The following is a 144,179-nucleotide window of genomic DNA, read 5'->3' on the forward strand; positions in this document are numbered from 1 at the left end:
TTTTTTTTCTTTTTGCCATTCGAGAATGGCATAAGTTAGATGCGCGTGTTATTGATCTTGCAGCCGAAGCTTTTCGTTCATCACTACAAGCTGACAGTACTCACAATGGAGACTGCGTATTTGATTTCTCTACGCGGTGGAACGGCAGGGAAGTCCAGCACGGTCATCGGCAGGATGCGACAGTGGATGCGCTTCCTGTCCGCGAAGGGCACATGGGTGAGGGCAACGAAGTACGATAACCTGAGGAAGTCACTGAAAAATTTCGTGAGGTCATATTATACTACAGAAAATAACTGCACTGGCAAATGCACTTTGTTCGAGTGTTCCTTTTGGTAAAAGCACGGTAGCATCATATGAAAGCAGCAAACATTAACAAAAACAAATTCATATATGAAGTACCCCTCTCCGAAAATTAACAGATCCCATGTACTGTGGAAATGTATGAACAGTCGCAGACCCAACGGAGTGGGGGAATCGATGTATTGTGAAGCAGCTAGCAAGGAACAAATCTAAAAGAAAACGCAGCATGCGAGTTGTGACCCAACTACGCAAAAGTAGCTGCCAGCGTGCTCCTACAGAGAAGTGGTTATTAATATTTTGTACGGAAGTGATGTCACCATCTTCTGACACATTTTCGCATACAAATCAAGAACTACCTTTTTATGGAGGGCAATGGCACACAATTTTGCATAGCTTGGCTACAACTTGCATGCACCATTTTAATTTTCGAGCAGCTGTACATAACATACATATAATGATCAACCTGCCACTTATGTTCGCCATACAGTCACACCGTGTACCACCGCTTTTGGTGTATATCAAGCTAGCAAAACAGCCGCGAGCACACCATGAGAATGACATGTAAACAACGTTGGAAGAGCATCGTACGCGTTATTTGAAGGTCGCAGGTTCTGTTCCTGCTCGCGGCAAGTTATCTTTTCGTCCACTTTTTTCTTCACATTTACATTACAGTTACTTCTAATGAAGGCATTACAATCGGCCAGGTGGTGTGAGGGGGATTATTGGTGAGCTGCCAGCTAGTATCAAGGTCAGGTGCTACGTGACGCCAATAGGCACAAAATGAGTGTAGCCAAAAGTATTGCGTGTAGCCAAAAGGAGGCCGGGTTGTGTCCAAAGGGAGGTATCTCTGAGCCAGACACTCCGTTATTTCCGTGTCCGATTTAACCTTCCTTTCTGAGTGCAGTATTCGGTCTACCAAGCGCGTCTGATTGGATTTAGGTTTGGTCACCTGCAGAAGGTGTTTGAGGATGTTCCATTTTCCCCCAACTTTCATCTGACCATCCACCGTGTTGCAAATCTCGTCCCGATGCTGTTTCTCCAGCGTCTGACAGTGAGTTGTTATTTCCTGATTAAGACTTGCGATGCGTTTTCACAGTCTTCGATTCATATGGTGGGCTTTCCACCTGGCAAGGAGGGCGCTTTCTGCCTTAAGAAGATGAGCAAGCCTGCTATACGTTTTATTGACCGGAAGATGTCTCTATTGTTTTGGGGGCCGACTTGATGCCTTCGACCAGCTGAGACAGCCACTTGTCGAAATACGGTGAGTCATTAATCTCCACTGCGCTATTCGCTCTGATCTTACGGAAGAGGTTCCAATCTGTGAATTTGAATGCTTTAGGGGGCTTTGCCTGAATTTGTAATGTCGTACTCAGAATACAAGTGTCGCTCCCCAAGTTTTCTCCCAAGTTTAACCATGATACCTCCACCGTGGTTGCGACAAAGGTCAGGTCTGGGGTAGTATCCCTAGAGCAAGAATTTCCAGTGCGGGTAGGAAATGTGAGGTCAGTCACCAAAGTAAGACTCAGATCCAATACTGCTTGCCAGAGCTCGGCTCCCTTGGCAGTGGTGCGAGGGTAGCCCCAAGCTTGATGGGGAGCATTGAAATCTACCGCTATACCTATGTGTGCGTCCACTTTCCTAGCGATCGTAACGGCTTTCGATAACAGTGAGGTGAAGCGATGGTGCCTGCCTTTTGGAGAGCTATATATGAGGAGTATGAAAATGCTATTTTTGAGGTTGCTGTCTGGCATAATTTCTAGAAGGGAGTGTTCAATCTTGCTATTTGCCATGCGCAAATTGTGCTCGATGTAAATGTACTTCTTGGACACAAACTTGCACATACCGCGGCCATCTGGAGGTTTTGTGATGTGATGTGTGTAGCCTGGTAGACTCATTGTTTCCGTAAGCGTCTCCTGTAGCATAATAACACGTGGTCGAATTGGCTGGAATTTCTTATACTGCTGGAGAGCTTCCTTCTTTTATTGGAAGCCCCAGCAGTTCCACTGCCAAATAATGAAATTGTTAAGGTGTCCCGCCATTGTTGGGACCCTCAAAAGCTCTCTCCTGAGAGACGCTACGGGTTGCCACCTTCTGCACGATCCTGATTTTAGCCATTACTTGGGCCGGAGTAGCCTCGACAGATTGTAAAGCTTTAACTTGGTCAGCCTCGATCTTTTGACTCTGCTGTCCAATATCGCAATCGACTGGACCACTGCCCTCAGAGCAATTTTGATATCATTCAAGGTATCCTTGACCTGTGTTTTGAAATCCCTGTCCTCGTTATTGGCCGGTTGTTCTAGCGCTCTCCTTTTTGTTGGTTTTGCCCTTGGCTGGACGCCCATGGGTACCCCAACGTGACTCGCATCCGATGTGGCCTCTGTACAGGGAACTGTGTTTGAACGAGATGGAAACAAACCTGCTGTGAGTTCCTTAAGTCGGCTATTTCAGGCCTGAGTTGCTCGACAGTGGCCCTGAGATTAGCGTTTTCCCTTTGCATCTGCGCGTATATATCTAGGTGTTGCTCTGGATTGGTACCCCCTTTACCGGTGGTTGGGAGGTCTTGATGTTGAATGCCCCGGTCTGGTGCTGATTTCCTTGCTGCAAACCATTGCGGACAGTAGGCCCCCTTGAGTTAGAACGGCCTTTGGATCTAGAATGACCTATGGATCTCGAAGGGCCCCTTGCTCTGCCTCTGGAAGGAGATCACCATCGCGGTGGTTGTAGCTGTTGGCTGACGTCAGGCGGGCGCCACCTGCTGCTCAGGCGCTCAATCGTAGCGTGGCTGCCTGCAGCGGCTGGTAGCGATGGGAAGTCTCCTCCACCATCTATGAAGTTCATGTCGCTGACGTCTTGTTCCGCAAATTCCAACGTATATTGCATCCGTCACGCTCATCTTCATCGATGGACTATGTAGTGCACTTGAAAACGATGCTTACACGTCTTGTATACGTGAGATGTGGACCCCCACACAACTTCCATTCTGGGGTGCAGACGTGATCCTCCGAAGGAGATGACTTACCACACCCTCTACAGACTGCCTCTTCCGGATGGGGACAAACGTCGGCTCGATGACTTAGCTTTCCACAGACATAACAGACATCCGTCCGTCGACGATACAGGGTGCAGCGAACCAAACTATTTCCACATATGACGCAATTTGGGACATTTAGTCTTTCAAAGAGGATGATAACCATGGTGGAATTCTCGATTCTTTTCACTTGGAGTACAGTGGGGTTTCTTGGGTGTACAATAAGTGAGTAAAGTTGTGCTTGACCGATGTCCGCGTCAACACCCCTGAAGATACCTTTGCAGGTGTCATTGGGGGCAGCTCGGTAGGCACTAACATCAAAACTGGCGGTACCGAGAGTAATGGCGGTGATCTTGGAATACGCTCTGCGTTACTCTCCGCTGGAGTGCTTATAACTGCGATGTTCTGCATCATATTCGGACATAACACGTCTTCCGTGAATTCTTCCTCACTGAGCGCTGCAGCCACTGCGAGTGACTTCGCGAACTTAATTTGACTCCCAGTTCTCATGTCCAGGCCATTTCTAGGTCTCACGATGACTCGATGGTGATCTTTTGGAAGGTTAGGAAGTCTAGAAGCAGCGATAAGACGCTTCTTCACCGCAGCCCGGGAGCGTTGAGGCGACCACGCGTTTCCGTGCATGGAGACGCTTGCTTGCGTCTCGGTCCGGGGGGTATGCGTCCCACGAAGTTTACGTTTAGTGGTAGCCACAGACCATCCAGAATCTTGAAGATCATCGGGAGTGATATCCTCCCCATCGACAGAGACTTGCATAGACATTCCGTTCGTAGAGTGCTGAAACACCCTTCCGAGAAGGGCAGGCGTAGCCTCAGCCTAGCGCGCTCAACTGAGCAGGTGGGCAACCAGAAGAGTCTCGAAAAAGGGTCAAATAGCTCACCCACAGTGAAATACTTGATATTGATGTAGTCCGTGTGGTTTTATGCGTCGACTGGCCCCAAATGACACTCACAAATGCACCGCGAGATCGGATGAAAAAAAAAAAACGTGGCTGATCTTCTTATAGAGAAATCGGTATAACACGAAAGTGAAACCTGTCTTTCAAAAGGTAGTTGAGCGTTTATTGTGGATTGTTTGAGCAATATAGCAACAAATTGCAGTCACGTTAGGAACAGCAGGCAGCTCGGAACATGCAGCGCACACCTCATGCACAAAGCATGCACGAAATCGGAAAACAGAGGGCGAACGTGGCCCAGCAACTGTCACAGTTCGACAGAAAGAGGCACGAAACGAGCGCGCAAGCATACATAAGACAAGTGCGAACAACTGCCGCAATTATTCCTGCGTCGTGTGTCAGCAGTGCATTCCTTTCGTAAATGCGGCCGTGGCAGTTTTCGAAGGGCCCTTCGTCCTCCTTCGAATAGACCTCTACCGGGGTACGTCACAGCGTGACGTAACAGGCGCACGTGCAAGGCGGCGAATGGCAAAACACTCCCGCCAGTGGCTGAGTGGGGTGCAGTCCAGTCACTCGATACTTGGGGCAATCTTTTTTCCTTGAAAGATCTTTCTTGAGGACCTTCGGCGCCAAAATTTCGGTCTGTCTCTCTGTACATTTGTCTGTTTGTGTTTTTAGAAAAAATGTTTAACGATTTCGGGTACTCTGTACACAACTATGGGAGAGCACTGAGCCGCCTCCTTGCCACTGTACGTGCAGATATGTTTACGCTTAGCTTGTCTCCGTCTCTCTGTACATTTGTCTGTTTGTCCGCAGTAACAATCCCCTTTATGGCACCAAAGTAAGCAACTAATACCTCAAACGGCCTTCCTTATCCGCAGCGCCCACCAATATTGCTCAAGTTTCAGCGTTCATACTTGTACGATTCTCAATTAGTGAGAAATTATTGTGCATATCTGAAGCGCGATAACAACACGTTGATGTTTTTTATGAGCGCCTTTATACTGAAAAAGGCACACACAAGTAATTCTGAGTACCGTAGCGTTTATCACGCTGATCTGACAGTGCAATGCGATGCTAAAAAAGGCAAGTGTTACAACGCTTCACTAAGACGAGATAGTGGTGACATCTGCCCGTTGCTTTGCGTTCTACATACCATCTCCTTCGAGACAAGTGCGTATCTTTCTCCGAGGGCACGCACGCCTTCCTTCGTTGATTGATTGATTGATTTGTGGGGTTTAACGTCCCAAAACCACTATTTGATTATGAGAGATGCCGTAGTGAAGGGCTCCGGAAATTTTGACCACCTGGGGTTCTTTAACGTGCACCGAAATCTGAGTACATGGGCCTACAACATTTCCGCCTCCATCGGAAATGCAGCCGCCACAGCCGGGATTTGATCCCGCGACCTGCGGGTCAGCAGCCGAGTACCTTAGCCACTAGACCACCGTGGCGGGGCACGCCTGCCTTCGTTTTCGATGGTAACTGTCAGATGGCGCTCGTGTCTAACGTGCCTCGATGCGCTCATTAGTCTTCGCAGCATGGATCAAAACTCACCAACGCAGCGTTTCCAGAACACAAATCGCCAATTTTGTCACGCAGAACATGATATAAACCATAGAGTTTTATACAATAACAACTAGAGGCGAATCTAGCACTCTGATCGTGTACCTTCATGGAGATTATGGGAAGTACAGGCTTCGAATTGGATAGAGGTAACTGGCGACGTGTCTACAGACTTTTTTCTACAGTTTCAGTTTCAATCTTCGCGCAGCGCGGGTAGTGGGAAGAGGTGAGAGAGGCTGAAGCATTGTCTTTGTTGTTCGAAGTGGCCGATGGCCTCTAGGTTTCCCAATTTGTTGTGACGTTGGAGCTTTACGAGTCGTATTTGACAGTTTAAACGGTCCACTCACTGCTGCACATAGATGTAGCGTCTCATGCCAGTGCAGGATATTGCCTCGAGTTCACGTTTTCCACGAGCGCGTCTAGCCTAAGCTCGTTTGAAATTGACTGCAATTCAATGACGAAGCAAAGTAGACGCATCGTCACGCTCCGCTGACTCGACTTCACAACAAAACTAGAGGTGCGTTGTGGGCATACCACTCAGACAACTAAGACACAGGCACCTAGCATCGCCGAAGACGAAAGGATAAGTGTTTTGCACTTAATACTGTGCTGTTATTTTTATAAATAGATAATACACACTTTTGAGAGAAAAACAAGCATGTTTGTTTTAAAGTGCTGTAAAAAATAAATAATTAAAGCTTGATGCCAAGTGTGGAACGCAATGGCACAGCGTTGCACACCCTGATGGCTGAATTTGGCCAGGTTTCACTTTTGCCGTCTGGGCGCGAAAACTTTTTGCAAAAAAGTTAGCGGGAAAATATAAGAAGCATGTTTAAATTAAGTTTGAGTTCATATTCGTTTGTTTTACATCTGAAAAAGAGGCGTCGCAAATCTCAAGAACGTAATCCATCCAAAGCGGATCAGAAGTCTGTACTTCCCATAATTCCCATGGTGGTACAAGCGCCGCTGAAGGAGCCCTCGTAGATACTAGCGCCAGATTCCGCTCTAGGTAATATTGTATGAAACTCTATAATATAAACGTTTTGTTCATTGTCTCCACACGCAAGAGTATCATCTTTCAACGACATTCGCAGAGAAACATGCAGATACGGGATCAATTTTTTGAAAGCCTACTCTTCATCCCACACTGGCAATATTAGTGGTGGTATGTGTCAGAGAAGGTGTGTGGTAAACGGCGTGATGAAATATTTGCCACGCTGACTGACTGTTTATCTCGGAGAAGTGAACACACGTGGCGGTCTGCGCGAGGAACAGCGGCATCGTCTTCGAAAATGTGCAGTGTTGACTGTGGCTTGTAGTGCGCGTTGAAATGCATCGACGAAATTGGTTCACCTTTACGGATGGTGGAACTGGGAATGATGTGCGTGGTGTGTGCAGTGTGAATAACGCGGTGCGTCCCGTTTGCGAAAACACTGGTATTCGTTGTGGTCGGTTGCAGTAACCGGTTGTGGATGGAACTTTACGATCTGACATTTTAGTCAAGGTAAAACTGTATTTGACGTGATCATCTGCGAGTGGGTACATCTGGGCGTATGCGCGGTGTGCAGAAAAATATAAGTACGTAATCTCCAGGGGAAACATACGGCTATGCATGAGCTATAAGCATGTTGTAGCATTGCCAAATCTACATATACGCTTCACCACGGCTATAACTCGTAATATCGGATACCTGAAACGTGTTAATAGAAACAGCGGAGATTTTCGCTTCTCATCTACTTCGTACTTTTACGGCTCGATTCTTATGAAGTGACAATGTGCATTAGAAGTTTATGTATCAGGCCTAAAGGGGCAATACAGGCACGAAAACACGCTATACGTGTAAAACGCAGCAAGGTAACTGTTCCAGATAATATTATATAGTGTTAAGTTGTTGGGTTTTACATCACATGAATTTTCACTCGGTTATTGAAAAACGCAGCGACAGAATTTCACTTTATTTCCACGAGGATTTGTTAACCTCAGTCTAACGCACGGCAAAAAGTTTTTCTTTTTTTCTCGTTCATCTCCAATCTGACTTTTGCGCAATGACTGAGAATATCACCTATGACTTCGCGCACAGCAGCTCAAAACCATGCCACCGCCAATTCTTCACATCTTTAAAACTGCATAGCACATGCCACGATGGAAATTGAGTATGTTTAAAACCATGCCATAAAAATATTTCTCAAAGTGCCAGTGACCGTGTACATTCAAAACGTTTGATTTCAAAAAAAGATCTCATCTTTTATTTATTTTATTTACGAATGGACGCACGCAAGCACGGGTGCATGAATGGATGCACGTATGGATGCATGGGGGGACCGAAGCAAGAACGAATGGACGGACCGACAGACGCTTGAACCCACTCATCATTATTCACTCCGTGCATACGCTGTGAATTTTTTTTTGCTCGTGATTGGCCGCCATCTATTGGAAGTAGTCGAAGCAGCTAAACGAGTTTCTCGTTTTACATTGGAAGCATGGTGATTGCTAGCGGGAGTACTCTTTCACAACCATTAAACCATAAGGCAGCACAGTCTGCTAGGAATCTTGTCTGCCTATCTGTTATATTTTCGGTCCACCGCGTAGGAGCAGTGGTTACGGAGCTTACGCCCGAGGGTGGTTGGTTCGATTTCAGCCGTGGTGGTCGCATTTCGAGAGAGGCAAAATGCTAAATACTCGTGGAGTGTGTTATGTCAGTGCTCAATAAAGAACATCAGATGCTCGACAATTAAGGAGCCCTCCATTACGGTGTCACTAAAGTCATACCGAGGTTATGAAACGTTCAACTGCTGGTGTTATTATTATTATATTATTATTATTATTATTAGTATTGTACTTGGGGATAGTACTTACTGTCTTTCACTTCCGTCTGAAGAAAGAAAGTGCATTAGTAGCGTGGTATTTAGAGCACTTATATATAAGAGCAACCAAAACTCGGTAGCAGAAGCAGTTGAAAAACGTGCTATCATCGTAGGAAGTGAGCCATTTCGTAAGTTATATGTTGCTTGTCACCCACGGTCGCTTAGAGAAGACTGGTCTGTGGAAAAAAATGTTTTTGAGTTTTTCCGTAACGAGCGTCATAGTTATTTTGCACAGCGGCTTCAACACAAAGAATGAGACCAAAAGAAATACTTTAAGACTTGCGAGTCAAAATAACAAAAAAATCATGGCATTATTCACAAAGAAATCTCTGTGCTGAAGTAACAGGTTGAAATCTCGGCCGTGATTGCCCAGCTACTGTGAACCGAGCTGTTCGACAATGACCCTGCGAGGCAGATTTTGCGCAGAAAACAAACAAACAACCAAACAAATTGTGCAGTTTCATGCACATGAACTAGTCATAAGCTCATGTCCGTGTGTACAAGCTTACGGAATGGTGATGGTATGAACCTGTCAGAACCTGAAGAGGAAAGTTTTAAATATTGTTCAAACTGATGAACCCATCATGGTTGGCGTGAAAGTATATAGGCCAACTATTTTGCCTAGAGAAACGGGAAGGCTGCGTCCACACCGGAAAAGCAGCCGGGCACCGAAAACGCCACAGCAGGAGGACATTCACTGCCGCACATGCTCGAGATGTTAACATAAAAACCATTTTTGCCAAAGCGACCAGCAAACCAATCGCTCCTACCTCGATTTGACAGCATAATTAAGTAAATACTTGCCACTTTTCTTATTTATTGAGCGTTTTATTTTTTACGGAATTGCAGCTATGCATGCAGAGCTCTAAGACGAAATAGTTCGGATCCTTTCCCCAAAGCGGCGCCGTTGAGTCCGCTTGATTGTGCAAAAATAGGTCTGTTGGCGCGCGTAAACGCAGTGATGCTGCCCCTTCTGATTATTACAACCTTTTCAGGAATCACTATTCGAATAAGGCTCTTGAGATACGATGACACTCGACGAACAGTAAATTTCTCGCCAAAATTTGTCTCACAGCACTGGTACATTGACAGAATCAGTGAGCGCAAAAAAAAAAAAAAACACACATCCCCAATACGAGAGGACACGACGAGCTTACGTCTTGTCCTCTCGTTTCACGAATGTGTGCATTTTTGTGCTCAAAATTCTCTTCAACTATCCACCATCTTGTCGAGCTTCTAGTCTTGTTAAAGCTTTACAAGTGTGTGATTACGTGAGTGACAACAGCTGCTGACGTCTTAATCGCCATTCTGAATCTACTGCTGAATGTTCATACCTCGTGACTAGTATGTTATCACGGGTAAAGTAGGGCTTCCCGTGAATTGACAGGTCACCACGCTATATCTGAGGCAACAAAAAAAAATTGGTCTGTTGCTGATCTGACTGTTCGGCTGATTTTCCAGCCAGCGACATAACCAGCCGATATCTATGGCGTTTTCAGCTTCCGCCTGCGTCGAGCTTAAGTGATACCGGGGTTTAAGTTTTGGAGCATACTGTATGAAGCTAAGTTAACGAATGCGTCAGAGGTTGACTAAAGAGAGCTTTTACGCTACGCAAAAGTGCACGTAAAAAAATTTTGAAGAGGGAATTGAGTAGTTAGCTCTATAATGCTGTCCTAGTAAAAACTAAATTTTTTTTTTCAAATACTATGGTTTGAGCAAATGTTGGTCACCAGGACACAGTAAATAAACTGCACAGCTTATAGGCCTTTGCTTTTCCCTTCGCAGCTGTCGCATTCAGTCTTGTTTGTTTTTTCTCCCTTTTTTAACGCTCAATATTTTCAGATTACCGCATGATTTTTTCACATCAGTTTGACACTGCGTTTCCGATGATAAAGCATCGAGAGCAGAAATACTGGTAAAAGCTGCTTACGGAACACAACCAACGCAACTATCATCACCTTAGCGCATGAGAAGTCTCACAAGAATTTATTCTTCCATCGCGGGTTAAAATACAGATTTTATTAATGCATACATACTCTTGAGTGTCACGGTAGAGTGGAACAATTCCGGCATGTGGTCATCCACTGAAAATATCAAAAAAAAGGAACACTGTCCTACGTAGATGTGCCTCCGAATACTAAATGGATGAAAATGTACACATAGGTACAGCTGGTATTGGTATACGTCATAAACGCGCTGTCGGGGTAACTAGGCAAAGCCGCATGGGAGGGTATTATTATATACTAGAGGTCTTGGAGACGCAAACTTGGGGTCTTCCTCTGTAACCCGGTCCGTACGTGACGGAATCTGTCACGTATTGTTTTCTTAGTATGTTCACGAGCGATGTTTGACCATGTTTCTAACTTTGAAGCCACTATAGACAACGTATGCAAATTATCTTATCGCAACTTCTCTCAGCCACTCCGCAATCTCGAGAGGCACTAGAAGAGAGCTTCTCGAGACAAGGGGACATTGTGTGATCAAAAATAGTGGTCACTGCTTTAGCGTAGTTGTCGACTGAACTGACACCAGAAAAAGAAAGCCATACGATAAAGCCGGATAACATTAACGGGGCTACCATTAAAAATTACGTGTTATCAAGAAATATTATTCATTGTCTGCTTCCATTTTACTGTGCTAGAATTCAAGAGTCGGGTTCAACTAGCCGTTTACGGTAGTTCCACCATTAATTTCGCTCGGTTACGGCACTTGGCAGTGATGGCCCGCAATGCACCGCTCCACCAGACATCAAGTTTTCTTAATAGCCTGTGCACGTTTACAAAACACTTCTTTTTTATAATCAACAAACTCTGCTAAGTAGCCTCTTTAGACCCATTCAGATAGGCGTCAATATGCTCAAAGCGAAGAAAAGGCGAAGGATGTTCACTCGACATGCTGTCCTAAAAGCGGCCACTGGGTTGTACACCAACAGCTTGGATGTTCAATCACTGATAACCTCGTTTAACTGATAGACAATTGCGTCACTGTTCTGTTCAATGTTCTGGTTACTGGCACCGAACACCAGGTGGCAATATGCTGTAAGAGAACTTTATGTTGGAACAGTTGTTTTCTGTACATGTTAAAGCGGCTCGACACGTAAAAAAGAAAGCAAGCGCACCACAAGATAAGAGGAGATGAAAGAATGCCACTCACAAGTGTTTAGAGTCAAAGAAATAATTATGTAACATTCATACACGCGGGCACCACGAACACGCATTTGAGCTGTAAAGAAAAGCGCGCAACAGAAACGTTCTCTCGAGATTAAAGAGTTTTAGTTTAGCGTGCGCAACGGCCTAGCGTGCGCATCGCCCGAGAGGGAGCCCGGCTGCGCATGCGCTGTGGGTAAGAGAGATGCGTGGGTTCGCGCCCGCGAAGAATGCGTACACTAGATCTCTGCTCTTACATTGCGCGCGCTACAGCCATTGGGTGCCTCAGCGGTAACTCTCGCGAGATCTCGAACAGCTGAGAACAAAAGACAAGATGGCTGCGACCGAAAACACTACGGTCGTGGCAGCGAACAAAGTCGGTGTGAATTTGGATGCATTTGGAACTTAAATAAGTAACCTGAACCCAACAAGTGAACAGGTGCAGTGTATTGAGATCTCTGTCAAGCTGGAGGGCAACGTTGGACGATTGTACAACGTCATTTTCGAAGAAGCACGAACGCGATGGTGACGGGAAGCACCGCGACGGATTTGTGGGTTGTGTACAGGGCGTCGTGTGTGTGGCCTCTTTGAGCTGTGATGGTTGGTGCGTGTGTCTAACCAAAATATGTCTGAATGATTGCCCGCAAAAGAATTCCAAGTGTTACAAAGTGAAGGTTAGTTCTGGTCACGCATTCAGCGTGCATGCAGACGCACGTACGTGTTCCACGAAGCTCAGGTGATTTTTATCGGACACGGTGACCTCATCTTTGTGAAAGCAGTTATCATGACTTAAAGAATGACACGTGAGGATGCCGCTGCCGATGGGGGCATATTTGTATTTAGCGTTGAGCGACCCCAGTTGAGGTTTTTTTTTTTGTCTCGTGGTCTTAGAAAACGTCTGTAGCCAACAATAAATGATAAATTGGCAGCAAGTGATCGTCTCCACCATCTTTGTTCCTCATGCTGCTAGTGCACCAAGCCTCAACACCCCAAACCGCTACTATGGCTGCTGAATAAGAAACAAAGGCCTCAAAAAAGACCACCTTGTCTTATGCCCTGACTTATGTGTGGCGTTGATCAATATCGGTTATTACAACTTCTTGCCTCTCCACGAGATGGCGTAAACCAGCACTCAAAAACAGGCATGTAGACGCTCAGGTGGCGTACACGTTTCAGATGTTGCGCACGGTAAACTAATGCTGTACGACGCAGTCTTAAACGTAGCGTACGCAGTGCACAGCACGTTGCGCACGTACAGCCTCGCCTACACTACACTAAAACTCTCTATTATGTATTATACTATTGACGCATCTCTAATGCTCAAGCTACACCAGAACGAAAGACAGCTATTGCTTTAGCAATACGTCAGTGGTCGTATTTAAGGCTTGGATAAATGTGGAACTTCATTGTAAGACCTGAAGTGCACGACTCAACGCGCAGCGGGCAATTTCCACATAGGGACAGTCAGGCCAAGCCTCTCCGCATCGTGGCCCCTACCGACAGTCCACAGTTGACTCCTCCACACCGGGGCTCTTCGTAGTAGACAAGGCTTAGAAAAAGTTGATTCAGCACACGTTACAATGCCACACGTGATTATGAAATCTCTTTTGCTGTGCATGCAGGTACGGATTGACGTCACATATGTGTGTGGTTTCGCAGAATCCGACAGAGTCGTGAGTGGCACTCCTTCCCATAGTTTATCTTGGGCTGCGGTATTATTTTTCTTGCCCCTGTACAACACTTTTAGCATAAACAGTATATGTCACGCAATTTCCACAATCATTCAATACATCTTTTTCTTTAAACACTAGCATACAATTCGTCTACTTTCTACTCCAAATGCCTCGACAGTGCACACAACATTAGCACAGTTCGAACTTCGTGGTGTTTGGCAACTGGCTCAATGTTATTATGCATCATTTTGAGTAAATATAAAATAAAGTGCATGGGATAAGTATAGCAAGTCTTCTGTAGTCGTGGCAGACTCAGCATAACAGAGAGGCGGAGCACCGACTATGCGCTTGGCAACTTACGTGGAAGCGAGGTATCGTCGTCATCTGGAACTGCGTGTCATCAATATGATTGAGGACAGCACTGCGGGTATTTTAGCACAACGAAAGCTTTCGGCACAGAGACGCGCCAGCGGGAAGCGTGATGCCCTCGGGCGTTCACACTTCAGCTATGAACTCCGCTTGTCGCTTTTATGAAGCGTTGTACGTGTAATAAATGAACGCAGCCGTAGGTTAACGTACTACGAGCGCACATATTTCCGTATATCTCGAAAAATGACAACACGTTGAATGAATGCATACCGAGTACCAATGTTGCGTGTTTGTTGATGTCATGTATGCGCAGAATCCAGCATATGCTCTGCCCAAGTGCATATTGACTACTTCATGTATCACCAGGGTGAAATATTGTTTTTTAGAGGTAGTCGCGGATACAAAGATGTCCCACTATAGGCACATCGAACGCTCCAATATCAGTAGACATTGCGCCAACTTTCATACACCATTGTACAAGAAAAATTAATTGTACTTACACGAAGACATGATTCAGTCTTGCATTAACCCATTTTTTTATACAAGGATGGCCCTCTATTTTATTGCAACTGGAGGCAACTCACCCAAAGGTGTCAGTAAAACAATTAGCTAGGCTCTCAGCACACCTGTTAGAATCTGATGTGAATACAAATCATCGCCTCTATATAGGCCTCTCCCAAAATTAGCTATCGCCGTTATGTGAAGACTGCTTGAGGTCAGCGATGAATAGAGCAATGACTACACGAAAAAGTTTAAGAAAACACATTGAACGATGGCTAGGGTACTTGACGCCACAGCATGGCAGCACCATTGAATATGCGCCGCGATTTACTTAATGGTTGGCAACCCCCGAAACGCAACAGCCAGGGGTCTCAAGTTCCACTCCGTTCTGCAGGAACGAAATTTAGGCCCACAGTGGACGGAATATAGTGCAGAAACATGGAGGCCAAAGAGTGCAGGGTTTGGCCAAATCTTCGCTAACACCGCCATTTCACAGAAGGCTTTTCTCATGTCTTATATATGGGTCATTTCTTAAGATTTGAAGTCAGAATAGGTAAAGCACATTATTGAAATCAGGATGCTGATTGTGAATAATGTGTAGTTTTCGTTCTAAAGTTATATTTTGTAAGCATGACGTACTTCATGGAAAAAATGTATGTCACCTGTTACGATAGTCTTGCTCACCAAAATACTTAAGATAAAAAATATATTGACAAAGGAAGTGTTGTGGGGGCCGCGAACCTCGTGTTCTAGTCCCTTGGTACAAATAAATGAAATGAGGCAAGGTGGAAATGTCGTACTTTTGGCATCCGCGATAACTTCTGGAGTTTGCAGTAATGTGAAGTGGCCTCGAGGGATTGACTTTCTGATTTACGGGTTCATTTGCAGCACGATTCAGGATGACCAGAGTGCTTTAAAGTCCAACCACTCGAACGCGAGATAGTAAAACGACATTTCTAGCTCACGAACTTCTCTGATGTTTGGACAATTTCCAAATGGCCATGTTTTTTTAATATACAGTTAATGACGCAATAGTAGTGAGTACTGCAAATTTTGAAAAAAGTTACCTTCACACTAGGGGCACCAGAAAGCGCTTGTTTCCTAGAAATTGCGATCTTGGTGAAGGCATCGGCGTCGTTAGTAGTGATTGAAAAAGCATGATGAATGTGCGTGACCAAAAAAAAAATCGAGATAACTGCAAATGAAATAAATAACAAAAAATCATGTGTCCAAGTGACGATCGAACCTGCATGGGTCACTTGCACGGAAAGCGAGTGTTTTACCGCGTAGTCGCGCGTCTGCTTGTGAATACGGTGAAAATAACTTTTCTCATAGGAAATGCAGGGAAAGTAACACTCGTGCTTTACAAACAAACGCGTCGTGCAAACATCCTTTACAATACAACATGAAATGTTGCTGCGATAATGCGTAGTACAAGCGTATACAAGTGACATTCGGCATCGGATCATGCGACTATCATAATGGTTTCATTTTTTAAAGCTAGTAAACCCCCGCAAAAGGCACACACGTTACTGCGCCTATTCCTTTAAGGCCACGTAGTGAGAGAGCAGTGGTAACTGTGGCGATGATGCCACCAGCATAAATACGATGTACCTACAAGGTTCTTGTTCTCGATGAGGCCTCATCAAAAGAGAGACACAAGGGACAGCCTTCAGCTCTCCCATAGTAGAGTCCCGAGTACTCTAAATCTTTAAACACACTTTCTTAACACAGTGAGTGCATATAGCACGTACGAAAAGATTTCATGCTCCGAGTCTTTGAAGTACGCAATATGGACAAGATATCGCTATCACGTTCAACTGTTAAACGCGAAGCTCAAGGATCCCCCATTTTTTTTCACTCTTCTATTTATGATTATTTCTCCCTCTCTCAATTCGTTCTTTTTCACTATTTTAAATGTGTTTTGATTGCGTTATGCCTAGCGCACTTGTTCTTTTTTGCTGCCCATCATAAGTGATCATTATGAAGGCGCCGAAAAAAAAAAAAGGTGAAGACTTCTCCTTGGCGTGAATGCGCGCTCGATATTCTCACGTGAAGCGTTTCGCCTAGCGACGACGACAGCATACGACAGTTCGACACTCTCGAGTGCTCCGCAGTTAAAATAAACTGTGAACGACAAGCCAATAACACCGTCCTTTACTTGACGCTGTTGGAAATTCACGTTACCTACGGTTACGTATCTGCACCAGCCACCCGATTAAATTGTTTGTTTAGTGGATATCAAAGCTCGAAAACTGATGTCTTGTAACATTTCCTTTGTTTGCGATGGGGCGTTGTTCAACATTCCCCCCCCCCCCCCCAAATATATACAACTGTCTCTCTGCTGCAAGATCCCACTGATCACACCAAAAAAAATTTACGATTCCTACAAACGTGACTGTTGCCAGAAAGCTTCTCAATTCTTGCATGTCCTTGTACCACAAGGTATCAGAACTGTACCCTAAGAAAAAAGAATCGTGCGTCCATGCTGACACACTTTAACTGGTCAGTGAAAGTTTGTCTTGGTTAAGCGGTCAGTGTTATATAAACGGAGCTGCTTCTTTGTGTATGTTTGCACCTATACACGGTGGGGTACTCTGTTTCATAAATCCGGTGCAACGCTGGGAAGGCTGTGCAAGGAGTTCGGTCAACACAATGTGTAACTCTGGGCGTATTTCGTCGAACTTCGTCGTTGTAAATGCTCGCGCGAGCAAAGAACGGGTGTATCAAGTAGTTCGCGCTGACGCAGTAAGCTTTTAGCGGGACGGTTCAGTGCTTTCCCATGGTTCAGTACGAAGTACTCGAAATCGTTAAACCTTTTTTTTTAAACACAAATGGGCAGTTCTGGAAATAGTACGTGCACCTTCGTGTCCCGAGTTTCGACGGGATGGCTTTATTTTCTGCCATACCAGAGTACCATGTATTCTAAATTGTTAAATAATTTTTCTAGACACGTCTTTTTCATCGTAGCATGGCCTCATGAATTGTGAGGTCCACGGGATGAAGGTTGCTCATCAATAGTAGAGTACCATGCACTCTAAATCGTTACACACTCTTGTAAACACACGGCCTAATCAAGTGTGAGGCCTACGGGATGACTTTATATATGCCGTCCTGTTTACAGGAGAGCATACATAAACAATTTAAAAACGATTTAGAGCACTTGGTACACTACTATATGAAGAGTACCAAGTGCTCTATATTGTTAACCTCTTGTTCTAAACACATTTATCTTCAGTTCTTTGAAGTGTAATATGTTTCATGTTAATAATTTCGTAGCAGCTCACAGTGTATATTGTAGGTCCATGTAAAATTACGTTCAAGGTTTGTATATATTACGCTGTCGTGATTGTAAAGTTTTAGTGTATACATATCTTTAGTGTTTTTGTGTACTAATTGAACAAATTTTCTTTGAATCGAGTGAATTGTCGTGCCGGACTTCCAATCAACTACTCCGCCTCTCTTCTCCTCCCCCTCTAAAAAAAACAAGCAATTAATCGGTAAGAAATCCAGCTGCATAAGCAATGACGTATCAGAGTTTGCTTGTGTATGAAGTCCAAAACATCTTGATTTCGGATTCAAAGTAAAAAGAAGCATAGAACCGTAATGTTATCGCTAAGAACACTGAAATATTTTTTTTCCTTATTCACACGCATAATTACAAGTGTGGCTAGTCTTCACATCTTTACACCGCATTTGTCAAACTGAAACCCACAAGACGAAATAGGAAGAGGTAAAAACAAAAAACGAGGGGTGGTTGTACAGTTGTCTCTTGTTTTAGCTCTCTTCAGCCCTGCCGGTTTTTTTTTCTTTTGAACATTTGCCAAGTAAACATGCAGTTTATTTAACAAAACGCTATGCTATATGCTCATTTTTAATTATGGCTTAAAATTATTTACGTGGTCTTAGGGGACTCTGTTTGACTACTGCGGTTTACTTGACTTTGTTGGCATACGCAGACGCAACGAACCCACGATAGCTTCGAGAATCGCTTCAGACACTCAACAGAGGAACGTTTGCTAGTTTCGAGTGATCCGATAGTGACCTTGGTTTAGTACTGTACTTGTAGTTGTTGGGCAAACGGCCGAAAAGACGCGTGTAGGAGAAAAGTGCCTGTTTTTTTGTGTGTGTGTATTTTTTGTTTTTCTGTTATTTTGTGCGTATGTGTGTTTATATGCGCGAAATCAAATAAGGAAGGTAAATACTTACTGTACTCTTTCGAAGCTGCAACACAGTACGAAAACCAATAAAATAATTTTGTTAGAGCCTTTATCAGTTATTGAAACAAAATATGACCAGCTTTCATGAACCAGCTCAGTGAAAACCATGAAATATGTACATAAGTGTTAAAAAGCAAACATAAATGCTAGAAACATGCACTACTCCTCTTCCAATAGACAGACAAAGGAACCAACTACTAATTAGTTGAACAGCCGTGTAATTACGCGGTTGCCCTGGTGGGCTCTGTTTCTTACTTGAAACTTCCAATATATGGTGTACATAAAAGGCTTCAAAATTGATAAAAAGCAAAAGCATGCGTCGCACTAACTGCTGTGATATAAAGCACCAAACGCACTACATGGTTATCAGCGATGATGTAGTAGAGGACTCCGGAACTTTCGCCCATATGGGGCCAATCAATGTGTACCCAAATCTAAGTACATGGATCTCAACAATTTTCTCATCCATCAAAAATGCGGTCACCGCAGCTTGGATTCGATCCCGTGACCTTCTGGGTACCTTCGATTTGCGCACCATAACCACCAGTGGCGTGTGACACGGGTCGCAGAGACAGCACATTACAAATGAAAAATACGGCACGAAGGACTGATACTGCATGTATGAATACTGTCAGATTTGCTGCGACGATATACTTGGGCCACTGCTGCAAATTTACAGAACAGCACTATTTTTACTTTAAAGATACTTAGTCAGGGTGCTAAACAGGCCTGGTGTCTAAGAAGCCTGACGAAAATCCTCTCTGATGCGAGGACACGAATAATAAAGGTAATGTGGCAAATACGGACTCGCCATCCAATATATAAGTTAATCAGTTCAGTAACTGAATGCATGTAGTACAGCTGACGACAGTCACATAATATATAATTGGTGACAATAAAACACACTGGTATAGAAAGACAAACAACAGCAGCAACAACAACAACAACAACAACAACAACAACAACAACAACAACAACAACAACAACAACAACCTCCGATTACCCATTCCACGACAATGATGCAGTGTACAGTGCCACGATCTCATGCGTTGAACGATCCTGTATCTTGAGTACATCAGTATTGCCTGCCTGGTTACATTGACTAAGTAGTAGGCGTGCGCTGACATTCTCCCCCTCCCCTCCCCTGACGGGTAACTCTGTCCATGCTTATGCTTAATTCATCTCTTTGTAATGAATACTGGTATGGGATGATCCCTTGAACGGAAAAATTTCTTCGAAAGACATGAACGTTTCAATTAATTCCGCTGTTCGACACACTTACAAGGCCGATCGCTTGGCGCACTCAAAAGAGATGAGTTCTGCAAAAGCTCTTTGTGAACGCTGCGAATGATATGATCTCTAATTTAAGCCTTCAGTGTTGGGTCTGCGATATATTTCATGAAACGTTAGCGCCAGGAGTAGAGAAACACTTGTCGAGTCTAACTCACCATGTTTCATCAGCGACTGTGTGTGCTCTGCACCAACGGAGAACCGCCGTGCAGATGGATTCGTTGCTAGAAATAACCGTGGAGCATCGTAGTTAGTCAAGCATCTGGCGAGATATCATACCCATGTAATGAACATACACTCGTCAAGGTAAAAATAAAATTGAACAAACTCGAAGTTTCAAGCCCTGTATGGGTCTCTTAATCACAATAAATAATCTTTTCAACAAACGACCCATGCGGGACCCGAAACGTCAATGCTTGTTCGATTTCGTCGTTACCTTGGCGAGTGTATGTTTATTACACAAACCATAGTTAGCGGAAGTTCATTTTTTCGCACAGCAGGAGAAACGTTTGCACTCTTTGTGGAATACGAGAAATGTGAGAAAAACTGCTTCAAAGCAAACTAAATAGCCTAATTGCGAATCTTAGAGACATCGTGTATATATACGTGAAATTTCTAATCAGACTATCAACATTGGTACTGAAAGCATGTAGTCTACATTGCTGAGATATTACAGAGGACCACCTGAAAAGTCACTCCAAAAGGCTAAGCCTTGACGGCGTGGGAGCAATCGCAATCTATTAGCGATGCACGAGACGTAATGCCCGCAAATAATGGGGCATGCGAATCGTTCGTTTAGATTACCAACTGCCACGATGGCAATGATGACGCGGTTTTCAGTGGCGTAAGTGGCAGGTGTGGCCAACAAGCACCATGAGCACGACCAAACGTGAAAACATCTTGGTCGATGACCACGAGCGCTCGCTGAGAATAGGCAGAGGTGAGGAAGTAATTCGTGCTCTCGCATTGCGACAGGTCCCCCTGCCCAGACTTAAGTGCCATCCTCTACGCAAGTGTTCTGGAATTCTAAATATCAGCAAGAAAATATGATATGACCTATCAACTATGACTTGGCCTAACTGTCCCAACGTGGGAGCGGCCCACTGCGCGTTGAGTCGTGCAGCCCCGGACTTCAAAAAAAGTTGTGCATCCATCCATGACCTTTGAATGCTGTACTAAGCTGTATGTCCTCTTGCAGTACTCTTTTGTGCTCTGTAACAGGGTGTCTTCTTGCAGTACTACCAACGGAAGACATATGGGCACTGAGTCGTGAAGCATTCGATTGTATTTGGTGAATATTAACGCAGAAAAGAAACAAAACCACCGAAGTATACGTGAGACAGAAAAGGTGCATTTCTGGCTGCTCTTGCTTGAGGAGACCTCATAGGAATGAAGGCGCAATTATAGCTTTTTAAATTTTTGAAGAGTTAGGCCTTATTTTCGCATTTAAGTTTCAGACATATTTTAGAGGCGAAAGCTTCTTAAACGTAAGCTTGCGCGGAGTCGTAGTAGCCACCGCTATGGTGATGTCAATGGTGGTGCAGACTGCCGGTGCAGATAGCACCACAGCACAATCTAGTCAGCAATCCTAATACTAACGGTGCGAGCGCCCCAGCGCCATCTTTCTCGCAATTGCCATAGCGGTGGCTACTACAACTTCTAATCGCATATCCCTCCATTTCACCGACCATAAAGCCGTTCTAATTAAAGGGGAACGGAAGCCACGGCTTATGTAAACGGTAAACACGATGGAGTACAACAACAAGAAAAAAAGTAGGCTCCAGTACGAAAACAGAAAATTAAGGCTCACTAAAATTATAAATTCTTCTATATATACACACAATGTTTGTCGTATCTTTGATGATGCACTGGGCAATATTCACAAAAGCTTCATGGTTTTTACCGATGAACCTCCGGCATCGCTCACTCATTATAATTCACTGCGTGGATACACGTGGATTTTTTTGGCAAAGCTTACTGACACTTTCTCTCCCATGACCCTCTTCATAAGAGTGACGACGCTTTAGGTTATGTCTCTCATGGTTAAGTCACGTGGAACGTTGCAGCACAAGTAAAATATCGTTTCTTCCCGGACAAGTGTAATGATTATGCAAAATATCTTTGCGCTTACAGCTATGTTCCCAGTGTTGAAGACACTTCTAATTTAACAATACCATTACCTTATCTTCATCAGAATGTCACGAAAATTATTTGCATGAGCCTGACGTTAAGTTTGTAAGCAGATAAAATTTCATGCAAACACTAAAGCACCTTAACAAAACAAAGGCGGTCATTGTAGCCGTGTACTCTCAGAAGTGATTTCGGTGCTTTAGGCAGATGTCTTTTTTCAGTCATCATCATCATCATCAGCCTGACTACGTCCACTGCAGGACAAAGGCCTCTCCCATGTTCCGCCAGTTAACTCGGTCCTGTGCTTGCTGCTGCCAATTTATACCCGCAAACTTCTTAATCTCATCTGCCCACCTAACCTTCTGTCTCCCCCTAACCCGCTTTCATTCTCTGGGAATCACGTTAGTTAACCTTAATGACCAGCGGTTATCCTGTCTCCGCGCTACATGCCCGGCCCATGTCCATTTCCTCTTTTTTATACCAACTATGATATCTTTAACCCCCGTTTGTCCCCTAATCCACTCTGCTCTCTTCTTGTCTCTTAAGGTTACACCTACCATTTTCCTTTCCATTGCTCGCTGTGTCGTCCTCAATTTAAGCTGAACCCTCTTTGTAAGTCTCCAGGTTTCTGCTCCGTAGCTAAGTATCGGCAAGATACAGCTGTTATATACCTTCCTCTTGAGGGATGGTGGCAATCTACCTGTCATAATTTGAGAGTGCTTGCCGAATGTACTCCACCCCTTTCTTATTCTTCTAGTTACTTCAATCTCGTGGTTAGGCTCTGCGGTTATTACCTGCCCTAAGTAGACATAGTCTTTTACAAATTCAAGTGCACTTTTACCTATCTCGAAGCGCTGCTCCTTTCCGAGGTTGTTGTACATTACTTTCGTTTTCTGCAGATTAATTTTAAGACCCACCTTTCTGCTCTCCTTGTCTAACTCCGTAATCATGAAATGCAATTCGTCCCCTGAGTTACTCAGCAATGCAATGTCATCGGCGAAACTCAGGTTACTAAGGTATTCTCCATTAACTCTTATCCCTAACTTTTGCCATTCTAGGCTTCTGAAAACCTCCTGTAAGCACGCGGTAAATAGCATTGGGGAGATTGTGTCCCCCTGCCTTACACCCTTCTTGATTGGTATTCTGTTGCTTTCTTTATGAAGCACTATGGTAGCAGTTGATCCCCTGTAGATTTCTTCCAGAATGTTTGTATATACTTCATCTACGCCCTGATTCCACAGTGTCTGCATGACGGCTGATATTTCTACTGAATCAAACGCCTTCTCGCAATCTATGAAGGCTATGTATAGTGGTTGGTTGTACTCTGAGCATTTCTCTATTACCTGATTGATAGTATTAATGTGGTCAATTGTTGAGTAGCCTGTTCGAAATCCTGCTTGCTCCTTTGGTTGATTGAATTCTAATGTTTTCTTTACTCTGTTAGCAATTACCTTTGTAAATAGCTTGTATACTACAGAGAGCAAGCTGATTGGCCTGTAATTCTTCAAGTTCTTGTCATCTCCTTTCTTATGTATTAAGATGATGTTAGCGTTCTTCCAAGACTCTGGTACTCTTCCCGTCAGGAGACACCTCGTAAACAGGGTGGCTAGTTTTTCTAACACAAGCTGTCCTCCATCCTTCAGCAGATCTGATGTTAACTGATCCTCACCAGCAGCTTTGCCTCTTTGCATGCTCTCCTAAGCTTTTCTGACTTCTTCTATCATTACTGGTGGGGTGTCATCTGGGTTACTGCTAGTTCTTATAGTATTAAGGTCGTGATTGTCTCGGCTACTGTACAGATCTCTGTAAAACTCCTCCTCTATTTTAACTATGCTATCCATATTGGTAGTTATTTTGCCTTCTTTGTCCCTTAGTGCATACATCCGACTTTTGACTATCCCAAGTTTCTTCTTCACTGCTTTGGCGCTTCCTCTGTTTTTCAGAGCGTGTTCAATTCTCTCCATGTTATGCCTTCTTACATCGCATACTTTACGCCTATTAATCCACTTCGAAAGCTCTGCCAGTTCTATTTTGTCTGTTGTACTTGACACTTTCATGCTTTGACGCTTCTTAATTAGGCTCTTCGTTTCCTGGGAAAGCTTGCCAGTGTCCTGTCTAACTACCCTGCCTCCAACTTCCACTGCACACTCCGTAATGATACTCGTTAGATTATCATTCATTGTATCTACGCTAAGGTTGGTTTCCTCACTAAGAGCCGAGTACCTGTTCTGCAGCGACATTCTGAATTCCTGTACTTTCCATCTCAGCCCAGGCAGCACGCCGCCGTTGGACCAATCTTGGACCAACATCGGCTAACATCGGCACCGACGTCGGGCCGACGTCGGAAGTGCAACTTCTTCCAATGTCGGGCCGACGTTCAAGCCAATGATGGGCCGACGTTTTGCCGATGTTTTAGCCAGTATGCAACCAACATTGGGCCGACGAAGGCCCATCGTATTGCCGACAAAGCTGCCAATGTTCGGCCAACATTGGGCCATATTTCAGCCAATCACATGCCATTTTTACGCCGATGTTTGCTGCACGACGAATATTGGCTACGGATGTACTACCGACATTGGACCAATCCAGGGCCACATTGCAGCCAATCAAATGCCGTTATTACACCGATGTTTCCTGCACGACGAATATTGGCTACTGATTGGCTTGCCATTATGTAACCATTATTAGTAGGGAATTTTTCTTACCAGAAGATTTAAACAATATGCCTCGATGACCCGCTCTTGTAGCTTTGCAGCCCTGTATACTTGGGGCAACAGAAAATTGAATGCTGAGAACTGAAAGCAGTTACCCGATCTATTTCATCTTTAATACCTCATTCCCTTTGCTAACACTAGAAGTGTAGTTTATTTTTTTACCAATTTATCTTTTGCAATAGCGAGTGCTTTATTTGGTACTGGTATTTGGTACAGCAAATCGAAAAAAGTCGTTAGGAAGTAAATGTTGAAAGCGTATGTCCCCCACATGGTAATCGAGAATATTCATAGTTTAGAGCATTTTTTTGTAACTAAAACATGGTGATGGTGCTTCCGAATCAGCATAAGCTAGCCGAACAGTGCACCACCGACAGTCTGCAGACCATTTATTCTTTGTTTTTTTATTTATTTGGTACAACAAAAAATGTATACAATGAAAAATATATATACACAACTAAAAAAGGCCCGCTCTACTGCAGGTCAGGTTGCGTTGGGGGCACAGTGACAGTGGTGCTGTCAAGGCCCTGGCTGCTGTGGCTGGGCAGGAAGCCAGCTGCCGCGAGCAGCCGATAATCTGCACTCTGAGAGTGGGGATCATCGGGCTGCTCCACAACAAATGCTTCTCTGAAGCGCCGCTTCCTGCCCCCACAGCGATCACCAGACCCTGGCAGCCACCTCTTAATAAAGTTGAGGGCCTCCGCCTGGTCGCACCCTGCTTTTTGGCGGATGACATCTGCATACAAGAACAAAAATACCATAGCACACATGAAGCACTGCAGTACAGAGAATACACAAGGGTACACACACATAAAACAATGAACAAGTCTAACCTGTCACTAATCTACAGAGCCTCAGGTTCACAAATGCCCTTTTCCCTTTTCTGCCATGAAGGCTGTACAGCACTTGCACGTCATGTGCCAATACAGCCTTCATGGCATTCACACCAATTTCTCGGAGGCCAAGTCCCCCAATCTGCAGGAGGTGCTTGCGCTGTAAAAAAATGCAAGAAGCATAGATGGGGTAAACGCAACAGCACATCGAAATGTTTTCATGATAAAAATCTGCAAGAAGAAGACACTGAAAACAACAACTTGAATTTTTGGGCATCACAACATTTCATTGTTTTTTTTCGCTAACTTCAACTCAAGTGACCTAAAATGGTTTCCACATCAGCCCTCTCACACTCAGTGTGAGAACCTTTCAGAGTCCTTCTCTGAATGCAGTTTCGCTGTTATGAAATCAAATACAACACTGTTATAACCCTTCATAAATATTGATTCTAGCTATGAAATAGTATAATTACTTTGTACAGTGCTCGAATTCCAATACACGTTTCTTCGAGGTTACAATGTCTTTGCCTGAATGTTGACCAGGAGTAGCTTCTACAGGTGAAAAACGATAAAATATGTGGAATTCAAAAAGAAGCTAGGACATGTTTTTAATCAATGCATTGTAAGCAGAGCACAACAAGATAAATGAACATGATCAAGGCATACTAAGAGGCAACCTTAGAGCGACCAAATCTTGGTCATAGATGAAACTGATAGAAAAATAAAGGTCGCACTAGATGGTCGCACCATTTGCTGTTTATATTTTTCTGTGATAGCCAACAAAGAGGCATGTCGCTATAGAAATCTCATCACAATAAACAAAGGTGCATTTTTCTTCACACTGCGAAATTGGGTGCATGTTAGATTTTTAAAAAAGTAAGAAATCGGCTAACGCAAGGCAGGGTGAACTGTAGCTCAAAGTAGAGAGAGCCGCAGCGGACACGAAATAGGGTGATAAATGAACAAAATTACTGAATGTCTGTTTTAAGCAGGCTATTGCTAGTCACTGCCCATCAAACACACGATGCCGCCTACATCGTCTGCTAGCTTAGGACAGTTCACTCGGACTTCACAGACTATAGTAAATACAGTCGAATCTCATTAATTCCAACACACTTAATTCGAACTGACGCTGTGGTCCTATCAAAGCTATACCGCGCTCCGAAAATGCTCTCAGCACCCCGCCCAATCCTGCGGTGGCACTTCCGACACCTCATCGCTGTGCTTGAAGAAGAAAATGAAGAAAAGGAAAGAAAAGACTGCGGTGGAATGTTTGCCAAATGCCAATCTGCGACATTCCTGTGCCCCGCTTCGGCTTTTTCCGTCCCTGCCACGTAGAGACCCTTCTCTTCTTAACACTGCGCATGAAGAGAAAGAGGGGAAAAAAAGCTGTCGCAGAGAGTTGGCTCTCTCATGCCGATCTGCAACGCGCCAGTGTCACGCTTCCCTGTTTTTCGTTCCTGCTATGTAGAGACTCTTATCCTTTCAACACCGCGCATGAAGAGAGGAAAAAAAAAAGCTGCCGCGGAGTGTTTCTCTCTCGAATGCCGATCTGCTTTTCTCCAGGTGGAGACGCTCCTCCATTCTCATCATGTGCTGGCCACGCTCCGGCTGCAGCGCAGATGGTAACAGTGGAAACACAGTTGTCTTCGAAGAGTGTCAGCACTGGACATTGCCGCGCGTAACTTCTTTTGCCAGGAGAATACTGAAGCCGAAGTACAAATGCTTTGCAAACTGCACGCAAAACTTGTTGACTCGTTGCAAGGCCAACGTGTACAGACATGTATTGACAACTTTAATTAACGACGGATGTCCTGTAATTTGTGAATAAAACTTCTCCATGCACATGCATCACTGCATGGTGAGCCCTCCTCTCGTTTACCGTATTTACTCTATTCTACCGCGCCCTCAATTGTAACGCGCGCCCGGTTTCCACGACAAAAAAAAAAAAAAACTAAGACATCGGTTGCAACGCGCACCCTTTTTTCTCATTGGCCCGCTTGATCACACCACTCGCGAAAACGACTCTTTTTGAGAGCGTCTTCCGTTTAAATATGAAGTACGGGGGAAGCTTATGCCTATCTGACGTGCAACAGAGCATTGCTGTCACTCTAGTTTTACCGTGGCCCGATGTCAGTACACAAACTTGCTTCGCCCCCTTCTCCTAGACAATTGTGGTGCCAGGCATGTCGAAGTAAAGGGGCGTGTGATCGGCATTCCCGATTTGCCCAAGCAGGTAGCCGTTGTTGTGCCGCAAGTTTAGGAGGAACCTCTGAAGACTCTGAAGCTTTTCTTCGTACTCCTCCGGCAACTTCCGGCATATGCCCGTTCGCCTTCGGAGGGAAAAGCCTTTTATCTTCATTAAGTTCGTTATCCAGCACCTGCTCGCTTTAAAATGGCTCTGCATTAGCCCTTTTTCTAAGGCTAACTGCATAGCCTGCACTTGGAGCAGTTCTGTCGTCACGGGCCGCTGTGCCGCTCACTGCTTAATCACATACTCGCCGAGCAGCTCTTCAATTTGTGGAAACCGACCCTGCTGTGGTCCACTGAAGCCTTTGCGTGAATCTTTGCTGTCGACAATATTCTGCTTTTGTTTCCGCCAGTCCTGCACGCACGTTTCGGGAACTCCGAATTACCGCGATGCGGCCCGATTTTTGTCCGTTCCGGCACACGCGACGACTTTTCTTTTAGAAGCAGCATTGTGGTGCACTCGTCGAGTTTTTGGAGTCGGCCCTACCATGCCGTCGATGCTAATGTACTACAAGATGACGAACTCCTCAGCACACGTATGAAGTGCCGCGCATGGGAAACACATAGGCAGAAATGACCGACGCGCCATGCCGACGCACGTAGGGGGCGGCCATTTTGTAAGTGGCGATGGCAATAGAATGACCATATTCATTTTTTTTTCGTACTCGATTCTAGCGCACATGCGATTTATGAACTCTCTTAACCGGAAAAAAGGTGCTTGTTAGATTAAGGTAATTACGGTAACTTTCATTATTTTGAACTTCTTTTAATTTGAACAAATTTTCTGGCCTCTGGAGTACGAATTATTCATATTCGACTGTAGTACAGTGGCTCATGAGATAACCTGACTAGTTTGTTTCCCGAAACACCTAAAGCAGTACTAAATTTCTGCATGTTACATAGGCATATTAAAAATCAAGAAATATACACCAAAGCTGCAGCCACAGCTTTACTCTGCACAGCTGCCTCTGCTGCCTCCACTTCTCCAATTGTACCAGCAGGCAGCCGGGGAAGGTCAGAGGGGCGCTGTGCTGACTGGGCGTGCTGAGGCACGGACAAGAGCCGTACCTTGTGCTTCAGCTGTCGCACCTCCTGCAGAACCTCTCTTTGTTGCTGCCGGATGCCAAGTTGGATCCGCAGGATCCGTAGCAATAGAGCTGAAACATACAAGAGTACATACCATATTTACTCGCACAATTTGCATCCTCACATAATTTGCTCACCAGTATAATTAGCCAGCCTGCTTTACTACAAGAAACTTTTTGCTCGCATACTTTGCCCTCCCCAACCAGCCCGAGCCACCTTGCCAGCACACACACAGACACATTTGACTTCATGATGCTCTGGTCAGGCACATCTCTTGTCGAGCAGGTGAGTGCAGTCTTACACAAAATGGACTGAGTGCAAGGTCCCTTCTTCCATGAACTTTTATGGTTTCCCTAGAATATCGAACTTGAAAACTGAAACCTGTTTATGTGTAGTCCGAAATGCCTAAAGGTTTGCCTCCTATCTTCCCACCTCTTCCACGGCAAGAATGTATTCCAGAGACGCAGCACAGATGTTGAACGCGTGCAAGGACCTGTCACTAGATGAGGCAGGTTTTCGCACTCATTTTTTTTTCTTTCGGTTTCGCCATCTGGCCATTGCGTTTTTACCATTCCTTGTGATAGGCTACAATAATTATATACGAGGCAGATTGCTGTTATAAAGCTTACCGAAGAAAACTGAAACCGTGCTACCGCTAAGCACATCAGCGTGGAGTTCTTCGACATGCAATATTCAGTATGGGAGCCAGCAGAAGAGTGCGTTGAATAAGACTTAGCATAGAAGCTTGGGTTTGTTGGTTAGATATCGGAGGGAACACAACGCAATAGAAGACTGGGACAAGGAATGGACACACACACACATGAAGGGCGACACACACAGCACTGTGTTGGCATCGCGCTTCCTTGTCTGCATCTTACTTTACGTTGGGTTCCCGACAATTATTGGAGAGTACTTATGTTCTCTGGTATAACCCTGTCGTGGGAACTGGTTTTTGTGAGCACTGTTCGGAAGAACTTCAAGAAAATTGGGGCATTTGAACAGGCTTAGCAAACAAATGACAATCCGCTTTGAGACAGCTGTGACAGCGCCTGCAACATATATTCCCAGTTGAGCTTTTAGGCCAGTGATTTTTACTAGCTTCGCACATGACCGGATTGACAAAAAAAGTACACATAATACGCGAGTATATACCGCATTTGACTCTGTAGCTTTGATGAACCAGGCAGATACACAAATTTATCCAAAACTCCATTGATTCTGTTGCAAAATTATTCAACAAACAAATTGCGATGTTATCCATGTTGTCCATACGATTGTGGCACTTTACCATTGCAGCTTTCCAGGAGGCACACATAGTACAGCGTTAGTTCACCACTCGCAGTTAATTGTATGCAGTAGGTTGCTCACAGCAACTGACTGCAAGCAATGGTGAACATCTTGCATGCTTGCACCGCTGTTTCAGCATGCTGGCTGCTTCCCATACGGCTATCAATTGATGTTCACAAAATTGGGAAGATGAAGAAAGACTACACAGTGCCCTCTGGCCACCCTATACTCCAAACCTCCAGCCAACAAACAAACAAAAGAAACAGAAGTATGCAAATGAATATTATTCCTAATGCAGCTGGATTGGAGTGTAGTTTTCACCAATTCTGTGTGTTAAGTCAATATGGAGTGAGTTAACTCCATAAAGTAGCTTTTCTCGTAACAGTGTTCACTCTATTGTAACACAAGCAGTGACTTCATAGCATCTAGAAGGAAAAATAGAATCTTCAGTATTTGATAGAAATGTGAGGCTCTACCTTAAAACAATAATAATCTGGAAGAAGAACTCATTACATTCGAAAAAAAAAGAGGTAGCACAGTTGATCCCCTTTACAAGAGACACTGATGTAACAGACAAACGGGTATAAGAGGCACCAGTGTGCAGGCTGACATTTGGCCCATCATGCATCAGGCACTCCGTAGATGCGCCTGTCCAGACGGAAGCCCTGCAGTCAAGCATGCTGAGCAAGACTGTTGACCACTGTACAATGACACATTGCCACAAAATTTCAAAACTTCATTTCACAGACTTCTGCAAAAGCTTCTTACACTATTGCATAATTTTTGCACAAGCTTCGCTCATTCTTGCGTGATTTTCGTCAGAACATATGTGTTGGAAGTTGTATGTCCCCAAAAACTTGCACAATACAAATAGCATACATTAAAGTCTATCACTTAATACGTGCATAGTGTAACAATGAAAGGAAACTCACGCATGGTTTGCTCCGAGCCTTCCCCGTGCGGTGCCTCCTTGAGCCTTGGAGAGCACTGTACAGCTAGAGCAAAGTAGCAGCAATCCAGTGTTAATGGCAGGTTAACAAGACAACAAAACTAACCCCCATATTCATAAACGCTCCCCGACTCGGCTTTCACCCTTCACTTGACAGAGTTGAGCACTGTGCCGCTGCTCGTTTGAAAGCGACGCTGCGCTACTCGAGAATCACAGCAGATTATTGCTGACATACAGCAATTTTTTCTGCTTAGAGACGGCGCTCCCATCAGCCATCTCAAGTGAAGGTGAAGCGTTGAGTGGAGGGACGTTCTAGAATACGGGGGTAAGATTGCTTGCAAGAACACTACAATAGACACACTTAATTTTTACACTTCATCTATATTGTACAGCTACACACATTCTGCATCCTTATAATGCAACATATACATACAGGCTTATAAAGTAAACACTGTAGGCTGCTCAAATAACACCTACACAAAAAAATTACCCAAAAGTGGCCATGGGCAAAGTACTTATATTTTAAACTCACAAAACTTTTGCGGTGATGGAGAATAAATAAGACAGGTTACGCTTGGAGGCACATGAGACCTTCGCAGCTTTCATAAAGTACAAAAAACAATATGGTATGTGTGTGTATGTACGCATGAAGCTTCAGCCTTTACATACGGTTTCTTGAAAGAATCGACTATGAATTTTATGGCACCTGTGTCCTTCAGCGCAATTGAAAGCCTGCTGATCAGTGTGTGCAATTGTGGAATAGTTACATGGAAAATGGCGTGAAACACCTAAAATCAAATTTTTCTAGCTAGGAAATATGCAGCTGTGTATACACAACACATGCTGCAAACAGTGGGAGGTGACCACAAGAGTGATTTGAGTGTAAGCGGCAGTATTCCGCATTCATGCACCCCGCCATTTTCAATTGTTGCCCAAAAGCAGCACCACTTCAGCGTGCTACTTTTTTTTTTTACATCATAAACAGCACGGAATACAGCAAGGATGAAAACAACATATGCAATTAAATTTTGAGCACTATTTATGGTGCGCATGATTGATTGATTGTTGATATGTGGGGTTTAACGTCCCAAAACCACTATATGATTATGATAGACGCCGTAGTGGAGGGCTCCGGAAATTTAGACCACCTGGGGTTCTTTAACGTGCACCTAAATCTGAGCACACGGGCCTACAACATTCTCGCCTCCATCGGAAATGCAGCCGCCGCAGCCGGGATTCGAACCCGCGCCCTGCGGGTCAGCAGCCAAGTACCTTAGCCACTAGACCACCGCGGCGAGGATGGTGCGCATGAAAAAAAAAAAAAAAGGCCTTTCTACAACGACGAATTCATAATTTGCCTTCACGGACCTTCTGTTAGGCTGCACCACATACAGATTTTTTGTGGCTTTCAAAAGAGATTTGAAAAAAAAAAAAATAGTAACCGTGTTTACTCTCGTCATGAGCGCACTCACTAAGTCACCCTCATTTCAGTCGCCAAAATTTTGAATTTTTTTTTTTCTTCCACATATTAAACACACACCTTACGTTCATCCGCTGAAGTCCCACGGGCTCCCCCCCCGTTGCCGCCTTCGCTCGCTGCCACGTGCCATTTTATTTTTGTTTCTATTTGTTCACGGAACGTCCCCTGTCTTTTTTAATTATCTCTTGTAACATATGTGGCATTATCTTGTTCCCGAGGTGCCACAGGTGCTCTGCTATGTAGATGCACCATTAAACTAGTATTTTTGATCAACTGTGCATTTCTGATGTTTACCTTGCAAGTACGTAAAACTGGCATGCTTCTTGATCTACGATACACATGTGGCTTGTCTCACTTTGAAGGAAAAGTTAGCATACAATGGTGTAAATGCTTATAATTTGAAATATTGAGGCAGCAGCACACCGGAGATGATCATATGGTAAAGAAACAAGTGCTGCCTTATTACTGGCAAGTTGTCACTTATATGTACAAATAAATTTTGCGAGCTAAAAAAAGTACAAAAGCACAGCGAGGCTATGATGTGGTTCAACCTGTGGATTCGCTTCATTTATCACGCCATATGATGAAGCTTCCTTTGGTAAAACTGCTCAGATAAGAAAAAAAGTTTGCTGTCCAATACAGCAACTATACAAAGTGTGCACATGCATCTCGCAGCGCCTTTTCGTCACTTCCGAAATGCGCCACCAACATGCCCGGGCACCAACCGAATCTATCGCCTACAACTGCCATGTTGTCTCCTCGTGCTTGCACCCGTTTAGTTTTGCCTCACGATGCAAGTTTGAGAAATTATGAGCTGCTAGTGAGGCAAGTTGATTTAGTAGTCCACGCAGAGGGAGCAGAGCTTAGGGTGTTTCTTCGCTGAAAGTTATAACCTGAAATTGAGAACGCACATTCCGATTTTCCTAAAAGTACCAGCGTATTTGGCTGGTGCAGATTAACAAAAGCTACTTGAAGAAACTTTGCAATATTTGCATCTTCAGGTGCAACTTCATTACGGGTAAGTGCCATAGCCAAGTATTTACCTGCAAACAGATATAGCTTACCAAGATACTGTACATACAAACTTGTCCGCAGTTAAAATCATGATGGCAAGGAAGGCGGTTAAAATCGTGATGGCGATCACGGAGATTTGGTATTGCATTGAAACAAACTATAAAGAATGGGAAACAATATTAGTTCACTTTGAAGTATAGCCGATCGGTTCAAGTTGGGCGTCATGATTTTTTTTAATTAGTCAATTAATTCTATACACGGTCTCTATCATGTTCAGTGACTCCACTGTACATTAGCGTACAACAAAAGCAAAATACAAAGTGAAAAGTGTGTTAAAGCATATGCGAAAAATAAAGTGATGACTGGCATTACCGCGGCACACACCACGCAATGTCGCTATCTGCCTTGTATAATATTTTCCTCGACTATTTCCACAAATTGCAATCAAAGAGGCTCAAGCTCAACATCAGCACTGTTTAAAACACTTGGGGGGGGGGGGGGGGGGGCATTGCTACTTTGGTGGCGTAGGCCGTGACAATATATTCATAATATTATATCTCTTGTAAACTTGCCTAGCTCTGCACGACTAGTTTTCGATGGGAGCAGCTGCGCTTCGCACATCCACTCTTAAAATTGCGGCTCGAGAGATTTCGAGCTTTCACTTGTTTTTGGGCAAGGCAATTTGTAGTGAAAGCAAGATAATAGGACTACATTGCAAAAGGATCAAAATGTGGGCCAGTTGGTAATTCATTTTCTTCGTTCAGCGAACTAGGAGCGCAGAGAAAACACAAAGGACGAAGCGAGGAACCACACAACACGAGCGCTAGTTGAGCGCTCGTGTTGTGTGGTTCCTCGCTTCGTCCTTTGTGTTTTCTCTGCGCTCCTAGTTCGCTGAACGAAGAAAACAAGATAATAGGCCCTCATAGGTTGTGGCGGGCAGTCGGTGTACGCCGTGGCTGGTATATGTGTCGCACATCTTGATTATCTGGTCTTGTATCGAGTGAACGAGCGAGGCCTTCCTAATCCAATGAGCTCGTTAAAGTAAGACAACAAAAAACCACAATGCTTCCACATTGTTCACAGCAACAGATGACGAGCCCCCAACAAACCGCACTGCAGCACGTGAACTGCCGTAAGTACCCAGGGAGTTACACGGGCATGGCGGGAGAGGGCGACAACGGCAGAAGTGACATCACAAGAACACTATGTATAAAGGGGACATTTAAAGACTTTTTTCCCATTTTTAAACTTCGTGCACTGTTCTGTCACAATTTATAGTTCAGAATAGTTGTATTTTGAAAAGGGCACTAATTCATAAGCCCAATGGTTCAAGGATGGGTGCATTTAGGGGGCCCATTCTACGTTTTACTTATGCCCTTCAAGAACTTGCTTACAGGGCCAAAGTCCTGTTTCAGAAAGAACACGCTAGTGCGTGGCCAGCAGTCCGTCAAGCATTAGTGCTGGTGAAATTTGGAAATGCAGCGCATGAGCATCCTCATCTGCTACTTCTCTGCTCATGCTCTCGGGGCTTACTTGCGAGGCACGGTCCTTCGCACTTTTCATTTTCACACTGTAAATCAACTGATACCAACTCTGCTTTCCATTATTTAATAAACCAATATTTCATGGTCACGAGGACGAGCTTAAAATGTTTGCTACACCAGACCTGAACAGCATTTTGAGTCATCGAAACTTGCTAGTTGCAGCGAGCATTATGCGAAAAATATGATGTGCTTTACTGTGACAACTTGCAAAACACTGCAGCAACGATTAAAATCATGCATTTTTTGTGCTCACAGGAAATCCCTGAAGCAGGAGGCACTGGGCTAGATAAATTGTGCAGCTAAAATACGGATGCGCTTTCCAATGCTGTCATGCGTACAGGCGGAGAAATGGCAGACAAAACTGGGCGCACCCCGATTCTATGCGCATGCGTCCCATTCACAAGCCTCGCTGCCAGTTAGCACTACATGGCTCACTGTCCATGAGCTCGCTTGTTTCCTGTAACAGTGGACCATACGGTACACCTATTTAAAAACGAGGATAGAATGTATATAATGCAGCATCTGATGAAGCCATGACGATGTGTTGCTGATGAAATCTGCAACTTTAGTTAGTACCCTTATTGTTAACCAGCCGACCGACTAGCAAAAAGATTTGCGACTGAAATGATGGCATCTACATTTGCCCTTAAAGGGACACTGAACAAAGTTTTTGCCGCCGAGATTTTCAGCCAAAGCAAAAGATTGGGCCATGAAATTCATAGACAATAATAATTTCAAGCAGAAACTACGAAAACATACTGAATTTAATGAGCCTTTTACAAAATGCCGCGTCTAGCTCTTAGACACGGCGTTTTCTAAAAGGTCGCGACATTTATTTTTCAAGTTTTTTTTTTGTTATTCAAGACAAATCCACGGTGAATTGTTCACAGAAAAGAAAATTGCCTCGGTATGATTTCTTTGCGAGCAGCTAGCTAATTTTAAGGCAGGCGCGTTGATTCGTGAACTGAAGGATGCGAGTGATCGATCTTGCCTGCTAGTGGCTAGGCGACAACCTCATGTCCCGGTGTAGCTAAGTCACGCAAATGGAGCAGAAAATGTGCATTATCATTTATTTCACCTAAATATCACACGTATGTGACTTATTGCCGGTGACAGGTGATCAGGATGGAGTCGACAAGTTGCAAATCTGAACAAGAATTCACTCGAATGAAAAACCAACCTATACTCACGTGCACGGTGAAGTCGAACACGTCGTCCGTCAATGTCGTCGCTGATGCCCGAAAAAAAAGAGAAGAGGACAAGCGACGGGGTCGTCTCTTTCTATAAAGTCGGCGGAACTGCCAGAACGGCCAACACAAAAGGCATCGGGTTGACATTCCTCCATCTGGGCATCAATCGCTCCACCCGGGCATGCAGCTGCTACTGGTTCTACTACTGTCCTCTTCCCCGTGCCTCTTCCCGACATTGCAGTGTTGCTGCCATACTCGCGAACCTTTTTAAATTAAAGCACGCAATCATGTATTATAGTGCGCCATACTAAACTTAAAAACAGTGCGCCGGTACATGAGATCACGAAGCGCGGTCCACGCCATCACAAGAGCAATTAGAGAAAGGAAACAAACAAAACAAAAATGTATAAAATATTTTGTCTCAATACGATCCGCAATTCAGTTTCCTGCAGCGGCTTTTGGCTCTGTATGAACGGCCAAGCCAGTGCCAAGCCAAGCTTGCTTCCCTGATCAGCTGTTTGTTTCCATCGAGAATTCAACAGTGAACTGGCAATTTATTTAGATAATATTGCTAAAGGGCTTGAAAATGAATATTTCTCTACGTACTACTGCTGTACTTTTCCTCTCTGTTTCCTGATCACAGTGATGAGATTGAGGAGGTTACAATTTAGAAAACAGCAAGTGCAGCTCAAGCATTGCTAGTATCGCTGTTTCGGTAATAAAATGTTACAAAGATTTTGCCCCGCGACCTGCTTGCCGTGTTCGAGCTCCCAGTAGAAATTTACGGTGCCGCGTTTGAAAGAGTTGAATAAAATTGCAATATTACGACAGAAAGGCTCTGAAGCAACTTCGCATTTTATCAGGCCTACACCTCCCACACCTAGGCGAGTAAAACTCGTCGATATTATCTTGCAAAGCTGTGTATAATATTTAAAACACATTCTTTAGCCCACGATGAATTGTTCTCTCGTGTGGCTTCTCCATTTGGTACTGTCATGTTAACTTACAAAGGCAACTTTCCGTATTTAGTCTCTTTAGATGTTGCAAAAGCTTTACACGTGGTGTGTATGCCATACTGATAATTCTCCTCGTAACCTGGGTCCGCCTCTTTAAACAGCGTCACATTTTATTGTTCGCAATTGTGTTTGTTTTATACTGTAAGCGAGCTGTGTGATTTCATCAATATTCACGAGTGTTCCGTGACTATATAAACACGTGCGTCTTATTTGGTGCGGTCGACGTTTGTATGTAGCAAAAAATGTCATTTCATCAGCGTGTGTCTGCATACACTTGCATGCCCTGCAGTACGTGTACATAATTAATGCAGTAAGGACTGCAATGCATAGCCTTGCATGGGACATATATTCCATGCACCCTCAGAGAAATGTTGTTTGTTATGAGCCTACTGTTTATCATTACATTTTTTTTTCGTTAAAGTTTTATCTCCATATAAAGCAGCTGTATACAGGCACGAGCTTCAGCAGCTTCCTCGTTGTTCCATTTTAAATAAAAACACCAAGCCTACCCGAATCAATGATCTGTTTGCTATCATTACTGTTATGTGTTCTACGATGTACACAAGGACAGTAGTATACAAAAAATAGGGAGGGAATTGAATGCCCTGCCTGCATGGCTGCGCCGTTTCACAAGATCAGGCGCTGCGCTGTGAAGCTTCCTACCGGCCTGCAGAAATTCAAGGGAGCGTACAATGGCGTGGTTCAAGAGGACTTGTGGGGAATACTAGACACACTGGGTGTAAAAGATGGAGTCACTAATCGCTTAAAGGAAATCTATAAAACTAACAAGGTAGTTAAAAAGTGAGAAAAACAGGTATCCAAGCCCACAGTGGTGAAACGTGGACTTAGGCAGGCGTGCCCGCTGTCACCCTTCTTATTCATGATGTACCTACAAGGATTAGAGGCCAAATTAGAGGCAAGGGGACTTGGCTTCAACCTCTCTTTAGCCAAACAAGGAAAACTCATTGATCAGGCACTACCAGCATTAATCTACGCAGATGATATAGTGCTAATGGCCGACAACAAGGAAGATTTGCAGAGGTTGATGGACATCTGCGGTATTGAGGAAGATAGGTTAGATTTTAGATTCAGTTAGGAAAAATCAGTAGTCATGATTTTTAATGATAACAAAGGTAGTGAGCTTAGAATACAGGAAGTCACGCTAGAGATAACAGATAAATACAAATAACTGGGCATACGGATAAGCAATGGGACCGAGTACCTGAGGGAACACGAAATATGCGTGACGACTAAAGATAACAGGAACGCAGCAGTGATGAAAAATAGGGCACTGTGGAATTACAATAGGTATAATGTTGTGAGAGAAATATGGAAAGGGGTCATGGTTCCTGGGCTGACGTTCGGCAACGCGGTCTTGTGCATGAGGTCAGAAGTTCAAGCAAGATTAGAAATTAGGCAACGTGAAATATGTAGGCTTGCTTTAGGAGCTCACGGGAATACACCAAACCAGGGAGTACAAGGTGATATGGGATGGACATCATTTGATGGCAGGGAAGCTAGCAGCAAGATAAAATTTGAGAAGCGATTGAGAGAAATGGGGGAGGAGCGTTGGGCTATGAAGGTTTTCAGCTACTTGTACATGAAGAATGTCAATACAAAATGGAGGAAGCGAACCAGGAAATTGACTGGTAAATACTTAGAAAACAGCAGGTGGCCAAACCAGAAAGAACTATCGGTTAAAAAGGAACTGCAGGAAACGGAGACTGACATGTGGAGAATTGGCGTGATTAAGAAGTCCGCACTAGAGATCTATCGAACTTTTAAGCAGGAAATTGCCAAAGAAAGAATCTATGATAATACTCAGGGTAAAACTCTACTGTTTGAGGCCAGGACGGGAGTATTGCGAACCAAGACATATCGGGCCAAATATGAAGAGGTAGACACAATATGCAGTGCGTGCGAAGAGAAAGAAAAAACTGCCGAACACTTGACAATGCACTGTAAAGGGCTTCACCTTATAGTTCAAGATGATGGCGCAGAGTTTTTCAAAGCACTGGTGTTTAGGGACAGGGAGGGCAAAATAGACTTTAAGCGGGTAGACTTAACTAGAAGGAGGTTATCTGATTGGTGGCTAAAGTCAAGGCACGATTGAAAATTAAACCCTTCACTTCAAAGTACCCGTCCAACTTTACTATTTAAGGGGGAAAAAAAAATCTAGTGGTTAGTTCACTAAGCATTACGGCTAGGTGACGTTAGCCGCCGCCCGATCTAAAGGGTACGGCCACATCCATCCATCTATCCAGCCAAGAATATGCTCTCTGGCTTGTTGCTCCAGGCCTAGGATTTTCTGGCCTCACCGTTGAATTGTTTGCTCGGGTTGTGGCTTGCAAACATTGCGGTTTTGGGCTTTGTATCATCTTGTTCCGTCATCATGTCCTCCAAGTGGAGGACATGTCGCAGTGTGAGGAGGGAGTACGACAAGGCGCTGATAGAATGAGCTATCAGTCTTACCAGGCAGGCGGTTGAGAGCGCACCGAGGCAGCTGACGCACACCAGCACTATCCGCTTCCTGTATAATACAGGCCAGGGAATTATAGAAACACAGAGCAGAAATCAACTCTTGTGCCTCTCTCATGCACTCACAAGGCGGAACCTGCTTCGAACACTGAGGACCGAGCTAAGCAACACCATGCGTGACGATAAATCATGGTCTCCTATTGCAATAATGATTAAGGCACGCATGCAACTTAAACCATTGTCACGCAAGATGAATTCACAACACCATCGAAGTGAACCCAAGGCACGTGCTGATTATTATGTACGGTACTAGCACTAAATTCATGCAGACGTTTAGTTGGCGCTGCAGTAGGCCTAGTTGAAGGAATGGCCACAGCTACTTCTGTGATGGAGAACGGGCTCATTCACATCTTCATGTAGATTAAAACGGCTTACCCCGAAATGGCTGGGAGTGTCACGCTATCCCTAGCAGTGGCACATGCAGTTGCATATTTAACGATTACAGAAATGGCGTACCGATTTCCAAAGCACCTATCAATACTTCCATCAAGGCGTAGCACCAAACACTTTATCGCACATTTCGGGAAACATTCCTTTTTCTCCCAATCTGGTGGCTAGGCATGACTACGCCCAAGAATAAGCATGTTATTATGTATGTCGGAGGTATTTTCATCTGATCCTTGAAAAATTATTTCCCTAAACCCATGGAAAAAAAAGAAAATGGAATTCGCACCTGTCATCACATTGCACCCCATCACAGGAATGGGATCAGATTGGCCTGGCGCTCAATACTCCCTTACGCTTAATCCTAGAGCTCGGTCTGGCACCAGCTCCAGACAAAACCATTTATAATCTCCTGTCTGGCACATCTGCTTTACTCTGCTCTCTCTCAACCAGAGTGCACCATGTACCTGAGGTTCACCCCTGGTGGATCTTTTTCACTGTTTGTGAATTGCACACAAAGCCCTTACTGGTAGATCCTATTCCCAATTCTTCACTATTATCACGGGAGGCCACTCTTTGGGCAGCTTACATCACGACATGTGCGTGTCATGATGTCAGTGCCGTCTTTTTCAGAGTCGGCGCCGTCTTTTCTTTCTCTTTTGCTCCTTCCTTGTCCTGTGTTTCTGGTGTTGCGCTGCAAACAAGTGAAGATGTTAAAGAACACCAGATCTTCAAAACTTGCTTCTCATTAATATATCGTGGTTTTGGGAATTAAAACCCCAGATATATTGAAAGAAGATGCATGAAAAGGGAAGGATGATATTGGAAACTGGCAAAAAAGGGATGACATACTTCTTAAGCTATGCTGCCATTGAGATTTTCAGCTGTTCACGATATTCTCACACGTAGCTTTGATGCAGCTATGCACATATCACACAAGCATGCTGACTGTACAGTTAGTATAACTGCAACCTTCATGTACCCAGCCTTCATGTACCCTCTATGACATTTCAGAACATCTGAGTCAGTGTTAGCATCAAGTTATGTTCTTCATGCTGAGGAACCAGTGTGATGAGTTACCATTTCTACAGAATGAAGCCCTGTCTACCTGGAACAAGCTGCAAGATATATAACTAAACGGCCCTTTTCAGGGCCAGTCAATCTCGGTCCGGCTTGGATGCACCAACTGATTGCCTTTATCATCAACCCTCAATAAAACTAGCAAATGTTTGTACATGTGTAAGCAGTGTCATTCAATATCTTAGGAAATGCTTGTGAAGCAATTTCAAGGAGAGTCGTTTTTCTAATCTCATAGTGAGGCATTAGGAACACCTTAGTCACACCAAATGCCATTATTCAATGAGAGGAACAAGAGAAATATTTCACTGGGAACTATGAAGTAAACAAAAAAACAAATGTTTTCAGATACTGTGAGATCATTTCATAAAAAAGCTCAGAAGTTGCTATGTGTGGCCACATTTAATCTGTGCAAGCATCGTGTGGTTACAAAATTCTGTACCAAACATAGGTTCAGCTTTCTGGAATAGATCGCGCTGCACAAGCTAGCTCAGTGCATGCACTTCTGTACCCTGCCAAAGAATATTTTTACCACCAGTATGTTGTAACAAGAAGTGAAATGGTGATTGCATACTAGGGCGCGCCCTGCAGGACCCCAATAAAGTTGTTTCACTTGATCGGTTGGTGTGCTGTAAGCAGAACATTTCCAAGAAAAATCGTATAGTTTGGAGGAGGACTTAAGCAAGGAAAGGTGTAGATAAAACAGTGGATTCACTGGCATTATCCTCACCAAGTATAACATTGTTTTTCTGGTGAAGCTTTGTGTCTGAACAGCGAGCAGGATAAGCTGGTAAAAACATGCAAAATGGGAAGTCTAGCACAGCAATCTGTGCAGTACTGCTCATTTCATGGAGCATTAATTTCACAGGCTTTGCTCATTGTTAGCGTTAAGCCTATATTATGTCCACTGCAGGGTGGAAGCCCAATCAATGTTCCCTGTCCTGTATGAGCCAATTTCATATTATGGCTGATAATTTCTCGATCTCATTGGAACTAATCACCTGCCACCCTCTGCTACATTTCATGTGTCCTAATATAAATTAATTGACATTACTGACCTGTCATCCATCTTTTTTTCTCATTCCCAACTAATGCATTCATTTTTGATAAACTCTGCTTTCTTCCCATGTCTTAATATTATGCTAGCCTTTTTTCATTTTTCTGAAACATTATCTTTGCTCAGAAGCTAGAAGTTATCAGAAAGAACATAACGACATTCTACCTCCTGAGCATATGGCATCATCAATACAAAAATGTAATAAAAGTGAGAAAACATCCTATCTATATAAGAGGCCCAAAAATACTGCAGGAGGCAACAAATAAACTGGTATTTGTATAAAGGCAGTGACAAAAACTTTGACTACTGTCACTTATTCTGATTCTTGGGACATCTTTTTTAGTACATCATAACACATAATTACACATTTACACAATTTACACAGAGGAATTGCCACCACGTACATTGAGGCCACCCTTCAAAAGTCATGTGACCACAAGGATGAGGTAAGCCTTAAAAACCAGATTAAAAGACTAAAGGATGCTGGATATCCCAACAGCACCATCACACCCGTGTGCTAAACCCTCCTGCAGAAAGTCAAGTTAAACAAAACAGGACCAAAATAAAAACAGAATGTCCAAAGATCTTTGCATGCTATATCGTACGTACATAAGGTGTTTCACAATATAAAGAAAATAGCGAGCCGATATGATTTTATCTTGTTATTTGCCATCCCTTGCAAGTTTTCAAAAGTGTGTGTACTAAAAAGCAACAGGAATAGCCACTATATCACCATTCGTCACGAGAATAGGTATACTGAATGCCAATATAATGTTGTGTATGAGATACTATTGACACATGGAAACGTAAACATAAGACAAACTGGGCAATGCCCCAATGTTTGAGCAAGACAGCATGCTTAAAATGTTAAGAATGGCTATGGTAGTCGCATGGCCATACACTGTAAAGAATGTAAGTGCAGTTCTATGTTTCATAAAACACTGTTTTTGAAGAAAGCAAGAACAAGAAATGAAAGAGAGACTGTGAAAGCATTTTCTTGTCAGGAAGGCCATGAACCAGTGCATCAGTATACCTTCACTCATCCATTCGGAGAGAGAGTATTCTTTTCTCAGTTAAGATTATATTATCATGGTCTCACATGTGTCGTTGTGCATGAGCGCTGTTCTTGTACTCTGTAAAAAAGTGGGCGTAGTACCTTCAATAAAATTTAGTTGGCAGTCAGCGCTCTTTCCTGTCCTTTTTGTCTCTTCCTGAACTTCTCTCACTGTTACTAGAACACAACCACGATGAACCAACTTGCCCAGATTAAGCTATTGTTGACGAAAAGTCAGAGCATGAAAATACTTCAGGGGCTCAGAACCTCCTTACTACCCGTCTAGTTACGGCCCTGGTCTATGTGTTCCGAGAGTGAAGCACTAGTGGAGCTATCTAACTACCTAACGGTGAGGAGGGTTTGTGTATACTCGAGCTTGTTTCATGACATGGTGAGAGGTGGCAGGTTGTTGAAATAATATGCTGTGTGGGAGGTCAAGATTTTGATTGATAACGCTGAGTATGAGCCAGTGACATTAGGCGTTCAAGACTTTTTGCGATATTCACTCTAGCATAGGACCTTGGTTGGTGGTTGACGTGTGCATTTGATCACATTGTAGTCTTCCATCATAATTTTTTTGCCACTTGGTGTCGACGCTCTTGAGTTGTACCAAAGTAATTAAGCATCCAGGTACATGTATCTTCTGTCATTGTTTCAATGAAGAGCTGAATATGAGTAATAGCTTCCATCGATACTTCTGGCATTGGTGTATGCACATTTCTTTTGAAGTTCTCTTGTAAAAAAGGCATTAAAGGTATGTTTTTGTGACTTTTTAGTGTTGGCCAGAACTGCTGATGTGTCCGAACGGCTCTTCGATTGGTTGTGGTGTTGTCTTGTTCAGGGCCACAGAGCTTTCAGTCTTTCTTTATATTTGCCTTCACAGGAATGCTCTTTGCATCCTTCTTCAGTACTTTGTATTATTCCTAAAGCATTGACTTCCAGATTTTGATTGTGGTGCTTTAATCTAGTGTTCAACTGCACGCTAGCTTCATTTGCACGCAAAGCAAGAACTCAGGAGTATGGTAACTTTTGCTATGGGTTTTCCCTTCTTCAGTCTACTGTATTTTTGCCTGTGTTGTCTAAGCGCTGACAGCCTCGTGGGACAGCTTTTTTTTTGTGCACTCATTGTGTGCCAATGACTTATTTGCCTCCTCAGCTAAAGACTTTTTGTATTATAAGAGAAAGCTCTGTCTGTATTGCTTTTGTCATTTGCTGATGGTGTATCTTCAGTATCTTTTCTCAGTGTACACTATACTTGAATGGAAGAGCAGCATGACTACCTTCAGCTGTTAGCAGGCTTTTAGCTGCTGTATTGATGCTCCTTTCTCGGGCGTTCTATTTTGGATGGTTGGCATGTCATTGCTTCTTTTAAACTTTAAAACTGCAGGTGCACCTTTTTCTTGTTACACCTGGTATATTTTTCCAGTGGTTATATATATATATATATATATATATATATATATATATATATATATATATATATATATATATATATATATATATATATATATATATATATATATATATATATATATATATATATATATATATATATATATATATATATATATATATATATATATATATATATATATATATATATATAATATATACTTGCTAACTTGAGAAACAAGGCCTCTTTACGTTAGGTGCACATCAGGTGGGAAGAGTACTTCTATTACTTGCCAAGATTGTGGCCCCTTATGGTGGGAATCATAATGCACTGTTGATGTGTCAAATTCACATAGCATAATTCCAAGGCACTCGATCAATATCCAAGGAAGAAAATTATGTTCTTTTGCGTGAGTTTCAGCAACTCATAGTAATTTGTATGTAAATGAATACTTCATCATTCTTGGCTGTCAAGTTTTATGGAAGCACATGTGCTTCGTTAATAACAAAAAAACACGCACGCTCACGCCACTGCAGTGGCGTGAGCGTGCGTGTTTTGTTTTTTTTTTGTTATTAACGATTTGCCCTATGCATTCACGTTTCTTCTTTTTTGTGTGTCGTACTTTTCGTATCGCGCAGCCTACCGTTTTGGGCACACGTAAAAAAAGTACATAAAAAAGATGCGTTCCACGCCGAAATTCACGTTCGCAACGAGCTGGGCACCGACAGGGTGCCCTACGACGCCCACACACTCCGCAACACCTTACCAACCGTTCGCTGCGATGTTGTTGGGAATTCGTGTGGTCGTTGCATGAATATAGCGCGTGCGTGCGTGCGCACGCGCGTCTGTGTGTTAGATCACGGCAACTGCATATGTTGTATGATTCAGTCACCATAACGCAACTGACGACCCCCGCTCTTCCCACACGTCAAGCAGCAGCAAGTGCCGGCCGTTAACCGTACTGTGCTGTGAACGCAAAACAGATTCGAATAGGTCACGTAGATAGCTAGCCCGACACATGATACGATAAGATTTGCGTCAGATATTCGACGTCTACATGCACGCGTAAGACAGCGGTATCCGCAGCAGCTTCGTCATACGTACGGATAGCACCGCATCGGACGTCACGTCTGACAGAGAAACTTGATCGGTAATTTTTTCTCACTTAAAAAGTCTACCTTGCACAACTTCAACCAACGATTATGCATTTCAACGAGCTGTGCATGGTTTAATGATTGATTGATTGATATGTGGGGTTTAACGTCCCAAAACCACCATATGATTATGAGAGACGCCGTAGTGGAGGGCTCCGGAAATTTCGACCACCTGGGGTTCTTTAACGTGTACCCAAATCTGAGCACACGGGCCTACAACATTTCCGCCTTCATCGGAAATGCAGCCGCCGCAGCCGGGATTCGAACCCGCGACCTGCGGGTCAGCAGCCGAGTACCTTAGCCACTAGACCGCCGCGGCGGGGCATGTTTTAATGACGAAAAGATAGTTCTAATATTGTGCCCGGCACATATATTACTCTCTCTCTAACTTGAAAAATCGGCGCGTGAATTGGGGCCAGAACAGCGCCAAAAAGCAGCACACGCAGAAATTGGCTCATATTCTAATATTATGACATCGTGATGTTGACTTTTCAGCTGACGCCGGCAAGAACGTTCAAACGGCGGGCCAATAATGCCGGTCTTATTGGATGGCTCCGCCCGTATTGGCTGCTACTTGTACAACCTGGCCCGATGTGTCCGTTCTAATAGGCCGGCACAGCCTATATGGGCGGAAAGTTCTGAAAGCTGGCCCAATATAACCAATCTAATAGACTGGCACAGCCATCATTGGCGGAATGTTGTTAATGCTGGTCCAACATAGCCGTTCTATTCGGCTGGCAGAACCAATATTGGGGGTACGTTGTCAACGCTGGTCCAACGTCGCCGTTCTATTTGGCTGGCATAGCCAATCTTGGCGGTACGTTGTGAAAACTGGGCCGTTCATGGGCCAGGCAATGCCGATCTATCCCCAATATTGGGCCAACCTTCTGTGCTGCCTGGGAGTGATAGCTTATTGATTGGCTTCTTGCGTATCAATTTCTGTCGTTCCTTCTTCAAGTCTAGGCGAATTCGAGACCGTACCATTCTATGGTCACTGCATCGTACCTTGCCCAGCACTTCCACATCCTGCACGATTCCTGAGTGTGCAGTCATTATAAAGGATATTTCGTTCTTATTTTCGCCATTAGGGCTCCTCCATGTCCACTTGCGGTTTTCTCGTTTTCGGTAGAAAGTATTCAAAATCCGCAAATTATTGCGTTCTGCGAATTCTACTAGTAGCTCTCCTCTGGCGTTTCTAGTGCCGATGCCATAATCTCCTACTGCCTGGTCTCCAGCCTGCTTTTTCCCTACCTTTGCATTAAAGTCGCCCATCACTATAGTATACTGTGTTTTTACCTTACTCATTGCCGATTCCACGTCTTCATAGAAGCTTTCAACTGAAGCGTCATCATGGCTGGATGTAGGCGCGTAAGCCTGTACTACCTTCTTCTTGTATCTTGTATTCAGTTTAATTACAGTACCTACCACCCTTTCATTAATGCTATAGTATTCCTCTATGTGGCCAGCTATGTTTCTGTGAATTAGGAACCCCACTCCCAGTTCTCTTCTGTCTGCCAAGCCCCGATAGCAAAGGACGTGCCCATTCTGTAGCACAGTATAGGCCTCATCTGTCCTCCTAACCTCACTGAGCCCTGCTATATAGCATTTAACACCCTCTAGCTCCTCGAATAGCACAGCTATACTTCCCTCACTAGATAAGGTTCTAGCGTTAAACGTTGCCAAGTTCAGGTTCCAAAGGTGGCCTGTAGTCCAGAGATTCTTAGCACCCTCTGCTGCGTTGCAGATCTGACCGCCGCCATGGTCAGTTGCTTCGCAGCTGCTGGGAACTGAAAGCCGTGAGTTATTTGACGTATGCATGTGGGAGGTAGTGGCCAGATACTGCACCAGGGTGGCCAATCCTTCTCTGGTGAGGCAGTGCGTTCCCGGTGGTGGTTACCGGTGAGGCCGCACCCCAGGCCTCTTAATGCAGTTCCATCAACACGCGGATTTTTTTTCTGGTTGGGAACTGCGCGGCACCGGGATTTGAACCACGGATCTCTTGCATGCGAGGCGGATGCTCTAACCACTACGCCATCGCCGCACCCGGATTGTTATGTTCTGAATGTAGGTTTCAGCGGTGTATCAGTCAAGTTTGTGGTTATTTTTATAAAAATGTTTTAATGAAATGAGATTTCTGCTGATTACCCCCTTAATTAAGGGTCTAGAGAGTACGGAGTTGGGCCTCCGATTAGCCTATGGGGTGCTGTTTATTAGTATATTAAGCGGACAAAATTTAACTTCGTTTGTGAGGTGATGTTACCAAATTAATCTTTTTAGTGATTGGGCTTAATTTTGGTCACGAAATAGTTCCGGTACTATTACTCCTGTCCTGATGAAAACCTGAGCGGCGACAGGTCTACAATTAGGGCTGTGCACTGTATGAGTTAGAAGTTTCCCGGTAGGTTATTAGCAAAGTTAAAAGCGATCTTAAGGAAAAAAAACACACGTGGTTCAAGACTGATCTGACGGGCGTACCTTTCTCCCGAGCAGTGAGCCACCCTCCTCCTCTGAGCTAGGAAAGACGTGGGCGCCACACGTTTATTAGCGGTTTTCGTTATATTCTTTCTATTTCTGTAACTTCCGGTTACCTTAAGCTATCAAAATTATTTTTACACGGAAAAAACCGGACTGTTGTGTTCTAAAAGAAGATATTAGCTATTTTTCGGTGGCGTTTGTAGCTCCTTTTGAAAATTTGTTTTAATTAAATGAGCTTTTTGCTGATTACCACCTTAATTAAGGGCCTAGAGTGTACGGAATTGGGCCTCCTGGTAGCCTATGGGGTGCGGTTTATTATTATATTAAGCGGACAAAATTTAAATGCGTTTGCGAGGTGATATTACCAATTTAATCTTTTTAGTGATTAGGCTTAATTTTGATTGCAGAATAACTCTGGAACTATTAAACCTAGCCTGATCAAACTTCAGTAGCGTCAGGTCTACCCTAAGGACTTTCAACTTTATAAGTAAGATGCTTCCCGGTAGAATAATAACGAAGCTACAAGTGATCGTAATATGTAGCCCTCAATTTAGTTCACGCTTTACAAGAAGTCAAATTTCTCACGGAAGCAAAATTCAAATTGCGAGAATCTGAATAAATACTACGCTATAGTAGCGTCCTCATGTTAAAAGACGAAGCCCGGAAAATGCAATCAGAGAAAGAAGGAAAGGCATCAGTAAACAGGAACGCAATAGGTGCAAGACGAACTTGCTAGTCTTCTCCAGCAACAGGGCTTCCTTGAGCTCAAAGATCTTCTTGTTGAGTTTGTCCACAGTTTCCTTGTGTGCCGCCCATTGAGCCTGTTACGGTATTAAGGCTGATTAACGCTAGCGACTATGTACCATCTGTCCCGCAAGTGGTCGCGACTAAGTTCCTCACAGTGTGACCGGTTTGAAATGGCCGTTGTATATAGAAGTATAAATTGGTATTGAAAAAGGCTTCATTCAAAATGTTATGTGGATATTAACACAAAGCCTGTGTCGCCCTAGGCGAGTCATAAGTGCTGTGTTCCAACTGGCTTAAGTGGACATTGGACACCTGCAGCAAATGTTGGTTGGTTGGAAAGAACAGTAGGTTTCGTTGCTCTTGCACTGTCGGGTACATGGCACAATGAATCGTTGAAGTACACCGGTTAGTATAACAAGTGTTTTCACTGACGTGGTAATTAGTGCATAGTAACTCTCACTCAGTTGGAGCATGGTGATATTTCTAACACAGTACATAGTCACTTCTGCCATATAGTACAAAAAAAAACTACCTACAGCATAACCAACATGTAATGTTCGTAATATACATTCCATTTTAAATCACTTTTCATACGACTTATTTAACTACGCTGAATACAGTGTGTGTGTGTGTGTGTGTGTGTGTGCGTGTGTGTGTGTGTGTAGATTTAAAAGTGACTTTCGTCCAGCAGTTAAAAACTTCACAATCAGCAGTCAAGCACAACTCTGATAGCCGAATTAGCACTGTGCCTTACTTACCCATAGCATGGGAAGAACGCTGACAAACCCGAAAGATTCACCCGTGGTTCGTTTCGGAACGCTGTCTTCTTCTGCCAGCGCTCAATGCCGCGTGCCCGAATGAGCGCAGTGGTGGCACACGGTGATGATGATAGTATCTAGCGTTTGGCGTTTGACTAATAGCGCGAATCTGTTGGAAACTGCGTGACGCAATTAAAATGGTTGGATTGAGTGGCAGACTTTAAAAGATAAATTATTCAGGAAGAGCACACCATAAGAAGACTGAAGCTTTGTTTGGATGTGAGGATATTGTATGCGGCATTTCTGGCAGTGCATGATGAAAACGCCCAACTATAGCATATGAATCCATGAGGCTGCGAAGTAGATGATCACTAAAGCGTCGCTTGCGTGACGTAACAGCACTTCTACTGGAAATTGGTGGCCCATCCGATGCCTTCAGTCTTCGCCGTGGTGGTCGAGTGGCTAAAGTACTCGGCTGATGATCCGCAAGTCGCGGGATTAAATGGCGGCGGCCGCGGCTGCATTTTCGATGAAGGCAAAAAATGCTATCGGCTCTTGTGCTCAGATTTTGTTGCACATTAAAGGACCTCAAGTGGTCGAAATTACCGAAGCCCTCTACTACGGCGTCTTTCGTAATGATATGGTTGTTTTGCTAGGTTAAACCCCACATATCAATCAATCAATCAATCAATCAATCAATCAATCAATCAATCAATCAATCAATCAATCAATCAATCAATCAATCAATCAATAAACAAACCAATGCCATCTGTCACTCTTAAAGTACTCGCTCTATCTATTGCAATAAACTCTCGTTTCCTCACTATTTAAATTTTTGATGGAGGGAAACGCCTAATCTAACGAGAAAGTTTAGACGCTTGAAGGACGCGCAACCACTGGGCGTATGTGTTTATGGAACCCCGAAACCCGTATTATGCATATGTGTTATGGTTCACATGGCCATGCCAGAGGCACAAAGGCACTCAGAGCGAAGTTAAGTATCAGCATTGTGTGATGCCACGACCTTCCTTACCCCCCGTTCTCTGATGACGGGCTGTTATACAATATTAGTCATGTATTCTTCAAATAAACACCGCTCAGTGGTCAGTGTCCCCTCGTATATGCTTTGGCAGGATGGTAGATTATCTTTATCGTATGAAGTAAATAATATCGAACGCACTCGATGAGCTGATTGAGGCTGCTGTTTCTGCACAGTATCAAAGGCTATAGTTTGATATAAAATGGGGAGAGCAATAAAAAAGAGAATGGGCTACCAGCTCACACCTGAGCAAGTGCGTTCTAAAGACATACCGGCATAGATCAGGGACAGGATAAAGATGCCTACGTTACCCAGAAACATGAACCCTTCCTTTCACCAAGACAGGCGTAAAGCCAGGGCTGAGGCATCACAAGCCAAGTACATCGGTCGACAGGACATCGCGTATACAGACGCTGTGGAATACGAAAGCAAAACGACACACATGGCAGTGGCGGTCAGGGAAGACGGCACCCTCATGGCGTGCTGCATAGTCGGTGGTGTCGTGACTGTACAGGCTGGGGAACTGGCTTTATAACATTGTCCATCATATAAAGGTAGTCAGGGTGGTCATCAGCGACTTCAAAAACGCCGTGAGAAATGATGAATCGAGAAGGGTGACGAAGACTGCCGTCCGTATAATAACTGGGTTCTGGGTACTCCTATCAATAAACTTGATAGGAGTACCCAGAAAGCTGATTCTGCTCATCTGGACACCAGCTCAATGCAGACTTTGAGGGAACGAGGTGACTCATTCGGCCACCCATTGTGTAACCTACCGTTCGACCCTCGGAACAGTACTTACGCACGGAACTTCGGGCTCCCGCCGAATTTCCAAATCCTACATAATTTGGTCGCTTCTTCGGAATTGTACAGTTCAAAGTAGACGTATCGTACATACTGCATTGGGCTGTTCAAATTATTGGTCAAATTTTAAACAGCTGCCACGAAATCAGCATGTTTTTTTTCTATAATAACTTTTTTTTTCACAGTTTTGACCCTACAACTTTTTTGTTACACTTCAGCCTCTGACTGTCGGACGCTACGGCGCCATATGTGTCTCAGTTTCTTCTTGTTTATAACCTCTGATGATTGGGCGATTTATAGCTACTTTAAGTCTTGTGGCTGTGTTGTCATTTTTATTACGGGGTTTAAGACTCGAGAGATCTTGCCTACATCTTGTCTCAGCGCTGTGCGTGAAGTTTCATTTGGGGCTTCAGAAAACAGATTACACACAATTCTGTTATTTCTTTCTATTGTTATTTTATTGTTGTAGCATCTCAAATTTATCTGCAACGCGAATTCTAAGTTTTTTTTGCACAGTGATGGCAGTTAGGCCAGACTTTCTTTTAGGGATTATTTTTGTGGTTCAGTTCAGCTTGAGTGCCGTATGTACCCTCACCAACTTACGATAGCTACATTTTATGCTGCACAATACACAAACGCACTTAGATATGCTGGCGTTCCTGCACATCCAAAAATGCGGCACATCCAAAAAACAAGTCTCGTCAATATGAATCAATTCTTTACTGTAACGTGGGCTCAGAGGAGTACCTCAGAGTAGAGTGAGTGAAATCCTACATCTGTTTGAATGAAGCTAAACCACGTTTATTAAACCACTGCTCCATCCGAATTCAGGGCCAAAAAAGTATACGTCCGCATCATAACTGTTTTATTTGTGTCCTAGTTGAGTTGTTTTCGTTCCCTTTCAATTTTTCTTGACCGAATATGCACTTATTATTCAAAATGATGTCGTATGACAACACGCTAGTAAAAGTAGATTTTCCAATAATTTTATGGCTTTGAATGTTCGTTTACGAATTCAAGTTGCAATATATGTCCTTCTTTCGCACATAAGCAATATTTTTGATAGAAGACAACCAATACCGAGATATCGGGCATCAATCTCTTTTTTTAAAAAAATGAGCCTGAATATCTCAACAAGCACCAGCTGAGAACAAAAAGAGGAACAACTAAATCTGTATTGAAGGCTTCGTAGATGCCAAGAACAAGAAAACGTTGCCAAATGTACGAAATGGTGCCCCTTCTGCCTGAAAGGACCACTCGTTGAAGAGATCAAGGCATCGTCATTACGCTCATGTTACAAAGGGGGCAGTTGACCGATTTCGCCGCAAAATGTTCATAGTTTGTTCCTTCACTGTGGTTTATAATTTCTCTACGAGCTAATTCAAGCCCCTACGCAGTGAATTAACCAACCTATAAGATGTAAATCGAGATTTTACTCTGGAATATCGATGACAGTGAGACATATATAATTCTTAGCCACATTTCAGATGTGAGGTATATTGGTGACTTGAGCACACTCGGAAAACAATGTTGAAGTCAGCCCGGCCTTATGGTTACCAGCAAAAAAAAAATGTTGTTCTACTTTCAGTTAAAGTGGAATTGGATTTAAAAAAAAAGAGAAGCTGCACCACAATCCTATTGAACCTTCTTTTTACTCTTATGGCCTTGCTACATCTAATTTTTTTCTTCGGCTTTGTAAAGAAAATATATAATGATTTCTGAACGTGAGTACTTTATAGCACTTTTTTGTTATACTCACAGACGATGCCGCAGTTTCGAAATGCTTGTTTTCCTTGCATTTAGGTGCAAAGCCCCAAAGCCTCTTATAGCGGCACCCGTTCGTTTCTCGTAGTCGTAGTCGTAGTGTGTTACCAGTCTTACCAGTCTTGCCGGTGGGAGATTTCCCCTTTGCGTTGTTCAACAATAAAAGAAAATTCGCAGCGTGCGCGTTAAATAAAAGCCGAATTCTTCTGTCTCTCATTCCCCATTAGCAGCCATTGGCATGTTCCAGTAGGAAACTTTAGTAGAAGTCGAAGCGTTAAAAGCCGACTTCGGCTGTCTCTCATTTCCAGTAGCAGTCATTGTTTACCTCCAAGGTAGTGCCTGGTGAGATTTCTCCTGTGCGTGAATAAACAAAAAAATGTTCAAAACGCCGTTGATTGATGAAATAAACCAACGAAACATTCCAGACGTTTTCTAAAAGCAAAACGAAAAGAAGACGCCAGCTGCCTAACGAAAGGCGCCAGGTGTTTTCTAAAGCAATGGTTTTATAATCAAAACCATATCAATACAGGTTTGTAGTTGCCGATGCTCGTTTCCATCGGTGTGTGCTCGTATGAATAAGGATGTCGAAAGGTGGGCGCGCAGGGCAGTGGTGGCGCGCGCTCGCAGGCAGGACCCTGATGTGAGAGCACGCGAGGCAGAAGCGCGCCGGGAAGCTGCACGATGTCGCCGCCAAGATCCTGCTGTACGGGAACAAGAAGCCACATCAACGAGGCAGCGCCGGCAAGATCCCGCCGTACGTGAACAAGAAAGCGGCCCGTCAGCGTCGGCGAGATCCTTCCGTACGGGAATGAGAGGAAGAGGCAGCACTTCAACGTGCATTTGACGTGCGAGCAGATCTTGAAAACGTTCGACAATGGGAAGCGGCGAGGAAGCGCGCATATCGCCTGGCGAATTAACAGAAGAAAATTTCATGGTATTGCTTCCAGGAGCTTCGCCCAATCTCATCATCATTCTCCTCGTGGATCTGCCGTCAACTTTTTTCTTCTGCTTTTGCATTGAAGTCTCCTATTACTATGCTGTCCAGTCGTCCTAATTTTTGCACTGGTATTAGATGTCCTGCTGGAGTTATATTTGATGGTATTCGCTGTAGTGGCACACTGGTTATAGGGCTTAGATTCTGAACCAGAAGTCGCATGTTCAATTCTGGCCAAAGTGGGTGCACTCCAATTAGGGCAAAATGCTGGAGGACCGTGTACCGCAACTGATCAAGATTGCCGAGATCCTTCACTATTGCACGTTTGAACCATACTGTGGTTTCTACCGCAAAATACGGAAAATTTTATCACATTCTTTTTGTCACGGACGAATGTTGGAGCCTAACCATTCACTATAGACCTTATGCAGAGTCGCTGCCATCTGTCGGCCGTTGTTTGCATAGTTAGAGGCTCCGGGCGGTGCAGTACGCACAGGTTCGCATGTGTTTGCGTAGACGTATATGCAAGGCGTATCGACGTAGGTCATGTATTGGCTGATAATCACAATGCCGACGTATTGCTGCGTCTCTTGCAGCACACAAAGAGGAACTCGGACTGCTCAAAGAAAAAAGTTAAGCCCTAAGCTTTGTCCTTTGTTTTTTCAAGCTGATGGAATTGCGAGCAAGAGCTCCGGCGACTGCTATCAAAATACGTGTTTGAATTCTCCTTTATATGTAAATAATGTGTGCAATAGTATTTGTATTCATGTTCTCATAAACTGCTGCACGCCAAAGCAAGGCAGCTTTTGGAACGTTTTCGCTAACAACCGTTTACCAAATTAAGGCAACTCGTACATTTCACGCAGAAGTCCCCTTCATGTTACGAACTTTATCACAGCTAATTGCGTATGTATACATTTTATTCAATGTGTCTTACACTTGGGTAATGACACACGCTGAATTGGAAGCAAGTGCGCGTCATCGGTTCATTTTGAGAAGGGAGCAACGACGCAGAAGCGTCCTTGTTTTGTGCTGTTTCGTTCTCTCTTCTGAAATGTTACAAGCAACCATTCAGTTGGATGACTTGTGCATGACTGCACATGTTTTTCAAGCATTTGATGCGCTCGCCTCATGCAACGAAATGCAGCCATAAGCCCGTAGCAGCCATAATCCGCCATAAGCCTGTTGCGTGAAGGTCGCGTCTGCGTAAACCATACGAGTCGACCTCACTTCGTAAACAGCTGCTAGCGAAAACATTGCAAAAACTGCTTTATTAGGCATGCATGTAATTCGTGGGAAACCGAACACAAATGCCATTGCACGTCTTATTTGCTTAGAAAAATTAACGTAAGGACGTCTGCCGGGAGCAGTAGCCGGAGCACAATCTGGAAACGTCGTCAGCTTGAAAATATAAGCAATGTTTACGGATTATACCTTTTAGACGCGGAAGCATCTTATACTCGCGCCTTGTAGTGCGCCGTCCGCGCTGTCCGCACCGCTTCTCGAACATTCGACAGCTGACGCGCGCGCATGCGCCGTCGCGCCGTCGCCCACTCTTCCACCATCTGTGCATCCCTTCCTCCTCTACACACCGCGCGCGCTTCACTCCTCCACCATCTGTGCACCCTTCCTCCTCTACACACCACGTTCGACATCTACAATTCTCCTGATTCTCCAGTGGATGCGCATGTGGCGTCGCGCTTCGAGAACATTCAACAGCTGACAGTGCATGCGCCGTCGCGCTGTATATATACTCAAGGTCGGCGCTCGCTCGCTCAGTTTCCGCTCGTCGGTTAGTTTGTACGGCGCGTCGACGTCCAAGGTCGCGGTGAAATGAATTCCAACGAATCCACAAACACAATGATCGACGTCCCTTCGACCAGCGCCGCCCTTTCGCATACGTGTGTACGTGTTCACTCATTTAACACCCCCTCCTACAACCACGTTAACCAATTTAGCCATCGACCCAAGTAAGTCGCAATTTAACACCCCATTTCACAACCACGTTAACCAATTCAGCCATCGACCCAAGTAAGTCGCACTTTAACACCCCGTTAACCAATTATATGCTCCGCATCCTCCTCAGTGTTCCCCCGAGGGAAGCTGCGGGCAATTTTTTAAATTTAACTTCTTATTGCCTGAAATAACAAAGAGCCAAAAGAAATAAAAATTTTTTTAATTTCACGACTTTAAAGAACAACCTTTAATTGATTCTGAAGTAAATTATCTAAAACACAAATTTATTGTACACATTTAAGTATGTCGCGAATTCTTCATATATCAAAGAAGCGAGGACCTTGGAACAAAAAACGTGTTTTAGAACTACGTAGTGTGTCATGTGGCTCATCTTAGATGTGCACACACGAAATGAACAACCATAATGAAGATGGAACTTACGTTACTCCGGCGCAAAAGAATGAAAAAGTGAGAGCTGTTGCACATGCTTCAAGCTTTCTACCATCAGCTACACAAGACTTGCTTCTAGCATAGATTACTTTACTCGAGACAGCGCTAGATTTTGTATGCTGAAATCTACATTCCCCTTGAGGACTTGACAGCTGGCATTAAAGGTGGCATGAATTTCGTGGCTTGCTTGCTTGAAGTTTTTTGGTATGTCGCGAATTTGTGACACTCGGCAGTAAAGGGTTAAGCAGTTCGTATTCCTTTCTGTGTGAAGCAAGGGGCGTAGCAATACGACGACACTGCGGTTATTTGCGTATATACACCACACGTCGATACGTCTTACGTATACGCAAACACACGCAGACCCTGCGTAATGCGTGGTGGTTAGCCCCCCCCCCCCCCCCATGACGGTGTGCACATGGCGGCCGACAGATGGCAGCAATTTCGCATAAATTCTATATTTTCTGTGTATCCCACATTTATTTTTACATACGAACATCACTATCATTTGATTGGTACTGTGCACTATTAAATTGTGTGTATAGGTGTAATTGTGAATTACAAACCTTACACCAAACTTCTTCAAGAATACGTGTGTAACACAGGACATATTCGTTAGTCAGAGCCGCTAATGCTTTTGCAGTTGTGACATCACAAAGGCAATGCTTCACTACTAGTCTAGCTGTGTTTGACAGCATCATAGTGCCTAAAGTTCTCATTTGGGGAATACAGTTGCGGCAGATTTTATTCGATAATAATGGACATTTGGTTCAACTTTAATTCTCTTCAACACCTAATTTCCAGTAATTTACCATTTAATTACCTTCGTACCCTTAATATTTTAATTCACATGTCCCATGATTCGCCCCAATTCACTCTCACCCAGTGTTGCAGTACCGCCTGGATCGGCCCGCCATTTCGCGCCACGTCCGTACACGCCGCCGGTCGCCATATTTCCTTTTTGGTGAGCCATATAAGGCTTTCACTTGAAATGAAGCAGACGATGATATCTTATGGCCGACGTCGTGCTTTAGAAAGTTTACTTCTGTGGCCGAAAGACGTTCGGTATTTTGTGCGTATTCATGGCAGAGATCATTGTGTTCGCTGTGCTGTGACGCTAGCTGTATGCTTGCGCAGTCAACTGATTTCGTATCTTTTGTCATAACGTGCATACCTCGGAATCGAACAGGGATTTAGAGGTCTAAACTATGCTGAATAAAACATAAGAACAGAAACTGATGCAAGAGTCACCACAGACCGAAATAGAGAAGCTCGCTGTAGTCTGGCTACTTGGGTAAACGGCTGCCACAAATGGAGAGTTAAAGCCAAGTTTGAAGTTGTGGGTTCGATCACGGCGGCATTTCAATGAGGGATGTGTCAAAAAGACGTCGACACACATAGTGCAGTACTGGCTGGTGGAAGTTGTCTTTTCGTCCACTTTTCTTTTTTCACTTTACATTAGGCTCATTAGCGCGTGCACCTTTTGTAGTGGCGCACCACCTTTCAACTATGAAGCCATTATAATATGAACATATTCTGACGCCCATTGGCAATGGAAGCTTGTACCAAGCATTGTTACTGCAATATTTCATGTCGCATTGTAAAGCAAGTATACAGAACGCATGTGCTTGTAAAGCATGAAAGCTACTTTCACTGAATTCTCAAGCAGAGTAAGTTCTTTTCACTGTTTTCACAAGCTTAGGCGTTGGTAGAACATCCGCTTGCCACGCAAATGACCCAGGTTCAAGCCCCACTCACACTCAAACAGCCCTAGTTTTTTATCATTTGTTTAATTCATTTGCATCATTTTTAATTACTTGGTCACGCATAAGGCGATGATTTTTTGCTCACAACAAACGACGCCGACGCTGACACCAAAACTTCCGCGAAACGAGCACTTTAACGCTTTCGCGTTAAAACTGTGTCAATCTGGCAACTTGCGGCTAGAGACAGAGGCAAATGAGTACTATGGCATTCAAGAATCGTGGTTAAGCACGTAGTGGCTCTCTTCCAGTGACGTATAAAGCAAATAATATAAAATTAGGAAATAGAAAGTGCAACGAAGCAGAGGACGCCGCAGAACATGAGTCTTTCAATAAGTATTATCCAAATAATTAGAGATGTGGATTGATGCCAAGTTATGAAATGTGTTTTTATTTTTTCTTACTCCCGAATGCAAAACGGTGGTTTGCTTCTAGTCCTGATGTACTGGATTCCACGTCCTTTGGCGCTGATGCTGTAGTATCCCATGGCTCCTTGGCCGGTCGAGCCACTTTCGTGCAGCGACTTCGAGCTCAAGTTGATTTTCTTTGCAATTAGATCTCGTTGGCTGTTGACAGGTTGTGACGTGAATATGCAGTGTTGGTTCGTTATAGATTCGATCATCAATTCATGCGCCCTTCGGTGGCTGCAAGCTGAATGGGAGAAACAGAGCCAGTAAGCTAACTTCTACGGAAGTGATTTGGCCTATGAGACACTCGCGCAATCACAGGCAAAAAGAGACGACATGAAAAACACCGCACCAAACTGGGTAATAAATGTTGGACAAAGAGACGTGCTGCTGCTGCCGGGGTGTCATGATAGTGAAAAAATTGGCAGATACCACTTACAGTGGGAATCGATGATATCAGAAACACGAATAGGGAAGGTTGATCTGTCACTTTAAAATCACCACAACTCTACGAGGTGGAGGTAAATTATGCCGTGCACGACTTCCATGTCATGATTATCATGTTTGGATGTGTCGTTTACCTTTGTCATCTTTTAACGTCACGTGATGCTAAATTCAGTATATGTGAAGCTAGCAAATCAGCCGCGAACACGCTATAAACGTGGTGTGTTGTCATGTTCTGGCATGACACAAGTGTCGTGATTATTATGTCTGCACAGGTCATATACCTTCGTCATCTATTGACGTCACGTAACACCAAATTTGGTATATGTGGCGCTGGAGAAACAGCAGCGAAAGGCCCAATGAAAAGCCCAATACACTCCAACGTGCCGTTGACGTGCACGCACGCAGAGCGCAGCGACGCTATGTATACGTTAGCAAAACACGAGAACTCTATAGTCTCACGCCAGGCGCGACCAGTGTTCATCTGCGCGGCCCAATGGCAACCGGCGCCAAATGCGATATGCTGCCTTTCGTGCCGATGCACTACCCAGACAACATTGCGTCTCTCCCTGTTCTCGTGATGGTGGGACGTCGTACGCGCTGAAACACGCATGCGTCAAAGCAATGCAGAGCGGCGCGCGCCTGCGGGTATATGGCAGGACCGGCGCCTTGCGTGGCAACGCTGGTGGACCCAACGAAACGAACGCCGGTGCGCACGCGCGTCCAGTCACGTCGAAATGTATTGGCACTTTCTATGTGGCATGTAGTCATGTTGTAACATCACACGCATCTCATGATTATCATGTTTGCACCAGTCGCATACCTTTGTCATCTCTTGACGTCACGTAATACCAAATTTGGCATATGTGAAGCTAGCGAAACGGCCGCCAGCGCATCATGAGCATGGCATTTAGTCATGTTGTTACATGACACGCATCTCATGATTATCATGTTGACACCAGTCACATACCTTCGTTATTAATTCACGTAACATACTACCAAACTTTGTACATGTGACGCTAGCGAAACGGCCGTGAGCGCATCATGAGCGTGGCTTGTAGTCATGTTGTTACATACCAAGCATGCCATAATTTTCATGTCAGGGTCTGTCGCTTGTGTTTAGTATGCAATCATCTCATACCTTACAAGTTTTGCAACATGCCATGTGAACGAAGCCACCGCAAGAGCAGCAGGACCAATAGAATCATGAGTTTCATGACATGCATATCTTGATTTTCATGGTATGACTAGTCAAATATGCTTGTAATAGAGTCATGGTATGCCATACCAAGTTTGGTATCGATACCATTATCCAAGCGGCCAGGAGAGCTAAAAGTCATAGGCGCCAAGATAAATAGATAGAGAGATAGATAGATAGATAGATAGATTAGATAGATGGATAGATAGATAGGTAGATACGCTCAAAAAGGCTGAAGTTTGCTAAGAAATGATTTGCATTGAGAACAACCAACATGTGCTGAATGCCCAAGCTGCCCTCTTTCCCGGACACAGCTAAGTCAGGGATGGCTAGGCGAAGAAGTGGTCACAGTTTTTGGGATATTTTGTCTAAGAAAGCCTTGGTGGTTATTTGTCGTGAGAGAACGTATTCTTGTTGCATATGTGTACGGCGGCACTATAAGCACGTAAAAATGCTACCAATTCTATTTACCACAGGAACTGGTGTCATTTCACAGAAACATCGTTCAAGTTCTGGCAGCGTCAGAAGTGTTTCGCGCACGTCTACGCTGAACTTTTCAGTAGCGACCTTCACGACCTTGTCTCGCCAGAAAAAGTGAAAGCCACTAATAGCGACATTCGAAAAACATAGTCTTTGACGTGTTGTAAACATCCCGATCCTCCAATTTCTAGAGACTCCGCTTGAAGATGCTATCGTAGTAATATTTCGTCGAACACTCTTGATTTTGTTACGTTCCCCAGGAACCATTTGCATAACTCAGATTGAGCTCCACTGCCGTCTTTCGCTGCTCGTTAATGTAGGTTTGTGAGTTAGAGGAACGGATTGGATACTATCGGAGGAAAAAAGAAGTCGATGATGGTACGGAGTTTAGTAGAAAAAAAAGTTTACAGAGACAAAAATGGATCCGGCTTGCGCAACTAAAGGTAGAATGATCGTTAGAACAGGTATTGTTGCTTATGTGGGCATATAGAAGAACGGACAAGAGTGATGGCGATTGTATGTGAAGTCCAGGGTTCGAAGGAAGTCCCTCTGGTCGAGAAACAATTCATGGCGGGAAATAGTAAGCATTGATCGATCATAGCAAAAGAGGCAAGGCCTCCGTAGCAGGGCCTACACGTCACTTCTGTTTTTATTTCAACGTTTAGTTGGTGCGGACCCTTTCCCGCCGCATAATGTGTGTGTGTGTGTCTGTGTGTGTGCGTGTGCGTGTGTGTGTATGTGTTTTGTTTGTGTGTGTGTGTCTGTGTGTGTGTGTGTGTGTGTGTGTGTGTGCGCGCATCACCTTCTCTCGTTTCTTCGATCTTGGTTTCGCCCGCTTCCCATGATTGCGTTTGCTTCTTCGTATCTGTCCCATTCGGTCAGACTCCATGTGCTGCTAAGTGTAGCCTGACTTGTTTTATGTTCACGTTATTAGCGAAATTTCTCTCCTAGATTTTCGAATGTTTGGTATTTTGATTATTTGGGTGTGATTATAGAATTCATTGTTATTCAATGTGAATGCATGTACACGAATTTTGTACAGCTGTGTTTACCGAGTAGTGGCTAGTTTTTCTGAGCGTTGATGCAAAGGCAGCAGCCTATATTTTCCGATCTATCACGCAATGTTTATTCAGCCAACTTCCTAAAAAATGGTGTCAAAAGTATCTGGACCATTAGCCTGTGTGGCTACCCTGTGACCATTAGCCTGTGTGGTATAATCCGATCTGTTACATAAGTATTTTAGTACATGTTGGGAGCACTGGGGCAGTTAGTGTGATTAGAATCTTTATACAAATTTTATGAAAGGGTACCATTTTGAGGTATATTACATTTAAATAAATACACTTGACAATAAATTCGAAATTGCTGTACAACCCTGAGTAGACAAGTGACACAATACAACTAAAGGTAAAAATTTTCACTTTGAGAACAACAGCTACATTTTGAACTCGCCGTACAGAGAACAAGAGTGGTACTGTACAAATGCAGTGAAACGGCTGCATTATTTACGAGATTTATCATTATTATATACGTTGATTCTTGCCGTTTTAACCTGTGAGGCATGGGCTTGGCTGATTTTCGCCAAAATAGTGTCGGCTGTTGCTCACCGATACGATGACATCCTGGCTGCTCCGATCCTCCGTTAGGGAAGAAATCAACGTCACCCACTGAAGCAGCGAGACCAAACTGAAGGTGTTCCAATTGGCCCATGTTAGTGTGAATTACGTCCACGAAGTCAGCATCACCTCTGGACACGGACACATTAGTGCCTTCGAAGAGAGGTCCGGCTGGGTCAAGAGCTAGGCCACAGAAAAGAGATCAACAAGGTTAGGAGCTTCACATGATGCTGAAACAGAATCAAATGCGCAAAGTGTACAAGCATGGCATGGTGTTACGGTCTGTGCCTATCATGCATTGGTTAAGCGAAATTTCGTTTGAACTAAATCTAAAAGCAGACATCTCTATCGAGAAACATCGTTCAAGAAATGCAGTCGACTAAGGTTGCACGGCGGGCTGTGTTCTGTGTCTTCTTCTCTGTCCCGTCCTGAATGCGCTATACCTCGGACAACATCGTTCAAGGAGGCTGCCTAAGACAACGTCGTGGGCTGCTTTCAGGTGAGGATGAGTAGGCCGAGCCAGAGAACCACATCGTGGGCCTTTTGAAATGAAAGTTTAGTTTTATTCATAAGAGGAAACTGGGGAAAAGTATCACCATCTCCCGCTAAAGGGACCCATGTGTAGATATGAAAAAGCGGGCGTTCATTTCATACTGGTGGTAGTGTTGATGCTGGCACTCATCGCGACGTTGCCGAGGAGGGAGACCTAGGGAGACGCCCCGCAGTGATGGACCGGTGTTTTCTACTAGAACATGTCAATCACTGTGCGTAATGAGAGACAGAAGACTCCAATTGGACACAGAGACCTGGAGTACACTTGTGGTTCATGCGCAAGCTGCGAATTTTCATTTTCAGCAACTCACAGGAGAAATCTTCCACCAGCATTATCTTGAACGTAAAGACACAGTGCAATATATATATATATATATATATATATATATATATATATATATATATATATATATATATATATATATATATATATATATATATATATATATATATATATATATATATATATATATATATATATATATATACGGGGTGGGCAGTGGACAGTTGTGCAGAGCGAGCAGTCGGTGTTTTCAATCAAGAAACTCACTAGCAGACGCTGCGGCGTCGCCGTTGTGAGGTGACATATGGCGGGAGCGTAGAAGAGGAGGGGCAGAAGTGCGTATGCGCACAGACACGAGCGTTTTGTTTAGCGCCCTGTCTCACCATATACAGCTTGTTAACCTATAACAGTTTTTGCCTAATAGGAGGAATTCCCAACAGCTCATTGATATTGTATAGACAGACAGACAGACAGACAGACAGACAGATAGATAGATAGATAGATAAATAGATAGATAGATAGATAGATAGATAGATACATATAATGGTTTTGGGGTGTTAAACTCCAATGAATATATTATTAAGTGATAAAGATTGATTAGAAGTTCAATAGTTCGTACAAAAGAACTGAGTGTATATTACCTAGTGAGTTGCTTATTTTTACTTATGTTTCATTCGGGTTTCGCCCACAAAGCCTGTCTGGAATGCTTAGCGAAAACTGCGCCTCATTGTTTGAGAAAGTTCACAATTATTGTAGATCGCTCTATTAAGATTACACACAAGATGCGAATAGTTGAAATTATTCCACCGCACAGACAAGGCCCCAACAGTGGTGGAAGTGGTGCCAAAAGTGAACTCTCCTTAGTGCTTTCGATCTTTTTTTTCTTCTTTTCTTTCTTCTTTTCTTTTTATACACCTAGCCTGGAACACGACTTTTGTGTTGACCCGTTACAAAGGGCAAAGACACAAATCATCATCAACATTATCATCATACGAAGTTGTAGCTTTATGCTGGATACATCGATTGTTGCACAAACACTAAGTAAAGGGACACTGAAGGCATGCCAGTGGTAGAGTAAGTGCCTTTTGGCTAAGTGTAAATCTATCAATTTTTCTAAGACTAATTTACCAAAGCGGGTTTACCTGGTACAACGGTTTATCGGCCCCCGACAGAAAAAACTGGGCAAATCCCACGTACAGTGGAAATCGATGATATGCGTCGCCAGCTTTTCCTTGTCTCCAACCTAGGCTCTATCACGAATAAGAGCTCTGCGACCAACCAACTCGACAGTGCACCTCTTGACATCCTAGCTCGGGAAAGACATTGTCCCGACGATGCAACTTTACCCTCCGCCAAGCCGCCCAATTTCCCGCTTCCCACGGGCTCTGTGACCCCTCACCCCGACTACTCTAGCAGTGACAACCCCTACTTAGACGCCGAAAGGCCGTACACACACACACACACACACACACACACAAACACACACACACATACATGCATACATATATATATATATATATATATATATATATATATATATATATATATATATATATATATATATATATATATATATATATATATATATATATATATATATATATACGGGGTGGACAGTGATGGTTGTGGAGCGTGAGCAGTCGGTGTTTTCAATCAAGAAACTAACTGACTAGCAGATGCTGCGTGCGTCGCCGTTGCGAGGTGACATATGGCGGAAACGTAGGAGAGGAGGTGCAGGGAGTGCGTATGCGCAATGGGCGTGTAAGCGCTACGTGGAGATGCCTAGGGAGAGTGAGGGTGGAGTGGGCTCTAGCTAGCAGACGCTACCTGCGTCGGCGTGTTGGCAAGGAAGAGGGAATGCATAGAAAAGAAGAGAGAGCGGGAGAAGACGCGCAGTTAGGGTGGTCACGCCTTACGCCGGATTGAGCTCGACCATTAAAAGGTTAGCATTTAAAAGCTGCTGTTTAAAAATAGCCGTATTAAGCCGAATATAGTTCACCAGAGTGTAAGTGCTCTAATGAAGTCTTTTATGAAGTTATGGAAATGCGGTACGCCAATACAGTGAGGCAGTACGCTAGCGCTTCACCTTTCCCGCTCGTTGTGATTTCGTCACTCCAATTTCCAGTGGCAGTGTGTTCCCTAAAGTGCAGGCTCCTCAGCAGCAATTAGCATATGCTTACCGGCCAGAATGCCGCAGTGATTGTGTGAAAAACTTTTGTGGTGTTAAGGTGCCATCAATGGCAAAAGCATAACCACCCGTACAGAAGGAGTGGTACCATATTGTACCGTATTTGCGTACCTCATTTCAGTATCTGTCTAAAAGACACAAAAAATTAACGGCGGAATTTATCTGTAGGCTTTTGCTTCTTCACGAAATATTCGCTGCAGCAGGGCACTAGGCAATCACAGGAAAGAAAGGTGCTCGTATCTCTTTTGTGTTCTGTCTTGCCCCAAATTTCAGAAAAAAGATGTGCAAATTAATACATGGAGTGACCGTAAAAGCCCGGGCTCTAATAAGGAACGGCTACAGTAGGGGCTGTACTGTGCCGGCACATATATAAATGTCAGATATGCTGTACGTTTGTGCAATATAATGTCAGACACTTTTGAAAAAAGGAACACAAATGGCACGCACAAAGCGCGGCAATCTAGCCAAAGAACAAGCCTCTTCAAACAATCCCAGTTTAGTCTTTATAAGCTGCGATTAGAAATTGCGACACATGTTGGCGGGTTGTATTTACGCAATAATATTCGCGTGTAAATAACCTATGGCCGTTTGCCTTCTCGAAAGAAATGAGTCATAATTCAGTTTGATTAGATTTCGAGACAGATTGCAGCGGTGGCATTATTGCCCAAGTAGCGCCTTGCGGGCTATTATGCAGTCACCCGAATACTAATTAGGTAGTAAAGTGCGCTCTTAAAATTTCGGTCTTAAAATTAATCTGCAGAAAACGAAAGTAATGTACAACAACCTCAGAAAAGAGCAGCGCTTCGAGATATGTAATAGTGCACTTCAAGTTGTAAAAGACTATGTCTACTTAGGGCAGGTAATAACCGCGGAGCCGAACCACGAGATTGAAGTAACTAGAAGAATAAGAATGGGGTGGAGCACATTTGGCAAACACTTTCGAATTATGACAGGTAAATTGCCACTATCCTTCAAGAGAAAGGTATATAACAGCTGTATCTTGCCGGTACTTAGCTACGGAGCAGAAACCTGGAGACTTACAAAGAGGGTTCAGCTTAAATTGAGGACGACGCAGCGAGCAATGGAAAGAAAATTGGTAGGTGTAACCTTAAGAGACAAGAAGAGAGCAGAGTGGATTAGGGAACAAACGGGGGTTAAGGATATGTTAGCTGAAATCAAGAAGAAGAAATGGACATGAGCCGGGCATGTAGCGCGTAGACAGGAAACCGCTGGTCGTTAAGGGTAACTAACTGGATTCCCAGAGAACGAAAGCGGGTTAGGGGGAGACAGAAGGTTAGTTGGGCAGATGAGATTAAGAAGTTTGCGGGTATGAATTGGCAGCAGCAAGCACAGGACCGGGTTAACTGGCGGAACATGGGAGAGCCCTTGTCCTGCAGTGGACGTAGTCAGGCTGATGATGATGATGATGATGATGATGAAAATGCGAGCATCGCACTTTACTATACGACTGGCCGAGTGGTTGGAGTCTTCTATAAGGGCGAAGTGGCGAGTTCAGCAAGAATTGAGCAATGTGGGTGAACCGCACTTGAGGTGCAAGCTCGGTCTGCTTAGCTTTTACAACCCACACAACATACCCCTGTTGGAAATGCACGTGCCCTTTTGGTAGATTGTGAAGGAAGAAGACGACGTGACTGAGAGGCGCTCGTGAAGTGTGTGGCCTGTGTGGCGTATTTGTAGCCTGTGTAGCTTGTGTTTTCTTGAACGTTAAGTAAATCTTTCCCTTTCTACAACGTCTCGGGTGCTTCAAGGACGCCGGAAGCTAACATTTCAGACGTGGAATCGCCATCCAAGCGCCACTGTGAGAAAATGGATTTGCTCAGTCAGCGAAGCCTGTTAACGCAAGCCTAATGGAACACACCCACAAACGAGTCAACCCGACTGGTGGTGAGACGCTGACCTTGACCATGGAGACAACATCACAGCTCGTGAACTACTAAAAGCTATCCAAGAAAAAAAAATGGCAGGTCCCACGTACAGTGGAAATCGATGATATGTGAAGCACGAATGAAAAAAGTTCATATGGCCTTTCAAAATCAGAGAACGTTACTAAGTGGGGGTAAATGATGCCGTACATGACTTCCGTGTCATGATTATCATATTTTGATGTGTCGTTTACCTTCGTCATCTACTGACGTCACGTGATACCAAATTTTTTATATATGGAACGAGAGAAACATTAGCGAGCTCACTATGAGTGTGGTATGTTGCCATGTTTTTACATGACACGCGTGTCAGGATTATCATGTTTGCGTCAGTTATATATTTTGTCATCCCTTAACGACACATAACACCGAATTTGGTATATGCGGAGCTAGCAAAACGGCCATGAGCCAATAATGAAGGGCCCAATACACTCCAATGTAGCGTCGACGCGTGCGCACGCTGGGCACAGCGACGCTACGTTAGCGAAACGCAAGCACACTATTGTCTGACGCCAGGCGCGACCAGCATCTGTCGGCGCGGCCCGACAACAACCGGTGCGAAATGCGACTTGCTGCATTTCGCGCTCATGTGTTACCCAGACAACAGTGCGTCTCCCTCTTTTCCTGCCGGAGGGACGCTTGAAGCGCTGCAACGCATGAGTCAAAGCCATGCAGCGCAGCGTGCGCCTGCGAGTATACGGCAGGCCCACTGCCTGGCCTGTCAACGCCGGCTTGACGCGAAGAAATGAACGCCAGCGAACACGCGCACCACGTCACATTGAAATGTACTGGCGTCTTGACTGGGGCATGTTGTACATTTCTAACATGACACGCATATCACGATTATCATGTTTGCACCAGTGACATACCTTCGTGAGTTATTTGCGCCACGTATTACCAAATTCGGCATATGTGAAGCTAGCGAAACGGCCGCGAGCGCATCATCAGTATAACATGTAGCCATGTTTTCGCATAACACGCATGTCGTGATTATCAAGTTTGGATGTCTCATTTGCCTATGTCGTCCGTTCGCGTCACGTAATACCGAGTTTGGTACATGTAAAGCTAGCGAAACGGCCGCGAGCACATCAAGAGCACGGCATGTAGTCATGTTGTTACATGACATGCAGCTCATGTTTTTTAATGTTTGCACCAGTATCATACCTTTTTCATCCATTCACGTCCCGTAATACCAAATGTGGCATTGATTGATTGATTTGGGGGGTTTAACGTCCCAAAACCACCATATGATTATGAGAGACGCCGTAGTGGAGGGCTCCGGAAATTTTGACCACCTGGGGTTCTTTAACGTGCACCCAAATCTGAGCACACGGGCCTACAACATTTCCGCCTCCATCGGAAATGCAGCCGCCGCAGCCGGGAATCGAACCCGCGACCTGCGGGTCAGCAGCCGAGTACCTTAGCCACTAGACCACCGCGGCGGGGCCCAAATGTGGCATAAGTGAAGCTAGCGAAACAGCCGCCAGCGCATCATGAGCGTGGCAAGTAGTCATGTTGTTACATGACACGCGTCTCATGATTATCATGTTCGCACCAGTCACATACCTTTAGCATTCATTCACGTACCATAATACCCAATTTGGTATATGTGACGCTAGCGAAACGGCCGCGAGTGCATAATGAGCTTGGCATGTAGTAATGATCTCACATGACAAGCATGTCATAATTTTGATGTCAGGGTCTGCCTCTTGTGTTCAGCATGCAATCACGTCATACCTTACCAGTTTTGCAATATATCATGTGAACGAAGCCACCGCTAGAGCAGCAGGACCATAAATGTAAATTATGACTTTCATGACATACATATATCTTGATTTTCATAGTATGACTAGTGAAATATGTTCTTGATACAGTCATGTTATGTCATACCAAGTTTTGTATCGATGCCATTATCGAAACGGCCAGAAGTGCGAAAAGTCATAGGCGGCTAGATAGATAGATCCATAGATAGATAGATAGATGAATAGATAGATAGATAGTTAGATAGATAGTTAGATAGATAGATAGAAAGATAGATAGATAGATACTTTCACAGTCGCCGAAGTTCGCAAAGAAATGCTTCGCATTTAAAAGGACCGTCTACTATTGACCCTGCTGGGACTACTGACTCTACGGGCGCAACCTCAGCCAGCGGCAACGTTTCAGGTAATTCCTGACTTCAGCCACAACATCGGCGTTTTCGCCGGCTCCGAAGACACTCGTTCGGCGCGCGAGTGGATCTAGAATAATCGTCGAACATCTAACCTTCCCGCGTGGCCAGCAGCGACACCGTGAAAACAGCCCAGGCGCAATTGATAGGAGCTGCCAAAGACTGGTACCGTTCGAGGAGTTCCCAGATGGCGTCATGGGAGGAGGTAGAGGCACGCTTCCTTCAGACCTTCGTCAGCCAGACTCGCGTTCCAGAACGGTGGCGCAGGATGCTAGAGTGCGTGCAGCAGCGTAATGAGATCACGGCTGCCTACTTCCTCTCTAAGCTGCCTCTTTGCCACGAACTCACCCTGGACAACAATCCGTGAGAGCAAGTTCTATCGGGGCTGAGGTCACCCGAATTCTGCATCATGCTCTTGGGTCGGACGCATCAAGATGACGCCGACCCACTGCGCGACACATTGGAGCATGAACGCATCAAACTGGAATGACAACAGGTTTTCAACACACGCAACCGAAGCCTAAAACCACCTTCAGGTTCAGAACGCTGCCTGCCTGCTACAACGACAAAAAATTGACAACCGACGCAAACCAAGGAGCGGAACGACACCAACCATTGCCACCCGTTGACCAGCACGCTACACCTGAGACCGACGTCTACGTGACAGGCCAACGTCTGCTCTCAATAGGAAGTGCTCCGGCGGAAGCAGACGACGTCTCGAATCTAAAAAACTAGAAGTCGTGCCTGAAGCGACCCTCACAGGAAACATGGTCCCGTTTTTCAAACATGCCCCGCCACATGTCGAGAATTTCGGAGACAGCAAAGCGCAGACAACAAAAGAGGGAGAAGATCTGAAGCCGATGACGTTTATCGGAGCCAACGGAAAGGCGAAAGGCAGGAATGAAGTTGAAGGTGAGGGCAAGAAAAAGCAGGCAAACTCCCAACTCGGTGCTACGGAAAAGGACAGCGAGGAAAAATACCGAATGGAGAAAGAAGCAACAGTAAAAGGCAGTAAAGAAGAAAGGAAGGAAGCAGACGAAGCAGCAGCCCAGAGACAGAAGGCGACACATATGGATAAGCAGGAGGACTGCAAGGTTGCACGAGGCAAAACACCAAACAGCCAGCCAAGCCAAGACGACAAAACCGAAGGAAAGAACAAAAAAGAAAATGAAGAAGCAGTCAACGAACAAAATGCCACAAATAGGGATAAGCAAGAGGACAGCAAAGTTGCACAAGACAAGCTACTGGAAGAATTTGTGAAAAGTGCCCGAGAACAGATAGAAATAATAACAAAGTGCCTCGGACCAACCCGAATGAAGATAGTGAGCCGAAGCAGTTGAAGCCAACAGAACCAGACGGCACGAAGAACTGATGAAATGCCAGAGCAAATCCCCAGGGAGATTCGCCAGAGACGGGCGAAAAGACGAAGCACAAGCCGGAGCAAGCGTCGAGACCAAAAAAGTGTAGAAAAAAAGATACAGACATTCTGCACGTTGTGGTTTTCCTCAAGATCAAGTCACTGAAGATGTGTTTAGAAAAAATGTTTAACGACTTCGAGCGCTTCCTACTCAACTCTGAGGGAGCATTGAGCCATCTCCCTAAAACGTTGCATATTCAATAAATTATTATGGCCGGAAAGTACATCACCTTGAAAGTTTCACGCTTCGAACGGGCGAACTTCTGGGTGGCGTGAAGAACCTAAGACGCCAGTGTATAGATACTGCTATTTTCTTTGTGGTGTTTCTGTTTCTTTTTATCTTTTTTCTTGCGTGTGTCATTGACTAAATATTTCATATAAGAGGATGGCCAAAGATTTGTACGTTAAGTCACAAGAAAATTTTCGGGACAGCTTTAACGAGGATGTTAAGCGTTGCAGGATGGCCGAATGTCAGAAATGCACGTGCCCTTTCGGTAGATAGTGAAGGAAGAGAACGACGTGACTGAGAGACACTCGTTAAGTGTTTGGTCTGTGAGGCGTTTAGTAGCCTGTGTGGCATGTGTGAGTAAATTATTCTTTTTATCACGAGGCCTTGTGTGCTTCAAGGACGCCACAAAGCTAATATTTCTATAGGAACTAATAAATTGGTGAAAGCTAGCGGGCTCAAAGCAGAGAGCAAGAGAAAAAAATGCAGTTATTGCTCTCAGAGAAATAAACGTATTTCTGAATCTTCTTGTTTTTTGTTGTTCTCAGTCAGAGTTTCATACAATAATACCTAGAGAGGAATCTGGTGCTGCGATCGTGTACCTCCATGGAAGTTATGGGAAGTAGGGGCTTACGATTGGATAGGGTTAGCTAGTGAACTGTCTACAGATATATTTTTTTACTGTTTCAGTGCCATTCTTCGCACAGCGCGGGCAGTGGGTTGCGGTGAAAAGCACTGAAGCAGCGCCATTGTTGTTCAAAGAGGCTTAAAACCTCCAGGTCTGAAGTTTGCTGCAACGTTGAAGCTTTACGAGTCGTTTTCGACAATTTAAACAAAGCGTCGTCAACTCACCGCTCCACATAGATGTAGCATCTCATGTCGTTGCATGATAATTCACCAATTTTATGTTTTTCTTTTTAGAGGCGCGTCTTGCCTAAACTTGTTTTAAATCGACTGCACAGCGATGACGAAGCTAAGTAGACGCACCGTCAAGGTCCGCTGACTCGATTTCTCAATAAACCCGTGGTGCGTTGGGTGCAGACCACTTGGGAAAACGCACCTAGCTTTGCAAAAGACGAAACGTTAAGTGTTTCTCAATTAATACTGTACTGTTATTTCCATAATTACTTAATGCGTACATTTGAGAGAAAAACAAGCATACTTGTTTTCTAGTGTTGTAAAAAAATTTATTCATTAAATCTTGATGCCAAATATGGAACGCCATGGCAGAGCAATGCATATTCTGATGGGTGAATGTGCCCAAGTTTCACTTTTGCCGCCTCGTCACGAAAACTTTTTGCAATAAAGCTTGCGTATAAATAAATGAAGCAAGTTTCACTTGAATATAAGTTCATATCACCGTGGTTTACACTCGGAAAAAAAGCATCGCCTACCTCAAGAGTGTATTTTATCCGAAGTGGATCTGAAGCGGATCCGAAGCCTGTACTTCCAAAAATTTCTTGGGGGTAGAAGCGCCGCTGAAGGAGCCCGAGTATACAGTAGAACTAGATTACCCTCTAAGTATTACTGTGTGAACCAGTATGTTCTGTGTAAACATTTTTACCTTGTAGTATTGGTGAACTGCAAACGCATACTAAAACCGACGTGTATGGCTCAAGAAACACTTGCTGTATGCAGTAAGCATGGAAGGTTACAGACTAAATTTACTGTGGTGCGTGGTGTCATGCGTGTGGAAAAAGCCTAGATAGATAATAGTTAACTTTATTCGGGTCCGGAAGATTCTTCACCCCGTTGTTATAGGAAAAAGCTTAGCATAGAAATTGTAAGATGAAAGCTTCAATATATGACGTCATGACATGTATCTCAGCTTGGTAAGCGATGTGCTGATCGGAAAGGCAGTGCTAAACTAAGTGTGCTGCTTCCACATATCGAAGCTATGCATATTCGCATTAGGTGCAGATAGCTTTAGGAGGGGGGCAGTACACTCACTTACAAAAAAAAAAATGATTGCCTTCGTTTCGAGTGGTGTCTGGTTAATGCATAAGGAGCCCTATGAGTTTCTTTTCAGCCCCTATTTCTCTACACATAATTTGGTAAGAGATCATAATGGCAGAAGACTGCGCATGAATGATTGCAGAACATTCAGGCAAAATAAACGTTGTGAGAGCTCAGAGAAAACTGGTCGTGTATCTGCGTGCTGACCTGCGGAGGTCGTCAAAAGAAAATTGTCTTCTGCGTTAAAAACACTGCTTGAGATATGAGCGCCGTAATGTCGGGAAATGGAAGCTTGTGTAAAACGCACATCCATTGGTAGGTGGCAGCACCGTATCATCCTAGCGAAACGTAGAAAACACCCGCTTTTTCGTGCATAGCGTCTCATTGCCAGCGCAGTGTTAGACACTAGGTTCTTTAGAACTACGTATGTATGCATATTTGTAAAGAAGTGCGCCACCTAATGCTTACGTTGTGATGTTGCGCCCCATACATCTGTACTATTTCTTTTTGGTCGATGATGTTTAAAATTATGAAAGCAGTCACCAGATCCAACTGGCTGAGCATTGAGGGAAAACTTAAACTTTCATTGGTTGGTTAAATTTAAAGACAGACAAACAGACAGACAGACAGACAGACAGACAGACAGACAGACAGACAGACAGACAGACAGACAGACAGACAGACAGACAGATTGAAATTTCTGCATTGAAGAACCCAAACAAAGACTCGTCTGTAAAAGGGTATCCCACCGGTAATGCGTCCGATCCTCTTCCTGGTGTGCATCAGGAAGTGCCTGCCGCAGAAACCAGCCACGTGAGCCCCGAGGCTGAAGCCTATGATGTGGACATCATGGGGCATCAGGTTGGAGTTGTTTCGCATCAGCCGCTGCAACACAACTGAAAGTTCAGCGCCCACTGCGGGCGTGTTGGAGGCGGCAACAGAGTACACGGGTGCGGCGGCTCCCCGGCGCCAATCGACCAGCAGAACGTTGGCTCCAATCTGCGCAGAAGTGCGCGCCAGATTCTTGAGGGGAAGAGCTGTTGCATCATTCCTTTAGAAGACAGAGAGAAAAAAAGGGTTCTTGAGCAATTATATCATGGAGATGTTCCAACAAATGAAATGAGAAAGAAACGCTGCTACGAAGAAATACACACGCAGAACGAAACCGTTTAATTTCACTCAATAACTTTCAGCTGTTATGCTAGGCTCACTTAATCCACAATTTAAAAGATATGTGCGCATTGGTATTGATTGAGTAATTTGCAGGTTCAATAAGTAACAGACAAAATGCGGGTAGATGAAAATGAACACAAGCTCAGTTCTTTTAAGTTTCTTGTGTTAAAGTTGTACGTTTGTTACTGACAAAGTAGCAGCGTATATTTCAAAGAAACAATACCTGCTCCTGCAAAGCACTACCATTTTCACGGTACATCTACAATAATTAATTATCTTTTTTTGATCTTGACATCCACTGGGACACGTTTGCCGTTATTGTTTTCTAACCTGGCGGAAATGAAAGAAATCTCGGCGCATACCTTTGGAGACGCTTTGTAGACTTTCAAAGAATGACGGTTAATGGGTAGTGGACGGCTGTATTTAATAGACCATCATTGGATATTGCAAGATGTTAAGCGATACAATTCTGTTTTTGAATTTTGCTTGAGTGTCTGAAATTTCTATTACACTTTTTTTCAGTGATGTAAGTAGTTAGCTAGGTGATGTAAGTAGTTAGAAGAGTTAGCTAACAAAATATGTACTTCATCGAAATCGAGAAAAGACATATTCATCCGAGGAATTGGCGGAGGCTTGCTCACCCCCAATGGTGAAGCTCAAATAAAACTCGAATTTGGCACCACCGAAGTTCACGAGACGTTTTTAGGGGTCAACGATTGCCCGTACGAGCTACTCGGTGGTCTTCCTTTTTGTCAAGTAGCCCGGCTTCTCATTGGTTTCTCCAAGAAAGAGCTGCAACTAAACGGTGAAAGTTTCCGGCTGCGTATAGACTCAAGTGCCCCCGAACATAATGATGTACTTAGAGTGCGGTGCCACGAGAAAATTCGCATTGAACCTCGCACAGAAGTCGCTATTGAAGTATAGGTCCCAAGGGACGGAATTCCCCTCGTCTAACCGAACAGCACGCTCAGAAACGGACTTCAGGTTGCACGCACAATAACGAGGATCGTGCATGGGAGAGGCCTCATTCGCATAGCTAATCATACCATGTCGCCAGTAAACCTGCTCAGCGGAATAAAGCTTGGATGGGCTTCATCTATTCATGACGCACAGCTGCCAATCATGGCCCCCAAGAATGATCGAGTGCCTCAAGAGTTTGACATAGAGACTGGTGATCACCTACAGCCACCTGAACGGGATGAGCTGCTGTCGCTCATTGAGAAGTACCACCATCTATTTACAAGCAGTGACAACCCCATCTGGCAGACTCATGTCGCTGAACATGTGATTGACACAGGCGATTCTCGACCAATTCATCAGCACCCATATCGTCATTTCCCTTTTGAAAGGGAACAGATTGAGCAACAAGTAGAAGGAATGCTGCGCGATGGAATAATTAGAGAGTCTCACAGTCCTTGGTCATCACCTGTCGTCCTCGTGAAGAAGCCAAATGGGACTTGGCGTTTCTGTGTCGATTTCCGCAGAGTCAATGAGGTTATTAAAAAGATGTGCACCCACTGCCACGAATTGATGACATCCTCGACGCGCTACAGGGGTCAAAATACTTCACCACACTTGATCTAACATCAGGCTACTGGCAAGTGGGCATCAAGGAGGAAGATAAGCAAAAGACCGCATTTGCCTGTGGACCCGGCCTGTACGAATTCAATGTTGTCCCTTTCGGCCTGTGCAACGCCCCCGCCACATTCCAGAGAATGATTAACAAAGTACTCAGTGGTCTTCTCTGGAGAGTTTGTTTGGCCTACTTAGACGACATCTTTATTTTCTCGAAGACTATGGCAACTGATTTGCAGGATTTGGAAAGTGTGTTTATGGCTTTGGACGCGGCAAACTTATGACTGAAGTCCGAGAAATGCAGCTTCGCCCGCCCGGAGATCAAATATCTTGGAGAAATTCTCACAGGTGAAAGCATCCGGCCGGACCCAGACAAAGTAGCAGCGATCGAAAAATTCTCCAAGCCACGGAACAGGAAAGGTGTACAGAGCTTTCTCAGAATCTGTAACTACTATCGGCGATTCATAAAAGATTTCTCTCGTATTTCTCGACCTGTGACCAACTTAACCAAAAAGGATGTTCCTTTCATCTGGCATGCGGCATGCGAAGTGGCCATGCAATCCCTCAAAGAGAAGCTGATCACAGCCCCAATTCTGCGTCACTTTGAGCCGGGAAAGCCGATAGAGGTGCACACTGATGCCTGTGATTACGGCATTGGCGCCGTGCTTGTACAGAAAATTGGAACTCAAGAGAGAGTCGTCGCCTATGCCAGCCGCCACATTAACAAGGCTGAGATGAACTACAGTACAACTGAGAAAGATTGTCTCGCCGTTGTGTACGCCTGCGGATAGTTTCGGCCATACGTCTTTGGTGCTAAGTTCACGGTCGTGACTGATCAAGCCAGCCTGGCTTGGCTAATGAAAGTAAGGAATCGGAACAGTCGTCTTATGCGATGGTCCCTGTTGCTTCAGAAATTCGACATAACGTTGCGACACCACCCTGGCCTCAAGAATGGAAATGCCGACACGCTTTCCCGCCTTCCTCATGATTCCGCGCCTGTAAGCGAATAAAGCCCCTTACCGTTGCTGGTTCTAGATCAGCTGGATGTTGGAAAAAAGCAGAGGGCAGACGCATGAATGAAAGAAATTATGCAGCACCTCGAGCACTCGGGTGTGCCTGTTGTCAGGAGAACTAAAAGAACGGCACGGAGCTTTCGGTTGATCGACGGTGTACTGTATTGAAGAGCGAAAGGGTTTCAGGATGATCGTGCGGCGCTCGTTGTCCCCAAGTGCTTGAGATCTGAGATTGTAAAGTACTGCCATGACGACACCATGGCAGCCCACTTAGGTGTCAAGCGCACATGGGAGAAAGTTCGTTGCCGATATTTCTGGCCAAAGATGTTCTCGTACGTAAGCAAGTAGGTTCTCTCCTGCCCCGACTGGCACGAAAGCAACCAGGCACGAAAGCAACCACCAGGGAGGCCGGTTGGTTTTGCTCCAACTGATCCCACCTGCAGGTCGGCCTTTTCAGCAGGTGGGCATGGACTTTATTGGACCTTTCACTAAATCCAAAGCACGGAACCGCTACATCGTCGTGATTACCGACTACCATACGAAATATGTCGAGGCTGTCACGTGTCCAGCGGCCACTGCCGCAGAAGCAGCAAGAGCTTTCGTCGAACAAATTGTCCTACGTCATGGTGCCCCGGGGAAAGTAATAAGCGATCGTGGGCAGCACTTTGTCGACAACTTGACCGAAGAAATATTCCGGCTCATGGGTAGCGAGCATGCCACCACAACAGCATACCACCCACAGGCCAACGGCTTGTGCGAGCGTTTTAACCGCACGTTGGCTGACATGCTCAGCATGTACGTTTCCTCACACCACCGCGACTGGGATGAATTTCTACCGTACGTTCTTTTTGCATACAATTCTTCCACCCACGAGACGACTGGATTCACTCCCTTCTTTCTTCTTCACGGACATGAACCGACACTACCGGTGGATGTAGGGTGGGCGCGCAACGCGGATTTGACTACACCCTGGATGCAATGAAAGTGGCTCGCAGGCTGCGGCAGGCTCGAAAAATAGTAAGTGAACGGGAGAAGCGTCACCAGGAGAAGAACAAACGCAGCTATGATGCTGGGCGACGAAGTGTTGTTTATCATCAGGGCGACTTGGTGCACTTGTGGACTCCCTCCCGAGTGAAAGAGAAGACGACGAAGCTTCTTCACAAATATCACGGGCCTTTCCGTCTTGTGCGCCGGGTAGCCGAGAATAACTGGGAGGTGGTAGACCAAACTGGGAAAAAACGTGACGTTGTGAATGTGGCCCATTTAAAGCCCTGCCACGTTCGATTGGGCCCCGATGCCGACGACGCGGACGATGGGTCTGATGATAATCATGAGGTGCGCGATCTAGGTGGTGGTGTGCGCGAGTGCAGTGCAAGGAGAGATGACCACGGATTGCATCGAAGTGTTGTGCTCGGGAACAGTGCAACGAGCGATGAACAAGGATTCTATCAAAGTGTTGTGCGCGAGTGCGGCTCCAATGGTGATGTGCGCGAGTGCGGTTCGCGAGTGGGTCAAAAACTCCGTTTGCAACATTGTGTGCGCGGGACACAGACCAGTGTTCCAGTACAGCAGTGCGAAGGCTACGACACGGACACTGAACTTTACTCCGACTGGAAGACATTTTCAAGTGGTAACAATGCACAACAGAATGTCAGCGCTTACGACACGGACACTGAGTTGTATTGCAGTACCGACGAGTGAACCTATATATTTCTGTGCCCAATGATTTTGTTTTGTTTTTTCATCTGTTGTTTTTATGTAATTTTTGTAAAGCTTCTCACCTTTTATGCACATGCATAAGTGTCTTTAAATAAGCATCTCACACACTTGTTGAATGCAAAACCTTTTTGTATAATTAGTCTATTTCTTGTCGTGTTTTGCAGAAGAAACGAGTGGGACACTCTTTTTCGTAGGGGGGAGGTGTCGCGAGGGCAACGTCTCGCTGAAAACTTTGTTCTTTTTCAGCTACAGCTGGAGCTTGTTCTTTGTCAGATGCCCTTGCTAGCGGCGCCGTTTAACTTGTCTCGGGGAGCCCGCCTTGAGGAAGAATGAGTGAACAGAAAGGGCCGCGTCTGGTCGGTCACTGTGCGCTTCGCGCCAAGGCAGGCACCGCGCCGTGCTTTGGACCAGACTGCAGAAATTAGGTGCCTTTCTTCTTCTAACCACTGAGCCCCCACGCTTCAAACGAACGAGCCGCCGCTTCGGTCCTCCGGAGACAAAGGGCACCAAAATTTGAGCATTCGTTGGCGCGTCAAGGCTGTTTTAGAGAACGCGCCCGTTTCCAGAAGCTGCCACAGTTTCATCACGAGGCAGGATTCGTTTCCTTGGCGCCCCGTGCGCAAACGACTGCAGGCACACAGCGGGGGTACTTCGCGGGACGACCAGAGGCCGAAAATTGAGACCATGTGTGCGCGTAGCCTCTGCTTGCCGGAAAGTGGTGTGTACACAGGGTGAACTGATATTGTCGCGAGACAGGCTTCAGGCAACCACATGTTGATTTGATTATCCTCGGCTTGCCTGGTTGATGCGCGCCACCGGGGACGCTAAAAAAAACCCTATTTAGGCAGCGACTCAGGCTCTTTTTGAGGTGAGCGGTGTCGGGGTCAACAGCACATTTCACCACCGGAGACCAGCCATGCAAGCCGAGGGGTATGCCACCAATTTCTACGTTTTGTCTTTGTGACCTAGTGCATTCTGTAAATTTAAGTTGCGTTAGCTGAATAAACCCCCAATGAGTGCTCCCCGAAATCATCGTGTTGACTTCTCATCGCTTGCCTCCGCGGAGTTTCACCCACACTTATTCGTCTCCCTGGTCTTCCGATGTGCCTAACTTTGAACAACACTGACGTTTCGCTACAATTCAACGCCGCGGGTAGCCATCCGCGCAGAACGCAGTAATGAGCCCTGGAGCCACGGAGGCTGACAAAATGTCAGACCCGACCCAGCACAGGCACCGCGGAAGGGTCGCATTCCCCGAACCAACAAAAGGTGCTCTGCTGCACCCCATGCCACAAATCTGAAGGGTGCGCGCGGAATATTGCCACCATACACTGTCACACTGTCTGTAGACCACAAGGCGCCGCCCGGTCCTCGTGTTTGCGCGGGGGGGACCCGCGAGAACAGTAGAAATAATCCTTCCTGGTACTCCACTCCGAAATGCCCATTCGTGACACCGAAGGTTTTCTTTTCTTTTTTTATGCGTGGGTTTGAGAAACGAGCAAAAACATCTTGAAAGGACCGCGGTTCAGTCCGCGTTTGCGGGGACGTCCCAGATGTGCGGCCACCATCATCTTTCGGCCTGTCGGGCAGAAGGCTAACTTCCTGGATACTTCGAGGGATGCGATCGCCGCCTTTTTTTCGGGGTTCCCAGCCACCCAGCGAGTGCGGGTAAATTTCCGGCGCAACCTTGTTACTGTGGACAGCTACCCCACCGCCGATCTGACTGCCCCACTCCAGGTCGGAACGATCTGTGCGACCAAGGTTCGAGCCAAACAACTCGATCTGAACACCTGTGTTGGCATGGTTTTTGGAGTGAACCCAACGATCCCCTTCGACGACCTCGCCGACAACCTTGCTTCACCTGTGCCCATCGTGTCCGGCGTACGCAGAGGCAACTGCCTCACCCTCAGCTTCGCTGGGACTACCGTCCCGCCAGATATACTGCTCTATAAGCAAAGGCGCCCAGTTTGACTCCGTCAGCCCCAGCCTCTGCAGTGGTCCCGTTGCGGCCGCTTCGGGCACGCAACCGCCACCTGCTTACGGGACGAATGGTGCCTGCGCTGCGGCCTCACGCATGCCCCATGATCGTGTGCAGCACAACCCCGTTGCCTTAACTGCAGCGGGAAACACCCTGCAACCAAGCCCCGCTGTCCAGCCTGGCAACTCCATCGCAAAGCCGCGGTCATCATGGCCTCAACTGACGGCACCGTGACTCGCCGCCAAGCCCTGCAGCATGCTAGGACCCCTGGCAGCAACGCCTCCATCATCAAGGGTCGCTTTTTCCGGAATGCGCTCGCCGGTACCGGTGACATGACCTCGGAGGCCGCCCCTTGTCCTGCAATGAGTGCGCCTGTCGTCCCCACCACAACGACGACTGCCCCGCTCTCGGCCACAGCTCAGCCAGCCTCTACTGTCGTCGAAAAGCGCTCGACAGTGACGCAGACACCACGCGCTTTTCGGTGACGCGGTGTCTGCGTCACTGTCGCGCGGTAACGCAGACACCGCGGGACAGTGACGCAGACACCGCGTGACAGTGACGCAGACACACCAACATACCCCACCATGACAGAATAGTGGCTATGGTTTCTGAATGTGTAAAATCTGACTCATTAACAAGTGTAAGTGGCGAGGTACTGTTTACACTTCTTGAACTTGTACTAAATTATAACAATTTTGAGTTCAATGGCAGGCATTTCCTTTAGGTCAGTGGCCCTGCAATGGGCAGGAAAATGACCCCAAACTTCGCAAGCACCTTTTTGGCTTCACTTGAAATCCCATTTATTGAGCGACGCACCTTGGAACCTTTCTACTACAGATGATACTTAGACGATATATTTATGATATGGAACCACGATGAGGGAAGTCTTTTCTGCTTCGTAGAGGATTTTAGCAAGTGCCACCCGTCAATTAAATTCACGCACAAAATTTCCAAAACTAGCATTAACTTCTTGGACGTCACTGTCACGGTCAAAAATGACCGCTTGTCAACAAACCTTAACAAAAAGCCTACAGACCGTCAAATGTACCTACATTTCAACAGCAGCCACCCAAACCATTGCAAAACGGGTATACCGTATTTTCAGGCCTACAGATACCGAAGAATATGCACCGATATGCGAGAATTTGACAGACACACAGAACACCTAAAGCATTCCTTATTGAAACAAAATTATCCGAAAGAATTTATTGACGATGCCATAATACGTGCACGCAACGTGAACAGGAATGATATAATTAAGGGACCAAAAAAAGTATCTAAAACGACTTCCCAAACGAACCTTGTACTAACTTACTTCTCATCAGCGCCACAAATCAACAACATACTTTCCCGCAATTTCAAGATAATCAGGCAAAGCAAACGACTAACTTCTACTTTCGCGAAGCCACCTCACGTGGTGTACCGCAGGGATAAAAATCTGAAGGACATTCTTGTCAGAGCAAAAACAAACACCCCCAAAATTCAATCAGGGTGCCATCCCTGCGAAAAAGCTCGATGCAAGGTATGCCCACAGATGGTCACAACACGTGAATCCAAAGCGAACTTCTCGGATTTCAAATTCAGCATAAATGAAAGCCTTAATTTGACTCCAGTAACGTAATATACATGCTACATTGCAACATCTGCGGACAAGAATATATCGGCCAAACAGACACGCCATTTTGGCTGCGGTTCAATAATCACCGGTACCACGCCACTTCACAGCCGAAGCTACCTTTATCTAGACATCTGCGCCTGCCAAACCACAGTTTTTAAAATATCATCGTAACTCTTTGTGTTTCTCAAACTTGCGTGAGCGCGAACAGCGTGAGGCATATTTTATTTTCAAATTTCGAACATTAGTAGCCGGCATCAACGAGCACCCCGGAAGATTCTCCTGCCTCCGAGAAGTAAGCCAGGAAGAAATTCGTGACAAAGATTGATAGCTGGAGACCGTGCTTATTTTTTCTGACTGACTCGTACGTGTACATTGTCCTTTCTTGTTTTTTTTTCTTTTTTTCCTTTTTTTCTTTTTTTTCTTTTTTTCACATGCACATACAAAGCGGTTCTGTTCGCCCACCACTTGATGACCATTGAAGGGAAACGAACGAAGATAAAAGAGAGCCGACAGACCCATTAAGGGGAAACCCTTTCCTTACACACGCCGTCACGGCGCCTCCCGCCACCGCGGCGACAATCTTGGGTAGCCCGACACACGCTGAGAACTGACCATCGCGGGATTAGAACCGGATGTGGACGTACACGGACATTTGGTTTTGTTCTCAGTGTTGACAGTGGTTCTTCCTCTTTTTTTACTTTCTTTTTTTTCTTTTTCTCCTTTTATTCTTTTTGTCCTTTTTCTTTCTTTCTTTCTTTTTTAGTTATCTCTCACTCTCGCAAACATCTTCCAAGGCGAGAGGGACGCGGCAGCAACGAAGTTTGGAAGTTCATGTTAGTATAACTCATCCCCTGATGAAGGGAGGATCCCTCCCGAAACTGTTGGGAAATAAATATATTTATCCTTGTTGACAACGCTCCCGTTGTGCCATATCGCCTACCTTCAAGAAGACTAGCTGGTTCATTGAATTATTACTCCCACTGACCTGAACCATGTCTGCCAGTACATCATCAACGGAGCGTTTGTCGCGGAGATATCCAGATTACCCTACGAAGTGCGCCATCATTGGGGACTCAATCATGCGGTACGTCCACACGCACTTCAGCCCGAACGACTCAACGACGCCGTGCTTCATCTCTTATGGCGGTGCTATGTTTTCGGATATTCCGGCGCTACTCCAGGACCTACCTTACCGGGTGGACACGCTGTTTCTGCATGTGGGCACCACGGACATCCTGAAGACTAGCTCTTAAATATCACTGGATTCGTTGAGGGAGGCATAAAAACGAATGAGGCAGATGCGCCCGAACATCAAGACTCTGCATCTTAGTCTGCCACTACCTCGCGCACCCAATCGCCGACGGCGGGACTCGAACTGGCGATCAATGAATCGGTTTAATATGGAGGTACAACGATTCAGCAGAGAGGCTGGCCGTCTCTGCCACTACGGGTTGTTGGGAGCAGGCGTCTATTACGTCGAACATGGTTTCTTAACACTCCCGCTGCGCCGCTTCCTGGCTTCTGACGTCTTACATGCAAGCTTCGAGGGAGTCGCGCTGCTAGCACAGCACACGAGGGTGCAGCTGCGATGGACGTCGGCGGCATGGAGATCGGCGCAAACGCTTGCACGGACGACTCCAGTGCCAAGCCCCCTCAACAACAAGGAGCCGAGCGATACACAGAGCCATCCAGAGCCTCAGCAGTGACGATGTCGCCACTACCACCAGCGAGGCCAGCGAGCCAGCGAGTCCCACCAGTGAGTCAGAGATCAGCGGCAACTGCTTGCACGGCAAACTCCAGTGCCGAACCCACTCAACAACAGGGAGCCGAGGGACACAAAGAGCCTTCCAGGGTCCCAGCAGTGACGACGTCGCCACTCCCACCAGCGAGGCCTTACAACACCAGGCGAACGAATGCGGCGAAGACCAAGGCGGCGGCTTCTAAATGACACGGGGAAACAAAAGGTACGGGCAGTCTTAAACACGCATGGTCCCATTCATTTCTGTTGATTAGGAAAATCATTGAAAAACGGGTGCGCCCCGCCGCGGTGGTCTAGTGGCTAAGGTACTCGGCTGCTGACCCGCAGGTCGCGGGTTCGATTCCCGGCTGCGGCGGCTGCATTTCCGATGGAGGCGGAAATGTTGTAGGCCCGTGTGCTCAGATTTGGGCGCACGTTAAAGAATACCAGGTGGTCGAATATTCCGGAGCCCTCCACTACGGCGTCTCTCATAATCATATGGTGGTTTTGAGACGTTAAACCCCACAAATCAATCAATCAATCAAAAATGGGTGCAATACGAAAAACACGCGGAACAACTAACGAAATATCTATCTCACGAAATCGCACCTAACGGCCTCCGCCTAGCCTGCAACCCCTCAATGTCTACACTAAGTGAAGCAGAAAGGGGGAAGTGGGAAAAATTTTTACTAGAAGCGTCCTTGCAACTGACTCGGGTCATTGCGGACCATAGTGAGCGTAAGGCCACCGAATACAGTGTCACTGAAGCCACGAAGAAATTGGTATCAAATCTCGGAGAGCATGAGGCAAGAGAACTGGAAAGATATGAACTAAAAAAAGAGAGGCGAAATTTCAGTAGTAAAAGATAGAAAATTCAATCGGCACTGCAGAAGCTCCACTGCTCTGCAACAGAAAAATAGGAATGAGGCCGTAGAAGAACGCCAGGGACCACCCGCACCACAACCTAACTTTGAGGAGAAAAATGGGAACTCGAAACTACAGTGCAATCCTAATCAAAACACCCTTACTCTCGAATATGACGCTGACGTTCTCGTGCCACGTGATAGCCAAGAGCAGCCAAAAACTTATGAGAAAAATGTCCTCAATCTGTCCAACACAACGCTCACACCCGCTCAGCTTCAACTTTTGTCGAGAGGCTTAACCTTTTGTCCATCATCCGGTAGATTCAGTGAATTTGAACTGTACCAAGACCTCGATAACTTTGCGCGTAATCTCCGCCTCCGTGAGTACTTTCATGATTGCAAGGACTGTACGGACGAGAATAGATTGATTGGTGGTGACAAATCATGGTGTCCAGTAGAGCAGAGGGACAAACACCTCGATATATATGTATATATCAACAGTTCAAAAAGATATCATCAGAGCGTATGAAAAAAATCGGCCATCTCGAAACAACATATAAAAGTCAGAACGAAGGGCACTCGATGAACTACGAAAAACACGGCAATTACCATTAAACCGGCTAATAAAGCGGGCTGCATAGTAATTCTAAACACGTCGGACTACTTAAAGGAAGGGGAACGACAACTATCAGACACAAAATTCTACGAAGAACTTCCAACGAACCAGACTCCCGAATTTGAAAAGGAGATAAAAGTAACCCTAAATAATCTCCGCCGGGACAAGAATCTTGCCGGCAAAATGTTAAAAGCAATGTTTACCGGCCCATTCTGTTCCCGGGCGATTCTATTCGCTCCCCAAAACACACAAGGCAGGTAATCCGGGACGTCTGATAGTATCCAGTAACAGCACATCAACAGAAAATATATCAGAATTCATCAATTCCTTAATAAAAAACATCCCGCCAAATTTTCCTTATTACCTAAAGGACACAAATCACTTCATCTGCAAAACTTCAAGTCTCGACATCCCAGGCGGTAGTTTTCTGGTGACCATGGACGTCTGCTCACTGTACACCAACATACCCCACCATGACGGAATAGCGGCTATGGTTTCTGAATATGTAAAATCTGACTCATTAACGAGTGTAAGTGGCGAGGTACACTTTACACTTCTTGAACTTGTACTAAATTATAACCATTTTGAGTTCAATGGCAAGCATTTCCTTCAGGTCAGTGGCACTGCAATGGGCACGAAAATGGCCCCAAATTTCGTGAGCATCTTTATGGCTTCACTTGAAATCCCATTCATTGAGCGACACACCTTGAAACCTTTCTACTACAGAAGATACTTAGACGATATTTTTATGATATGGAACCAAGATGAGGGAAGCCTGTTCCGCTTCACAAAAGATTTTAACAAGTGCCACCCATCAATAAATTCACGCACAAAATTTCCAAATCTAGCATTTCATTTCATTTCATTTCATTTTATTACCTTAAAGACCCCCTTGAAGGGGTATTACATAAGGGGTGGGTACATATATGAAAACGTGAAAGCCATTTTTTTTTACAATGCAAGGTAATTTGTTACGGTGTTCAAAAAAGTGGTAGGACCGGTTATGGCGGTGATTTCGTTAGAAAGGCCGTTCCAGTCCGTAGCTGCACGAAAAAAGAATGAGGACGAAAAAGTGACGGTGCGCGTACACGGCCGCTCAACTTGTTGCGGGTGACCAGTGCGATGGGAGATGCGTGCCGGAGGAAGAATGTATAGTGGCCTGCCGAGCGAGCTGTAAAAAAACTTGTGAAAAAGGGAGAGACTAGAAATGCGGTGACGAGATGCAAGCAATGATAGGCCAGATTCTGTTTTCAGTGCTGATATGCTGACGTCGTAAGAGTACGTAGAATGAATAAATCGTGTGGCTCGATTTTGAAGTGACTCGAGTTGATTGATGAGATATGCTTGATGCGGGCTCCAAATGGCTGATGCGTATTCTATCTTCGTCCTTACGAGAGATTGATAAGCTAGTAATTTGACATTATTAGGAGCGTGACGCAAATGGCGTTTTAAAAGCCCGAGTGTTTTGTTAGCAGATGCAATGATGTTCGTAATATGCGTTGCCCAGGTTAAATCGCTACAAAGGGTTACTCCGAGATATTTATAGGAAGGAACTAATTCGAGGTTTGTGTCAGCAATTTGGTACGGGAATACTATCGAATTTCGACGGCGGTGAAAGGAAACAGTTTTACATTTGTTAGGGTTGAGTTCCATTAGCCAAAGGTTACACCAATCCTGTAAGCTTAGTAAGTCAGTTTGAAGTGACGTGTTATCCGAAACGTTGTTTATTTTACGATAAATAACGCAGTCGTCTGCAAACGTGCGTATGTTAGAAGATACATGTAATGGTAGGTCATTAATGTAAATCAAAAACAGAAGCGGGCCTAGGACAGACCCTTGAGGGACACCTGAGGTTACGGGGGTAGTGTTAGACATTTGATTGTTGACGGAAACTGATTGCGAACGATTAGTTGAGAATTCTTTAATCCATGCTAATACGTCATAATTTAAATTCAACGCGGCAAGCTTTAGTAGTAGGCGCTCATGAGGAACTTTGTCAAATGCCTTTGCGAAATCGATGAAGATGGCGTCAGTCTGAAGGTTAGAGTCGAGGTTAACATGCAGGTCGTGAACAAACATAGCTAGCTGCGTTTCACACGAAAACCCTTTCCTAAAGCCATGCTGCGCAGGATGAAAAAAATTATTGGAATCAAGGAAGTCCATGATATGTGTGTAGATGATATGCTCGAGGAGTTTGCAGGGTACGCTGGTTAATGAAATGGGACGATAATTTAACGGTGATTGTTTGTTACCTGATTTGTGGACTGGAACGACCTTTCCGTGCTTCCAATCTGGAGGCAGCATTCCTGTTGAAATTGATTGTGAAAATAGTAGACACAGATACGCTGCACAGATATGTTTAGTATTTTTCAGGAGTTTGGATGTAATGTTGTCTACACCAGCTGAAGAAGAAAGTTTGATTTTGTCTATTAGTGATGAAATACCGCTGGAAAAAAACGTAATTGGTGGCATGGTACATTCAAAGTTCGCATTGGTGGCATGGTACATTCAAACTTCTTGGACGTCACTGTCGCGGTCAAAAATGACCGCTTGTCAACAAACCTTTACAAAAAGCCTACAGACCGTCATATGTACCATCATTTCAACAGCAGCCACCCAAAGCATTGCAAAACGGGTATTCCATATTCTCAGGCCTACCGGTACCGAAAAATATGCACCGATATGCGGGAATTTGACAGACACACAGAACCCCTAAAGCATTCCTTATTGAAACAAAATTATCCGGAAGACATTATTGACGATGCGATAATACGTGCTCGCAACGTGAACAGGAATGATATAATTAAGGGACCAAACAAAGTATCTAAAACGACTTCCCAAACGAACCTTGTACTAACTTACTCCTCATCAGCGCCACGAATCGACAACATACTTTTCCGCCATTTCAACATAATCAGGCAAAGCAAACGACTAACTTCTATTTTCATGAAGCCACCTCACGTGGTGTACCGCTGGGATAAAAATCCGAAAGACATTCTTGTCAGAGCAAAAACAAACACCCCCATAATTCAATCAGGGGGCCATCTCTGCGGAAAAGCTCGATGCAAGGTAAGCCCACAGATGGTCACAACACGTGAATCCAAAGCGAACTTCTCGAATTTCAAATTCTGCATAACTGAAAGCCTTAATTGTGACTCCAGTAACGTAATATACATGCTATATTGCAACATCTACGGACAAGAATATATCGGCCAAACAGACACGCCATTTCGGCTGCGGTTCAATAATCACCGGTACCACGCCACTTCACAGCCGAAGCTACCTTTATCTAGACATCTGCGCCTGCCAAACCACAGTTTTGAAAATGTCATCGTAACTCTTTCGCAGTCCGGTTTCTCAAACATGCGCGAGCGCGAACAGCGTGAGGCATATTTTATTTTCAAATTTCGAACATTAGTAGCCGGCATCAACGAGCACCCCGGAAGACTCTCCTGCTTCCGAGAAGTAAGCCAGGAGGAAATTGGTGACAAAGATTGATAGCTGGAGACCATGCTTATTTTTTCTGACTGACTCGTATGTGTACGCTGTCCTTTCTTGTTTTTTTCTTCTTTTTTCTTTTTTTCTTTTTTCTTTTTTTCACATGCACATACACAGCGGTTCTGTTCACCTACCACTTGATGACCATTGAAGGGAAACGAACGAAGATAAAAGAGAGCCGACAGACCCATTAAGGGGAAACCCTTTCCTTACACACGCCGTCACGGCGCCTCCCGCCACCGCGGCGACAATCTTGGGTAGCCCGACACACGCTGAGAACTGACCATCGCAGGATTAGAACCGGATGTGGACGTACACGGACATTTGGTTTTGTTCTCAGTGTTGACAGTGGTTCTTCCTCTCTTTTTACTTTCTTTTTTTTCTTTTTTTCTTTTTCCCCTGTTATTCTTTTTGTCGTTTTTCTTTCTTTCATTTTAGTTATTTCTCACTCTCGCAAACATCTTCCAAGGCGAGAGGGACGCGGCAGCAACGAAGTTTGGAAGTTCATGTTAGTATAACTTATCCCCTGATGAGGGGAGGACCCCTCCCGAAACTGTTGGGAAATAAATATATTTATCCTTGTTGACAACGCTCCCGTTGTGCCATATCACCTATTTATATATATATATATATATATATATATATATATATATATATATATATATATATATATATATATATATATTTAAAAAGATTTATATATATATATATATAATATATAATATATTATATATATATATATATATATATAACTAATGCTTTAGACCCCAGACTTTAGAGCTCGAAAATTTCGACCACCGGGTTTTTTGTAACGTGCTTATAAATCTCAGTACACGGGCCTCAACAATTTTCAGGTACGAATCCCGCTACGGCTGGGATTCGTAGTAAGTTATTTTTGTGTTGCCATTGGTAAACGTTTGAATCCTACCCAAAATGCAGCTCCGCTACTGTGAAACCAGAGGAAGTGTGTAGCACGGGCACCCAGTGATTCCCGCTAGTTGAGTTTCCACTGCTATGTTTGGAAAACCGTAGATGACGTGAGTGATGGAGGTAAGCATGTAGGATTTCCCCTCCACGAAAAAGGTTCACCGTCCCAGCAAGAGAGGCAGTCTTGCTTTCAGTAAAGTGGTTGTGCCATTTCTTGCGCTGAACGGGGAGTATAGTGCATGCTTCCAAACAGTTTAACAAGTTTAAGTTAATCATTCTGAATAAATATAAGTTATTTATAATAACTGTAATATTGGATAATATAACGCAATACTGCGCTTTGATTACTACTGTTTTTTGTGTTCTTTTGAGTACTGTAACACTTGTTACAGGCTTGTACTGAGCACTTGATTGATGATTTGTGGGGTTTAACGTCCCAAAACCACAATTTGTTTATGAGAGACGCCGTAGTGGAGGTTAGAAGTGTGGCAGCTTGGGCTAGTTGGTATGGCATGACGATAGTTATAGCGCGAGAACAAAACGACGACACAGAGACAAGAATGACACGAAAGACACGCGCTCGTGTCTTTCGTGTCATTCTTGTCTCTGTGTCGTCGTTTTGTTCTCGCGCTATAACAATCGTAGTTGAGGGCTCCGGAAATTTCGACCACCTGGGGTTCTTTAACGTGCACCCAAATCTGAGTACACGGGCCTACAACATTTCCGCCTCCATCGTGTACTGAGCACTTGATTTTGAGTGTGATCCAATCACTTGATATCTACAGAAGGACGAGCAGCCAGGCTCATGTGGTGCTACACACACAAATAGCTTATAGACAATAAATACAAAAAAATCTTCCTAATGAAATCAAACCAAATAAATATAGAACATTTTAAGCAGAATTTTCTGCCCAGCTTTGTTGCTTGAGGACTTAGCCATCTAATTTCACCTAATGAATCAACTTAACAAAACACAAAAGTTAGTGTGACTTCAGCATAGTGATAAACATTAGTTACGGCGTAATAAAGTGCGTCGGCATATTTTGAAACCCTAGCTAGAGTTAGCTGGGGAACGCACAGGGCTGCTCGAAAATTGCCACGCCACTATCACATGTATTCTCACGGCAGCATAGCATAGGAGCTCTTGATTTCCCCTGTGTTTAGAAGCCTCGAACGCAACCAAGAAAATCGAACAAGTGGTGCTTTTAAAGTTAATAAATAGGCGTAAGGTAGGCGACAACAGAAGGTTCAACATGGAGGAAATCGAGCAGGTTGTAAAATGTCATAACAAATATGAATAGGATAGCGGAGGAGGCGGAGAAGTTCTTCAGAAAGCTGTACGGAAGCCCAAACCAGCAAGATGATATCGTGAGAACAATGACAGCCCATAAGAATTCGACATCTTACCTGTAACGACAGAAGAAGTAAGGACAGCCCTATAAGGAATTCAAAGAGGTAAATCTTCTGGTGAAGATAAAAATACAATGGACCTACTGAATGATTGCGGAGAAATGGTGTTGGAAATACTGGCCAACTCATAGGTAAAAAGTCTCTTGGAGGCAGGGTTTTCAGAATCTTGGAGGAACGCCAACATCATCGTAATCCGTAAGAAAAGAGATGCCAAGGTCTACAAAGTTTACAGGCCGATTAGCTTACTGTCCGTTCTCTACAAACTATATACAAAATATAACCAATAGAATCAGAGCTCAACCAACCGAAGGACAAAGCAGCATTTCGTACATGGTACTTCATAAAAGAGCATATTCCTACTGTATCACTTCATAGAGGAATGCTCAGAATACAACAAATTACTATTCATAGCCTTCATAGATTATGAGACGGCATTTGACAGTCGTAACATCAGCAGTGATGCATGTACTACGGGATCAGGGTATCGACAGACCCTACATAATCATACTGAAAGAAAGGTACAGTGGATAAACAGCCACCACAGGTCTCAATAAAGAAAGCGACAGAATCCAAATTAAGAAAGGTGTAAGGCAGGGAGGCATGACCTTCTAACACCGCGTGTTTACAGGAGGTTTTCAGGGCCGTAGGTTGGGAGAGTTAGGGATAGGAGTTAATCAAAAGTATATTAACAACCTGTTGTTCGTCTTTTGACATTGCCTTGATAAGTAACTGTGGGAATGAAATACAGCTCATGATTACTGAAAGCAGAAGAGTACGCCTGAGAATTATTGCACAAAACAAAAGTAACGTGCAACAGTCTTGGCAGAAGCAGCGCTTTGTGATAGGTGGAGACACGCTGAAAGTTGTAAAGGAATATGCCTACTTAAGACAGGTAGCAACCACAGAGTCCAACCATAAGAGTGAATCAACTATAAAAACAGGAATGGGGAGGATTACATTCAGCAAGCATTCTCAAATACTGAATGGTAATCTGCTACTAACCCTCGAGAGGCAGGTAAATAACAGCTGCATCTTGCCGGTACTTACCTATAGAGCAGAAACCAGGAGATTTACGAAATAGGTTTAAACTAAATATAGAACGACGCAGCAAGCGATGGAAAGAAAAATAATAGGCGTAATCTCAACAGACAAGGAGAGGGCATAGTGTGTCAGGGAACAAACCATGGTTAAGGATGTCATAGTTGAAATCAAGAAGAAATGGACATGGGTTGGCCACGTAGCACGTAGGCAGTATAACAGCTGGTCATTAAGGGTAAGTGATTGGATCCTCAGGCAAGCCATACGCAAAAATGGGACAGAGAAAGTATGGGCTGGTGAGATTCGCAGGTTTGACGTGGTAACAGAAAGCACAAGACCGGGTTTATTGGCATATCAAGGAGAGGCCTTTGCCTTGCAGTGGGTGTAGTCAAGCTGATGATCATGATGAGGATGATTCGTATGGCTGATATTGAGAAAGCAAGATTTATGATATGGGTGGTTTTACATGTCAAAACTACGATATAATTACAACTGACACCTCAGTGGAGAGCACCGCAGATTTTGACCACATGGTTTTCTTGAACGTACAATGACGTCGAGCAGTACAAGAGTTTCTATCATTCCGCCTCCATGGAAATGTGACTGCCGTGATTGGGATCTAGCCCGCGACTTTCGGGTAAGCAGCCCAGCACCATAATCACTACTACACTGTGGTGGACGAGTAAGCTTGAGTTGAACTATAGGAAATTGCGATGGTTGTATTGAATAAGTGAAATGAATTCTACTACACAGAAAACGCTCCACGTACTTGAAAGCAACGCACCGTGTGCGCTGGGCAGCTTTCGTTGTACCTTCTCAAAGTACAATCGCCTTCCCAGCACCTTAGAAGAGTAGCATGACAACTCATTTCAACAGCCCTGTTATTTTTAATCTTCCTAATATGAACCCGCTTTACTGAATCGCCTGTGCTATTGTGCGGATTATAATGAGGGATGGTGTCGTTAGTTTTCTCCCCTGTCTGGTACGTAATCTGTGATATAACTGATTAAAGCTTCACATTAGGCGTGCACTTCGAGATGTGTTGCATAGATATCAGTTTGTATACCTTCGACATTTAGCTTCTTCTTAGTTCTAGCCTTTTTTTTGCACCTTGTGTTGAATAATTGTGCTAACTTACCTACCCAATGAACATTCTTTGAACTAGCGAGCCAACCAGCTCCGTTTGTTGCACTGCCTAATGCTTTGATGGTACTGAAGCACTTCTACATCGAGAATACTGCACGTAGGCAGCAGCAACAACTGAACAAGTAAGCATCCAAATCTGTCGTACCACACTCAGTAGAGCTCTGGCCATGGAGGTGACCCAGGAAGCGGCCGCACTTTCAGTGAAGCCATGGACGATGACGATTAATGGTCGACCACGGCCCTTTTCGCGACAGCCGGCAAGGCGCCACGCGGAAGAAGAAGTCGTCACCTTAATCCGGCGCTTCAAGTCCCGTGTGCAGTAGAGCCAGAATCGAGTGCCGATTCTATTCGGCCGCTGGGGATAGCCATACGGAATCCGCATCCTGTCCCGCAGTTTGAAGCAGCCAAGTTCACGGTAGCAGAGCCCGCGTGAAGGGAGGCTTCGCTTTAGGTCTTCGGCCTGAAATAGCGAGACAACGAAAGGTTACAAGCCACAGTGCGAAAGCTTAAGAAACATAATTTTACTGGCTGCGCCGTAATGCTAGGCATTCGGTTTAGTAAACATCGACAAGCCTCCGACAAATGAGAATATTCGGCGAGCTGCCGTGACAGTCTATTGCAAATGAGTTGGCGAGCGGGAGATTAAATGCCTAACAACACACAGCAAGAGCACAAAATATGAGTAGAATGCCAGATGAAAAGAAACATGCGATAACTTTAAACTAATGCTTCATGGGAGACCAGTGATTGATAGGTCGTGCACCGAAAAAGTGCCCCTAGCAGGGATTCACGCACGTTCACTGTTCCCGTCCTTGACTTTGGCAGCTACAGATTGGGTATCCCTGGCGCCCGTAATATTGACGTGTGGTTAACTTATTCCCTTGATATCACTTTATCTCGCAACTACGCTCACAGTACGGTACTAGGAAATGAAGAGGAGCTCTTAAAAACGGATTGCGTGAGATGGAGCGGCTGGAATATGCGCGCATTGACCGTCATGGTTACCGCGTAAACTCCTGCACTGGTTTCCTTTTGCGAATTGTGACACGACTGCAAACACGAATATGCAGGTACAAAAAGAAAAAAATAAAGACTACAGAAAGAAAGACGTTAGACAGCCACGTGTTGTTTATGCCCGAAAATTAACCTCTTTCATATAGACAATACAAGAGACGGTTTTAAAATAAGACCGAAAGACGATATGCTTGGTACACATATATCTCGAAAACTTCAAGCGCTGACCATGACAGGGATAAAGTGGAAGCGAAGAGCCTGATGAGATGCCCTAGCTATCTCACATAGTCTGAACAATTCCCTTCAATCCACATGATGACCGACAAGAATAGTGTGGGTACACACAGTATGATAATGCGCCTCTGCGTCAAATATCATCCAATGGGCAGCAAGATTTCCATCTATTGCAGTGCGGCTGACCTTAATATTTCGCTCTCGCAGACGCCCTTTCATTCATCTGCTCATGTGGCTCATATCGTGCTTTTCACGCAAAAGCGGAGTTTTATAGCTAGTGCCTTTTGCGCCGGAAACGTAAGCATTCCAACGGTGGAGCTGATTAAGGCGAGTACTGCTCCGTGGCACGTGACCAGAAATCATCATCGCCGTGAACTCGCGCGCACTCTCTCCATCTTCTGCTTCGCGGCCAGAACTGACGTGCCGATTCGACCAACATGCCATGCAATGGCTATGATGGGACGAGAACGCGTACAGAAAGAGGGGGAGAGAGAAAGAAAAAGTGATATCGAGAAATAAAAAAATATATGGTGTCATCCATTGGCAGATTTGGAGCACTTCCTGTAATGCTTTCTTCTGCTCCATTCGGAGCACGCCTATTTGATTGACGGATCGGGAGTGCTCCCTGTATATTCCATTGGCATATACGAAGCAGCTCCATCGTGAGATCCACTTCACGGAACAACTTTTTCTACTCCGCCAAAATCGTCACAAGCGCCCTGTGCCTTGAAAGGGTGCCATTTCGGCGCGCCAACGGACGCCGGTCGTGTCAGTTGCGCCTCGCGTCGAAGCACACGTTTTACTATAATGCCGTCGCTGTTGCCAGCGTGCCCACTCAACCAAGAGACACACGGGCATCGCGTTCCATTCTTACGCTGTGCTTTGCTCCAGAAGGAGCGCGTGCGTTAGATTTGTAGATTACCTTTTGTTGCCCTCCGCCAGATGATGATGAAAACATGTTATTGTGAAAATTCAAGAAAAATGGGGAGGGTCCCTGTTCCAGGACACCTATGGTAACCTCTGCGACAGCGCAGGCTCTGAGAATGAGGGCCCAGCAGACCTCGGGGGCGTCGTCACGAAGGGTGCCTTCCCACCACTCTGGGGTACGGCTGGACCGAAGAATTTAAGGGAGGGGAGGAAAGTAGTTGGCGGAGCACTGTACGGTAACGCCAGAGTAGAGTGCTCCGACGCAGAGTTTGTGGGTCACTCCTATTCCGCCAATGGATGACGCCGAAAGAAATTCTCAGCGAGGCCGAATTTGCCATCGCGTACCCACAATGAAAAGGTGAGTGTCGTAACATCGGCTATCCAGGCTAAGCGAGTGACACCTGAATAGATAGGGATCAATAGGGATCACGTCGAGACAGATAGGCCTAGCCTCTCCAAGAGGTCTTGGGCCCACCAGACTGTCCATAAAGTTGTGCTTTTAAATAAGGTTCTCGTAGCGGAGTCACTTTTGAAAAACAAATAACTCTACCAGCGTATACAAAGGCAACTACGTCCTACTCCTTATAGGAAAAAAAAAATTGTGGAGGAGGAGGGCAGAAAAAGACAAGCAAGGAAAGGGAAGCTTTTCATAGTATCGTTCGGCCAGACGTGCGAAAGCAAGTGAGGATGAAGGAAAAGAGTAAATATAGAATATAAATACTAAAAATAAAAATGAAGAGAAATAGAAAGAAATAAACGCAGGAAAAATAGAGGGAAATTTACTGAAAGAAAGGAAGCAAGCGGTAAAGAGCTAAAGCGAAGCAGAAGGAATAGAAATACAGCCCAAAAAAAAAAAGAGAAAGAAATATAGGAAAACGGAAATTGAGAAAAAGATGAGTGAACAGGAAGAACGGAAGAAAGAGAAGAAGAAGAACGAGCAAAGAAGGCCATTCAATTCTGAGGTTCCTTCACTCTTGGTGCTAAAGTTATCTTCGTTCTTGCGTCTGAATGTGCAAACTCGGTTTCGCTATCAAACCAAAGTTCTGCTTCATGTCCTCGCAGGGAAGCTAAATTTGTCGCACTGTTAGCATTCTACTTGCAACGTGCGCCTAGAGCCCTGCAGTCAATATGAAAGACTTAAACAGCTTAAAAAAGCGACCAAAGTTGAAACAAAAGAAGCTCAAGGGAATGCCCCGTTTTGCATTTGCCTATGCCCCGCATTTTTTTACGACTACAATATTTTATTTTCTATGCCGCGGCACACAGTAAGTGACCCCACAAGAAACTTGAGCATTACCACATTACCTCACTGATTAGTTGCTCCTTGAATCCCTCGTAGAACCATTTGAACGCGACAAAGCGTTTCGCTCGAGAGTGTCCTGCTTTCTCGGCGTGATGAGTGAGCCTGAGTGCCTGTGGTAGCGTGTATACATCAATTTAAAACCACGTATTAGAGCTGTTTTTCTCAATGATGGGTATTATGGATAAGCGCACGTGATGTTTAACGCATCGGCTCGTGCTGGTGAATATTTTCTTCATTGCACTGCCCTTGTAGAATATTTTTGCCTGATCGAAATGAGCAACAGTGCGGCATGCAACTTATGCTGCTGTGTAGAGGTGACTGAACATATTATGTGTCAACTATCCATTCTACTTTAACCGATGGCGTGCTCTAGTAGCCAAACTCTATCGTCATGATGCAAGAATACGAGTAGAGAACAAGATCTTGAGAGCTAGGCTTATGGTTTTGTTTATGCACAAGGCTACAAAAGCGTAATTTCGCTAAGTGAAGATGACCGGACTTCACGAGTCTTTGTAGACTACCATCACGAGCTCGTGTTTCGCGTGTTTCCAATAACTGCTCATTTTTTCTTTTTTTCCACTGTTGTCCCTGCTTATCTGCCTAATTCATTATTCCTTCCTTCTCCACAGTAAGTGTATGGTAGTCGAACGATCTAAAGCTTGGCTAACTTCCCTGCCTTTCTTTGTTTCTCTCCTTCCTTGCATAGTGTGCGCAAAATGTGCACCATGCAAACTTTACCCTTATTTCGAAGGCCTACTCACGGCGCAGCGTCTATCAGTATTTCACCTAACATAGTAAAAACAAAGATCTTTCAAACCTGCATTCTAACATTGGTACGCCAAGCTTTCATTCGTGACGTTACCTGTCTCTTGTTACAGAAAGCTCGATTTCTAATTCCACAGCATGAAGAATTCTAATAATATCATGCTGGTTGGTTTGAGTTGCCTTTTTTAGATGTGTGCAAACATTGACATGTCATCTCAAGTCACCTTTGAATGAGTGTCGGCTAGTGGCCAACAATCTCTAATGTATTATAGAAAACTGAAGATTTTATTGAAATTCAAAGCAACAACCACTAACTGAAATCTGCTGATGCAGTGAGTCACTGAGACCGAGAGACGATAAATTTTAATGAAGAAATACAAGCTGTTTCACCAGAGCCGCTTCAAGATCTCTTGCCATGATAATAAGGTGTTTCTTGTAGTCAAGAGCATGCGCTTTGTGGGCACATCAATAGCAGGAGTGGGAACGCATTGAAAAGCTGTTTTTGTTCCACCTGATTAAACAGAAGTTTTCTGGTTTCTCCGACAGTATAAGAGATCATCTTTTTTTGAGATAAAGAGCTCAGTGAAGTATTTTAGAAACCCTATAGACCTATGAAATCTGAGGTGAGTTCTTATTTGGCGCTAGCAGTTCAACAGTATCCCAGACTATTCCCTTGCCTTGCTCGCTGGAGTCATGACGGGTGTAAGTGATATAGCCTTCTTTAAAATAAAGATGCTCTTTCTTTTGAACCTGAACATCGCTGAACGTTTGAGAGAAAAACTGGGTGTAAGGACGTTAGCGTTCGTTTTAGCCAACGCTCGCTAACGAAGTTGCGTCATTGGCATTTGTCACGCTTTAGATATTCATCATGTCAAGTTCTTAGAATTCTCGTACACTGGCTATTCGAAAGTAGAATAGCATTATTCAATTATTTGATAATCCATTCAAGCTCCAAACAGGAATGTTCACACACCTCCACTTTTTTTTTCGCAAACATTGGTACATGTAAAAAGGTGACTCACTAACACAACAGGTGACTTGTGGACTATATGATAGTCTTCAACAACTCACGTGTCGTTGTTTTTGCAAAAGTAACTAGTAAAATTACAATATCAATGAAAAAACAATAATAGGATTACTCGTGTTGTATGACAGCTATGGTTAGTGAAAATGTGTGGTGCCCGGAACAACCTTTGCCTTGCATAAGAGTTGCAGCAGCAAAGTGAAAAACAAGCAGAAAAATCTACAAGTAGGTGCATGGGCGGACACATTCACTTAGACACAGTCTTTAAAAAAAATGTTGTCCGCTCAACAAAGTAACTCTCAAAAGACCAGTATTCACGTCAACAATAAGTTCACACTGTGATGTTCTATAAGCGACGCACTGCTATTCCCGGCAAATCGGCGTACAGCCACTCCTGGAGTCGCAATCACCGCCTCCCGGTCACTCCGCTGGGCGACCGGAGTGAAAGGGATATTGGGTTACCGTTTCCCTTCAAGAGGGACGCAGCGCACGAATCGTGCATTCCGCGAACAGGCGTCGTTTTGCAAAAAAAAAAAAATAAAGCAGTTCGTACCCAGCAGCCGAGCGGTGTGGTTCTTCCATCGGAACACCTCGAGAACCACGCAACGTAACACACACAAAACGTAACATTCCGCCACACGCATTGTCGAAGTCGATCATAAAACACTTGCAAACTGTCTGTGAAATGCTGCATTACTGCTGCAACATTTATGTTTTTCCAAACAATTGAGGCCTTAATATAAAAACTGTAGTGCCTAGAAATTTCTAGGCATCATACAAAAACACAATACACATGTATTCAGGCGGACCGGATGATAATAACAATGGGAACGATACTTTTATTTGATTTCTCTAAACATGACACTAGTGAGCACGTTTGAAATAAGTTTGGTAGGCCATGGGCTAACATCTTGCTAATATGCGTGTGACGAAACACTGATAAGTAAAGCAGAGATATTGTAGGCAGTGTTTAAAACAATGTCAAAAGAATGCATTAGAAATAAAATGTCAATGTCTATTGAAATTTCAATGCCTATTGAAATGTGATCTCGGCTGTGACGCTGTTTATTGTCACGTGAAAGGAAAAAAATAACTGCAACCCACCTTCATAAAGAGTAATGAGAGCAGCATGAACGACATTACTTGGCGTTTAGTTACGAAGGAGCCATCTTTACAAAAGCGTGGGTTTGCGCTCTCACTGTTGACATGATGCATCGAGGTAGCAGGTGCACGAAAATGATTAATGGGCAGTGACGCCAATCACTGGCACTGAAAAGGGACTAATTGCCTCGCAGTGAAAATCATGAGTCTTCACGGTTTAAAAGTGAAGGGTCTTATACTATTTATATATTATGGGAGAGAGAGAGAGAGAGGAATAGAAACCGCGATCTTAAAGTTTCTATGGCCGGGATCATACGCCCAGGGCTCCACTGATTTTTGCGCCCACCGAATGCAAGAGCGTGAGCTGCACTCTCGGGTCCAAGCTGGCGAGTTGTGTTTAGCGCTGCACAATCCTAGGCGTGAAAGGCTTGCCGAGATATAGGCCTGAGTCATTTGGTTTATGGTTGCACCCCCACGAGATGTTGCATAGAGTCGGCCTTCCACCACGTCTTCGAAACACGGCTGCGTGAAACAAACTGCCGGACATCGAGCGAAGGAAATATACGATAAGGAACGAGACTTTCACTTACGTTTCGTGCCTTCAGGCTATTTGCCTTGAGAAAGTCACGTTCATTCGATAATTTCTCGTGCGTAACTTGACCGCTATTTCCCAGGTGAGAACTGTTGTGCAGCGTACCTCCACCGGCACTAGGGCATAACAGCTCTGATAGCGACAGAAAAATGAAAAAAAGCTTAGCACGAAATCAGTATGCGAAATGACCTGTGTGATGGAGCTAATAGGCAAGAGAATTCAAGGGAGCAAATTGTATGCAGTGAAAACGCAAGGAAAAAACAACAAAATAAACAATTACTTCTGCTACATCAAAAGCAGTATTTATGTTATGAAACCGTCTTCCCCAGAAGAGAATCACAAGATGCGCAGCTCCGTCCAGGCAGGTTTGCTTAATTATGGAAGAGTGTTTTAGTGCTCTGCTACAATTCATGGCTACGTCAATGAAATAATCCAAAAATAGGTTTACACCTCATAATGTGTGAAAGTTTCTATGATTTATTTAAAAAGAAATACCTTCCCCTATGCTCTAATTGTCTCCGGTTGTTTATGAGAGTAGGGACCTATGGATTAACCGATAGGTACTACTAGATGGAACGGAAAACGGTTCAACATATAATTATTCTATGCTTCTATGAGGCGTATTTCTTTAAATGACGCCTTCAGACTGGGCATTCAAAATGGGATCGTAGCATAGGGTTATCTTCTTACAGAGTAAATCCAAGGTAGCTAACATTTACACGTCACCAGATTTTAAGGGTGCATACGCGAACCATTCAATTTTTACAGTCAGTCTATCGCATGCTTACAAGTGCCTTTGCAGCTACATTTTCCGACGCTACGTTATAGTGTGCATTACCCTGGTAATATTATCCACACATATGTCACTAAAGTCAAGATTACCAAAGTATTAGGTATCAACCAAAACTTTTCCTTAATCAGTTTTTGTAAAAACGTGTTTAAAACCGTATGTCAGATAAAGTTTGCTGTTATAATTCATATTAAATCAATATGCATGTTGGGAAATGTGATTATGCCTAGTTATAGTTTCTGTGAACAATGCTTTGCTTTTCAGTACTGTGTACAAAGGTAAAAAACAAGGCGTACATACGTGTCGAAAGAGCTACAAGTATTGCAAACGTTTCCAGATAAGCGCTCATAGCAGTTTTACATACGTTCCTTCTTCAGCTTCTGTAAAAGCAGAAATGAACTCAGGGGTAATAAAATCTCCCACAGCATGTAAAAGGACTTAGGCTGTGGCAAGTACTACTATTCTGCGATGAAAGTCTGAAGATTCATATCGAAAGAGCGCCCAGCAAAACAAACGCCACAAAAAAGTGCTTCACCAGAATCAGGTGCGTAGTATGAAACCATCAAGCTCACTTTTGTAAAACATGCCAAATCACCATCAAGATGCAGACTGATCATTTATTTATTAATTTTATTTATTCATTTATGAATACTGCAATCCCTACTACGGATTTTCGCAGAGTGGGTTACATGAATTACATGAATGCTCAATATCAAGACGAACAAATTTTCAAAACAGGAAGATAAAAACACACAAAAACAAAAGTACGCACATAGCAACCCAAAAATGCAAAAATTCGAACGTTTATGGGGACAGAGCTTAATTGCCATGCTATATTAAACACTGTTATTGAGGCTAGAAGAAAACAATGTCAAGGATGGCTGTAAAACTTCGGTGTTGGTTAGCTTGTTCCAGTCGTTTATAGTTTGTGGAAAGAATGAATATTTAAAGCAGCTGTTACGGGTTGCATAGGGTGTTATTGTGCGCTCATGCCTTTGCCGAGTTGCATAACCGGACGAAATTGAAAGAATTTTAGAAATTTTTATCTTGTGATGTCCCTTTATTATATGATATAGAAATTTTAGTCTAGCTAAGCGGTTTCTTTCTGTTAGTGTTGGTAGATTAGCTCGAGCTGAAAGTTCCGTAATTGAAGTGCGCCCGAAGCTGTTATAAATAAAACGAATGGCCTTTTTTGTACTCTTTCTAGCTTGTTAATATTAGTTTTGGTAAAGGGTCCTATATAATGGAAGCATATTCCAGAGTTGGTATAACTATTGTTTTATAAGCCAGAAGGCGGACGGAGGGGGTTGAGAGTTTCAATGCTCTTCTGAGGAAGAACAGTTTACGGATTGCAGTGTTAGTTACTGTATTATTGTGTTTCATCCAATTCCGGTCATCTGTGATCCATAAGCCAAGATACTTGTAATGTGGGACTTGGGAAAGTTTAGTATGGGTAGTAGAGTACTCGTATTCTAAAGGATTCCTCTTGGAAGTTATTTGCATAAACACTGTTTTTTAAAAGGTAATAGCCATTTGCCATTCATCACACCAGGAGGACACTTTTTGTAGAGCATCATTTGACACGTGTTGGTCTGCAGGACAGCGTATTTCGTTATAAAGTACACAGTCATCAGCGTAGAGTTTGATTTTAACAGGGATGCGATCAACAATAACATTAATAAACAGGAGAAAAAGAAGTGGTCCCTGCGCTGAGCCTTGCGGAACGCCAGAGTCACCAAGCTGTCTATGTGAGCAGGAATCAGCAAAAACAACAAATTGTTCACGTTTTGTGAGATATGCAAAAATCCAGTTAACTAATTGGGAATTGATTATTCTACCTATCTTATATATCAGTTTTGTGTGGGATACTTTATCAAAGGCTTTCGAAAAGTTCAAAAACATAACGTCAGTCTGTGTTCTACTATTTATTGATTTAGCAAAGTCATGTATTGTTTCAACTAACTGAGTGTTTGTCGAATAACTTTTCCTAAAACAATGCTGGAATTTCGTAAGAACGTTATGGTTGTCTAGAAATTCGGAGACATGACTGTAAATGATATGTTCCAGAATGTTGCATACCGTACATGTAATGAAATTGGACGATAGTTTTTAACGGAGTTCTTATTTCCGGTCTTGTGAACTGGTTTAATTCTAGTGGTTCCCCAGTCTCTTGGTATTTCTTCATTTTGTAAAGACTTGCAAAAAACAACATAAAATTATTTTGACACCCACTCAGCGTACCTTTTCAAGAAGCTATTATGAATATCATGAGGCCCTGGTGATTTTTTGGCATCAAGCTTTAGCAGAAGATTAAATATACCACTTTCAGAAACAATGACGTCAGACATCGGTAGTAGGGATGCATGAAACACAGGTGATATACCATTATCTTGGGTGAACACCGATTTTAAATGGTTGGTAAAGGCATGGAAAATTTTTGCACTATCGTGAGTTAGGCAGCCATCAACTTCAAATGCATCACATTCAGTGGAGTGGGGATAAATTGAACGCCAAAATTTTTCGAAAGACGTGGTTATAAAGCTTGGTAATTATTCACCGTAATAGCGCTTTTTATCAGCAGCTACTTGGTTTTTAATTTGTAAAGAAAGCTTCGATATTTCTTGCATTATAAATGATGTTCTGTTGTTGGTTAACCTTTTCTTTAAGCGCTTCAGTCGCCTTTTAGGTTGCAATGTCTCTCTCAAAATCCATGGGTTCTTACCTTTACATTTTTTTGTAATCTTGGGTACAAAACAATCGATACATTCATTCACAATCTGTTTAAATCTGTCCCAAAGGTGGTGTACATCTCAAGTACTATTGCAGAAATCATCAAAAGTAAAGGAAAGCAGGTCAATTATTGACACAACATCAGCCTGAGAGAAATTCGGAAATGACAAAATTGTACGATTATTGTTTATATAAGTATTAGCTAGGGTAAGCAACACGACCTTGTGGTCTGAAATTCCCGGAACTACTTCGCAGTAACTTTTGGCACTAATGGATTCACTTACTAGAAAGAGATCTAGCACTGATTTGCAATTTTCTTGAATCCTGGTGAATTCTGTTACAATTTGAAACAGGTCAAAAGTGAACGCAATGTTTAAGTTAGCTACCCGCATAAAACACTGTCAGCTGACCACGTTCAAAAGAAGACTGGGGTAGGCAAGGCGTTAGGTGATGTCAAACTATTTTCGCGTGGTTTGATGCGGTGAGAAGCTTCTTATATATCTGTCTTTTTCTTGCTTCGTTCACAAAGTGCGTCCCATTATTTGAACTGTATTGATAATGTGAAAGTTCTAGTGGGCTGAATTTATGCAACTGACTCGTTTTTTTTAATATGAAACACATTCGTGTGCACAGCGCTTTCGCATTCGCCAATGTTCTTTTTATGCGCTAATCATTTGCTTTCTTTTCTTTTACCATATTAAAAATTTCGTTTGGCAGCCTTATATATACTTGATTTGGAGGGAGTTTCACTGCCTGTTTTTTTTTTCTTTACGATTCTTTACTACATAATACCCTCGTTTAGGTTGATGTATTAAGTGATTAGTTGCTTTTTTATGGCAGCATGCTTGTTCATTTTGTCTGGATTTGTGGGTGATAAATTGTATGTAAACCTTGCATTTTATGCAGCTGGATTTGGTGAGCATTTTTATTTGTATACTCTCACCTACTTGATTGATTTGATCGCACATGCGCTTACTCATGCAATAGTGGTTTCACATACTATTACTCGATGCGTGAATCTTTGGTTGTATACTGTACTAAGACTATCTGTCCTTTCCTTTCTATATTTCCCACTGCTTTAAAGTAAATATAATAAAAAATAAAAATGAAATGTTTTATTTATTAGCAACTTGGCAATTACATGTTACCGTTGTACTTCTCAGTTTTCAAACTATGGTACCTCTTTTTGTACTTAAAATTAACAAAAAATGAGAACCAGAAACTTTTTTAATGAAAAAACTAAGGAACCATGCGTTTCACTCACTTGCCTGACTGAATGCACCCTGGAGACGCAGTAGCCCAGATAACGTCAGATGCGGAATGCGAAGTGTCTTACCATTGACGCTCAGAGCCACTCTGACCAGCCAATAGTTTCTGCCGCGTGCACAACACACAGTAGACTTCATCAAGAAGGTATGCTCCCAATTGAGAAAAAAGTTTCCAATCTGCGAATATCTAGTGCATCGTGAATGCCGTCTCAAATAACAGGTAGCAACATCTACGCAGAAGCTTGCTGAAAGGGTTCAAACAAGCGCGTTCCTGAAAGAACGGGCTGCGCCTAACAGTCGCAGGTGTCGCGCGCCGATGCTCGTAAAGTATTTTGACAAACGCACGGGACACCTGCGGCTGCTCAATCGGCAACTCAGTAGATTGAACTCTCACGGTGTGGCTACGGCGAGAAAATGCCTTGAGAGGCCACTGATAATGTGCCCATTGACTTGCGCCGAAGTCCTTACTCGTTAGCTACGGATCCTAATGAAGTTATTGAAACAGCATATTAACCATATAGCAGTGGGCTCACGCTGAAGCATGAGCAAGTATAAATAGAGGGTGTTTAACGGCGCAAGGTGTGCTCACGACCAAATAGCAGCTAGGTAAAAGAGATTGCATGAAGGCGGCATCATCATCATCATCATCAGCCTGACTACGTCCACTGCAGGACAAAGGCCTCTCCCATGTTCCGCCAGTTAACCCGGTCCTGTGCTTGCTGCTTCCAATTTATACCCGCAAACTTCTTAATCTCATCTGCCCACCTAACCTTCTGTCTCCCCCTAACCCGCTTCCCTTCTCTGGGAATCCAGTCAGTTACCCTTAATGACCAGCGGTTATCCTGTCTACGCGCTACATGCCCTGCCCATGCCCATTTCTTCTTCTTGATTTCAGCTATGATATCCTTAACCTCCGTTTGTTCCCTAATCCACTCTGCTCTCTTCTTGTCTCTTAAGGTTACACCTACCATTTTTCTTTCCATTGCTCGCTGCGTCGTCCTCAATTTAAGCTGAACCCTCTTTGTAAGTCTCCAGGTTTCTGCTCCGTAGCTAAGTACCGGCAAGATACAGCTGTTATATACCTTCCTCTTGAGGGATAGTGGCAATCTACCTGTCATAATTTGAGAGTGCTTGCCGAATGTGCTCCACCCCATTCTTATTCTTCTAGTTACTTCAATCTCGTGGTTCGGCTCTGCGGTTATTACCTGCCCTAAGTAGACATAGTGTTTTACCACTTCAAGTGCACTATTACCTATCTCGAAGCGCTGCTCTTTGCCGAGGTTGTTGTACATTACTTTTGTTTTCTGCAGATTAATTTTAAGACCCACTTTTCTGCTCTCCTTGTCTAACTCCGTAATCATGAGTCGCAATTCGTCCCCCGAGTTACTCAGCAATGCAATGTCATCGGCGAAGCGCAGGTTACTAAGGTATTCTCCATTGACTCTTATCCCTAACTGTTCCCATTCTAGGCTTCTGAAAACCTCCTGTAAGCACGCGGTAAACAGCATTGGGGAAATTGTGTCCCCCTGCCTTACACCCTTCTTGATTGGTATTCTGTTGCTTTCTCTATGAAGCACTATGGTAGCAGTTGATACCCTGTAGATTTCTTCCAGTATGTTTATATATACTTCATCTACGCCCTGATTCCGCAGTGTTTGCATGACGGCTGATATTTCTACTGAATCAAACGCCTTCTCGTAATCTATGAAGGCTATGTATAGTGGTTGGTTATACTCTGAGCATTTCTCTATTACCTGATTGATAGTATGAATGTGGTCAATTGTTGAGTAGCCTGTTCGAAATCTTGCTTGTTCCTTTGGTTGATTGAATTCTAATGTTTTCTTTACTCTGTTAGCAATTACCTTTGTAAATAGCTTGTATACTACAGAGAGCAAGCTGATCGGCCTGTAATTCTTCACGTCCTTGTCATCTCCTTTCTTATGTATTAAGATGATGTTAGCGTTCTTCCAAGACTCTGGTACTCTTCCCGTCAGGAGACACCTCGTAAACAGGGTGGCTAGTTTTTCTAACACAATCTGTCCTCCATCTTTCAGCAGATCTGATGTTACCTGATCCTCACCAGCAGCTTTGCCCCTTTGCATGCTCTCCAAAGCTTTTCTGACTTCTTCTATCATTACTGGTGGGGTGTAATCTGGGTTACTGCTAGTTCTTATAGTATTAAGGTCGTGGTTGTCTCGGCTACTGTACAGATCGCTGTAAAACTCCTCCGCTATCTTAACTATCCTATCCATATTGGTAGTTATTTTGCCTTCTTTGTCCCTTAGTGCATACATCCGACTTTTGCCTATCCCAAGTTTCCCCTTCAATGCTTTGACACTTCCTCCGTTTTTCAGAGCGTGTTCAATTCTCTCCATGTTATACCTTCTTACATCGCATACTTTACGTCTATTAATCAACTTCGAAAGCTCTGCCAGTTCTATTTTGTCTGTTGTACTTGACACTTTCATGATTTGACGCTTCTTCATTAGGTTCTTCGTTTCCTGTGAAAGCTTGCCAGTGTCCTGTCTAACTACCCTGCCTCCAACTTCCACTGCACACTCCATAATGATACTCGTCAGATTATCATTCATTGTATCTACGCTAAGGTTGGTTTCCTCACTGAGAGCCGAGTACCTGTTCTGCAGTGACACTCTGAATTCCTGTACTTTCCCTCTCAGTGCTAGCTGATTGATTGGCTTCTTGCGTATCAGTTTCTGTCGTTCCTTCTTCAAGTCTTGGCGAATTCGAGACCGTACCATTCCATGGTCACTGCATCGTACCTTGCCAATCACTTCCACATCCTGCACGATTCCAGGGTGTGCACTCATTATAAAGTCTATTTCGTTCTTATTTTCGCCATTAGGGCTCCTCCATGTCCACTTGCGGTTTTCTCGTTTTCGGTAGAAGGTATTCAAAATCCGTAAATTATTGCGTTCTGCGAATTCTACTAGTAGCTCTCCTCTGGCGTTTCTAGTACCGATGCCATAATCTCCTACTGCCTGGTCTCCAGCCTGCTTCTTCCCTACCTTTGCATTAAAGTCGCCCATCACTATAGTATACTGTGTTTTTACCTTACTCATTGCCGATTCCACGTCTTCATAGAAGCTTTCAACTGAAGCGTCATCATGGCTGGATGTAGGCGCGTAAGCCTGTACTACCTTCATCTTGTATCTTTTATTCAGTTTAATTACGATACCTACCACCCTTTCATTAATGCTATAGTATTCCTCTATGTTGCCAGCTATGTTTCTGTGAATTAGGAACCCCACTCCCAGTTCTCTTCTGTCTGCCAAGCCCCTGTAGCAAAGGACGTGCCCATTCTGTAGCACCGTATAGGCCTCATCTGTCCTCCTAACCTCACTGAGCCCTATTATATCCCATTTAACACCCCCTAGCTCCTCGAATAGTACAGCTAGACTTCCCTCACTAGATAAGGTTCTAGCGTTAAACGTTGCCAAGTTCAGGTTCCAATGGCGGCCTGTCCGGATCTAGAGATTCTTAGCACCCTCTGCTGCGTGCAGATCTGACCGCCGCCGTGGTCAGTTGCTTCGCAGCTGCTGGGGACTGAGGGCCGTGAGTTATTTGACGTAAGCATGTGGGAGGTAGTGGCCAGATACTGCACCAGGGTGGCCAATCCTTCTCTGGTGAGGGAGTGCGTTCTCGGCGGTGTTTGCCGGTGAGGCCGCACCCCAGGCCTCTTAATGCAGTTCCATCAACACGCGGTTTTTTTTTTTAATCCGGTTGGGAACTGCGCGGTACCGGGATTTCAACCACGGACCTCTTGCATGCGAGGCGGATGCTCTAACCACTACGCCATCGCCGCCTTTTGAAGGCGGCAATACAAGAATAAATGGGACAGATTTTTTAGAATTATAGCATTGAAGTTAGAAAGCAACCAATAATAATGTGGCAGCTGTAACGGGGTAATAGTGGGCTAAATAATGATGAATGTGTGTTAGTAGATCTAAATGCACTGTTTCTTCGTTTGTTGGGCGGAACAATCGAAGAAAAACAAAAACAGAGAGGCTTTACTTATCTACGTGTGGCGGGGTTTAGGTACCGTGTCAGATACAAATAAGCAAATGTGCGCATACAGGTCTCAACTTCATGATGATGAGTCGTGTCTAATGGCAAAAGAAAGATTGATAGATAGATATGTGGGGTTTAACGTCCCAAAACCACCTTATGATAATTAAAGACGCCGTAGTGGAGGGATCCGGAAATGTCGACCCCCTTGGGTTCTCTAACGTGTACCAAAATCTGAGCACATGGGCCTAAAAAATTTACGCCTTCATCAGAAATGGCAAAAGCGTGGTCTCTACCAAGAAAGCGCCATGACAGTGTCAATTAGTGAAATACGTTTGATTTGTTTGCACTAGAGTAACTATGCTATGCCGTGACAGCCGTGAGGAGAGCAAAAACAAAACAAAACAATAAAAACCCACCAACATATATACTCTGATATATACTGTGGTCATGATTGGTAAAGGTGGAGGACCCTTGAAGTGATAATGCTGTGTGGCTGTATAATGGCCTAAGATCACTTGTTTTATAGACATGTAAGTTATATTGTATATATACAATCAATTCATGATAATAATACGTGGTGTGGTCAGTGAGTATCTACTGTGCACGAGATTATTACATGAAAACTGCAGAGAGTTGTACATAGCAATGCTGCCTTACCTCTCTCATTATTCACAGGGACCAAAAAGCAAGTGGTCTATTTTGAATTAGCTGCTGCAGCAAAAGCCTTTTTTTGAAGAGGCCATGCTTTAAGTTGCGCAGTTTTGTGAACATTCCTAATCTACACGTGCTACAGTCTTGAGTTTACAGCTTATTTAAGAAGCCTGTTTCATCTAAGAAGTATCATCACCTAACATTAACATTAGGTGCTAGGGTATGTCAATCAATCAGTTTTAATCAGTTTATTATTATTATTCGTAACAAAAATGGAGCTTAAGACCCCAGAACTCGGCACGAGTTGTGGAAGGGTTCTCTGTGGAATTTTAAATATATATATATATATATATATATATATATATATATATATATATATATATATATATATATATATATATATATATATATATATATATATATATATATATATATATATATATATATATATATTGAAAAAGGGTTTATTGGCGACTGTTGCGACGGTGGTCCTACAATAAAACACGATCGGGAATGAGCAACGGTCAAGCAGATGCCGGCGATGATCAGCACGAGCCGAGCGAGCGAAGCCCAGGACCCAGTACCCAAACGGAGGCGATGTTGCTTGCCAACGATGCGTTTTCTTCTTCACAATTCTCCCCCGCCGAAAAAGAGCCATCCTGGCGACCTAAGAGTCTGGAGGCAGAGGGCTATAATATGGCTTAAGGCGGGCGACGTGGACGATGTCACGTCCATGCCGGCGCATGTCGTCAGAAGGGGAAAGTGGCTCAATGAGAAAATTCACCGGTGAGGTTTGCTCCAAAACGCGGTAAGGATCCTCGTACTTCGGGACTAGTTTTGAGGAAAGGCCGGGGCTTTGGTAAGGAACAGCCACAGCCAGCCATACAAATGATCCCGGGGAATAGCTGTGGCTTCGTGAAGAGCCGGCGTTGTTTTCTTTCTGGCGCTGCTGTTCTTGTGACGTAAAGGTGCGTGCGAGTTCACGGCACACTTCCGCTTTTCGGGCAGCTTCGGACACAGATGGGCATTCGGATGCGTCAGGACGGTATAGAAGGAGAGTGTCGATGGTGTGGGATGGTTCGTGTCCATAAAGGAGAAAGAAAGGTGAAAATCCAGTGGTGGACTGTGCCGCGGTGTTGTATGCGAACGTGACGAATGGAAGAATGCGATCCCAGTTAGTATGATCAGATGTCACATACATCGCGAGCATATCGCCCAGTGTGCGGTTAAATCTCTCCGTGAGCCCGTTAGTCTGCGGATGGTATGCCGTGGTCTTGCGATGAACAACATGGCATTCAGAAAGCAGAGCCGTGACGACTTCTGATATGAAGGCTCGTCCTCGGTCACTTAGTAGTTCTCGAGGAGCACCATGTCGTAGTATGAATCGATGGAGGACGAAGGACGCTACGTCCGGCGCAGTGCCACTTGGAAGGGCGGCGGTCTCAGCGTAGCGTGGTAAATAACCCTCAGCGACTATGATCCATCGATTTTCATCTGATGTTGTTGGTAGAGGGCCATAGAGATCAATTCCGATTCGATCGAAAGGTTTGGCAGGGCACGGAAGCGGTTGAAGTGCACCGGACGAGTGAAAAGGCGGTGATTTGCGGCGTTGACATTCAGGGCAGCCCATAACGAATTTTCGAACAAAATTATACATTCCGCGCCAGTAGAAGCGACGGCGAATGCGTTCGTAAGTTTTGAAAACTGCAGCATGGCCACACTGGGGATCGTCGTGAAAGGTGGTACATATTTGTGATCGCAAGCAGCGGGGGACAACCAAGAGCCACTTACGACCTTCAGGGGCATAGTTGCGTCGGTGTATCAGCCGATCACGAATGGCGAAATGAGCAGCTTGACGTCGGAGAGATCGTGATACCGCAGTGGTTGACGATCCAGAGAGACAGTCAAAAAGGGAAGCGATCCATGGGTCCTTGTGTTGTTCACTGGCAAACGAGTCGAAATCGAGAGATGCGATGGAGTCGGTACCAGTGGTGCCGCAGGCCGAGTCGGGAGGTAGAGGCGAACGGGACAGGGTGTCGGTGTCAGAATGCTTGCGTCCGCTGCGATAGATCACGCGAATGTCGTACTCCTGGATTTGCAGTGCCCACCGAGCTAGGCGGCCAGAAGGATCTTTCAATGTGGCGAGCCAACAAAGTGCATGGTGGTCCGTTACCAGGTCGAATGGGCGACCGTGCAAATAAGGGCGGAACTTGCGAAGCGCCCACACCAGCGCTAAGCACTCATTTTCAGTGACGCTGTAATTGGCCTCAGCTTTAGTGAGCGTGCGACTCGCATAAGCGACGACATATTCGGAGTAGCCCGGCTTGCGCTGGGTGAGGACAGCGCCAAGACCAACCCCGCTAGCGTCTGTGTGAACTTCCGTTGCAGCTGCTGGGTCGAAATGCCGTAGAATGGGAGGAGATGTTAGCAGATTACAGAGCATGGCGAACGCGGCGTCGCAGTCAGGAGACCAGGATGAAAGGTCTGCGTCACCGCGTAGGAGGTTGGTCAGTGGTGACATGATCGACGCAAAATTTCGAACGAAGCGCCGGAAACACGAGCATAGTCCGATGAAACTGCGTAATTCTTTCAGTGTAGTAGGTTTCGGGAACTCGGTGACTGCTCGCAGTTCTGCAGGGTCGGGTAGAACACCATGCTTGGACACGATGTGCCCTAAGATGGACAGCTCTCGCGCAGCGAAGCGGCACTTTTTGAGGTTCAGTTGGAGCCCAGCGTTGGTAAAACACGTCAGAACCAGTTGGAGCCGAAGCAGATATGTAGGAAAATCGGGAGAGAAAACGACAATGTCGTCGAGGTAGCATAGACACACAGACCACTTCAGTCCACGCAGTGTGTTGTCCATGAGTCGTTCAAACGTGGCAGGGGCATTACAAAGCCCAAAAGGCATTACATTAAATTCATACAGGCCATCTGGTGTAATGAACGCAGTTTTCTGGCGATCAGATTCTGCCATAGGGACCTGCCAGTATCTAGATCGTAAGTCTAAGGAGGAGAAGAATTCGGCTCCTTGGAGGCTGTCAAGGGCGCCGTCAATGCGCGGTAATGAATAGACGTCTTTCCGCGTCACCTTGTTTAATCGCCGGTAGTCGACGCAAAATCGAATTGATCCATCCTTCTTTTGAACTAGAACGACAGGAGATGCCCAAGGACTGTGCGATGGTTGAATAACGCGACGACGTAGCATCTCTTCGACCTGGTCGTTGATGAGGTGACGTTCTGCAGCAGAGACACGGTACGGTCTTTGACGCAATGGCTGGTGCGAACCGGTGTCAATGTAGTGGTGCACTGCCGAAGTACGACCCAATTGCGGCTGAGAAACGTCGAACAAATTCGCGAAGTGCTGGAGGAGATTAAGAAGCTTGGCGCGTTCTTGAGCAGTTAAGGTGTCGGCGATGGAACTCGAGAAGGTGTCACTCGACGAGCATTCCAGTGGGGAAAGGGCATGAAGTTCAGTAGAGGCGTTACTGCACGATTCGTCTGGCATGTTAAGGAGTAAAGAAGAATCAAGGTAATCCAATCGACCGAGACATTCGCCGGCAAGTAGCGTAAGCGGTGCTAAAAGGGGGTTGTGGATGAAAATATTGCTTCGGCCAGCATTGACGTCAAGTGTAGCGAAAGGCAAAGAAACGGCTCTGCGGCTCATGAAAATGTCGGAAGGTGTAAACATTACCGTAGCATCGTTATGGTCATCGCAGCATACCGGGACAACGGCAAGAGAGGCTGGCGCAATTTCAGTGTCCTCACGCACGACAAGTTTTGGTGACCGCTGAAGGGTTTCGTGCAAAGGTTCGTCACACAGGTGCGAAAATTGAACTTCAGCGCGTGCGCAGTCGATGATGGCATGATGATTTGACAGAAAGTCCCACCCGAGGATAACGTCATGCGAGCACACCGAAAGGACGATGAACTCAACAACGTACATAGAGCCTTGGATGAATATGCGGGCCGTACAGGTGCCGAGAGGTCGAACTAGTTGTGCGCTAGCTGTACGAAGCGATAGTCCAGAGAGCGGCGTGGACACTTTGCGTAGGGAGCGGCAGAGCTGGGCGGCTATAACAGAAACGGCAGCACCTGTGTCGACGAGGGCAAAGGTAGAAACACCATCGACAGATATGGCGACGACGTTAGCTGGTGAAGTGCGAGAACTTGAGCATTTCGACGATGGCGCAGTTCTTGCCTCTGGAACTGTGGCGTTCAGTTTTCCCGGTTGGAGGAAGCGGGTCTAGGACGCATTGGGGACAGTGATCGCCTGCGAGGAGATGGGGAGCGGGGAGAGTGAGTCTATAGTGAGGGCTGGGGTGACCGAGACTCAGGAAAGTTAGTGTATCCATACTGCGGTGATGGATAGGGAGCAGGTATGTGCATGGGCTGTGGGTCATACAGTAACGGCCGAGTAGCGTCGTGGAGTGGTTGGAAGCGACGGCGACAATATTGTGCCACGTGTCCTGGAGTACCGCAGGCGTAGCAGATCGGTCGATTGTCAGGAGTGCACCAGGAATTGCTGACTCGTGGTGCGGCCCAAGGTGTCGAAAAAGGGGAGGAGTGGGGAGCAACTGAAGGCATGGGTGGCAAATGCTGCTGGCGGGGTCTGCTGCGTACCACCTGGGCATAAGTAAGAGGCGCGGCCACGGGCTGCATAGCCGGCGCATGGGCAACAGGCATGGCCACAGACTGCTGGTGGGCAGCGGCGGGAACAGCCTGAGCTACCTCTTCGGCAATAACGTCGCGGAGTGGTGAGGGCAGACGAGAGGACGGCGGCTGCTGCGTGAAGGGAATCAACGACAGTTGCCGAGCTACTTCTTCACACACGAAGTCTTTAATCTCTTGCAGGGTTGGTGAGTGGTCGGGAACGGAAGTGAGACTAGAGAGCGAGTCGGCGTGTGAGGAAAATGGCCGAGTCAGGGCGCGCTGCTTGCTCAACTCGTCGAAACTTTGACACAAAGTGACAAGTTCCACAACGGTGGCAGGATTACGGGCCAGGAGCAGCTGATATGCACCATCATTTATCCATTTGAGGATGTTTTGAATCTTCTCCGACTCGGGCATGGTGACGTTCACACAGTTGCAAAGAGCAATAGTGTCTTCGATATAGCTGGTGAAAGATTCCGTTGGCTTTTGTGCGCGAGTCCGCAAGCGTTGTTCGGCTCTGGACTTGCGGACAGCGGGTCGGCCAAAAACGTCAGCAAACAACGTTTTAAAGATGGACCACGTCGTAATGTCGTTTTTGTGGTTGTTATACCACATTTCGGCCACGTCAGTGAGGTAAAAGATGACGTTAGTCAATTTGTCCGCGTCATCCCACTTGTTGTTTGCGCTCACCAGTTCGTAGTTAGCGAACCAGTCTTCCACGTCGGTCTCATCAGCTCCGCTACAGACCTTGGGCTCTCGCAAACGAAGAACGCCGGGGTTGCTGGGGGATGAAGTGGAAGGGCCAGGTTGCGCGTTGTTGGTAGCCATGATGGGAGGGAGCGTTCGGTTACGCAGCTCCAGGTTCAGGCGACGGCGAATGGCAGCACCCAGGTTCAGCCGACGGGGAATGTCAGCACCCTCCACCAATTGAAAAAGGGTTTATTGGCGACTGTTGCGACGGTGGTCCTACAATAAAACACGATCGGGAATGAGCAACGGTCAAGCAGATGCCGGCGATGATCAGCACGAGCCGAGCGAGCGAAGCCCAGGACCCAGTACCCAAACGGAGGCGATGTTGCTTGCCAACGATGAGTTTTCTTCTTCACAATATATATATATATATATATATATATAAGAAAAATACTGATAAAATATCCTATAAGTAGGTGTATGCGAAACAAAACAAAGTGAGTAAAATAAAACTATTCACAACGTAAAAAATATTATAAGAACAAAAGAATAACAACATAAAGCTAAATGGCACGAAAACTCCAAATGCAACAAAATTGTTTTTTTTTTTTGAAGATCTAGAGGAAGTGCAGGCGCAGTGAACTAGAAAAATGCTGAATGGGTGATGAAGTGATTTCTGTCGGAAGGGTAGTCCAAAGACTGGCTGCAGCCTTTATAAAAGAGAAGTCCCCATAAGCTTTGCGTGCTCGAGATATATTTAACAACGTTAATGAAGAAGAACGTGTTGGATAATGCGTGACATGTTGATGAAATTGAACTGACGGACTGTGTATAATATGTCTCTGAAATTTGTACGTAAGAATAGAAATGCGGAAAAGAATGCTATGATGCAGCGGTAAAATATTTATTAAGGGGTAAACAAATGATATATGATTCAATTCGCCGGCAAAAACAAATTATTCGCAAAACAGTATTTTGATCTACCTGAATATGCTGTAATGTTGTTGAATATGCGAGACCATTGACTGAAATACAATATGACAAGTGTGATTCAACAAAACTACGGCAAAGAATCAGAATGGTGCGTAGTGGAAACAGATACCGTAGCTTATAAAATTTCGGCATATTTTTGTAAATCTTCTTTGTTACATCTTGCACAAGATTGTGCCAAGTCAGATGTTCATTTATGACTAAGCCTAAGAATTTAGTTTCACTAACTTTTTCTAGAGAAACTACATCAAAAGCAACTTTTTGTCGTATAAGAGTGGCGCATTTTCGGCAGAGAAAATAATAAATTACTTTTTAAAAAAAATTGGAATTATTTCATTTGTGTGTAACCAGTAAGAGAGCCTGTTAAGAATGCGATTAGCTTTTTGGTATAAATTTTTTTCAGTCTTAGCCACTATGAAGATATTTGTGTCATCTGCGTATAAGACACATTCTTCCTGTGTGTCTTCATTCATGAAGACAATGAACAAAAAGGGACCTAATATTGACCTCGTCGGGAAAACGGAGCTTACGGCTTTTTTTTATCAGAATTTCGTCTATTGATGCACACATACTGTTGCCTATTCGTAACATAGCCTTTTATTAGCTCATTAGGAGTGCCTCGAATACCATAGACCTCTAGTTTTGACAGCAGTTGCTTGTCAATAACAACATCGAATGCTTTTGTCAAGTCTGTGAATATGCCTATAGTGAGGAGCTTATTTTCAATATTTTGCCTAATTTTTTTTCGTTAAGGTAAGCAAGGCCAGTTCTGTACTTTTGGCTTTAAGGTAGCCATGTTGCGCGCATGATAAGAGTCTGTTGGTGTCAAAATAAATGCTGATTCGCTTAAGAAGTAATTTCTCGATTACCTTAGATAGAGGGGAAAGCAAACTAATGGGCCAGTCAATCTCGATGAGTAGTTTGTTGTTTTTTTTATATACCGGTATTACTTTGCCAAGTTGCAAAACTGGTGGAAAACGCTGTGTTTGTTACGTTGACTAAGGGTTCTGCAAATAAATTCACATATGTTTCAACAGGGCTACAGGTAAGTCATCATTTCCTACAGAATTTGTATTTTTTAATGCTAGTACAGCACTTCGGACCTCAGTAGGGTCAGTAGGTGCCAGATAATTGAAGCTGCTTTGATGTTCAATTAAAGGTAAATCATCATTCGATTGAAAGTTGGCAAGTGTTTGCTTTGAGGTAAGTTCTGTTACGACATCAGTAAAATAACTACAACCTTTCCAGCCAGTGCTTATGGATTTGTTATGACAGTGCTACTATCAGTAATAGCTATCAAAGTACTTTGATATGTTACGTTATTCATTGCGGAGTTCAAAACTTTTCATATTTTAGAAATAATATTAGCGGCACGATAATTTGTGAATAATAATAATCGGCCTTCGCAATACGCACTAATTTTTCTAGACGTTTTTTATACATCTTGTATCAAATTTGCAAGTCTCATCTATAAGGATGAAGCTTAAGTTTTTCATGTAGATCATTCTTAAGATTTATACTTTAAGAGGTCTTGAGTAATCCATGGCTTTCTCTTTAAACCTTTCCTACCACCAGACACCATAGTGCAAGAGCTGCTGACGTGACCATGTAGTGTATTTATGAAAGCATAAAGTTGTTCTTCCAGTAGTAGTGGTACTATAAAAACTGTTCCATGTTTCTAAATTTAATTTGGACGTTATGGATTTGTAGTCATATACTTTACGGACATATTGTTCATTGTTAGCAGCAATTGACGAAGTGGATGCAGTAAGTATAGGCATATGGTTTGTTATATCAGCAGGTATTGTACCACTCGAAATGGCCGAGCATGAATATTTAGTTACTATGTGGTCTAGAGTAGTATGCTTGTTACCACTGTTCCGAGTTGGCGTATAATTAGTTGGGTTAGACCATGTGACGCCGAAAGATCGAAGTACTCGCAAGCTAGTTTGTTCTTGTCCGAGGTGTCAATGTTGAGGTCACCAGTGATAAAAATGTTTGTCTTATTGGTTACGTCTTATTCTAAAAACAACTGTAGTGCTTGAAAGAAATCTTTCCCCCGGTTTTGTGGCGATCTGTATATTACACCAACAAGCATAATTTTAGTCTTATGTGGTACGCAACTAATTTATGAGGAAATAGAAGGAATTTCTATGAAAAGTGATTCACAGCATTCATTGTAAAGCATAGGCCCCACCGTACTATGTACTTGATGTTGCCTATGGTGCACGGCTATACATAAGTATATATGGTGCACGGCCATACATATGTTGAACAGTTGCAGATGCATATATAACGAGTTGTTTGCACTTGCGTAACGATGCCAACAGGAACAGAAATATTAGCAACATCTGAACCGATAAGCTGATATGAAGCGCTGGTGCTCGTGAAGATAGAACCCCTGGACCCTGATACATAAATCAACTTCAGCAAATGACACCTAACTACAACTGACGAAACCCGACATGACCGCTGAGTCACAGAAGTACGTAAGTAATGTCTCAGAGCTTAGATACTCAGCGCTGCAACCTCTATCGACGTTTCGCGAACATTACTGTACGTTTGAAAAGTTGTTCCCAGAACTGGCGTGGCTCTACGGTAGAATACGTGATTTGCTACTCAGAATGCTGAGGTTCGATTCCTGCTAGAACCTTGACATTTATTTTTATTGCGATACCGATTATATGGACACTCTCGGCTGGACTTTGCCGCCGGTGTCAGCGTCAATCACCGTATATGTATACGTATCTATTTATCTGAAAATGCAAGAAAGAAAAAATTGCAGCATATCCACGGAGTGAATCATGGAAAGTGGGGCGAAGCATTCGTCCGTCCATTCATTCTTGCTTCCGTCCATTCATGCGTTCGTCTGTGTGACCGTTCATGCGTCCATCCGCCCGTCTGTGCGTAAGTTTGTTCGTGCGTCCGTCCCTGCGTTCATCCTTGCATCCGCCCCTGCGTCCGTTGATGCGTCTATGCATGCATCTGTCTGTGTGTACGTTCGTCCATCTATTCAACACTCCAAGTGCCACCATCTCGCATCTTTTCAAAATATATTCCGCATACAGAAGCACCGCCATCCAGCGGACATTCCAAGGACTAAACGAGAGGTGGCACTCGCACACTTTCTTACGGCTTGCGCTTCGGGTATACTTCCCACCTTTAACCACCTCGAGTTCATAGTATATACTAGTTCACTGTATTCATGGCACTGCGGCTTAACGCTCGCTAAACCTTTCTAAAACCAAGGAGGTTACGCCCAGCGAGTATAACGTAGCAACTATTTCCTGTCAGATAGTGCTCAATGTACCATACGAGCACACACCGACGGCCACAAACAACGGCAACTAAAAACCTGTATCGATATGGCTTTGATTATAAAACCATTGCTTTGTAAAACACCTGGCGTTTTTCGTTAAGCAGTTGGCATCTTTTTTTTTGTTTTGCTTTAGAAACATCTGGCGTATTTTCGTTTTGCTTTTAGAAAAGATCTGGCGTCTTTCGATGATTTATTTCATCAATAAGCGGCGTCTTGAACATCATTTTTTATTGTTTATTCACGCACAGGATAAATCTCACCAGGCACTACCTTGGAGGTAAACAATGGATGTTACTCTGAATGAAAGACAGCAGAAGCCGGCTTTTAACACTTCTACTTCCACTAACGTTTCTTACTGGAACGTGCCAATGGCTGCTAATTGGGAATGAGAGATAGGAGCATTCGGCTTTTAGTTAAAACGCGCACACCGCGAACTTTAAGAGCGAAGCTCTTTATAGTGGCACCCGTTCGTCCCTCGTAGCCGTTGTAGTGTGTAACAAGTATAACATTTTTACGTCCAAGGCGGTGCTGATAAGAGATTTCTTCTGTGCGTTGTTGAACAATAAAAAAATAGTGCTCAATGTACATGCCAATGGCTGCTGATGGGGAATGAGAGACAGGAGCATTCGACTTATAGTTAACGCGCACTCTGCAATCCCCATTAGCAGCCATTGGCATGTACATAGAGCATTATCTGACAAGAAAGGGTTGCTACGTTATACTCACTGGGTGTAATTTTTCTGTGATCCTCCTTAGTTTTAGAAAGGTTTAGCGAGCGTTGAGCCGTAGTGCCATGCATACAATGAACTAGTATATACAAGGAACTCGAGGTGGTTAAAGGTGGAAAGTAGATACGAAGCGCAAGCCGTAAGAAAGTAAAAGCCGAATTCTCCTGTCCCTTATTTCTCATTAGCAGCCATTGGGATGTACATTGAGCACTATCTGACAGGAAAAGCTTGCTATGTTATACTCGCTGGGCGTTACCTTCTTGGGTTCAGAAAGCTTTAGCGAGCGTTGGACTGCAGTGCCATGAGTGCAGTGAACTAGTGTATACTATGAACTCGAGCTGGGAAAGTAGACCCGAAGCGCAAGCGGTAAGAAACTGCGCGTGTGGCACCTCTCGTTTAGTTTTTGGAATGTCCGCTGGATGGCGGTGCTTCTACATGGGGAACATATGATGATAGAATACGAGATGGTTGTACTTGGAGTGTTGAATAGATGGACGAACGGACACACAGGCAGATGCATGGATGGACGCATGAACGGACGCATGGACGAACGCAAGGACGGATGTACGAACAGATGCACGCACGAACGGGCGGATGGACGCATGGACGGTCACACAGACGGACGCATGGATGGACGGAAGCAAGAACGAATGGACGGACGAATGCTTCACCCCACTCTCCTTCATTCAGTCCGTGGATACGCTGCCAATTTTTTATTGTTCAACAAGCACAGGAGAAATCTCCCATAGGCAGCACCTTGCAGGTCAAAATGTAACACTTGTTACACACTACGACTACCAGGGACGAACGGGTGCCGCTTTAAGGAGCTTCGCCCCTAAAAAACCCCAGAAAAGAAGACTTTGGCGCCCGGAATCGAACGTGGGCCCTCCCGTCGTGAATGTCGTGAATGCGAGGCGTCAACCACTAAGCCTCCAAACCGTTCAAGTGGCAAGCTATCGATATCTACCACTAACCGCTGTTGGCCGGCATCTAGGGGGGGGGGGGGAAATATCGTGTTTTAAGCGTTATTAGCAAGATGGTGCAATCAGCGCGCGGTGGCTATTTACTCTCACGCACATTTTTGCTCGTGGAGATGAGGAGATTGAACGATCTCTAGCGCACGCTTATCTCCCGGTGGGGAAGATCAGGTGTCTTGGCTGGCGTTGGGCGTGCACTGGAATGATTCTGGTGTACTTATGGGGTGCACAAAGGTCACTGAAATTATTGAAAATGGCGCGCTTTTCAGATACAGCGAAGTAACAAGTGAGACGCTTGTTCGCGTTCATCTGCATCTGTGAGTACGTTTCGTGCGTCACTTGTGTGCGAGAAACGCGGGGCATGTTTCAATCTGCTTGCCAGTTTGCCCATGACCTTACAATGTGTTGCTATAGTGTTCGTTGCTTCGCCTTTGCGGCAAAGCTGTAATTTTTTTTTCACACTGGTAAAGGTCAAGGCTTCCAATATATACCTGTTCTTAAAGCTGGAATGAAAAAACTTTATTTCAGTCGTGCAGGACGCGCTTAGCGCGTAGCTGGCGCCTCCCACGTAGGGACCGACAGGGAGTACCTTGCGGCCGCTTCATGGGCCTGCTAGACGGCCCATTGCTGGTCGGCGAGAAGTGAGCTCTTGAGGGACCTCTCCCACTTGCTTGAGGTAGAGTCGGGAGGAGTTGTTCTACACTACCAGATCATGTGTGCGAGTGTCGCTGTGTGTCCACATGATGGGCATGTGTCCCTGGGGTATGCATGTGGATAATAAACGTGAAGCGTGGCAAGGTTTGGGTACGCGTGTGTCTGTGATAGGCGTAGGGTTAACGCCTGCGGTCGGTCAAGTTTCGGATGTTCTTAAAGTTCAAGCGCGAAAATTACCAATGTAAGTTCTCGATGCTCCTGGGTCTTTATAAAATATCTATGACCTGTGGCCCATACCCGCATACCAGTGGTACACACCCGCCCCCGAGTATGTGCCATCATTTCTCGGAAAGTGTTCGACGATGTACGCGACGAGACTCTGACATTATTGATAACACGACCAGCACGTCGTACTCGTGGAACCATCTAATTCTTTCATACTAAGATTAGTTTGCGCCAACTCAAGGAAGTGATACCGAGAGCACTCAAACGGCAACTGCTAGATAGATAGATAGATAGATAGATAGATAGATAGATAGATAGATAGACATGCGCCAAAAGTGTTTGCAATAAGCAAAAAAAAATGCTGCGCGTTTATACACCGTACTGATTGCGGGTTTTTGACTAGATTTCATGGCGGACTTGTCTGAAGTCGGGATGAACCCGGTGTTTCTGCGCTTCACCTTATGGCTTTGTACGAGTTCAAATCTCCATCGGATTATTCTTGACTGCTCAGCGAGTAGACACTGGTATGGCAGCTGTCCGCGGTGCTATGTTGCCTAACATACTTCCTGGAGACTGCCACCGCAAACACCGCCCTTCCGTTCGGGGTTTTGCTGCATGCGTGTGTTCGTTTGTTTGCTGCGACTCAACTCTGGCACGTACCCAGACTGGGGGATTCGCCAAGAAACCTTCTAATTGACTACACGTGATAACTACACAATAATTGCCATCCAATCAGTAAAATGTACAAAAAAAATTGTAACTTATTTTTTAAAAATAAGTAAAAAGTCAACAATACAATAACATTGAATCAATAAAAGGGATTGAGGGCTAATACCATATCAAAACACACCAATTTTGAGCCAGTTTAGTTTACCTCATCCGATCAAAATCAAATGCTTGACCCCAATTTGTTCAATTTACCAATTATATAACTAGCAGCTTTTGAGTATACATTAAAGCTTGCGTTATGTTGAAATACGTTTATTTTATTGCATGAAATTACATGCTGCATCGAATACGTTTCTGTGGCAATGTACCAAGGCAGAAACACTAAAACTTGGAACGTTTTTTGCGATTGAACCTAAACCTACCATTGAAAACGTATTAACTAGAAGTCTTTTCCGAAAAAATAAATTGTTCCCACATGATACAAAGTTATGCTCAATAGTAACGGTTCTTCACAGAATCGGCACAGGAGAGACATCACCAGACCAGCTTTGTGTAAATAGAACTTTATTGGGGGGACACGGTATCAAAATTTAGCCAAAAGAGCTTGAAAATTTCTAGATTGCCTGAGGTTTTCAAGCACTTTTGACGTGCTGATAGCCGGTCCATTTATTAACACACCCCATCACGTCTGCACAAATAGCTATTTTTTTATATTTGATCGATGCTATGTATCCAATTTCTGGGAGTGCCGAAAGTATAGGTCTCTCAGGCGGAACTCGGGCTGAAGCATTAGCCAGTCCATATAAATGTATGCCACAGTGGCCTGGCATCCATACTAATTTAAGCATTCTAAGTTGTGGTTGTACTATACACGCAAAGCCAATATGGCTCTATATGTTCCAAGCCTATAAAAGATGTACACGCCTGAAGAGATTTTGTCATAATAATTGCACAGATTTCGTCCTAAGGCTGTTTACAAAGCGCCGTAATATTAGCCTTGAGCTCCGCTTCAAAAGCTGGAGGGGAGGGAAATCTAACAGCCTCACTGAACTATCGAGGCAATCGGAGGCAGTTCCTACACTTGCCTTTTCATTAGTCCCAGAAGCATGTGTGGTTATTACGTTATTTGTTTCTTTGAGTACTACGTGAAAGTTTCCCCTGTTCTTCAAAGAAACATTAGAACCTAGATTGTGGGAAAAAGCTTTCATCATATTCTATCATAAAAATGAGATATAATCCCCTGGTTTCAGCTACCGTTATAATGTCCACCTTTATGCTTTTAAGTTTCATTTGAACTAAAATAGTCTGGGGTGTGCGAAATTGTGGCCAATGACCAAGAAAGAACGCGTCGATGTTACTAATAAAGGCAGACGCAGATCTCCGAGCCGATAAGCTGTAAAATTTAACAAATGTTTGTACCATCAGAATTTGCTCTCGACAAAAAAGATGTCGCATGCGTGCTTCCTGATACATTACATAAATAGCCACAAACCTGTAGAGTGCCACACACACGCTTGTCGTCGCAACAAAACGAAATGTTTTGTTTTGTAAGCAGGACTACCCGAAATCATTACGCAGCTCAAATTCCAATATGGGACGCATGTACAGCTGCCAAAATCTTTTATTATCGTGTGCGAGCACTGACGTTTTTGTGCATCAGCGCCGTACGACGGAGCCAAGTTGCAAACAGGGCAAGAATAATCGCAGGTCCACAAAGCGCGCTCAGCTGGGGCCTTCGTATGATTAACCCACTTCAAACGAACAGGTGGTGCGTATTGCCCGAATTTTGTATTCCGAAGATCGGCTAGCAACCGAGCAAATGGAATGTGCAGATTTCAAATTGTCGGTTGCTTGCTGTTCTTCAGAATATAAGGCACGGGCAAGATGGACTATCGGTTTGTGTGAGGTAAGTCAATGCAGGGCGACGTTTTCACGAAGGAATGACCAATATCGTCAAACATAGTAGTATTCTTTCTAGCATCTCTACTGCAAACTGCGGTCAAAACACTTTCAATTGCATTCGAGTCTTTCTGTCACACCGCGCCGCTTTCATCCGCCTTGATTCTGTTGAACACGGCCCGTACCTATTAGACACCTCAGCTAGACCCTAAGGTGCACTCCTGTCAACCCTACTCTTTTAGCTCGCCATGAAAAGCCTCCCCTTCCTTCATGCCGAGGTCGAGGGAATACATGATGCACTATACGGCGACTATATTACAATTTTGACTAACACCATCCCCGCTGCACGAATCGAAGAGCGCCTACAAAAGGTTGCCCTTCTGGTAAACGCCTACGCTGCTTCATGCGACCTAGAGGGATCTCCAGCTATGTCGGCTATTCTCTCGGTATCCCACTTACCTCCACCCCAGGTTTTGCTTCCGCCTGGTCCCCATCAGTCGAGAAAGTTTGAATTCTTAGGCTTCACATCACACCGTCTTTGGATCTCAAGGACACAATAGCAAGCCTCCGACGCACCAGCCAACAGGTGATCCGTATGATACGGTGGGTGTCTACCAAGTGTGGAGGCCTTCATGGAACCCACTCCATGCGGTTGGCCCATGTGTTTGTGACCAGTCACGTCCTGTACGCCTCACCTTACCTTTGCCTGCGTCGTCACAACGAGCACCAGCAGGACGTCCTCCTTCGTTCAGCACCCAAACGTGCACTCGACCTTCGCATTGCCACCTCCAACGGCCTATTTGTGGCACTGGGGGTATATAACTCCTTTGCGGAGCTGTAGGAAGCTAATCGTGCTAGCCAAGTTAATCGTCTGTCACAGACGCCCTCAGGGTGACGTCTATTACACAGGCTCGGCCTCAATGCGATCTTGGACCAATACACTTTGAGGCCCGTACCGGGACTCAGGCAGCAAAAACTATGGGTAGATCCACTACCCCGCAACATGAACCCCGAGCTACATCCCGACCGTAGACTAGCACTTCCCGCGGCCCTTCAGGCATGATACTCCGATTGCCCTGGCGTTTTCTACGTAGATGTCTCGGGCCTCTCTTCCTCGAGTCACTTCACGGCCACCTCACATCCGCTTCGACCTTCACCTCTCATGGCACTTCAACCCTTACCGTATTCGCATATTATGGACTCCAGGCCACTCGGGCCCATCCGGCAACGAGGCGATGAACGCCGCTCTCGACGCGTCTCTCGTCCGGGCCATTGCCCCTTCATGTCCCGAGTTGGAATGCGGAAATAACCTGACGTGGTATCGAGAAATTTTTGCCTATCACCGGGCTTCATGCCGCATCCACCCGCACGCCGCACGTGGTCTGGAGAAATCGGACGAGCTATAACTACACCACCTCCATACGAACTCTCAGTCCGGTGGTCGCCAGGTATTTTTTTGCCGAAAATCAGTAGCGCCTGCTCGACCTATCAGGGCCTGGCTGACAACTATCACGTCGTCGCCTCGTGCCCCACCAACCCCCTTCCTTTTTCACCCCTTTTCCCATCCCAACTAGAGAGGCTTAGGAGGAGTACCTGCTCGGCTGCTGGACGTTGAATGCTCAACGCTCCTTGTGAGGCACGCTCAAGCAGCGGCCAACTTCATCGGCATCCCGGAATACGGTCCTGCCACTCAAACATGCAATATGCTGGAACTCTCCAGCATATAATTTGTAATAAAGTGTTTTGTACCACCACCAAGCATACAATGAGTGCGCTTCGTGGGCATGCGTTTATTTTGCCTTGTTTGCAACTTGTCTCCGTCGTACTGCACTGACGCACAAAAAAAGTCGGTGCTCGCGCACGATTGTTGAAGGTTTGGTTGGCTGTACAGTTTGTATAACATAAGCAACCTGTCACTACTAAGCCCATATTTCCTGTTGCCAAGCTTGCGCAAAAACCCTGAAGCCCTTTGTGCATCAGCTGCCTTATAAAATCCCTGTGGGGGCTCTGGTTAAGCTTTTCACTCGGCGTTCTTCAAAGCAACACGTAGTTTTCTGTGGCTGGGACAAGAGATGTTAACAATGAATATCGTAGGTGGCCCTATAAGTGCCATAAAATTCGTGCTAATGTTGGTAAAACATAAAAGCAATCTAATCATGAAAGTAACGTGAACTTCCTGCAGACAGGTTCGGAGAATAAAACCATGATGGAGATAAACGGTTTCTTTGTTTATTGCAGGCACCGCCGCAGCGATTTCTCTCGGGAGGGCGTCCTACGGAACGCCTTAGCATAACACATAAAAAGTACGTGAGTCCCTTAAAAATGCCAACTATGTTCGATGTTTCAAAAACAGATTCCTACCGATGAACATAGGTGAAGTGGTATTTGCTGTCGGTAGCGTAATGAAAAGTGGTGTACTCGGAGCGCATCTAATTCATTACACTGGATTAAAATGTGAGACATGGTTAGTGCTTGACCCCATCTGCTGTATCAAGGTGGATCACCGAGAAACAAAAGGTATGAGTGTGTACTGGTTGTGTGTATGTGCTATGGCGTGTACGTGTTCCTTGTCTGCGACATGGTTTTTATACTGGCGGCCAATGATCAAGCTGTGGCTGAATAACATGAAGTTTGCTTTGCGTGTGACTATTCCTTGTGCCCTGTCAATAAGCCCCCAGACTGTATTTCAGGAAAAATTTTCGGTGCTGTGCAGGGATAGCTAAGGGTGTATTGGCAGTTGCTGCACTGACGGACGCAGTTAGCTTGTCAGCCGCCACGTGTACTTGTATTTTACGGTATCCTGGCACCCAGCGGACTACGACATTGTAATTAAGAGAGTAGACTGAGCAGATGTTGAGTAGAAAGATACAAGGACAGAGTTTTTCTGTTTGTTCTTCAGGGTTTTTAGGGCTTCTACCACGCTTGGCGAATCTGTGTATATTACTGCCCTTTTTACTTTTATTTGGTTAATGTGTACCATGGCCGCGACTATCACGCGGGCCTCTGCTGTGAAGACTCTTGTGTCAAGGTGCAGAACACGAGCATCACAGGAGACAGAAGTATTTGTCATTAAGGCAGCGGTATAAATTTCAGGACCACAATATTTCCGTTGTTGTTTGAGGAAGGACGTACGGATGTTTGGAACAGGTGCGTGTTTTTTGACGTTCATGGAACGTACAGACGGGTCCACTGTTAAAGAGAACACCTGCGTGAGCAGCGTGTTTAGATTTCGCTATGTTGCGAAATCATAGCGGCTTAGATATGCATAAGACTACTGGTGGGTGAAAACTCCGACTACTCTTGACAGACTATTGACTTGCATGAAGATTGCTTGTTAATCCACTTGCTCATAGAGGGCCAGCAATATTGATGGTGTGCATTCGAGTGTTCCCTTTAACAGTGGGCTATACTGTACATCACAATCTGTAAGGTGCCACTGCCATGGCACCAGATGTACAGCAGGAGCCATCAATTGATGTTCAAGATGTGGCCCACTCGTTTCCTCAGCGAGGCCTTTCAGATGGAGTGGGTAGGACTGTCTAAAGAAAAAGAGAGAGTAATATGATTATCTTAATGCAAAGCTGGAAATATTCATTTGGCTTTTCGCCTGACACGCTGCTCTAAGTACTGAATGGTTATGAAAAAATGCAGAACTTGCAAACCATTGTTTGTGGAGGGAGAGGGGTAACCTAGTTATACACAAGTGACGTTTATACGTGTTATGCAATACCTACGTTATACCAGATCAATGACTACGGAGTAAGTGCGTCCATTTGAAGTGGCAGGTGGCTAGAGTTGACTGCATTGACTTGCTAGAAATAATGCCCATTGACTGCCTTCGGTACCTGAACGTAGAGAATTTAGATTGTATGCATGATTTCCATATTGCTGTGGGTAATGTGAGGCATATTCAAATCCGGCACATAAAAAATGTAGCGTCGTCATAACGTCGTGATAAAGACATATCCGGTGCCACTTCAAATGAGAGCCCAGTAACATGGGACACCACTAACTTCTGATGTTACTTAGCGAAACGTGTGGTTGCTCGACGTGCGCACCAAAATCGGAGATTTCTTTAATCCTCACAATTCGTCTCAGAAACAATGGCCCGCTATCGGGGTTCGTTGGGGTCAGACAGGTACACTCGTGGTGCTCAAAGACTGAGCAAGAATATCAGAATTTATGAAATACCTGCGTTGTGATTGATCAAAATTTGCAATTCAAATCATGCGCGATTTGAGGTGGGCGTTTAGGGTGAAGCACAGGTAATATAGAAAATTTTCATATGCAACATGAAATGTTTCATATTTAGTTTCAGTTTTTCACTTTCAGTTTCGGTTTCAGTTTTTCAGTGTTTCAGTTTTATTCACGTTAGATTATTCACGTACTATTTGAAAAGTGTCAGTGTACCTTGAGTGAGTGCGTCGTTTGGATTATTTGTGTGATATACACCAGCTTGGATCTTTCTGTTGAGTAGGTCACTGTTCGTGGTGATAAAAAGCACTATAATATATCCAGGTTCACTTCATAAAATTTTTTTGTCGACTTTTAACCCTGCGAACTACTTCCTCCAAATTTCACAGTTCCGGAACTTTGCGTACTTGTCGCAAAATTGCTTGTGATTCAGATCACAATTACTCTACCAGCAAATAATCAGTCAAATGAATGTGCTAGTTTTTACGGTCTTGACAAGCAGCGTTATCTTTTATTCAAGATACGAAAGTTACGTACACCCTAAAACTTCAAAAAGTTTGGGAAGTTTCAAAAAGAGCGCAGCTTCGCATTAGTGATGCAAGGCTAGAAGCAACAGTGGAACTGGCATTCAACTCAGCTAATTATTGCTGCTAATGTTAAGCTTTTGCTGAATATGCTACGTTCCTGTTAATAAAAAAAGCCACAATAGAAGGATGGAAGCTTCCATGCGATAGAAAACGCGTAAAGGGGGGTTATATGCTCGAGCCAATGTTTCGACAAGGGGCCGTGTCTTTAAGGCTAGAACCTGATTTTCTTAGTGCTATAGCGTGTATATGCTTCGTACACTCTCCTCAAATTCGAAAATAACAGGAAGAAGAGGGCAACAGCGATTGGGGAGAAGGGTGCGGGAGGGCGCACCTTATAAACAAGTGTAGCTGCTGGCTTGAGTGTACTGAACTTGAGGACAAAATTTTAATCTGTACATTTTCTGTCATTTGCGGATCGATAGTTTTACCGGAACTATTTCGAGTTGGAAACCGTCGATCTTGCCACCTGATACAATAGAAAGTTGCGCCACTGCCTTCGGTACTTTCTTTGTCATGTCCGCGCAATACCCGCTTATTCTGACATTAGGAGGTTCTTCTGTTTCACCACTGTATACCATTGTCAGATTATGAGCATTCATTCGTGTAAATAGCTTTTGAACTAGTGAAGGTGGCCCCATATTTTGTGTGACGGACCTAATTACTTGTGGTGCTTTCATCTGCAACAACATCTTTTCGGTGCTTGCAATTCTTGAATCTTAGATGAGAGCAAGGCTTACTTTTGCATGCGCTAACGTGTCCTTGAAATATTGCAGTGATGCATGGCCGTTGGCTTTTCCGGAAATACCTTATTAGGCGTTCAATGCTTGCCAGTATTGGATGATACTTACTCAGTATATTATTGATGTTTGGGAACGCATTGAATTATTAGTTGTTCATGTGGTTGATGGTAGTTTGGTCGTGCCATGGAGGCCCTTTTAGCAAGCGTTTCTACCTAGTTAAAACGCTTCATTGTAGACCTTGTTTATTGCTTCTGGTACGTAATTTCTTTCATTGAATGTTTCGTTAAGGTTGTCTTGAGGGGTGAACGTAGCCGCCATCGTCACTACAGATCCTTCTTATACGCCTCGCTTGCCCGACAAATATACTGTTTCTTGTTTTCAAAGTTAAGAACCGATGAGTAGTGTAATCTTGGTGTTGCTAACTGTGTCTTGGTTCTCTGAGAAGCGTAATCTTCCATTTTCCAGCTTCAATATATTTTGCCATATCGAGGAAGTTAATTTAATTGGGGAAATGGTGCATCACAAACTTAATACTAAATTTCAACATGCCACTGTGGTGAATAAGTACATTTAGTGCACTTTCGCCTGTTCGCATATGATTAATATGTCGTCTATATAGAGTACAATAGGGGAAGGTATTGCTGAAGGTAATTTCAACAGCTAAAATTCTAACCATCCCGTGATCATGTTGGTGTATTTGGGCTCATGTTGGCGGACTTCACATATAGTAGTGTCAAACGTTTGCATGCAGTAGGTGATTAAAATGCAAAATAAGTAAGCGTCACGACAAACTTTTATAGGAAAGATAAAGTTCAGTATTTTGCTCTTGCTTTCTTTTTATGAGTGATTTTGTAGCCGCTACAATCTCTTCAGTGACAGGTATTTCGTATACAATGAGCCCACAAATAATACAATCAAAATGATATTTGATTGTACCCGAGAGTGTTTTGGTTTTTTTCATCGAGTGTGTTGTTCGTAAAAATTGAGGTTATGGCTGCACCACAGAATGAACGCAAAAGAAATGCAGAAGGATAGCGTATATGACGTATGAAATAAATGAAGATTCATGAAGTTTGATAGTGATTCAGGGGCGCGTTGTCGTTCGGTACTATAGGCCTGTCTGGGGTTGGCGCGATAACATATTCAACCATCAAAAATATATGAGTATTCGGAAACAGGTAGAAACAGCCTGCTTACTTGTTTTAGATGCGGAGCATCTAATACTCGAGGCTTGTAGTGCGGCGCCGTCCGCAAGCTTCCTCCTCCTTCTTCCACCATCTGTGCATCCCTTCCCCTCTACACACCGCGCGCGCTTCACTCCTCCACCATCTGTGCACCCTTCCTCCTCTACACACCGCGTGCGCTTCTCCTCTTCACGAACATTCGCTAGCTGTATAATATAGCGCGCATGCGCCGTCACGCTTCGAGAACATCGGCAGCTGACACGCGCGCATGCGCCGTCGCGCTTCGAGAACATCGGCAGCTGACGCGCGCGCATGCGCCGTTCCGCTTCTCCCCCTTCTCGAACATTCGACAGCTGACAGTGCATGCGCCGTCGCGCAGTATATATACTCAAGGTCGGCGCTCGCTCGCTCAGTTGCCGCTCGTCGGTTGGTTTGTGCGGCGCGTCGACGTCCAAGGTCACGGTGAAATGAATTCCAACGAATCCACAAACACAATGATCGACGTCCCTTCGACCAGCGCCACCCTTTCGCATACGTGTGTACGTGTTCACTCATTTAACACCCCCTCCTACAACCACCTTAACCAATTTAGCCATCGACCCAAGTAAGTCGCAATTTAACACCCCATTTCACAACCACGTTAACGAATTTAGCCATCGACCCAAGTAAGTCGCACTTTAACACCCCGATAACCAATTATATGTTCCGCATCCTCCTCAGTGTTCCCCCGAGGGAAGCTGCGGGCAATTTTTTTTTGGGCATGATAAACTTGAACTCTCTGAGTTCTGCTAGTGCTGTTAGTCTCATGTCCACCGTCTGAATGGATGCTTTTTATGTCTCAGGTACGGTGGGGCGTGTGTTGCAGATAGTACTCATATTATCGTGCTTTGTGGGACTATTTGTGAGGTTGTGTTAGTGGTGGCATCTGAATAAATTGTTTTTTGATTCTCTATTTGATGATTCCTCAAATCACTGTGACCAGAACGTCCGGGTCGCCATGCACTGTAGTGGGATGGGTGATATCAACGTTTTTTGGGTCGTACTCAAAGTTGGAAAAAGATTTTAGCTTAACTAAAATATTTCTGCCTAATATCGCCAGCAATCACCAATTATTTATAGCACAGTCACGTACACTGCTGATGATGTATAAATTTCCTTGGTGCAAGGGCCATGGGATGAAAAAAGTGGCAGTATATGAGACTAAAAATGTGAGCGATGTGTATGGTGACGTAGGGGCTTAAAGTTCCTCGCTCTAAAACATACAGGTATCACAGTGATAAGAGTAATATGAAGTATGGACAGCAAAAGTGAGAGCAAGAACTTCTTATGATACAGTTATAGAAAGATGATAGAGCACGAATGTCGATTCAACGCGCTTGTACCCAAGGGCTGCGAGACAGGTGCTTTGTAATTTATATGCCACAGCAGCGACATTTCTTAAGAGGCCGCGCTACAGATTACCAGGGCACAGAAAGTGAAAACTACAAAACATTTATTAACGATGCAAACAATGAGTTATGTTGAAGAGTGGTTGCCAACCCAGGAGCCTCGATGAATGAAGTGGTATTTAATCTCGCTATAGTAATAGAAATAGTGTTTTTACGAATATTTTTCAATTAATCAACATGTGGATAACGTTGAGGGGTTCACGACTTTTTTCGCACATGAGTGGATGTCCACCGGACTGAAGATATGAACGTCTATTGTTGGTGTCACTTATCCCTTGCATTGTAAGTTTTACTTCTGTGTGGTGGGCGTTTGATACGGTGGCCAATTATGAAGGTGCGGCTTGACATTGTGTAGTTTGCTTTGTGTGCCTATTCCACGTGCTCTGCCAATAAGCTATGAGCTTTCGTTAAAGAAACGATTTAGGTCAAATGTATATAAATGACTGTGTATGTATTAGCAGTGCTTTCCAGGAGAGACGCAGATAGCTCGACCACCATCAGGCCATCACATTACTTTGGATCTCGCGGTGCCCTGGAACCCCGACAATTGTGACATGCTTTTCGTATTCCCAGACTATTAATAGCAGTGCATACGCAATGGATATGCACAATGGGCGTGATTCGTAGTTTCTAAGAAGGTACATCGCAATCTCTAGTCTGCTACTTCGAAGGTCAAAGACGTGCAGCGGGAGCTGCCAAGCAGTGTTTAGCTAGGGTACTCACACGAATTAAGTACGGCTGCATCAACAAAAACGGTGGTCAACTAAGACAGAGGTTGACAAATCATTGCTTGTGTAGTCTGAAGGGTGTGTGGAAAAACCACGCTTCGGAAAGCCACGTTCTCCATACTTTCTTTTTTGAAGTATTCTACCACAATGTAAGCTGGTATGACTTTGAGCAGAGCTTCATTCAGCATAGCCATGTAGGATGACTCCGTGATTCCGTAATTATGCAGTCCCCTTCTGTTCAGTTGCACTATGTCGAAAAACTTGCGCAGAGCAGTGGCATCGCTCGCTAATTTCACTGATTTTCGCGTGCGCAAATTTTCTAGGTACTCAAGCTCCATGATTTTTTCGGTTTCCGAATTGACGTTTCAAAATTTCCAGCGCGTCATTATAACAAGAATGTGTCACCTGAATACCTGCGACGGCTTGAGCTGCAGGTCCATCAAGTAGTGAGACCAAGTAGTGAAATCGGTCTGTACTGGAAAGCCTCGGGTTCTCATGCATAGAGTGCAAGAACATATCCCCAAAAAATTGCCACTGGGTCACGGTCCCATCAAAATGAAGCTCCAACTTGGGAAGTCGTGCGTCGAACTCACGTTGTGGAAGTCGTTCGTGTTCACTCGGAGCACCCTCATAGGTCCTTTCGCCTATGGCTGAAGTTGTAGACGATGCCGGCGTAGTAGAAGTATTCAGAACGTCACTGTGGTGCTCCAGTAACGCCAGAATACTTTTCGCGGCGTCATCATATTGCATGACCACCTCATAGTCGTCTGCCGCCAGGTCGTCAGTCATCAGGGCTTCAACCTCGCTGTTCAAGGCTTCAAGTTCCACGTTACTGGCGTGTAGGCGAACGGGCAGAATCGAAGTCTAGAAAGCTCGAGTTGATTGGACTGGCGCACCTGGTTTACCTCGTTGATGATTTTCGTGTTCATCGATCGCCGCGAGGCCAGCTTGTTCTTCGCTTGCTCCATAGTGGTATAGCTTAAAGTGCAGCTCACCCACACTAAGAATGAAAGCCTTGGGTCATTGTTCGCTTGATTCCCGGGTTTCAACACCCAATCAATGTGGGAAAACCACGCTTCGGTGTTTAGAGACGCCAAATGAAAGAGACGCAAATCCGAGCACTCATGGTAAAAGAGCGTGTCCTATTTCCTTGCGGTCCTCTTCTTCTTCGTCTTTCTTCTTCCTCTTTGTTCTCAGTCCTCCGAAGCGAGCACTGTTCGTGTGGGAGGTTCAAACAATTTACAACAGGGTGTTTCTGTTCTGCATTTATTTTAAGATAATAGAGAAAATTGATGAGAGATTTCGCCAAGTAGAGTGACCACTCGTTTGACTCAACGAGGAGGTTATCTACGGGGCCCATGCGAAAAGCACCAACACCGTTGTGCTTTTCTCCTTTCTGTTTGATAGTTGTTTGAAGGCATGGTGCTGTGCACAAGCCAAATTCTTTGGTTTCCGACTCTGTTTATTTGTGCTAAGGATTTCTCTTGAAATTAGCTTTATGCATTGTTCTAGGTGTTGGTGTTGTTGCGTATCTTGCGTCCAGTTTCTTGGTAATTGCTACAAGCTATGGCTAACGTCACCTGTGTCTGGCTTAACTAAAATGAACTCATTTATTGCGCAAAAGGGAGACACAAATTACAAAGATTTAAAGTGTATCAGTTACATGTTCTTCATCTTCTGGAAATGTTTACAAAGACAACTGTTGGTGGTGTGGGTCTGTAACCCGTAACGAAGGATGGACCCAGACAGGAGGTGATGCAGCTAAAGATATTTCAAAACAAAGCATTTCTTTCATGACCTCACTGCAGGGCGAGGTCATCACTTAGAGTGAAAGGGCACAAAACCTAGAGGCGGGGGTAAGCGCAGAAGGTTGTTTGACACTTCGAGTACGAGGGGAACGTTTTCGTGCGCTTTGCAAATCTGTTTAAGTGGTACGGCTCTTCGGTAAATTTAGTTGATTCTTCATTAAATGTCGCGCTTTTGCTTTGTAGTAAATTAGATAAAGCTAAGCAATCTCTAAAACAGACAAAACATGCTCAACACGCGTAAAACTGAAATTCTGCTTTGAAATCACGCAAGTGGTGCTAAAAGCAGATACAAATACAGTGAAAATTTCGATTTGCAAAAGCACCTTTAAATACTAACTGAAATATGCGCATAATTATTTAGTATTAAACCCAGAATATCCAACCTAATGCAAAATTGATTAGCATTCACAAACAGACGTCATAGTACATGACTCAATCATATCTGTTCTGACCACACGTATTTTTCTTACACAACTGGAATGCGAAACAAGACAGACGTTCAAGTGAAGAAAAAAGAGCGTGAAGTGAAGCCTGAAGAAAATGTTGAAAAAATTGTTGAAGAAAAAGCGTGAAGAAAATGTTGCTAGTATGTGTTTCGACGAGTTCACTTGTCCTTTTATGTAATCTATTTGCATAAAAGACGAAAAATTATAAAAAAGGTGTACCACATGGTAGCATAGTAGGTGCGCTGCTTTTTAACCTCTATGGTAATGACAATAGTAATATAATACATCTGTTCAATATATCATATGTACTGATGACACTACAATTCTCGTTTCTGTTTCAGATTCACAGAAATTATTAGAACAAAGCTCTTATTTTGTACCAATAGAGTTATCTGAATGCTAGATTGCTAACTGCCTAAAACATAAATTCAATGAACACTAAAGTAATGTTATTTCACTGTAAAAACAAATCTCTGAGTAGCCAACAAACGTTAATGTTTGCGGGTGAAGAGCTGCAAATTGTTTAGGAACGTAAATTGCTAGGCGGTACTTTTTCTTCGCACCTTACTTGAGATAAACACGTAGAAAATATGTAAATGTAGATGCAGATGTAGGTCCTAAACTTGTGGCTCACACTCACCCTGGGTTATCGGACAAGAATTGTGTAGCTTGCCAAAAAAAGAATGTATATAATTAAATACTGGCGAAAAGAAAATTCACAAAAATTTTGTTTTTTTGTAAAGATTGTTTGAGAAAAATGTTTGATGAATTAGTTCTTACTGACTAAGAAATAAATTATTGATATCAAAGAAAATTTTTCGATAGCCTACATGGGTTAATTGAGAGCCTTTGGGTATTAAAGTTATTAAGTAAATCTCTTGAACTGTACAATAAAATCTTGCACGGCCGCACACTCTTTCCCGTTGCTGTGCCCTAAGGTATGTGTACCTAAGGATAGTAAATTTGACGTTGTCAAAGCTAAGCCAAGGATTCGTAATGACATTTTTAGTGATACCTTGTTTAAGTTTGAGAAGTTTCTACAAGAGGTAAAAATGTGCTCCACAGTTTCCTATTCTCCACAAAAAGAACAAACTGGGGAGGGAGTCAAGCCTGCTCTAAAAAATAAAAATTTATTCAAGGAATACGACAGCGTAATCGAGTGATTAAAACTTACAGGCAGCGGTTATGACATGATAAAGTTTTCGAGGGTGTCATTAGATGGTTGAAATCGAGAGAATGTTTTAAAGATAGTGTAGAGAATCCTCACACCATCATTTGCCTCCGAAATCAAGAAGCTACTATGAAGGCTGTTGTAGAGGTAATATTGGCAGCTGGTCCGTTCAACGCCACTTTCGTTAGTGCATCAGCTGTTCCATTTAGAATTATTTATCTATGCCCCGGCATCCATACTAATCGAACTTGGTTTACGTGATTCGGTAATAGGGAGTTGAATTCGCCTAATGTTTTCGAATCACCGGATGCCGTGAGCGCCCTGCAGACCTACAAGGAGTCTGTTATTATTACGGCAGAATGAATTGATGTTGGCAGTTTTCGAAGGGCCAATATCACGCCTAAAAACTCTGCAATGAAGATAGGTGTGAAATCTGGAATTCGGAGGAAACAGGACCAGTCTAGAACAAGGCAGAGTATACAGATGCCACTCTTTTCATTTTGCTGCGAAGCGTCCGTCGCAATGATGACATGTGCTTGCGTTCCGAAGAGGTGGTCTGGTAACGTAGCTCTTAACAAATTACTCGGCAGGTGTTTAGCATTATTAGAGAAAATGTCATCAAAGTATACTTGGAGAGAACTTGTTGAGCTACAAATTGGCCGGACCTCCATAATTTGCGCGGAAAGTGGGTTGAAAAGAGACGGTACAAACTTTACTTGAGGTGTGTGAAATCTAGGCCAATGTGAATTAAAAAATAAACCAGGTTGCGCAATGAAAACTGTTTCTTTACGCCCTAAAGGATATTCAAATGGCCTTAAGTACGTTTGTACAGTCAATATTTTAAATCTGGTGAGTAGTGAGGGAATTGTACCTTCTATATTTAAAACGTTATTCGCTACGAATTTAGGTAGCCCTAAGCACATGCGTATTGGCTGTTTCTCCTCAATACCAACAAGGGAACGTAGCTTATAGGCAGGTGCCCTGAAGTATAAGACACATTCAAATTCTAGAATTGGCCTCACATACATGTGGTATATTGGAAATAACGTGTCTCTACGTATTCATGATAACCTGTTCCTTATCCTCCGTAATAGGCCAACTGCCCGAACACCCTTTGCCGCAATATATTCGATGTGGTTTCGTCCTACTAGAGCTGTCGTATACCACTCCTATATATTTGATGATTTTCACTTGTGGAATGTTATCAGTTTTATACGAGAGAGATATGTATACTGGGTCTTTCATCAGAAATACTAATATTGCAGACTTCTTTACGTTTAGAGATAGGCGAATAACGTCGAGCCAGTGCTCTACTTCAGATAAGTACATTTAGATGCTTATATATAGAGCGTGAATGTCATGGGCTGACAAACAGAACGCGAGAAAAGAACGCGAGAAAGAAAATTGTGCCTCCACTGACCGAACTCTTCCTGCTAGAGGGCGCTGCAACGCTGAAAAATCAAGTCATTCGAACTTTCTTCTTTCACGACACGCAAACACCAATAGGGCCACTGCCTACAACAACGATTGACAGCCCGAAACCAGATCTTTACAAGCCCTTTACACTGGGAGAATTCGGCAGCCCTGGCACAGGGCCAAACAAGATCAGCTCCTGAACATGATGGAGCCATTTGACAAGAGCTTCGAAATATCAGCAATGAAGCCCTATAAAAACTCCTAGCAATTATTAACAAATCCTGTGTATCAGGTGATGTGCCCGAGTCACTTAAACTATTGCTCAATCTACACCATACCTAAGCTTGGAAAGACCACACAGTGCCAGCAAATCTGCGGCCTATAGCTCTAACCTCAACCGACCGTACACTAATTGAACGAATGTTACGCACGCAAATGCAACTCTACAATGAATACGAATGGCCTGGCCTACACCCAGCTCAGGCAGGTTTTCTACGAAACATTAGTACGCATGTCTGCCTAGGGTTGCTCCGCGGAGTAATAAACCGCAGGTCTCGCAGACAGCTACCAGACTACATTCTAGCAGTAGATATGCGTGAGGCTTTCGACCATATTAGAGGAGGCCATATTGGAGGAGGTGGCGGCAAGGCACCCGAGCCAAAATGCATACAATTAAATTCACAGCTTCCTCCAAAACAGGCCTATCAGGCTCCGTGGCATGGCACCGGGATGAAGCCTCAGAACATATTACTTGGGTAGGGTTGTATCTCAGACACCTATCCTCGGACCTATACTTTTTAATCTAGCCATGACGGGAGTGGCAGAAAGGCTTGACAGAGACACTACGGCGTGTTTTACTACATACACAGACGACAATACAACACAAACGAAAGCAGCGGATTATCCCCACGAGGTGAGTATGCAAACCGAACTCTCTGCAGCAATTCTCAGCCATTACAGTACTTTTGATAACCTCGGGCTACAATTGTCAACAGAGAAGTCCGAATATTTCAGCGTAGATGGGAAACGAGCACAAATCCAAGCAAAAGGATTACACTACACTTCGGCGAAACAGATATCACATCTTCAAATGGTCAAATTAGAATACTTGGGGCACAAACTGCTAGCTGCAATAGCCCCCAACGTTACATTCGCACTTAAAAACGCAACTGGAATTTGATGTTGCACTTGATCTGACGCATATATCAAATAAGAATGACGCGGCACGGCAGCGTGCATGCCAAACACTTTTAAAAGCAGTGGCAGTCGGACGGATTCTGTACAGGACACCTGTGTAAGATTTTTGTAATCTAGATCTCAGTGAAATTGAAAATTTGCATAGGGCATTTCTGAAAACGAGCACTAGACTGCCAGAGCACACAAAAAACAAGGAACTGCTCAATCTAGTGCCTATGCCACCAACACGAAACATCATAAGCGAAGCACAATTTCTAATGTGGCGTCGAGAAGAATCACCACAGGGAAAACAGGTTATGACGTGGGGTAAGCGGGTCCACACGTTGACAGTGTCTGATGACCTGCTAACAATGCCACCATGGGAAGTGCCGCTAGGTACTCGGAGGAAACAACGTGCTATTGTCAGGCAAGACGTGAAAGCCAGAAGACTAGTTGAGAAGAAATTGGTTCAGAACAGACGTCGGAACGCCATTGACATTTACACTGATGCTGCAATCAGCGAATAAAGAGCGAGCATGGCCTTGGTATGTACGTCTGTACCACAACACAATGACTTTCACAGTGGTCAGCATCCCAGGGGTGAAACTCTGCACGCAGAGTTATTGGCTATATGGGGGGCTGTGAATACTATTCCCTGAATTTGGGGGTATCACTAGCGATAGAGTTCGCTATCCCATCTTTACAGATTCATACGATCCAGTAGCTGAACTTACAGCGCCAACTATTGAAGATACTGTAGCGTACGACATTAGAAAAAAATATAAAAACAATTTTAAGGCATCGGAACAAATGTTGAGATTCTCTGGACATCACGGCACACTGGCACGGACAGAGGAAACGCGCCCGCTCACACGGTTGCCGCTCAAGTACGTGGATTTGACCCCATATACAATTCCCCACATCCCAGTTCCACTCCAACCTTAGAATACGAAAATACATATTTTCAAATATGGGCAGCAGACACTCCTAGAAGAGCACAAATGCAGTACACTCGAACTAAAATGAAATCAGAGAGCAAAAATAGACTGTTGGAAGCCACACCGGCGTGTATGCTAAATGCTATGGGTGGTTTACACGTCAACAATAAATTTCTTTAAACAAAGTAATGGCCAACTCTGCATAAACACCACACATACTATACGAATGGTAGCAAGCTAACAGACAGTTGAGTAACAATGTTTTTACGCGATGCACACATTTTCAGACGCTGTTCCGAGCAGAGCTAGAACACCTGATTTGGACATGCGCGGCATTCTCCAAAGGCACACGCCACATTCAACATCTGCTGGAAGCCGACATGACCACTCTATAGAATTTATTAGTCAGACCATGAATCACAGAAAGCTGTCGTGATATACGGTAGGTAAAGTGAACTGTTTCGAGTAGTGTCGGATAGGTCCCCTGACCAGTGCGAAGGCGTGACAGAAAGCTGCTCCTCACCCTTTATGCCCCTTGTTCCTTTCCAACCTTATCTCTTTCAGTGGCCAATAGTCGTCCTTTCCTTTATTAAAGGCCTCATTTACTTTTTACGTGGAGCTATTCGAAGCAAAACACAGGTCACACCGTTAAAATATTCGTAATTCCTTTAATTTATTCGTTGTGACTTCGCGTTTGCGAACGTGTGGGAAAGTCCAGCCTTTTTGAGGCCCCTCAAATGCTAAGTGGCGTCTGCGTATATAGATGGTTTCAGTGTTTGTAAACAAACAGGCTCGCGTCAAACAGCCTACCCCAGAACAACTTCCGGTGCGTCATTTTCGATAATGCTTTTTCAATGGTACCGGTTTGGTTCCGGTGCGATTTTTGTAATTTGTGAGAGTTCACTGCTCTATTATTTCTGGCAAATTCCCTGGGATGTGTTCAGAGCAACGTCTACCAGCTACATGAAGGGACTCAATGCAGAGCAACGGGAGGTACAGGCTCGGTCACTGCTGCAGGTAACACGGCTCGCGTGGACGACGGGCGCCGCATGAAATATCCGTCCAGGCGTTCCGATAAGTGTGGCCCCCAGCTGCGTGTTACCTCTAACAGTAGTCGACAGGAAATGCGCAAACTAAGAAGCTCGTCAGTGAACCTAATTGGGCCAGTTGGTCTTGCATGTAGACAATGAGAATATGCAGTTTGTGGACGCGAAGAAACCGACAGCGCACAGCAGCTTTTTTTCCCTGTGCGCGTCTTCAAAACGCACCAAGATCATCGTTATGCAGGAGAAGAATTGCGCGATCTATAATGAAGCTGTACAATTCAACTTTTTGACTGGAACTGAGAACCTGTTTCCTGTCGAATCACTATCATATTCGTGTTTTCCTCTAAGGAAACAACCTCAGGATAAAACGCTCATTTCTGCGCCTGTGTCACAGCTGGCACTTTTTATGGAGATAAGCTTGAAACGGTGACAGGAATCACTCGCGATTCGAAGTGTTCGTGTGACTGAGAAAGTATGTAAAGTACTGATTATGCGATGACGCCAACTGCGGCTGGGTCACGCAAACAATTATGGCTAACTCACGAGTAAACTACTCCCGAGTAGACTAAAGGTGCCGACGCTGCGAGTACGGCGAGGAGACTCTCCCGCATGTCCTCTGCTACTTTATGTGGCAGAGCAGGGCCGTGACGGAGCGCCACAACGTCATCGTTGCGCGCCTCAAGAAGCTGGCCCCGGAGAGGTTCACCGTCATCGGAGAGAACCAGCAGGTCGGCGTCCCCGGCTTGCGACCCGACCTGGTCCTGGCTCGCGGTGAGGAAGCCCGTATCCTGGATGTCTGCTGTCTTTTTGACAACCGCATGCAGGCGTTCCAGGAGGCTCGGAGGGTCAAGGAAGAAAAATATGCCCCTCGACAGCGACATCTCCTCCAGTCGTTCCTGCGCGTTTCCGTCGACGCCATCATCGTTGGCTGCCTTGGCTCATGGGATCCGGTCAACGATCGTGTCTGCCGCAGGTTTTGTTCCAGGAACTAACTGCGGACTATTAAAATACTTTGCGTCTCAGACACAATCGCGGCCTCTACGACGATATATCGTAGCCATACAGCTGTTATACAAATATTTTTTATCGATAAGCGATACCACGACTTTAGTAATATACACCTTCACATTTTTATTCACCCTAACACACTAATTGCTTTTAGCCTTTTTGTTAGCTGTTTTTACCTTTTACACTTTCATTGCCGTTTTTTTGGTTCTGTAACCCGTTATGATGTATTATGTAACAATAATAAAGAAAAATTCTTGAATTATACTTTGTACAGTCCATTTTTACACCTAAATATAAATGAGTTAAAATGCAGTGATGTTCATCAGAGGCAGAAGAACACGCTATGAGTCATTTGTTCGCACAGATGAGAGCTCACTCGCTGGCGTCGCTTGCCAAAAAAAAGTTGTATGCAGCGACAGCAAAACGTAGACTCCGCGACGTACACCATGCGGTGATTCATGTTGAGCGCGGCTACTTAGTGTCCTACGTTGTTCTGAACAGGACACATCAATTATGTTGCTCAACCATCTTTACGATGGATTTTCAGGGTTAGTTTTACGTTGTGCTACCCATTTTAGGCGTCAGTACACACATATCTGCCACACATATCTGCCACACACATATCTGACGACAGTGACCGATGTGTTCCCAGTAACTGGGGGCCTTCGTCAAGTGTAACATGTGAGTATCACCTCTCAGTCAGCGCTGAGTTTTACATTGTCTTTAATAAAGTGGGCAGAACAAACCTGCGCGCTCTTAGGGCGCGCAGAATCACGCAACAAATCCAGTTTTCTCGCGTGATCACCGCAATACAGGCGCTCTTGCTATCGTCCTCGGTTGAAAAACGAAACGTTGCTTATAAAACTAGTCCAGGCTTGCGTCTATACTGCATCCTGGCTCGACACGGTTGTGCTGGAGTTGAAAGTGCTTCATCGGAATAATTATATCCTCATAGAACACCGGAATACAAGCAGCCGCGGGCAACAACGAAGGCTAAAACAACGCAAGAGGGACGCACGTATGGCCGGATATACGGACGTACGAATGGACGCATGGATTAACGCACAAACGGACGCACGGATGGACGCACAGACGGTCGCACAGACGAACACATGGATGGACGGAGGCAAGAAGGAACGGACGGGTGGAAGCGTGGACAGACTG

The 144,179-nt window shown here is 44.5% G+C and overlaps 2 protein-coding genes across 5 annotated transcripts; both read right to left on the reverse strand.

The window, feature by feature from the left end:
• Positions 1-24,416: 24,416 nt before the first annotated feature.
• On the reverse strand, positions 24,417-36,742 carry LOC142767632 (uncharacterized). 4 transcript variants are annotated; one of them, XM_075869737.1, is made up of 5 exons: positions 36,345-36,738; positions 31,100-31,154; positions 28,863-28,951; positions 25,545-25,704; positions 24,426-25,447 (listed from the first exon to the last, which is right to left on the reverse strand). In XM_075869737.1, exons 1-5 carry the CDS (start codon positions 36,489-36,491, stop codon positions 25,185-25,187), a joined length of 714 nt encoding a protein of 237 aa, XP_075725852.1. In that variant the 5' UTR covers positions 36,492-36,738; the 3' UTR covers positions 24,426-25,184. The 4 variants fall into 4 exon arrangements, with proteins under 4 accessions (XP_075725853.1, XP_075725852.1, XP_075725855.1 ...); XM_075869740.1 differs by lacking the exon at positions 36,345-36,738 and adding an exon at positions 35,408-36,328 and having other exon boundaries at positions 24,427-25,447; positions 31,100-31,162; XM_075869739.1 differs by having other exon boundaries at positions 24,429-25,447; positions 31,100-31,162; positions 36,345-36,737.
• Positions 36,743-59,068: 22,326 nt separating this feature from the next.
• On the reverse strand, positions 59,069-102,030 carry LOC119179066 (pancreatic lipase-related protein 2). Its single transcript, XM_075868299.1, has 7 exons — positions 101,947-102,030; positions 100,855-100,988; positions 97,377-97,484; positions 94,042-94,356; positions 74,334-74,583; positions 62,841-63,032; positions 59,069-59,355 (listed from the first exon to the last, which is right to left on the reverse strand). The coding sequence occupies exons 1-7, from the start codon at positions 101,993-101,995 to the stop codon at positions 59,105-59,107; spliced, it is 1,299 nt and encodes a 432-aa protein (XP_075724414.1). The 5' UTR covers positions 101,996-102,030; the 3' UTR covers positions 59,069-59,104.
• Positions 102,031-144,179: the final 42,149 nt, after the last annotated feature.

The sequence above is a fragment of the Rhipicephalus microplus genome, chromosome 7, assembly GCF_043290135.1.
Source record: "Rhipicephalus microplus isolate Deutch F79 chromosome 7, USDA_Rmic, whole genome shotgun sequence".
Classification (NCBI taxonomy): Eukaryota; Metazoa; Arthropoda; class Arachnida; order Ixodida; family Ixodidae; genus Rhipicephalus; species Rhipicephalus microplus.

Excerpts from the sequence above, each read along its gene's own strand:
- LOC142767632 (XM_075869737.1), bottom strand. The coding sequence starts at position 36,491 with ATGTCAACCCGATGCCTTTTGTGTTGGCCGTTCTGGCAGTTCCGCCGA. Across the intron at positions 31,155-36,344 it reads TGTTCGACTTCACCGTGCAC|TGCTCTCCAAGGCTCAAGGA; the intron begins GTGAGTATAGGT and ends CTAGCTGTACAG. Across the intron at positions 25,705-28,862 it reads TGCGACAGCTGAAGCACAAG|CGCAAGCACCTCCTGCAGAT; the intron begins GTACGGCTCTTG and ends ATTTTTTTACAG.
- LOC119179066 (XM_075868299.1), bottom strand. The coding sequence starts at position 101,995 with ATGAGCGCTTATCTGGAAACGTTTGCAATACTTGTAGCTCTTTCGACA. Across the intron at positions 100,989-101,946 it reads ACTTGTAGCTCTTTCGACAC|AGCTGTTATGCCCTAGTGCC; the intron begins GTATGTACGCCT and ends TGTCGCTATCAG. Across the intron at positions 63,033-74,333 it reads GAGGATCGGACGCATTACCG|CTCTTGACCCAGCCGGACCT; the intron begins GTGGGATACCCT and ends TCTGTGGCCTAG.